Here is a 144,179-nt window from a genome sequence, read left to right as displayed (position 1 = left end):
TTCGAACATTTAATTGTATGAAAAGTAAATAATGTACATTTCTTAAAATGTTATTATCTTGTTTACTTGTCTTTCTTCCTGTGAGAGAAATAGTGAATAATATTAATAAACAGATGTACTCAGTATCTGTATCAAAATACAGAATGAACAGTGATCGGTCTCAAAAGAAAAACGGATCCTTGAAAGTTCCGGTGCCTAGGAAAAGTAAGCATCCCCAATGACAGTTACACCTGCTGACCTGCAGTGAGCCTACGAAACTGAAGCTCTCTGAAATTAATTAATTCTCTGCTCGTCCATCCGTTTTTCTCAGACTAGCCAGCTAAAGATCTATGTATAGTACTCCAAACCAATTAATTTGAAGAATTTGAATTATCATTTTATTTTCTTTTTGAGTTGTTTGCTATAGTAGCCTTTACAGTTACCTAATTTCAGAATCAATAGACCATGAAAGCCAATTAAATTTGCAACATCAACATATTTTTTTTTTCGTTCTGAGCACTTTTGGACGCCACCAATGGAGACAATTAGGGAGAATTTTTTTAAATTGAACTTCCTGTCTTTCAAACTGAAAATCTCAGGTTGATATTTTGACACAAACATTTGTGACATCAGTCTGGGATATTATTGGTTTTACTATTTAGTTAAGTACTACAACATTCAGTGTGTCTGCTTTTTCGCTGATGACAATGGAAAAAGATATGCATGCTTACTTTAGTGTCATCATTCAATGCATTTTTTTGTTATTGTACACTGTACATATTCGATGAAAGCATGCTAGCCGCTTTTCAGTACTTTCAGTACTTTGATTAAACATATATCGTGATATAAATACGGGTTGGTCAATGGATTAAATTCCATAAAGCCCGAAGGGCTTTATAATGAATTTAATCTTGTACCAACCCGTATTTATAGCCCGATAGATGTTTTAAAATGATACCTTATTACTTAAATTTACATTTGTGACTTATTCATACGTTATATTTGTCTGATTATGACTTTGAACGTGTGAAATGCATTATTTTTCAAACCCAACGGCAAGTATTTAATCCACTGATCGCGCGTCGACCCTTTATGACGGCACTGAGAAATTACGTCAAACGATTATCCAAACGCACATCTATGACCTCTTGACCCCATACCTGTATTTATACAGTTATAGATACGCATTCCTTTCAGTAGTGTTATATAAAGGAAAACATTTGAAATGTAAATATAACTGTATAACTGTATAATGTTAAAAACCAATATCATTATCGGATCTTTAAGATTTTATGAAGAGCGGGTACATGGACATTGTAGCAGGTGGATGTCTAATTTTTCTTCTTCGTATTTGTTTATTTCGTAAATCTTTAATGTGAATTTAGCGACCTTTAAAACTGACGTGGTTAATGGACGTAACAGCCGCTTGTGACGTCAGATGACGCAATAACGCAAACAAACATTGCCAGGAAAAAAGGTGACGAATTAATTTTAAACGCACATTTGTAGTATTTTCACGTTAATTTAACAGGGTTATAGTTTTTAACTAAATTGAGTCAAAACATTGTATATTTTGTTGTTCCTTTATTACAGAAAATGGATTTAGTTCCTACTGTGTATTCTAACGCGCGGTGACAAGGTTTCGCGTATGTAATAGAATGTCGTGGGTTTCTAATGAATATCATAAGGAAAAATATACGGAATGTAAATATTTAATCATAAAGCTCTTTGGGCTTTATGGAATTTAATCTCGTGACCAACCCGTATTTATATCCCGATAGATGTTTAAAAATGATACCTTATTTTTTAGTAAATTATTTCCAGAGAATGTTGGTATTTGAGAACGTTTTTTTTTCGTCAGCATGTTTAGACTAGAGCCATTTTGAATTTTCAGCAACGTAAATGTTATGGTGATGTATTCATCTTGCGCATTGTTTTTTATGCATAAAATTTAATATAAAAGTTAAAGAAACTTTATTTTATTTTATTATTAATTCAAAATCATAATGAAATGATAAGAAATGAATGTAATATTTTTTTTTCTTTGATAGATGTATCAAAGAAAAAAGTTGACCGAAAAACTTTTATATCAATGCGCTAGGCGCATTGATGAAGTTTTCCTCCAAATTTTTCTTTGAGACATCGATCAAAGAAAAAAAAAATGATGTATTGTAAACAATTGCTTTTACGTTTTACAAAACTATATTATTTTACCCTGCAAAACAGCAGTACTGCAGTTACCGTGAAATGGTGTAGTATACCGAAACAATCATAGGCGATTCAATTTTTTATGAGATATTTCTACATTAAAAAAAACACTTTGTAGGCATGATTACAGATACATGCGCTTTTAGAGATTGTATGATAGGTAACCCATTGTGTCCTAAAACAAAGCAGTTAAATTATTTTTAAAAAAATATTTTCACTGACATTTCGAAGAATTATCGTTGTCTCAATTTTGCTAGAATTCCAAGTATGATTTTGACATCGCATGTCGAAATGTTTTGACGTCATAATAACATTGCTAAAAATATGACGTCACATACTTGCGATTCCTTGAACGCTCCGCCCACTGAACACTTTGATTGGTTGAATTACTAATAAATATTCACGAGGGAGTAGTCCCAGGGAATAGCTCTGATTTTCCAGGTAGTAGTCTTCAGATGAGCGAAAGAGTCTCTTCTCGGGGAAATAGACAGTTTTATGGTATTTATTTTATGTAGAGTAATTACAGTTGAGGTATAATAGATGTATTTATGCATGTTGAACTTCCAATTGAGAAAAACAAAATTACTGATTATATTATTAAAATGGTAGTTTAATAAGAAAGACCTACTAGTAGTTCGATATAAAAGCTTAAATGAGTTATTCTTGTCATTCAATTGATTGGCATTGTGCATTTAAATCTTGTACTTGTATAATTATTTACAAAGTGAGAATGAAACTGAATTGAAAAAGAAATGATTTGACAGGATATAATCTCAATGTTTCATTTGAGTTTCTTTCTCACCATTTATTTCGATTACCTGTTCCTTTTTTCTCCACAGCTGGAATACAGTGAAACTGCAGACTCTAGAATAGTGCAGAACACTCAGACAATTCTGCTTTATATACTCTTGAGATAGTCTATTTTTCTCTAAGGGGTGTCAGGTTATAACATTTTAAAACTAGTGTTCAGGCCTCAAGTACTGTGTTGTATTAGTATTTTTTATGTTGTTCCACAAGAACTTTTGTAACGAATATTAATCCAATGGTTCTATTAAGCTTGGGAAAGAAAGTAATTGTTTAAAACCTCACAGGAAATAACTGTAAATATATTACATTTAGCATGTACGATATTTAGCAGAAAACGATTTTATTACTATAGTAAGCGTATACATGTATTTGATTTTGCGCATTTTCATGTATCATTGTTTTAGATATTTAGCGATTTTCTTGAATTAGTGGAAGTATCTTTCCACCGAAAAGCTCTAAAAGAATACGCCGCCAATGTAATACGTTTGTAGTATTTCGAAAAAATAAAACTTCCTGACTTTGAAATTTGCAGACAAGGAGTAATGAGTCCTAATTGCTATATCCAGATTCTAATGAGAAATGAATTAAATTAAACAGACTAGAGAGAGAGAGAGAGAGACAGACAGACAGAGAGAAAGACAGTGAGTGAGTGAGAGAGAGAGAGAGAGAGAGAGAGAGAGAGAGAGAGAGAGAGAGAGAGAGAGAGAGAGAGAGAGAGAGAGAGAGACAGACAGACAGAAATACATTGAGACAGAGAGAGAGAGAGAGAGAGAGAGCGAGATTTTTTACGGTTTGGATTTTGCGACAAAGTGAGCAAGGTGCTTAGCTTCTACTCAAAATTATTGTTGATGCATGCATTGTGGCAATGCACTTTGATAACATTACACACTAGTTTTTCATAGTGCGTTGAAAATAGGACAAAATCAACTCGCTTTGAAAAACAATTTCAAGGTGCGCTGTAACAAATCAATGCATTCGACCTAAAAGGGGGGACATGGTGCACCTTCTAAAAGAGAAGCCATTGTCTCCAAGAGTATGCAAATCTAACAACACTTGAAAAATATCAAAGGTGTTACATTAAAGTTTTAGAATTCAGAGAATTTAAAACTAACTATTACAATCTAGATTGTTATAGCTAGTTTTAAATTCTCTGAATTCTAAAACTTTAATGTAACAAAGGCACTAATGTATGAGTGGGCCCTTTTACTGTGAAAAGGATTTTGCTAAAGAAGATAAGATTTTTTTTAAAAGTTCTACTTGTTTCAGATTTTGAAGACATTTTACGGTCAAAGGTCAAGGTAATAAATTCAAGAATTCTGTCTGTTTAACACTTTTTCCGCGCGATATCTCGATAGCCTAAGCTTTGAGCTTTCACAATGAAATTTTATACTACAACTTCCAATGACGTAGGGAAGACTTATTTACACATATTTCCCATTTATTACTATAAGTATGTATAGTGGGATGTGTCCTAATTTATGACCTTGAATTTTGTTCAGAGTTATCTCCCCTTTTTTCAATAATAAAAAAAATCAATTAAAAATTAATTGTAGTCGGTAATTTTTTATTTAAATTGTCATTCTATTTTCAATGCTTCGATGCATCTTTCCACCGCAGGATTTATTGATACCTTATAGCCAGTTATTTTGGCGGGGATATAAATTTGGTAATCCTAGTATTTCAATTTTTATTTTGAAAAAAGTAATAAATTCATACTTCTGTGTGACCGCCCGCCTTTCCTAAAGTGCACCCCCTAGATCTGTGCATGCTTTTCTTTTTCTCCCGAGTGGGATAGATAGAATTAGCTTGTTTTTCATAAAGTAAGCATTTGGGTTATGACATCTTATTGAATCTGATAAATGGGTTTGTAAGAACAATGTATTAGTGTTGTTTATTTTGTTTCAATTCTAGTGGGTTTTTTTACGGAAGCCCGTTGGTGCCAACTATGAAAAATATTTTATCTGGCAGCCGCCACTAGTATATTTGGTGGCCGCCACCACTTATTATTTGGCGGCCGCCACATAATTTTTATGACGGCCGCCATATAATTTATCTGGCGGCCGCCACATATTTTTTTTTGGTGGTCACTATACAATATGTGGCGGCCGCCACTTATTATTTGGCGGCCACCACATAATTTATCTGGTGGCCGCTATACAACATTTGGCGCCCGCCACATATTTAATTGGCGGCCGCCAAATATTATCCGGCGGTCGCCACTTATATATCTGGCGGCCGCTATATAATATTTGGCGGCCGCCACATAATTTATTTGTCGGCATCCAGGTAACACCTGGCTTCCTGATGCGCGCGCATGTTTTTATGTGTGGTTATAGGTGGATACAGTGTAAAAATTATAATAGCAACATAAATCAACCAAACTTTTAAGAGATTTATTATGAACCAACACTCCAATCCACACTACTAGTAGAAATGTTTTTGCATAGAGCAGATTAATATTTGATTTCAATTATGCAAGTATTTGTAGAGTGTTTCGATTATTCAGAAGCCTCATCAGGGGTCACGGACATAAATCATGGTGTTTGCTGTAAGCTATGATTGGTTGAGAATGAATAAAGTTTTGCATTTGGGATTTCCAAGAATTCGTTTTCTGTCATTTACTTTTTTATCAAAAAGCAGCGGTTGTGTCAACATCCATCTTCTTAACCCAATAACATTCACCTTTTGCAAAATAATTTATGTGGCGGCCGCCAAATAATAAGTAGCGGCCGCCAGATAAAATAATTTTCGTACGTGGCACCAACAGACTCCGTATTTTTTTTATATTTCAAGTTAAGATTTGGCTAGCTAGGTCAAAATAAGATAGGTAAAAAACTAAAATAAAAAATGTTTTATGCAAAGATTAGGCTAAAGAAAGATTACATGTTACATGGGACCTATCTGCATAAAATATATTTTTTTTCTGCATGTTCTAAAAAGTACTGCATAGGCTCGGATAGGCAAATTGAAAGTGGGAGGGGGCTAAAAAAGTAAAAAAGTAAACCCCAAATATATAATGTATATCTTTGCCCCCAAAAAGTGTGAGAGTCTAAACCCCCCCCCCCCCCCCCCCCGTTTCCGACGCCTATGTACTAGAAAATGTTACGGATATTTCAATGGTTCTTTATTGCTATTCTAAGTTAAGGGTTCAGTATGGCTGTTATTGTATGGCAGGGACAATGGTGTCTCCGTTGTCTAAATACAGTATCCATGAAGATTCAACAATTAAGCGAAATGACAAACTCTAACAGGGTTAGTAGTGAGCTTGTGGAATCCCGTTTGGTGACCGTGGGATTGTTAAATCTGCTACAATGTCCATGTACCCGCTCTTCATAAAATCTTAAAGATCCGATAATGATATTGGTTTATAACTTCAAGAAATATTGTTCCGTGAATTTGAAATTAAGTTATTGTATATTTTCTGTTCTTTTGATTAAGAGATAAAAATGCATGAATCTGCATGCACGAACGCTTCTATTTCTATGCGGAGTGAACTGAGGATGAAAACGAGGTTTTAATTGGCTAAATCTGCTATAGACAAAAGAAATGCTGAAAGCACTTTCTTCAGTTTTCAGTTCTGTAATGGTTATAAGACGAAAACTGTCCATTATGTCAGATATTAGACGACCCGAGGCGCGTTAGCGCCGAGGAGAGTCTAATATCTGACACAATGGACAGTTTGAGGCTTATAACTTACTTAAAACATTTCACCATTGTCGAACATTTCCATTGTTAACTTATTGGACAGCTACAGGTAAGGTCTCGTTCTGCTTGAATGACTACCTGGCACTGTTCACCAAGTTAGGCCAAAGAAAACCAGTTTTGGTTTTTCTTCTGATTTTATTAATTGTAGGAATCATCGAGAGGTGTTTTATATCGATAAATATGAACATTAACTTTGTTTAGTCTAATTTGTCCGCATTGCGACATTTTTTATCTAAACTACGCATGCGTAAAAGTCAGTTCTACTAAATTCTTGACAATTTATTCATTTTTCAACGCAACGACCACGGATGACGACGTGCATTTTGATTTTGGAAAAAATGCCTTCAGAATCGGGTGTTTTGACGATGCCATTTACCGATTACACCAAGATGCCTCAGTTCAAGTTTTTACTATGAAATCCAGATATATATTATTATGTTTCGGAGTTTCCCGTTAACGGGTAATTTTTGTAAAGCAATAGGATTTGAAGTATTTTAATCCTACAACTGTTTAAGCATTTTCTTTGAAATTGGGAGATTATGTCTGGTGTATTTTTTTTGAAATGCAACACTTTCTCTTTTGTGTGCAGGTTTCAAACTCGGGAGGATTTTACCCCAACCACTCCTTTAAACAACGACAGACACTCGCTCAAACGACGCAGGAATAGGTGGACAAATGGTAATAAATCACTGAACGAAATTACAGATTCTGTTGGAATTTCGTGGGCAAAATTTTGTGCTAAATGCGGAAAAATGGATATTTCAATAAACAAAAAGCCCAACGTTGTGTTTAAGAAAACGCATTATTGTGTTCATTGGATTCTATATTATCAGATTATGTTCCGTGAATCAAGCATTGGAAAATGAATCTATCATATAGCAATGGGCGGTGAATCCAGGAACTTTATGATCGGAGCCACGGATGCGTCTACAATAATGAATCTGAGACATTCAATTCACTGGATTTTTTGTGCCATTTTCAATAGGATTTTTTGTGAAATACTGACATTTAACGCTAGCCTACTATTTTCCTACGTTGTTCATATTAAATTGTTAGATTTGTCATTGCCTTTTAAGTGCTGTTTACTTATTTGCCTCGCTCTTTGTTCTCATTTTAACGTTACCTGTACCTGTCCAATAAGTTGAATCTTATTGGACACCTACAGGTAACTTATTGGACGGGGTTGGACAGGACAATAACAAATTTATTGAACCAGGTTTAACAAAAGATGACGTCACAGAAATGTTTTAACTAAGATTCTTTGAATTATTATCACAGAGAAAAAAAATCCAATAAACTCTAACTTAAAGCTTTTTTCAAACTTGTCAACTTGTATAGATGAATCATATGTGGACGAAAATAGCAAACAAAAGAGTGGAAGCATACTGAAAAATGAAAAATAAAGTTTTGTATCTTAGTACATCATAAATTACGATCGTGATGTCAGGTAAAAACAAACCTTTTCTTCTTTCATTCTCTGGACGCTTTCTTCAGGCATATATTTCCAAATTTCTTCCATGGTGATTTTTGAAAAGGCCGAATTATGGAATAAAGGTTCTTATATAATACCAAAAGTCGTAATGACGACTTTTTATCTCGTAATAACGACTTTTTTTCTCGTTTTTACGACTTTATTAAGTCGTAATGACTACTTTTTAAAGTCGTAATGACGACTTTTTATCTCGTAATAACGACTTTTTAACTCGTAATAACGACTTTTTATCTCGTTATTACGACTTTTTATCTCGTAATAACGACTTTTTATCTCGTAATAACGACTTTATTAAGTCGTAATAACGACTTTTTATCTCGTAATAACGACTTTTTAAGTCGTAATAACGACTTTTTATCTCGTTATTACGACTTTGTTAAGTCGTAATAACGACTTTTATCTCGTAATAACGACTTTTTATCTCGTAATAACGACTTTATTAAGTCGTAATAACGACTTTTTATCTCGTTATTACGACTTTTTATCTCGTAATAACGACTTTATTAAGTCGTAATAACGACTTTTAATCTCGTTATTACGACTTTTTATCTCGTAATAACGACTTTTTATCTCGTAATAACGACTTTATTAAGTCGTAATTACGACTTTTTAAGTCGTAATAACGACTTTTTATCTCGTAATAACGACTTTATTAAGTCGTAATAACGACTTTTTATCTCGTTATTACGACTTTTTAAGTCGTAATAACGACTTTATTAAGTCGTAATAACGACTTTTTATCTCGTTACTACCACCTTTTTTCTCGTAATAACGACTTTTTATCTCGTAATAACGACTTTATTAAGTCGTAATAACGACTTTTTAACTCGTTATTACGACTTTATTAAGTCGTAATAACGACTTTTTAACTCGTAATAACGACTTTTTATCTCGTTATTACGACTTTATTAAGTCGTAATAACGACTTTTTAAGTCGTAATAACGACTTTTTAAGTCGTAATAACGACTTTTTATCTCGTAATAACGACTTTATTAAGTCGTAATAACGACTTTTTATCTCGTTATTACGACTTTTTATCTCGTAATAACGACTTTATTAAGTCGTAATAACGACTTTTTATCTCGTTATTACGACTTTATTAAGTCGTAATAACGACTTTTTAAGTCGTAATAACGACTTTTTAAGTCGTAATAACGACTTTTTATCTCGTAATAACGACTTTTTATTTTTTTTTTTATTTTCCATATTTGACCCTTCTAGGCTTCCGTACTTCAACACCTGTATACGGAGTTAATATATCTCAGCTGATTCAGGAGCAAGCCCATGGCGATTCCTCCATGGTACCTTTTACTGTTCTTTATCTCGATATTTTTCCTCTTCTTGTTTAAAAAAATGAATAAATACAGCTAGCGTCAGAGGATTATTTAGAACGGCTAATGTTTTTTTTTCTTATCACGTACAGGATTTGGAGCAAATTGTGCATCATATGAATACAAAAATATATACTATGCATAAAAATGGGAATTCCGATAGATCATTTGAACAATTCCTAATTATTTATGAAAAACTAGACTTTTTCTTCCTAGGTAAAGTTTTAAATCGAACTCAAGAAATGTCGTATCCTGTGATTGGACGTCAATTATATTATTTTTCTTTAAAAAAATCACTGATTCTACACAAAATATTTACTCTAAAAATAGTAAAAAAAATCGTAGTAGGCGGAACAATGTTTTTCAAAAAACGTTTGGAACTCAAGTGATAAGCACTTTTTTTCTTTTATACTGATTTTTTTTTTCTTTTATACTGAACTTTTTTTGAAAGACCACTATGAGAGATTCTGTTATAAATAAATAAACAGACATTTTGTATGAAAATAATTTTAAAGGACGCCTCTTCCTGTTTCGCCTCTTGTATATCATATTGTATTGTATCGGTAAAAACATTAAAATTTATTCGTTTGTGCATGTGTTAACGAGAGATGATTGGTGTGTAAAGGTAACTGAGCGGTGTCTGTGCGTTTTGGGGTCTTTTTCATACACTTCATCTCTTTCAAAGTATTGTTTCTGAGAAAAATATATATGGCTGGCCAAAAATTTGTCTCAAAGTCTGATACCTTTCGGCAGATTTATTTGGAAAAATATATTAATGGAAATTTAGATGAAAAACATGCAGCTTACATTCTTTTGAAATTCTTTCAGTTTTATTATCTCCAAAAAAATTCCATTGGCATTAGCATGCGTTGTAACAAATTGTTTCACTTCCATTATCTACACAAAACAGCAAGCAGTTTCAGTGAGTCATGTTTTATTTGTTTCCTTGAAAAACAACAAAATGGATCTCTGACGTCAAAGATTTCTAGGTGAGGTATGTGTGTATCGTCTTTCCATCCATTTTTAGTAGTGATTCTTCATACATTACATTTAAATTGGCTTGTTTCTTGGAATTTTCTAAACGTCACTATATATATACCGTGATTCTTCCTCTGTTATGGCACAGTCTTGTTCTGTTGTGAAAATTTCATCTCCAAACTGACAGGATGTTTTCCATTCTCTTAGTGATTTTTATTTCAATTTCACAAGCTCGGACAGATTCCTTGATAACCGGTACTTATGATCCAAATCAATAATAGGCGTGAAATAAAGGAAATCGATATTCTACGACAGATTATAAACCAAGAGACCCTTATCAGGGTGTCTGTGGTCAAGGATGTGAGAGCAGTGGTGGACGATGTTAGATCTTTGAAACAAAGCATGGCGTCTACAAAATCGATGCTCACCACTTTACAGCGGACTCTGGAATTATTAAAAAAACAGGTTGATTCTCTAGGTCAGGACAACACTCTATCGAAGGCAATAGGGACATTGCAAAAACAGGTAGATAATCTTAGTCAGGACAACTCTTTACAGCAGAGGGTAGAAACGTTACAAAGACAGATGGAAAATGTAATTAAGAATAACAGTTTAAAGCAGACGGTAGAAACATTAAAAAGTCAAATTAGTTATCTACGTCAGGATAACTCTTTACACCTAAAAATAGAAACATTACAAGGACAGGTTGATTCCCTGAAGCAGGAAAACAGGAGGATTACAAAATATCTAAATAAGATTCGGGAATTAGATGAGATGTTCAAGATACTTAAAGAAAACATAAGTGACATCTATGATGATGTCAAAGGCGGTAAAGTTCAAATTAATGAGAAAGGTAAGTCTCTCTCTCTCTCTTTCACTCCCTCACACACACACACAACATCTCCCTATCTCTTTCACACACATCTAATACCATTCATTTTATAGCCTTATAAGTCATAAATAATTTTCATAAAAAAAAATTTAAGGAAGTGCAATCATTACAATGATTGTTTTATAAATAATGCCTTTAACATTCAGGTTTAAAACAAAGCAGTGATTGTAAGGATCATTTTGAACTTGGACAGACACTCTCAGGTTTATATACAATATATCCCTTTGGTAACAACAGCCAGGTCCGGGTGTATTGTGATATGGTAACAGATGGCGGGGGTTGGACAGTAAGATCTCTCTCTCTCTCTCTCTCTCTCTCTCTCTCACATACTTTAGTTTCAAGTCAAGACTACTTCAAATTTTATGAAGTTTTTTTTTTTGCTGAATGCAAAGTGCTGTTGATGTATCTTGATATGAATATGCAATTTAACTGAAATTTAAAGTAAGGGTAATGGCATATAGATAATACATATCAAAATATAAACAAAATATAACTAAGAGTAGCACAATGAACAGTATTTATTTTATAATCAGCATTCGATTTAGCAGTAATTTACCCAACTAGGCCCCAGTGTGAAGGATGTCACTTTCCTTTTTCAATTTTAAAATGATTGTGAATATTTTATTAACCCATAACGAAGATTGCTTTAAGAAAAATCTTCATTGACCTAATATAAGATAGATGGAAATAAAGAAACAATTCTGACAGCGAATAAAACTGTCAAAATTACCAAAAATATGTTGCTAAATCCATGTTTACAGTGTTTTCACCTCACTTAGCTATGCCGTCTCAACAGCTCAATTATGACGTCACGAGAATATGATTGTATTACAAAAAGACAGAGGCAAAGGAAAAATCGAAGGTTTTTTTACGAGTTGATGGCATCAACTCAAGTTATGTTACTGATAAGGGATTCCCCATGTATCGAAACTAATCACATTTTCGTTTGAGTATTTTGCATACAGATTCTTGTATAATATTGGCTTATTTACAATATTTATGATCTACAGAATAAGAATATATTTCCTGATATAATTTGAAGTGTTTATAATTAAATACTTACCATTTTATTTTTTTTTTGGAATTTGTGTCAATCCGCGAGAGAAAATAGTGCAAGGAGCATGCAGTCAAAAATTGTGACATGTCGTGCAAACAAAGTTTTGATTTTTTAAGTCAATAAATACTAGTATTTTCAACTATTTCAACTTATTTTAAGTAATTTGAAAATAGATTTTGATAGAAAATTTACACAATTAAATATTGTGCAAACCAGGTTATTTTTACAAGACTGACGTGTTAGTGGTATATAAATAAACTAATCCTTGCGTTGATCCAGTATGCTAATGACCAGTGCAATTTTCCCGCGATAACTAGTGATGAAGTGTTTATATATAGAACACTACTTATTTTGTAAACAAAGCGAGAAGCACCTAGTTAAGATAGTCGAAGTAAATCAAATATTAATCTGAAAGGGAACTAATGAGCTGTACCAGTTGATAAAATATTAAATGCCTTATTTCTTGTGCAAACAGCCAAACAATAAAAGAACCACTGTCTTCCACAATTTAGATCTGCTTCGCAATCGTGAAAGTATCATAAAATCCTGTCTCACGAGTGAAATAAATATCATATTCAACTACTAAACATTGAGAGAGAGAGAGAGAGAGAGAGAGAGAGAGAGAGAGAGAGAGAGAGAGAGAGAGAGAGAGAGAGAGAGAGAGAGAGAGAGAGATATTGTTTGTACGTTGTTTAACATCCCTTTCGAGAATTTTTACTCATATGACTAGGCATCACCACTTGCCAATGTAGAGCTGCAAATTTTGCCCTATGCTCGGCACTTTGCGGCCATTGATCAGTGATGGATCTTTTTTGTGCCAGCACATACTGCGACACAGGACCTCGATTTATACGTTCTCATCTGAAGGACCGATCACCACGTCCCATAGTGGGATTCGAACGCACGATGTAAGGATCAACTACTTACTGTTAAAATGAGTTGAGGTAACTGATACATATTTGCGTTATATGTGTTATGTGCTCTGATGAAAAAAATAAATAAAGCAGCTTTTCACACAAATATTTCAAACTAAGAGGACCAACCTTCAACAAAATTAAAATAGGGAATAATAACTTACAAAGAGCGCAAATGATTGAAATCATTAATATGCACAATAATATGCACATCAAATATTTTCACTATTAAATAATTTGACATTTTCAGTGCACATCAATATGTTTTATTTCTCGTAATTGAGCCACTCTTAAATTTCAAATCCTCTATTTTCATTGATATGCATATTACAAAATTCAAAATTTTGATTTGTTTAATATGGTTATTGAAATTCGGCTCCTCGTCTTATTTTCAATTTGCATGTATATTTTATATTTTCTTGATTTAGCCACGCGTGAAATTCAACTCCTTGTCTTGCATGGTCTTTGATATGCAAAATAAATACTCCAATTCTCCCGATTTAGCTGCTCTTAAAATTCAACGCTTTTTGACTTTTAGTTGAAATGAACATTTTAATTTTATGTTTTTTTCGACCATTGGTTGAGAGTTACTCTCCAAATATATCTACCTGACTTCAATTTATTGATTTGCTCATGTTATATTTCATTTCTTTCAATTTAGATTTTTTGATACTTTCACGAGTGCGAAATCCTGTCCCACTCGTGAAATAAATTCCATATTCAACTACAAAACATTGAATATCCTCTATTTATTTTATAATCAGCATTCGATTTAGCAGTAATTTACCCAACTAGGCCCCAGTGTGAAGTTGTGTACACTTTAAGTTTTTCAATTTTAAAATGATTGTGAATATTTTATTAACCCATCTGGGTCTCTAGGCAATTCAGAAACGAAGTGGTGGATCAGTGACATTCAACAGAATGTGGGCGGAATATAAGAAAGGTTTTGGAAATTTAAGTGACATCTACTGGATCGGTAGATACTAATTTATATCTTAAGGAAATACTATTTATTAAATAAATAGAATTTTAGATTTGTATCTATACTAGTAGTTAAAATAACTTTTTTCAGTATTCGGTGATTTATGCTAAAAAAAACTCCAATTATATATTGTAGGAAATGACGTGATTCACCAGCTGACAAAGGAAAATAACTCGGCCCTCTATTTATCCATAACTCTAAGAAATGGTACAACGTTGTATGAACGTTACCATCAGTTTTCTGTGTCTGATGAATCAGACAACTACAGACTTTATCTCGGGGGACCAGCTACCGGGACACTGGGTGAGTATTAGTTTTCTCCACGAGCTGTGTTGGTCCCGGCACAGTTAAATTTTCTCCGACAAAGTAACGATTCAAATTTTATCGGTAATTCGATCAAGAAAACTTACAAAAAATCAAGGCAGATTTACCTTCAAAACTGGAATTAGTTCAACTTTATCGACCGGAATTTCCTCTGCTTCTCAGAACATATGTTTTTGTTTTTAAAGGTACTTGGACACAGATTTGAAGTTATTATTTTCTCTATAATATTACGACTTATATATTTTAATAGCATTTCACACAAAAATTAATTAAAAATCTTATTTCGTTTAAAAGATATTGAAATTTCAAATTTTTCAGCGGGTTTGATTGACATATCGTTGCACTTCACAAATTTTTTTATTCTTAATCCTTACGAAAAGTGGCAATCTCGTTTTGTATAAATGAATAATATTAATACTATAATCCAGAAAATTCAGAGTAGACACGTTCGAAAGCAAAACAAACACACAATATATTGTCAGTACGTGCAGTTATGGTAAGCAGACTGTGATGATTGAATGCACCCGGTGATTTCTAAATATAAACAATAAAAGAACTCGAGCCCTGTTTACAAAAACTGTGTACATAACACGAGTGTGCTCGATTTTCTAAACTCTGCAATACGCATCTCTTAGTTGGAATAACGATACTTGTGAAAATGTTTTGCTTTAAAATAACATTTCTACTCTGAATAAAATTATTTTTCTTGATAAAAGTTTTAATATTTCTCATTAAAACACATCAAAATTGCCACTTTTCCTAAGGATTATGTTGGTAGAATACAGTTAAAATTTGTGAAAGTGCAAGGATGTATCATTCAAAGGTGCCAAAAAATTTACAAGTTATAATAACCTTTAAACGAAACAAGATTTTTAATTAATGTGTGAAATGTTATTAAAATATATAAACGTGATATTATACAGTTAAAATGTAGAAAATTTTTCAAATCTGTGTCCAAGTACCTTTAAAGATATATACGACCATACAATTTGGGTGACGAATTAGTGATCTCTAAAAAATAATTGTGTGCATTTATTCTTTTATAAATTATTATTATATGATATGACATAATTCAATTGCGAGTTTGATCGCGAAAGTACCGTCAAATTTTAGTGCTTCGCGTAACCTCTGTAACACAGTTAAAATATAATCCGATGGAAACCTTTTGTGCTAAGACATCACAGAGAGAGAGAGAGAGAGAGAGAGAGAGAGAGAGAGAGAGAGAGAGAGAGAGAGAGAGAATTAATATCAGAAATAAATGACATAGCAAACAAACGCAATGCTACATTTGAATAGAAAGCATGTTATTGAGGTCAATTTGAATAAGTCCTGTTCAGAAAATAGTTAAGAAAGAAATGGGAAAATATTATTGATTCTGGTACAATAAAGTTTTAAATGCAAATGCAAAAAATGGGAATAAGGTTCGTAAAATGATATCCGAACATTACAACAGTAACTTGTTTTGAGGCATGTCTTTGTTTTAAATAATTAACATTATTTTCAATGTGTGCTTAAGGAATAACTATCTTATTTTTCTATTTAATGATGTGAACAATCGATTGGCTTGCGTGATTATGCATAAAATTATCATGCAAAACAATCGACTGATGGTTGCAAGGAAAGGAAATGAGATTAAGCTCCGACCATTCTGTAAGTAAGCGGTCCAACATATGATCAACTGGTCCAACATTTCACTTAGCGGGCAAACATCATTTTATTTCATGTGCGATCAGTAACACATTACAAATATTATATTACGAGGGGCGTTCAATTAATAATGTCATCAGGGCTCGGAAAGAGACAAAAATCGCTTTTCTATGATTTTATCTTAATTATTTAAGTAAAATATATTCTCTTTTAATTAAAAGACATGTATATATTCAATACAATTGTTTTTAGAACACAGTTTTAGTATGACCCTTTGTAAACTGGAAAATGGCAATCCTATGATTTGCTGTGCTTGTTTTTATCTTTCTGACACACACACAAATGAAAAAAGTCAAAGATTGAAAGATCTGGCGAATATTAAATCATGTTGATGAAAAACATTTTAAAAATGTTTTTGAAAACTCCTTTACTCTACATGGCCTGTGGGATTGGACGCTACTAAAGAACATTTAATGTAGTGAAAATTTCACACCTCTCATAAACCTTTCAATTTTTTGGCAAATATTTGTGCTACTAAATCCTCCAGAAATTGAACAATCATATATGTATTTGAACAACAATGATAGTTATATTAAAAACATAGCGTATAAAACTGTTTTTGTGTTCCAAGATATATTTTGCAATTTTAGGTCTTTGCAGTTTTGTCAAGTGATCTTATTATAAAACACATGAGGGTTTAATAAATACATGTATACACGAGAATCATGATCTGTTTGAATTTCAGAAAAATGTGTAAAAGAACATTTTTTGATTTTTTAAAAATAATTGCTTAGATTTTCTACACCTCTCGTTTTCACTCATATTTTAAATATAGTGACATATATGAGTATCACGTGGAATACTTTTTTACAACGAAATGTTTCTTTAAAACAGTGTGAACTATCCCCTGTGTCTATCAAATTTGCTATGAAACTTACAAGTCAATAAAACTTAATCCGTGATAACGCGTTATCAGGAGGATTTGTTGAATTATGGGTAATTACATTGGTTGAACTTGTATGTCCTTGTTGAAAAAATACTTTAAAATGGATGACTTGATATAATTTATGTTAATTGAAATCACCTGTTCATGTGTGTATGAAACAGACATTTGCTGTAAAAATTTCACATATTTCAGTAATATATTTAAATTAAAAATAACAAGTTTTACAGCAGCTTTAATGACGCGTTTAATTTTACTCTAATTTACTGATTCTTGACCATTCATTTTTTAAAAGAGTGTCTCGACCCTTGTTTTCGTTAACAATGAAATTAAAAAATGAAAAGTACACATAAACTGTATCATTTTTTAAGATTTAATTTAGAAAACGTATAGAATATCATATGATTTCTTTGTTGTATGTCATGGAGCTAATGACATTATTTATTGAACGCCCCTCGTATTTTGCGCAATTCCTAGATTTGTATAGGAACAAATTTCCACATGTAATAGTAATTATAAGGATGTACAATATTAATTAATATAAGATATGGAATTTCTTTAAAAATATTGTAATAGAAATTGGAATTATCTGATTTGATATATATGATGGTGTAATATTTAATACATATAGATAAAACTCTATAAATAGGAATAATTTCATTTGATATAGATAGTCGTGTAATATTTTATCCTCGATACTAAAATTCTATCATTATTATTTGGATATGAATATAATTTACATTAAGATACCTCATATAAATAAAAACTACTTAAATAAAATCTGATTGGTTGAGAAGGTCACATGGCCGTTGTGTTTTCCCTGCAGCAAAACGTCGTGTTCCACCCCTTGGGATGTCTCTTGTTTCACTTTCATTTCCGGCTAGATAAACAAACCCGAAAAAGTCCGAATAAATCAGACGATAACAAACATGGCATGGTTTCACGAGCCTGGCAGTGAGGATTGCACATTATTATTGAACGAAAAGGACGCTATTAACACAAAAAGCTAAAAATGTGGCAGTAAAATGTCTTCGTGACTTTTTTTGCAGAATTTGCCCTTTTGACAAAATATATTTTCTTTGATAGTTAGACAAACAAAGCGTTAAATCCTTTTATGTCGGTGCAGAAAAACGTTTTTAGAGAGTTTTTTCAAACAAGTAATTATGAACATTTTTTATTAAAACTTTTTTGAAAGAGAAAAAAAAACATTCGACATTGTTATAGATTATTCAAAAAGTTATGAAATATTTAAAGCAAATTTCTAAAAACTTTGGAAAGAAAATGGCTTTGGGAATTGATCGTTACCCTCCCGAAAAATATGAAAAAGATCTTGAGAAATTTATCAGCGTCGAAACCCAGTATTTGATAAATACTCCATATGATAAAAAAAGTTTGAAAAACTTTGTACCTATGCAAAGTTATGTCAAAAAATTTGAGGTCCATGACTAAAGATACATTCAAGATAGCCAGAGATGATGTTGGTAGACAGTATGTGTATCAGTCCGTTGATGAGCAGGATAAGAATCACAGAGCAGATGCAGCAGGGAGTGTAACAGATGGGCGAATGTACGAGTTACCAGGTAATGAATAATAGATATATTAACTGTTGAAACAATTATGTATAAATAGAGGTCTCTGGTATTTTACAGAATACACATGTATTATTGCATTTTTATTCTCATATTTCTAGGAAACAAAAACTGCCCTGTGTTTTCATTTCAAAAGTATTTATCCAAGTTGAATCCCAATTAGAATGACCTGTGGCAGAGACCACGAGATTCATTAGATCATGATGAGGATGTATGGTATGTAAACGCATCTGTAGGGAAAAAATTCCTTGTCTGACATCTCAAATGTGGGAAAACTTTCAAAAATTTATCGGAACCATTCTTTACGTGCGACAAGTATCACAGTTTTAGATGTGGCTGGTATCAGTGGGCGACATATAATGTAAGTTTATGGCCATAAGTCTGAGACCGCACTCGAATCATACTCCTACTTTATAAGTGACGGAAAGAAGAGGGAAATATCAGAAACCCTACGTGCAGCCATTCGACACCAACACACAACACAGGAAAATGTAATCCCTGAAACAGTCAGGGAAAATCTTAGTGATCTAGCCAGTGTTTTTGCAGAGGACTTTGAACTTGATCCTCTCGATAATGTTCAGTCAAATGTCGAGCTTTCAAATGTTCTCTTTGAAATTAATCAAAGGAAGCCTGTGTCCCAAAATCAGCTGGATGTGTCTAGTAGTGGACCTCGATGGTTTAGACCAAATTTCGCCGGAAATTGCCCAGTCCAAGTAAATATAAATTATCACAAGTAATGAACTTTTTCATGAGACTGATTTAATATGTTGAGTTTCATTGCTTTATCTATTGTTACAAGACTGAATATTGTTTATTTTCCAGTCTAAAAACATTGATAATACTTGTTTTGTGTTAAAAATGTTATAATTAAATATTATTTTCATTATATTAAACAAAGAAGTTAGATATCATTTAAATTGTAATATTTTTGGGATTAATTTGCTAAATTTTGTCTGTTATTACAATTGTAATTTTTTCTTATCTGTGATATTAAGCAGTTAATTTTTTTGTGAAATTCTGATATTTTTCAATTAACCAAATTTTTGTCTGTTATTAAAATTGTTAAGTTTTTCTTGTCTGTGATACAAAACATTATGAATTTTTTTTCAGAGAGAAATGAAATGGTACATGTTTCATGATGTTTCTCAGTTCTTACTTGAATACCTGTTAAAATAGTGTGTGTTTAATAAATTTATTAATTATGATCATCATTTTTATTCATATCAATTTGATGCAATGCTTGATTCAGTATAATAAACAACTTATTAATTCAATGTTCGGGAAATATGAAGATTTCTTCATCCATGAAAAATCATATTCCCCTCGGGGATTCATGGGTAAAGAAATCTTCATATTTCCCTCACTATCATGCAATAAATGTATATTGATACTGGTCATTAAATCATAAATATATAATTGATGTTGTCTTGTAATTTTCTTCCTTGATACTGTTTATTATGAAATGTAGATATAGTTGATATAGATAGTCATGTAATATTTATTCATTATATCATATTGATATTAAAATAGTCATTTAACATGTTATCCTTGATACTGTTCATTTTATCATTTAGATACAGTAGATATAGATTGTCGTGTAATATTTTATCTTTGATTACTGTAGGTGACCGTATGCTAGACACGGGGAGATCTACTCAAGATCTGTCCGGGATGTCGTTCTCCACCCCAGACAGAGACCACGACAGAGCTGGTAGTTATAACTGTGCTGTTGATCACGGAGGAGGCGGCGGCTGGTGGTATAACAACTGCCATGATGCCAACCTCAACGGTCCCTGGTCCCCGGCATACTGGTGGGAACCCTGGTTTCCGCTACTTAAGAATGGGGGAGATATAACGGAGACTCTCATGATGATTAAATCTCACTGAATACGTTATATGACGTGTACCTTGTGTTTAACTTGTGGTTAATATTGTTGATTAAAGACTTTTGGTTAAAGTCAAGACATTCATTCAGTTAGGAGGTTTCTTTGATGTTCATGATGTGTTAAATATTTCATTTATACATGTACATACTAATTCAAATCTATATATCATAGATCATGGTGTTATAATTCTAGTCATTGTTCTGTTATTGATGTTATAATACAAAGTTATATTTTTATTGGTCTTATATTATTATGTTATGATTTTCTTAATAAAGTTTCATTATATTCTAAACATTCTATAAAAAAAACTTATTATCCATTAAAGCGATTGCCTTTATTCTTTCTGCATAATAAACTTTTTGATTTAATCTTACTATATCTTATTTTATTATTAATCTTATGATATTATGAAGTAAATAAATGACAATGAAGCATGTGCTTATTCCTTATACACGCCATGAATTTTAAAATGATTGCCCACCTGAATATATAGTCAGGCAATCCTAAAGAATGAATTTCTTTAATAATAAGGCTCTATATGTTGGTTTGATTTATATCTCTTATATCTAGAATTCTACAGAAAAAAGAGCCACTGTATGAAAAAACGCCTGATGACCTTTTTTTCATTTATAAATGATACACAACTAACATTTGTAGACAAGGATAGAAAGGGATATAGATATAAGCATTAAATTATTTTTTTAATGAAAAATGTATTCTCATAACTGCGCCAGATCCTGTGAGCAAAGAAAGTGAGCATAGCGCGTTACAACTTTGCATAATTGAGAATACATCTTTCAAAGAATAATAATTTAACGCTTTAGTCTTAAAAAAATTGAGACTCACAACCCCAGCTCAAACCCATCCACCCATCCCAAAAAAGGAATTTCATTCCTTTAAATGCATAAATATTTCAAAACCTTAATGCCAGGGACTATGTTTTGAGAAAAACATATATACATGTTTTTCATATATTCCATAGAGACAAGACATTTTTTTTTTTATTAATTACATATTGACCTTCTAACCTTTGCACCACTGTTTGAACTAATTAAAAAATCTGTGACGTTGGCCATAACTTTTGAACTTGTGACAAAACATTCGTTAAGATATTAACAACGTTGACCTTTAGACCTAGACCTTGGCCTTATATCAAAGTATTTATGATTCCATTCAAATCAAAAATCCAATCAATGAGTTAAAATGAAAATCAGTACACACAATTTTAGCACGCCTCATCAAGCAAGCATGTCAGTCGCGGCCGAGATACGAACTCACGACTCCCGATCACGGAGCGAGCGCTCTACCGACTGAGCTACCGTGAACGGTGGAAGTATGGAAGACCTAACCACAACTGTTAAAAATATTTTCATGCGAGTTTTGTAAGAGTTGTTAAAACAAGCGTCGCATCGGCCACATCGCTCACCTGAGCATTGTGGCTAGGAAAAAGTAGATATTGGTTTATTATTGAAAAGTTTAAATTCAAAAGTATAGTCCATTGACCAATATATCATAGCTTTGCTATTTTCGAGAAAATGCTTTTTTAATTCCTTTCTTATATATGTCTATGTAAAACTTTGATGGGCAACCTGAGGATGCTTCCACATATTAAATATGATCAATTATGGCTTTGCAATTCTTGAGATGAAGATTTTTAAAGAATTGTCCTTCATATTTCTATGTGTCACAGATAGTCGAGCGGATTTACCTTTTTACAGATTTTAAATATAACTCAAATTCTTGTTTCTTTCTTACAATTTACATATTTAGTAATTTTTAATAAAAATTTACAAAGTCATTGTGATTGCTGCTGTTGTCCTGGTGACAAGTTGACCCTCTTGCTTTCCACCTCACAGGCTGGAGGATGGACTATAGGTTCCAAGGGTGGCGGCCTATATACAACACTCCACGATAAACACAGGCAACCTCACTGTCGTACACCAACTTTGACGTATGACTGGAACCTGCTCCAACATATACACACAATATTTACTTACAAGCTCTAGTGGCTTTACGCAAGTATACTTTACACTCATTATATGATCATAATGAACACGTCTTAGATAAGACTCAATTACACACACTCATTGGAAGTTAAAATTATATGTACAATTCCTACACAGATGCAATATTACGAATTGCTACTTTACGGATAAACTATTATGACAGCAATTGTACACCATACTCATAAATAGTCAAATACCTGTAACTAAATATATACAAATCAAATTAAACGAAATATACATGCTTATAATGCTGATGCTTAAAATACGAATACTGGATGTTTTAGGACAAAGCGAGGTTACTCTACTTCGGAAATTGATCCTATTATCAAGGAAACGGTCAACACAAACAGATCAAAACTCATCATCCAAAAGACTAAAGAACAATCATTAAGTAATTCTACAGTACTGGTAACTAAATTTAACCCTTGCGTTAAAGGACTGAAAAAACGAATTTTGAAATACTTGGACACCATTCTTAGAAATCCAGAATGCAAAACTACCTTCGGGGTCATAATTTAAACAAACTTCAATCTTCACTACCTGAGGATGCTTCTATTTAGATATGATCAATTATGGCTTTGCAGTTCTTGAGAAGAAGATTTAAAAAAAATTTCCTATATACTTCTATGTAAAACTTTGATCGACCATTGTGGCCCTGTCCTACCCCCACGGGTCATGGCTTAAACAAACCTGAATCTACACTACCTGAGGATGTTTCCACATAAGTTTTATCTTTCCTTGCACAGGTTCTTGAGAAGAAGATTTTTAAAACATGCCACCAAACTTTCACTAATTATGTCCCCTTGAATGAGGGCGTGGTCCTCCATTTGAACAAACTTGAATCCCCTTTACCTAAGAATGCTTTTAACTATTTATTTTACATCATAATATGAATATCTATGATGAAATAATAAGAAAAATACAGGTGTTTCCATAAAAATTCGATCAGGAGGAAGATATTGAGCATATAAGATGGAACGTCAATTGTATTCTTCGTTGTAAGAATTCATCTTTAGGAATTTTTCAAACATTCACAGAATATTAAGTTTTAATGCGTTATCAACGAAGCCATATATACAACAGCAAATATTAGAAGACTGCTATTTATTTCTCGCAGACTGTTTACTATTCATTTTCTTTCTCTGGACAACTAAAAAGAAAATGAAATAACTTTTTACCTAAAAAAAAACAACGGTCATTAATTGTTATGCCCTTATAAATAGATTTCTATATATTTATTACTAATAAAAAATCAAACAAAAGAAATATTTATTACATCGGTCTAACAATTTCACTGTTGACTGGCCTGCCAGTCCAACATAAGAATTGTTAGACCGCAACGTCACTGCTACGTCACAAGTAAATAATCATCGTTCAATATCGGCGAGAGGGAAATATCGGAAGTTAAGAGCGGCAAGAGTTGTTGCTACAAGCAAGGAAGAAGGGAAGGGCATGTTTTTGTGATAAATAATTTTTGTGAAATAATTGAAATATTATACACTTATTTAATGACTACGAGGTAAACAGTCGAATTGTTGTCCCACGGTAGTGGGGGAGACCTGAGAAACTGTTGCCCTCGACCTTCGGCCTTGGGAAACTGTTTCCCAGGTCTCCCCCACTACCGAGGGACAACAGTTTGACTGTTTCACCGAGTAGTCATTGAATAAGTGTTTTATTACCTAACCTACCATATAATTAATTAAATTGGAATAAACATGATAAAAACATACAAACATTTAATAAAAAGTTTTCACAACTGTTTATTCACATACTTGTCTTTTAATTAGCTGAGCACATAATATAAAGTTTAAATTAATATTTTTAATTTAAAGTAACTCTTAATGAAATGATTGTATTTGTGTTTTATTTAAATTTGATTAATTTTAGAGCAGGTAAATAGTGATGTCGTGATCATCAAAACGCTTGAACGATATCACGATATACAGTTATTGACTGGGTATAATGATTTGTTGGACCTGACAGGCAACAGTTCATTTTGTGGCTCACTTGAGATTGATCAATTTTATCAATACACGCTATACTACAATTATTTTATATGGAAAAATTATGGTTTCTTCAGTGAACATCAGCTGAGAAAGAACAAAATCAATTATAAATCTATTATATCACAAAAACATAAAGTAAACTCTTAATAGCTCTTTAACTTCGGCTATTTTCGTGATATTGAACAGATTAACAACGAGTGACGTGCCTAATTATAATTTATATAGTAGGTTTCTTTTGTTGGAATTGATAAATATATAGTTATTATATTTTGTTCATTCTAAAGTAAACCGCAGTTGTGCCTAATTATAATTTATGTAGTAGGTAAGGTGATAAACTAAGTTATTAATTTTGTTCTTTCTCGTTACTAATTAAGCATTATTTTTCATATAAAGTAATGGATATTATTATATAGCTAATAACACAAACCGATCAAAACTCATCATCAAAAAGACTAAAGAACAGTCATTACGTAACCTTACTGCCTACAAATAATATATTTTCCGAATTCCAGTCTATAACTGTTTTGTTTCTATCTAAACATTATCCAAAGTCTTCTAATATTGGCTGTAGTATATATGGCTTCGTTGATAACGCATTAAAACTTAATATTCTGTGAATGTTTGAAAAAATTATAAAGATGAATTCTAATAACGAAGAATACATAAAAATATTGACGTTCCATTTTATTACATCGGTACAACAATTTTACTGTTGATTGGCCTGCCAGTCCAACATAAGAATCGTTAGACTGCAACGTCACTGCTACGTCACAAGTAATTAATCATCGTTCAATATCGGCGAGAGGGAAATATCGGAAGTTAAGAGCGGCAAGAGTTGTTGCTACGTGCAAGGAAGAAGGGAAGGGCATGTTTTTGTGATAAATAATTTTTGTGAAATAATTGAAATATAATAAGTTATTAATTTTGTTCTTTCTCCGCTGTTGTTTTGTATTTACTGATTAAGCATTATTTTCCAAGCAAGATCGTGCATTTGAACAGCCAACTCGTGCCAATATTCACTGATATAAGTTCAATAACCCTATAATACAGTGCGTATTTATTAAATCTTAGGTGAGTACTGGACTCTGGAGACTGGAGACTGGAATTCGGGAAATGCATTATTTGTTGGACCTGAATTTGCTCTCATACCCAGTCAATAACTGTATATATATTTTTTTCAAACCATCAATTCAAACTCTTCTATTCTAGTTCAGTAAAGAAGGAATCTGGGCTGAAACAAACCTTCAACATTTCTTTCTTTTTTTTAATTTAATCAATTTTTTTGATTCATTTACATGTATTTTCGTGTGTATTCTAACAGAAAGTACTAGATTTAAGTCTATCACAATGAATGTACTGTAATTTTGTGAATTTAAGGACATAAGCAACGTACCTTACCTGCTGATAAATTTTCAAGATATTCTTAATTTAAAATTGTATGTCATCAAATGTTCATAGACAAATGACCAGCATGCATTACCATGGGTTTTTGAAAGATATTAATTGATGAAAATGTTTGGATAATTCAAAGAAAAAAAAAAATACTAAACATGAATTGAAGATGTTTCTTTCATCAAAAATTGTTTTAGAAGAAGTATACAACACCCTATATAGAAATTAAAATATAACACACACTTCCTTCAAGAATTGGAACTCTTCAACTTCATGGAAAAAGATTAAAAGAAAGTTCAAACTATGTTGCTTGTGACCCTAAAACTTCAATAAAATTCCTTAACCTGGTATTCAGTGGATTAATTCACATTTATACACAGAATTTTCTGATGTAATGTGTTTGTTTTCCTCCTTCATTTTACTATATTGACTAGACTATTCCACAGGCCTTTAAATCGCTTAGTAAAAAATGAAGTATTAAAAATTAAAGGTATGGAACTTTTTTCATAGGGTATCTAGTTTCAACAATAAATTTCTTTTAAATCAAATGCTTCACAATGACTTTCTATCGAAATCTAAGGATATAATAACAATCTTCACTACTACAAAGTTTCATTCCGTAATTCCGTATATTTCTCGAGAAATTCTGAAATGAATTCCAAAATGGACCCTATGTTTTACTTGACATCAGCTTCAGCATTTGAAGTGCTACACTAATTGTTAAGCGGGAACTGTAGGGAAAATATTCCCCGGAATTTATACTCGATGCATATTTGCTCATTCATTCAAACTTTACAAGATCTCTTGTTTGATCATATGAACTTAGTAAGTCACCAACAACATTTAGCAGTCTAATTGTTTTTAAAATCGGAAGGTATATTAAACGTTCCAGGAATAATTCGTTCAACCATAGCTTCTTAAACATTCAAATGAACAATATGGCGGTACAGTTGATGATGTCGATGATTTTAAATTAATTTTTCGCTAAAGGAATTATAACATGTCTAAACTTAATCTTACAATCTAGAGTAAGAAATCAACTTAAAGATGTTTAAATATATTGCAAATACTATGCATCTCTTCCCTGCTCTTTAAACAACGTCTGTTTACATGTGAATGACCAGGGGCCAAACCAAATTTCCAGTAAAAAAGTACGTCTTTTTTTACACTGATATCAGAATACATCCTCGACGAAAAAAAAATTGTAATGGTTAAATTTCTTTTGTAGGTATAATGATTGATCGGTTATTGTTGTTTGAGGTCGAGTTGGAAAAAAGGGCGGTTTCGAAAGAATAAATAAAAATATGAATTATGTCCCCATAAAGCTGTAAGTTGCATTCATGGCAGAATAGGAGGGCAAGAGGCTGTATCCAAAATATTCAGAAAATATATAATATGATTTTCATAAAATATTTTTGTGTGGATGTTGACCTCTACACTTACTTCAAACTGGACGCCCCGTCCCATTTCAAGATTCCCAAATCCACCACTGGCCACGACCCCCCACCCCCTAAAAATTTAAGTGATTCCACCGTAATTAAAGAAGATAGCTAATATTTACCACAGCCCCAGGTCTGTCGTATTTGTGAATACTGATGAATCTTGGCACGTCCCATGTTGTAAATAGCACCGGGATCTTTGGGCGTGGAAGCGCAGTTTCGCATTACTCTCGTTATGCATACGATACGATGTTCCGTTCCACTGCAACAGATATACATGGCATACAAATTAACCGGTTCTTATCACAGGGGAGGGGCAAAGCTATACTGCATATGCAGTAGTCATGAGTTTGCAACCACGTAATTTCTTTTCTCATAAATATTCAGGAGATTCTGTATAAACTCAAAATTCCATTTCTTTAATATGTTATACAAAAATGATAGCAGACTGTTTCGTTTTATTAAGGTCTTCCGTTTCCAACGGAAGACCTTATTGTTTTCGTTCGGTTTCTTTTTCTATTATTATTATTTTTTCTTACCGATTTTGTGCACGCAAGTTCTCGGAAACGGCTCGGTCGATTTTCACTAAACTTTCAGATCTTATCGACATTGGTCTGATACTTATTGTATGTACGTCGTCACTTCCGGTCGTGAGATATGGACGATTTACTGATTTTTAGAGGGTCAGCTTGTCCAGGCAATCACTCAAAAACGAATAAAGATATTGACTTGAGATTTTCAGTGAAGGTAGAGGAAGGATTGTATAATTGCTTTTTTGAGTCTGTATCTTCCCAGCGCAAAAGGATATGAAGTTTGCTTGGGCTAGAAAAATAGACTCACAAATATCTCGCAAAATTTGATACGTTTTCTTTGATATCTTTGTACCTATAAATAATTTGTTAAAAGTTGTTCAAAATTACAACTTCTTTCATTTGATAAGAAGAAAAAGGGTCTGATCCCTCAAATAAGGAGCATAGAGGGACAAGAACGTTTTGATTTATAACTCTTTAACTATTAAGATTTTGTTATACATTTCTGAAGCAAAAATGTCTATTTTAACAATCTGCAACAATGTATTGTAATATTATAATAATATATTACGTAATAAGGGGTCATAAGGGACAAAAATGCTAAACATTTGCCTCTTTATATCTCGGAAAGGAGAAATATTTTGATAAGCAGTATTGAATAAAAGATGCTCAGAATCGTATTCTTAATAATATATAACCATTCAATATTTGCAAAACGACCACATTAAGGACTTGAAGGGCTGGTTCTTATATATTTCTATTCTACATAGCTTGAACACGAAAAGGAGTTTATGAATAGTTTTTGAACAAATTCAAGAGCATTATCATTTGAAATGAAGAAAAAGGGTCTGACCCCTCAAATAAGGGGTCCAAGGGGGCAAAAGTCTTTCATCTATAATTCATTGATAATATTATCTACATCAAAAGAATGTAATCAGAAGAGAGAAAGCATGAAATCATTATGTTTTAATAAAGATCATAGTGAAAATCATATCTCATATTGTCGAAAAATCCGACGGAAGACCTACTCGTCGCTAGCAACGAGATCGCATCCAGTTTTCTTTATTTTCATTCAGGCCTCTCATTCTGTCATTGAGTTGAATTTCGGGTCATTAATAATTGACGTCTCATGATAGAGTTTTACTTAAAAGTACGTATTATGTTCTATTCTCGTCTTTATTTAAATATCCATGGACGTCTTGAACATACAAGCGAGTTATGCGTCATTCTTCAGCGTTAAGTATTGCTTACAAAATCCGAAAATGGTGACGTCGTTAGAGCCATTTAATTGGTTTCTTTCCTAAGTATTGTCGTACAATCATATTTTCAGACCAGTATGGGTTACAGATTATGCTCATTTTGGCAGAAAAAGCGAACTGAAATATCAGCAATGCATTTTCTAATTGCAAATTGATCAACAAATATATTTTAAGATAAAAAAGATAGGTATCCATACATTCAGAGAAATTGCCATGACTTTTATACTTATTTGGTATTTTTTGTCTTCTACTTCTGTCATGTATTCTATAATACACAGTGTAAACGGCTCTTGTTACGATTTCAAGACACCATAAATTACTTCGCATTTCATATCATGCTAATAAGCATTGGTATCTAAGGCTGGATTAAAAAGAATCTTATTTCTCTAAAACTGCATTACTCTTTCTCCTTTTAAAGGATACTAATGTCAACTTTTACAATACCTTTCTAAGACTTCTAAAGACCTTGAATCTTATAAAGATAAATAAAATGAAAATTATTGCATGAATAAATTGATTTTCAAGCTTCATTATGCACTTCAAATTAAATGTTAATATTTGGAGTTATCCTTCCTGTCTGAAAATCGAATATTCTTAAAATCAAAACATTTGTTAAAGGTGTACTGTCGCACAAATGACTGCATGATATTTAACAGCTGCGCAAAGTCAAGTGCACGCAAATTAGACTCGGCCTTGTTAATATGTAAAAAAAAAGTGTTAGTGGTCCCAGGGGGCAAATGTGACTTGTTATCTGGCCTAGGAGGATGTCTCAAGTTTTTCACAATGGACTTCCTTTTCATTGGCTTTGGTCAGCTGACTGTGGTCAGCTGTTGGAGAATCTGCAGATGGCTTTGTCTATGCGATTGTGCCTGTCCATTTATCCAATGCTTGCTCGACAGGGTTTATATCTGGCACTTAACAGACAGTTACTTATATACGGGATTTGTACTTTTTGATTAATTGATAAAATATATATTACTATAACCCTTTAGTTTTTGCAGCTAAAAGTTAATTGCGATTCAATTTTAATAATTCTGACATAGAAAAAGAATAAAAGATGATTTTTAAAAACAAATTACATTTATACAAAAGGAGGGGCCTTTTTAACCCCTCGTAAAAAAGTATTAAAAAAGTTATGAAAAATCTCGTTATTGTGACTGATCATGAGTTCAATGAATTTGAGTATGCCGAGTTACACTGATACAGTTATGAGGCAACATCTTTGAAAAAAATAATAAAATATGCAAGACATCCCCCATGGTGTTTTGATATTTTAAAGTACATGGGTGTATGGACACTTTATGAGTTTTATATCTGTGCTGACTGAGAAAAGATACATAACTCCAACTAAAAGAACAATACATTTTCTGGAAAAAAGCGTAAAGATCGTAAAGAGAAAGGAAAACTAAATTGGAAAGTTCTGAGACCATTGTAGACGTTCTTCATTCTGGAATTGGTTTATCATCATTTTTCATAAAGTAGGATTTTTCTCTGGTTTCTAAATAGATGAACTATTCATTGTGTATTTCATTAAATCTAAAAAAAATATTTGAGTGTTAGAGAATCTAACAATCATTTTTTTTTTCTTTTTTCATCATAATTGTAAAACTTTGAAAATATGAGGTATAATCTGGTCCGATTTGTAGAAAAAAATACTTCTAACGGCAAATAATTATTATTTGGTCCAGCATACTTTCTTAACCTATTTCGAATATGCTGAATCCGAAAAAATATGCTGGCTTTCATGACAATGGCGATAAAGACGTCAAAATAGCGATTCAAAATGGCGGATATCCAATTTTTCTAATTTTCTCTTAATATCGTTCAAAAAGGAAAAATAATGTGTGAATATCTCTCTGAGTGTATTACAGGTATAAAAATGATAATATAATGCTTACATTATAAGTTATATTCAGAAAATTTAGCCGTTTCTGCATTTAATTCGAATTTTCTCGGATTTTTTAGTTTATTGTTCTATATTCTGCTTTGTTCAGGATTTTACATTTGCAAATATCCATACTCTGCAGATTTGTTTTTTTTCCCTCTGCATCCCACTATTCTACAACTGAATGAAGGCGCAGCTGTAAGTTAAAAGTCAAAATGGCGATTCAAAATGGCGGATATTCATCTTTTTTAATAATTATTTTTTAATATCGTTTACATAGGAGAAAGGATTTGTGAATATCTTACTGAGCGTAGTACAACTATCAAATATAACAGAAGAAATTCTTGTCCGATTCATCGAACACTTTGTTCTAGCTTTTTAGCACTTATAAGAACTTAGTATTATCCCCTGACATCTTCTATTCCAGCTTTATTTGCTATATGTTTCAGTCTGTCTTCGGAATTTTGGTATTTTCAACACTCAAGTAAAATGGTTCCCAGTGTCAAGGATGACAACCCCCTTGGCATGTAAAAGATCGTTTCTCTGGAGTTCGAAAAAATTAAGCTCAATGGGGATCGCCAGAGAAACCAAAATCCTTCAAAAACCGATAATTTAAACCAATCTGATAGTCCGCTGAAACATGGCTGAAAAATTGAAAACTCGGCGTTAAACAATATACAATCAATCAATCAACACCAGAGGAACAACACATTTATGTTCAAATGTGAAAAGTCTATTTTGTTGTCCAAAACCATATGTAAAATGAAGTAGACGTAGTGTAAGCAATTAGCTCACTAAATAATACCCCGGTCTCCCATATGGATATAATGAGAGTGTCCATGTTTTGCTAAGGGAAACCTTTGTCGGATCAAAAAGTAAGATAGGAGGTCACAATGACAATATGTAATAAAGATTCTGTGAAAGTTTTATCAAATTTCATTCAGTGGTATGAGAGGAGTTGTGGATAAGAGATGGGTACCTCAAAGCGTAACAGACGGACGGACGGTAATACCGATTACTCTATACCCTCCCGCTTTTCAAGCGGGGGATATAAACATTTCTGATTTTCAAGACATGTAGCTATTTCTTTTGTGACCGCGTGCAGATTTGTTGTCTTTTAGGGTAGAAAGGTCATTCTTTGGCAAGAACATTCTCAAAATTGATCATCTGAAAACACATTCTGTGAATATTTCGGTGAGAAAAGTTGTAAAATTTTGCAATTTAAGGATACACCAAAGGCTTTTTTCAAGATTTTTGTCAATTTTGAGATTTTTAGCTAAGAAAACAATGCTTAATCACTGCTTTATAATGCATGAAAAATTCTTGCTGATTATTAAATGGTTTTCTAATTATTTAACAATAATCAAACATAAACACTAACACATGTGAATGTGTCGTTATTGAGGCTTCTGATTTGGTCAGTAACTGCCTGCTGCTGAAAGGAGCAATAAATCACTGTGACCACTTGGGGAATTCTTCACTAGCCACACAGAGGTTATCTGTAATTAAACTGCAGGGACTCTAGATTTAGGGAAGGAGATCTAACAGGTCACTAATGACCATGTAATAGGAGGTTGGGCTTAGCTCTTGCCATTTTGCCGGGAAAACTTTCTGATTCAGATTTGAACCTAATTTACTTAAATAAAAGCACCTAAAAAAGAATAGGACCTCCCATTCTTGTGAATATGCATAGGAAATATGGATAAGTGACAGGTATCCAAAGCTGAATCTCCAAGGTGTCATATATTTCTAGCTTTGGCAGACTTTGTTGTGTAATGGGTTTTTGCCCTCTACTGTAAAGTAAGATCAGACAGTTGGTGGTATTATTTCAAAGGATTCAGCTCCCTTATTTATTGACCAATTTCTCTTAAAACTGGCCAGAATGTGTCTCAAATGTGTGTTCACAAAACCGTATCTCAGATTTTTTATATCTTGCTCAGTTCTCGAATTATTGGGGAGAATGTAGAATTGGGCTAATAAATTGGTAACTTTGAAAGACAAATGGATGTAACTTTTGAATAAGAAGATTTATCAAAAATCTGAGATACGGTTTTAAAGTTCAATCTTTTATCTACATTGAGGCAAAATTTTGACTTTGAGAGGTGGAATACAAAAAAGTTGATTTATAAAATATAAGTGCACTAATATTTACATGAAAATACGAATAATTTTTTAATAAGATAAAAATGAAAATTTTAATTAAGATCATTGAATAGTAAATTTAACAAGCTTTCAAATGATATATGAGTTGCGTCAAGCGAAAAGGGACCTTCGTGACAAAATTTTCAAAAATCGTTTTTTCACCGATTCTGATAGAGCTAGTTTTTCTGAATATTTTGATACCAAATTTTTTATTGTATACCTTCTCAATTCTAATTAAAACTCAAAATGAAAGCAAGCAATTTTAAAAAGATAACGCTATAAAACATTGAATAACGTCACATAATGTTATTGATATTTGGAACGGTATTGTTACTAAAAAACACTTTTGTATTAGTTATAGATTATTTTTTCTACATGTATTTAAGTTTTTCAATCCTCCCCCCCCCCCAAAAAAAACAAAAAAAAACACAAAAACAAAAACAAAAAAAATAGCAGCTATATGATCGTATTCATTGTAAAATAGCGATAAGGCTGTTGTAAAAAAAAAAACCCCGAAATTTTTTTCTCTATGTATATGTTAGCCAATATTGAAATAATGAAGTAAGTTGTACATTTTCAAAGAATATTTTCAACGACATCATTTCATCTTTTTTCTACAACAGGAATATAAGCATGCTAAATCTCTGAAAAATTGGTATTTGAAAGGATCCTTCATAAGAAGATAGACCGCTGACCATGTTTACAAAACCAAACAAGTTCTTACTCTGAAGTTATCTCGCAAAGCATTCGTAACAACACGGATATTTTCCAAGGGAGAAATAACTTATGTTCACAGAAATGACCGAGTATTTACGATTGCTTACAAGGGAGTAAAATGAAAAATTATGTTCATGTAGTAAAGTCGTAAGGATAAATCCGGGTCAAAGTATTGTTTTTTCCTTTCGCCATAATCAGCAAACTTACCTCCACAAAAACAAACCCATACCTAGTACCTACATGTACAAAGATTTTTTGGAAATGATATAGTTGTACTTCCCGGAATAATTGTTTTTAGGGGAGTGCAGCTTTCAGACATTGTTATTTTTTCACTTATCAATTATATCACACTTCTTTCAAAATCGATGTCCTTTTATTTTATTTCAATTGAAAATTATATTAAAATGTGGAAAATTCCCCAATTCAAATTAGATTAAACGTTTTTTGTTTAACCCCCCCCCCCCCCCCCACACACACCCCTAACGATGTTACTTGCCTATATGACAGTGATTTAAGATGCTAAAATCAAATAAAATATACCGGTACACATTGTATCAATAATTATGACTTAACTATATGGGGAAACGGGGGGGGGGGGGGGGGTAGGCCTTCTTCAAAAATCAAATATGAGCCCGGCACGTTGTACTTGCCATGGAACAAACACACGTCTCTTCGCTTGCAATTGTTTAAATTTTGTTAAAGATAAATATCGTATGTTGTACAATTTTGTAAAGAGAAAATCTTGTATTTTATTCTCATGTTAAAAATATTAAGGAATTGAATTTGTTCAGCACACAAAAATATACCGATAAAAATATATAAGGTTATGTAGATATCTAGGTTTGATGAAAACAATTAGTCGGACAACAATAACTGTCAGACATTAAATTCATACTTTCAGACTGAGAGTATACTAAAATCGTTAATACATGCATATAATTAACACATGTATGAGCTTTTCTTCTGTGCCACCCATTCACGTGTTAACTACGTTGATTCATGCAATATTTTATTGACCAAGTCAATGGTACCGGATGACTTTGATTCTAACTGTCCAATCTAAACATTTGATACACAGTTACATACATGTATGTACTTGTAAATAATCAGTTTAATTCATATTCAGGTGAATCAAAGATAGAACAAGACAATATATGTTTAAATGGTGTAAGACGCATTGGTCTCATCCCCTGAAAATCCAAATCATATATTATACGTATACACGCTGCCATCGGAGGAAATTTCTTTAGATTTATTCTCAACATTATTTTGTAATAGATAGATTATTATGCATTTGTACAATCGGCAATCCTCGGCTGACTCCGCTTCACTGCATTCAAACAGTTGCGAGCCATCCGAGAAGCTCCCAGTGATATCAAAAAAAAGAAAGAAAAGAAAAAGAAAAGAAAGAAAGAAAAAAAATTATAGTCACGAATTAATGATGATTATAGGATATTATTTACAAAATTCACTATTTTTTTTCAAACCCAACTTTTTATTCTTATAGTCAGGTTGTAACAGGATCAAACTTTCTCTCATACTTAATTGAAAAAATATATATATGCAGAGTGTATATATTTTTAAAATTATATGCAGTAAACAGACACATAGAAAGAATCTTCATTTGTTATAAAAATACGTTATTTAATAGTCTGGGATTAAAAAAAGGAGTCATCAGAGTCAAACAATATCATTAAGAGGTCACATCATGCACGAACGTAAATAATCATTGATTTCACAATCGCAGTGTAAATTGAGATAGGTCTACGGCAACATCAACAAAGGGGTTGCACAACTTCCAAATGTGAAATTTTTATAATCTTCTGCAAATATTTCTACAGTGTATGAGATAGAAAACGGAACTATTGAGATACTGTTTGAAAAACAGAATGATTTACCACCACTTGACTGATGATGTGAATTACAAGACAATGAATGATCTCGCACTTAATTAATTGATCAAATATAGGAGCGATCTTTTTAGAGAAGGAGGGGGGGGGTGCATGTGCCATTGTATTTTCAAAGTGCCTATGGTCAAAATAAAAAAGAAATTAATAGTAAATTAATACGTAAAAACGAAAACGATCAAGCAAAATCGAAACAACAAAAAAAATTTAATCAAAAAAAAAAAAAAAAAAAAATAAATAAATAAATAAATAAAGGAAATCAATAAAGAGAATAACGAAAAAAATCGGAATTAATCCCTGAAAAGATTCCCATTCCGTAGTAATATTAAACGAACATAAGCACATCCAAAAAAAAGTGCGCGCACGCGAGGGCGTGTGTGTGTGTGTGTGTGGGGGGGGGGGGGGGGGAGTAATCAAACCATTGAATTATATATTTTGCAAGATTATAAGCTCAACTCAAAATGTCTGAAACTACTGTGTTTGCCTTAAATAAACTAGTAAACTTCAAATCAGAAAATAAAACTTATGTACATTACTCTGATTTTAAATCATCGCCCTTAATTTTCGACTTGAAGTTAACACCAGTTTAACCCAAAGTTAACACGTTTAGCTTTAATTTATTTCAATAAATTTAGGCATTTAATGCAAGCCCTCCAAATAGTTTTGAAAATGACCACTGTTGATTATATTCACATTTTATCACGTCAGTTTTCAAACGTCAGTGTTTCGCCAAAGATGACGGTGTTGATGAGGAGATACAGAAGTCCGTAAAATTTTCGCCGCTTCATCCTTTATGTCATTGCTACAGTTTCCTAGCAGTACATTCATGTTTTTTCCTACTATACACATGTATGTATTGACAAAATGCTATTGAAACTATGCTAGTATCAGTAACTTGATTCGATTACTTAATCTCTGATAACAAACTTTGGGCACTGAGTCGCCATTCTTACGGATAAACAACCAAAAAAAATATATAAAAAAATAATTAAAAAAACCCATTGAAATAAATGCAGGAGACCACTTATCTGTACATAGAGTCTGAAGCTCAGCCGGAAAGGTCAAAGCCGCGAAATCTTGTCTTCACAGATTGCTGAGGTAAAAACGTATATGGATTTGTTCATAGACATTTTTCACTTCCCATGAATAAGGCCATTCATGAACTATCAAAAATTAAATTATTTAAAAAACTATTTTGGAAAAATTACCAGTAAATCTATAAATTGACGACATAAAACAATTTTTTTTTTCGGACAGTTATAGGCGTGTCTTTTTTTTAACATTAGTATTACGCATATAAATTTTTGTTTTTCTTTATCGTATGATTTTTTTTTTATCAACAAACGCACCGGCGCGACGTCACGTCTTTGAAGCGCTATTGTGACGTAATTACGTTTATGTCACGAAGGTCCCTTTTCGCTTGACGCAACTCATATACTTTTAATATGTTATCTTTGTTAATGAAAGAATTACAAGCAAATTAAATTTTGCCCTATGGAAACCTTTGGTGTATCCTTAGGAGCGCCTGCAAATTCTTCGAGATTCCTATCACTTACAAGCTTTCGTACCAATAGGCCTAAGCCTTTCTTGATTTCGATCTAGTCAACACTTCTCTTGACAACACAATTTTCTTGAACACTTCACAAATATTTCCATCTTTCAGATTTAGTGAATTTCAAAATTTTTAAAATTATATACACTGTTCAATACAAAATTATCCATTCACAGCATGAAATATTTTTGACTGAGAATAACAAAATGCAAATGTAGGGACACAGTATCAGAGCTGGACAATCGAGAAAATATATGGTTTACGTATATCATACTGAAAATTCTTGACATATATGTTTATATTTGGATATTATAATATATTCAGATTTATATGATGTAACAATTACTAGCCCTATAATTGGTCGTGGTCAATCATTTTAAAAATCATATTACATGAACATAAACATTTATTTTTTTCTACACTGGACTAAAAAATAAATCAAGATTTTCCAACAATTGACTGTTCACTCGCCTTATTGCTAGGGGGATATTGTTCTTGGGGTAGCTTAATTTTCATATTGTCCTCAAAACAGCAATTATTGTATGATATTAACTTTTTATATAAAAAAAAGCATGGTGAGACAGGTAAAAGGTAAAATGTCTTCGGAATTGTCGTCAAAAAATTGTCTTTACAATAGAAGTAATTAAACAAAAATCTGTGTTATAAAAATCCTAAGTCATTAACAAAAATATCCTCCAACTTTCATTGCATATTTGAACATTCTTTCACGAATAAAAAAACTGTAATTTAATTTCTGCAAAAGAATAAGAATTTATCAGATTGGGTATTTTTTGAAATTTGATTAAGACATCATTTTGAAATGCCATTTTGAGCCAAGTAACACATTTCAAATTTAATAACTAAATTTTCCGATTTAAAGTGATCAAACTGGTGTTCTACTGTCATTTTACATAGCTGTACTACGCTCAGTAAAATATTCACAAATCCTTTCTCATATGTAAACGACATTAAAAATTAAATAATTTGAAAAAAAGATGAATATCCGCCATTTTGAATCGCCATTTTGATTTTTAACTTACAGCTGAGCCATCACTCAGTTGTAGAATACTGAAATGCAGGGGAAAAAATACAAATCTGCAGTGTATGGATATTTGCAAATGTAAGATCCTGAACAAAGCAGAATATAGAACAATATTTACATTCGCTGTGTTTTTCTAGTAAGCTTTTACCTGTGAAATTGATTTGAAAACCATTTTCGTGTATACTCACGCGTAGAAATATACACGGAGAAACGTGCGTTATCGTGACGTCACAATGAGGCTGCAGCGACGTTAGTAAAAATGCAACGATATAGTGCGCGAGAAATTCATATACTTAGCATATTTTAGTTGCTTCCAAACATGTAAAATGTAAATATAAGGAATGTTTTTCAGTTTAGTGTGAATTATTGGTGTGTGAATCACACAGACTTGCACGTCGGCATATTTTTCATGAAGCGCTAGCGCGCTTCATCAAATATGCCTACAGGACAAGTCTGTGTGATTCACACACCAATAACTCACACAAAACTTAAAAACATTCCTTAAATAAACCAAAAAATCAGAGAAAACTTGAATCAAATGTAGAAATGACAAAATTTTCTGAGTTAAATTAATAATGTTAGCATTTTATTATCATTTTTATACTTGTATTACACTCAGTGAGATATTCACATATTGTTTCTCCTTTTTGAACGATATTAAGTAAAAATTAGAAAAAAAAAAATTGATGTCCGCCATTTTGAATCGCCATTTTGACCTCTTTAACGCCATTTTCATGAAGGCCAGCATATTTTTTCGGATTCAGCATACTCGGAATAAGTTAAAAAAGTATGCTGGACCAAATAATAATTATTTGCCGTTAGAAGTTATTTCTAGCCTTGTTTTTAAAAATCAGGACCAAACTAGTAGACTCAGTTTGAAATGTAGCAGGGGCATATTTTTGGCGGAATGGTGGCGTATTAAAATACATGTATCTTTTCTGATTCTCAAAATTATTATATGTTATTATTGAATTGTGTTTTAATTTTTACACAATCAAAGATTTGAAGAATTTTTCAAATGTTAGTCAGATTAATAATGGGAGGCATAAGTTTTAAAATATATGAATATGATTTTCTAAACAAAATACAATCGTGTTAGTTGTTTAAATCTTCTAATCAAGTACAGATATGAGCCAACAGTTTTTCTCTCAACTTTAGCGATCACAACTTCTTGCATTTTCTATCTCCATATGACGTTTTGACAATATGTAAAATCAGAAAAAAATAAGTATAGGACACATAAAAACAAATAACTAATATATCCTAAAATATAAAAAATACAGAGAAGATTAGCTCAATTCTATTTTGATTAAAATATGTTTTTTTTCAAATTGTTGATAGCATCCTCCTACATGATTGTGGACTGTATATTAGCATTATATAGAAAATTAATTGTTATTTGAAAGTGCTTGAAAAGTGCGCGAGTATGGAGAGACGATGTACGAGTATGTGTGATTTTGTGACAGAAATAGGAAAATTTAATGGAAAATGTGTTAAAATGCGAAAATGCAGGGAAGGGGGTGAAATAAAATTCAGAAGTCTATTTTTGCTTTTATTTTTGTTAAATTGATCTACTATATTAATTTTTTGTCCATAATCTTTTCCATTCCAAGTGAAATTAATTTAACTTTCAAAGAGTATTGATTGATTAACAATGAGCAATCATTGTATATTTGTAGAAAGTTTAAGAGATTAAAACGACTTTTATTTTGAGAGTTATATTCCTTTATCTTCTTTACGACTGTTAACCCCAAAAATACATGTACTCTTGTGAGTCTGGGAATTTCATGTTGAAAATCTTAATACAATTCTTGCATGAAGTATGCAAAATTTTACTGGGCTTAAATTTTGTCAATCAATTATAAGGTCAGACCAATTTAAATTTTTGCTTTTCGGATTGCAGGTTTTAATGAGAAACTTTACTTGTCAAATACTACGAGGGTTGTCCCAAAAAGTCGTAGACAGAGAAAACAATTTAGTTTCTCTTTGCTAAATGAAATTCATTTTCTTGTCATAGCAAAAAGTAACATTTTGTGATCTAGCTTTCATTTTATGATGGTATCACAATTATTAAGAAAATTATGAAAAAGAGAGAAAGCACGTGAGTGAACATCGGCACACAAAAGCAAGCGTAATTTACGTATCTTATAACGTCGTGATCTCTTTTTCTGCTTCACAAGCATCTGATAACATGCAATATTTTTTTTAAAAGTGAAAGACCACTCTTGATTAAAGGGCTTATTTAAAACCACTACTGTCTGGTTTTGTTGTTTTTTTTAAAGCAGATTCAAATTTCAGCCGAAATTTAATCGAGAGATCGCCATACATTGTGGGCAGCAGGAATACACATTGTTTGACGTCGTTCGTGGCCCAGATTGTTCCCCGTTGTCTGTGTACCGAAACAGTACCCTGTTTCTAACATGCTGTAACAATTTTTGGTTAAGAAGAAAAACTGTCTCTGAATCTCACGCTATTTACAAATAACTTCCCTATTAAAATGTAGTGTATAATGTCACTTATGTACTCTTTTTTCCCATCTCTGATGTATAAGACCATATTCAAATTAATTTATTACTTCTCCGTGCGCCGTTAACGCGTTTGACGACGTCATTTTCATTTAACTCCATTCCAATAACATTTTGAAAGTCCTGACACCAATCCTCCTTTTCTAATTCTATTTAAATAAAATTTTGACATATTATTAGGATTTTTATTCTGGTTATCCTGATTCAAATTTCAGTTGAATATTTTACAAATTACTAAAGAAATTTTTTATTACTTAAAATATTTGTTAGATTTTGTTCATTTCATTAAATTTCTTTTTTCTCAATTTTTAGCCTTTTATATTTTATTTACTTTCAGATATTGGTAGAAATCCGGCAAACTATTTTTTCCTTTTTCTTTTATTTTTTTTCCAGATATTTAAATAACGTTACAGAGATTTTATTAATTTGTTTTATAATTTTAATGCAATTTTATTAAATAGAGAGATCTGGTAATTTAAAATAGCAAAGGCTGATAATTCATTAATCCTTTTGTCAGATGAAATTCTTTTATCTTAATTATAAATTTTCATCGATTTGAACTTTTCTTTTTGTTTGTTTTGATTTTTTTTTTCTTAAATCATTTCATATAATAATTCATCATATTTCAAATTGAAGTATATTTCACAAATGGATATGAATTGATAATGATTTTTTTTTCGGTTGTCTTTCTTTAAATTAATAATAAATAAAAATCTAATTAATGGCTCTTCAACGCTCATTTATGCTATGGAATCAGTGAGGTTTTAGAGTATAGTTTTATCCTACGCATTACATAAGTTGACAGAATATATTTAGATAAGTGTTTACAGTAAGGGTTATGTCATGCTATTTTTTTTTTTTACATGTATTGTATAATATCTCTTTTCCATCTGCATCCTGTTTGTGTTTCGGAAAAGCATTCATATCATACGGTGTATAATAAGGGGTTATGATTGCACACATCACCATGTATATTATTACCTCAGTTACATGTTTATAAAAGGCATCTGTTAATTGTTTTCATCATTTACACAAAATAAGTGGCATTATTCATTCTTTACCAGATGTTTTTTTCTTAGCCTGTTTTTCTCCAAAATCGAAATACACCTCTTTGGCAAGGTTATATAAACAAAGAAACATAGATATGTACACGTGACACGTGGCCTCTCTTAATTCGGGCTTTTTAATGATACAAACCAGAAAATGTGTTCTTGGTAAAAGAAACAAAAAAAAACTTTCTATATTTAATCAGACAAAGATTACAAACAGCACGGTCTTCAATTTGTTTTTGTGACATGTTTTTTCAAATATTCATCAAAAGACTTTATAAGAAAATCTTTCCTTCACAAACAAATGCACCCGATAGACAAATTTCCAATTTTAGTGTTTTTCTTCGATCCTGTGCACTATTATTATATTTTATTTGTTCGTCTTTTTGCTTGTCCTATCGACTGACAAACATTTCCTGCTATATAATTTCTATTTCCCGTTACAGAGTCCCACTACCAATTAAATGTTCTCTCTAAATCAAATGTGAAAGTCATGTGACTACAGTGAATATCAAAGTATTATTTAAACAAATATTTCAATTTCAATGTTTTCATTGACTTACAATTAAATTTTTTAAGATGTACTATAAGATTAGATTTGATCGATACACGTAAAAAAATTTGGTATCTTTCTAATGGCCTCTTTCGTTAGCCAGCTACTTATACGTGTATAGTACAACCTATGCATGCATAAGACCCGTTTCCCTGCTCACCACGGGGAGATAAAATAGGACTTTTACCAGGATGGGTTCTTTATTCTTATTATTAATTATCAATTTTAGTTCATAAAAAACACCCCCCAAAAATTCAATCTCATACCAAAAATTCGTCGAGGTCTGTTTTGCAGCTGCTTTTGCAACTCTTTCCAACGCATCTCCACAATTTTGAGTTTTTGAAAGTCCTATTTTTTATAAATTATAACCATCGATAAATAAGCAGCCATCCCTCGATTTGGGATGGTCGTTAACAAGGTAAGATACATCACTTAATTTTCGCAACACCTTATTTTCGCGAGATAGTCATTGACTCTTTATAAGCGAGACAAAATTTTCACGAATTATGGTCATTGCTCTATATAATCCAAGGGATAACTATTAAATGCGAGAATGAAATTTTCGCGAGCATATATATATAATAAAGAGAAAATATCATAAATCAGGACTACAAAAATGTAGTTTTAAAAGGAAGATACTTCACAAAATTTCTTCTTAAATCGAGAGCGTTCAGGATTATTATCTAATCAGAAGCTAATTTAAAATTATGTTTGAATCTGGAAGAAAACAGATAATAAGGCTCTGTGATAGTTAAATTTAACTTATCAAAGTGAGTTACTTTTTCGAAAAAAAAACCCTTAATAACTGTAAAAACATAAACTAGGAAATCAGCTTTCAGAACATAAACGAATAAATCAAGCATTATGATTAACAAGGATTTATTTATTTGAATTGCTCTATGATTTATAATCATTGAACAAAGCAACATATGTATCATTTTCTCTTTATTTAGTTATTTATCATTAAAATGAATGGCATTTTTATGGAGTGTTCTTTCTCCGCCTGTTGTTTTTCGAAATCGAGACCAGTCTCCTTGACAAGGTTATAGAAACAAAGAAACCTAGATATGTGCACGTGACATACGGTATATCTTAACTACGGTCCCAAAATAATGCACAGCACAAAATGTTTTTCGTGTATCAGATATTTAACAAATATTACATATCTATTGAATTTTGCAGATTTCAAGAAATAAATTTAAGTCAAATTACAAATACCTATTTATTCGATTTTAAATCGGAAAAAAGAAGTAATTACAGACATAATGATCTTAAATGTTTTTGTGGACTTTCAGGTACATTATTTGTATCAAAGTACATTTTGCGGTTTGATTTTTTCTTAAGGCTTGTTAAAGTCTTTTCCAAGTATTTTTTGGCTTGTCCTCTCTGTTCACAAACGGTACCGATCTATATATTATATGCAATACGCATTCCATTCTTTATAATAACCCATCGCCCATTCGCTTCTTTGAAACAAGAAAGTACTATTTGTGTCTTAAGTACATATCAAAAGGTACTGTAATATAGCTTTGCTTAGCCAAACTGAAGAATTCATTATTTAATGATACCGGTATATTTTGTTTGTTCGAAATTCAATGTTATCATGCGCCTGGATCAAGAGATTGAGAGCGTATAATATTTTTATCAGAACGAAACTTAGAATTCACCTCTTTTCTTCAATGATACATGTATTCAATCGACAAGTTTTGCAAGTTGATCGTTTTACTTTGTTCATTTCAAGCATTATTATTTTTGTTTGTTCATTTTCTGGCTTGTCCTATCGCTTTACGTTGCATTGTTATATTTTAAATGCAATACGTATATCAGATATCTCCAACCAAATGTTCTCTCTAAACCAGTTGTATAAGTCATTTGATTGTAGTGAATGCATGTATCAAAGGCTTATGAAAATAAATGTTTAAATTTCAATGTTTCATTGATTAACAATACGTTTTCAGCTATAGAATTGATATTATTGAAAAACTTTAATCACTTTGGTATCTTTCTGAAGAGATTTATTTAAAACTATAATGTACATGTATATTTATTTATTATTCAATTACAATTACAAATATACAAATAATATACAAATCCAAACCCAGGCTTTAAAATTATACAGAATTGTTTTTCTTTAAAAAGCTATTTTTATGCGGTCTTTTTAAATAATGTATTGAATTTGTTTATTGCTGTAGCAAAAGCAACTGTATTTTTAAAAACAGTCATTGTTTAATGCAAACGTATTTTTGTTTAACTGCTTGAACTTGAGAAAAATAATGTTATTTGTTTAAAATACCTAGAATAAGTGGAGGGACATGTCCGCCTCCTATCTGATCCATGCTTGGATAACTTATTAGATGTTTCGATTATTTCATAATCGTAGAGTTTTCTGCTTAACGTTTAAGTAACGTTTGAAGGGTAATGGTAATAAATCATTCCATTGGTTAAATTTTATACTTTCCTGTTCAGACTTGTATACATAAAAATGAGGCTAAATTCCAGAAACGCTATATTCCAGAAACGCTTTAAATTAGTTAAGACAACAACAAAGTTTAAACATGGCAATGGTGCGGGCAGCGTTCATCATGTGTGGCGTCTTATGTATAAGTGGTCAGTACATTTATCCGAAAGAAAAGAATCGATGTGCCAGGAATGGAGAGGCAATGATGCAGATTCGAGAACTTTTGATCCAACAAGGGAGGGTTCAAGAATCAGTAGATTCCCTCGGAAAGATGGTGAAGGGACTCGAGCAAGATGTAACCAAGACCTATGAAGATTTTAAAATCGTCAAAGAAGGTATATATCTCTCTCTCAGATTTGGTTTGCTTATTGATTGATATGATTAAAACAATACCAACTACGTATTTCGTTTAAATTCAGGCTTAAAACTAAAACATGTGGATTGTCAGGATCTCTTCATGTATATAACGGGATATAAACAGTCTGGGGTATATACTATTTATCCTTTTGATAACGAGACCAGATTCAAAGTGTTCTGTGACATGGAAACAGAGGGCGGAGGGTGGACAGTAAGATCTTTCATATCTCTTTCTCTCTCTCTCTCTTTCTCTCTCTCTCCCCCCTCTCTCTCAAATTCAGGAATTACTTTTAAATCTATAGTACTTTGATTGCTAAATGTCTTTAAATTTCTTTTTGTACCTTTTTGCTAAATAACTGGCGTTGAATTAGCATGAAAATGGTATTTAATGTAATTAAAACTAGCTGAAGTATATTCAAGTTCACACGTTGAAGGAATAGGTTCCTAGAGATAATAATATCCAACACATGCATATGCTTTCCAAAATATATCTAAGAAAAGCATAATGAACAGAAGAATCTGTATATAAAACTAAGCTTACAAAATTCATCAGAAAATAGACTTATTAAATTTCAAGGCCTTTTTATTTCTGTTTATATTAGTTAAAAAAGTACAAAATGGGTATTCGTTTTTAAGCCACAGTCTCCATTGTGGAGTTATACATTCAAGAAAGTTAAATGTTTTGAAATAAGATAAGAGTATAAATTATACAGGATGTAAATATGATTATTAATCTATTATATATTTTAGGCAATTCAGAGACGATTAAGCGGATCTATTGGTTTCAACAGAACGTGGGCAGAATACAAAAAAGGTTTTGGGAATGTATTTGACTCTTACTGGATTGGTATGTTTTTGTTACGATATTATTTTATTTTATTAGTAATTTTCTTTTAAATTTTTAAGTTTTATCATTTCAAAAAAAAAAAAATCCTTTTTCTGCTATAAATAACCATATATATCTTTTATAATTTGATACAAAATCAAGTGGATAGCTGACATGCATGATATCTCTGCAGACATATCTAAGGCTTAGTGTATTTGGTAGAATTAGACCAAGGTGACCTTGAAATGAAAATATATTTACTTCATTATGTTTATTTCTGCTAAATAAACTAGAACAATAATATATTGAAGGAAATGACATGATTCACCAGCTAACAAAGGGAAAAAACTCCTCCCTCTACATCTCCATCACATTACGAAATGGAACAACTTTGTATGAACATTATCAAGAGTTTTCGGTTTCTAATGAATCGGACAATTACAGGTTGTTTCTTGGGGGACCAGCTACCGGGACACTGGGTAGGTAGTGGGTTTAATATGTGACATCAATAAACAAAAAGAGAGAGAGAGAGAGAGGGAGGTTTCTAATTTATTTCAGAAATAAATAATAAAACCAACACACGTAATTACTACACAGGAATGGAAAGCATGTTATTGACGTCAATTTAAATAGGTCTTGTTAAATTAATAGGTAAAGATCATTTAATCATATGGGATCATTAAAACAGTTGTGTTAATACATGTGTTTGATTAAAATTATTAATATAAATCATTTTTAACCTTAACAATAAGATTTATACTTGTAAATACCAGTATAAGGGTGTACAAAATAAATAATAAGAAATATACTATTTGATTTTCTTTAACTTTTACTGTTATAAATTTTTATTATCTTATTTGATATACATGTACACCGTATATGATAGTGTAATATTTGATAAATATCAACAAAATTTTATGAATAGGACTGATTTGATATGATACAGGTGTCCATGTAATACTATCTTTGATTACCGCAGGTGACCGTATGCTTGACACGGGGGATTTTTCGGCGGATCTGTCAGGGATGGCATTCTCTACCCTGGACAGAGACCACGACAGGTTTTATGATAACTGTGCTGTTTGTTGTGGAGGGGGAGGAGGCTGGTGGTATAACGGGTGTTACTACGCCAACCTCAACGGTAAATGGTCCCCGGAACACTGGCACGCACCCTGGGATCCGCCACTTAAGTATGGTAGTGATATAACGGAGACTCTCATGATGATAAAGCCTCACTGATTACGTGAATGATGTGTTAATGATGCGTCACTTGTTGTTAATATTGTTCACTTCAGACGTTTGATCAAAGTTACGACATTCAGTCAGTTATCATTATTTAATGTTCATGAAGTTTTACATATTTCATTTATACATATACATACTAATTCAAATCTATATATGATACATAAATGAGTTATTAATTTAATCCTAGTTGTGTTATTGATGTTAAAATACATATCTCTGTCGTTATTTGTCTTATATAACAACGTTATAAACTTATTGATATCGTCCTATTATGTTTTAAAAATTGCTTTTATATTAATATGTAATAAATTTCTTGATAAAGTCCAAGTATGTTCTGAAAATATTGTTATGAACTTATCCAATACGGCGACTCCGTTAAATTTATCTTTCTGTATAATAAAGTTTTCGTTTTAATCTTACTATATTTATTATTATCATTAATCTTACGATATTATGAAGTAAATAAAAAAACAATGAAACATATGCTTATTTCTGATACACTAAATGGATTTTAAATGAATGCCCTCGTGAAAATATACCAGATAATCCTAGAAAAGGATTTTCTTATAGTAGTAAAGCTCAACTTGTTGTATTTAAGGATTTAATTCATATTTTTGGAGTCTTCGGTCCTTTAACAGACCTGGTTGTGCCAACAAATTGAATACCACGCATTGGGTGGTTTGATAATTTGTCTGCAAAGCACGGTGTGTTATAGGACGGAAGACATCCAAAAGTATGAATTCAGTGCATATATTTTGTTTTCTTATTTTCCTTCTTCATAATTGCTTATTTCGTAAATGTTAAATTTGAATTTAGCGCTCTTCATAATTGCCGTGGTTAAAAGATGTAACAGCCTTTTTCGACGTCAAATGACGTAAAATGGCGTTGCATAGTTGAATAAGGAAAACATATCTTGCGAGGAAAAAAGTGTCAAACTAGTTTTAAACGCACTTGACATTAATTTTTATGTTAATTTCTCAGGGTTATAGTTTTTCATTAAATTGAAATAAAACAGTTTAAACTGTTGTGTTCCTAGGGTATTGAAAATGCATATAGTTCCTACTGTGTATTCAAGCGCACGCTGACAAGGTTTTGCTTGTGTTATAAAAGTTTCTAATGGATTTCATAAGAAAAATTACACTGAATGATAATATATACCGGGTTATTTAGATTTTTTTTTTGAAAATACATTTATTTACACTCCATGCACATGTTTTCCGCATATGAGGTGTGCTGAAACTTTGGCATTCAAACGCAATAACAAGGAGCTAAAGGTCAAAATAATAAAGTATTATATATCACAAACGGAAAAAGCTGAGCAATTTCATTTACAGAGAAAATCAAATTCGCGCTCATATTGAGCAATCTGATCTTAGTAACTGTTTAAGTGGCTTTTCAAGTATAATTTCTACTATGTACCCGACACTCTTATTTTTGCGATATCTAGAATAGTACAGAGAACAGAGCCACCATATGCAAAACGCTTGATGACCCTTTTTCATTTTGTGAACAATACCACTACTTACATTAATTTTGTAGACAGGATATAGGGGATAAAGATATAAGCATTTAATTATTTTTATGACAAATATAATCTCATAACTGCGTCGGACCCTGTGTGCAAAGAAATTCAGTATTGCGCGTTAAAACTTTTGCATTTATGAGACTACATCGTTCAAAAAAGTAAATTTTAATTCTTAAGTCTTAATCCTCTTAAAACTATTTAAGACTCAACCCCCAACTCCCAACCCCCCCCCCAGCCCTAAAAGGGAAATTTCATTTATTAAAGTGCCTAGATATTTTGAAACCTAAATACCAGCTGGGACCATGTTTTGAAGCAAAAAAGAAACAATATGCGTTTGTGAAAGATTGATATTCCCGTACGGTAGCTTTTAAAAAAGATTACAGTTTCTCAAATGTAAGTCAACCTCAAGGGGGGATGAAAGATCTTGTTACCCAAAACAGGGACTTGACCCAGTAAATACTCCTGTAAAATATGAGAGCCCAAGCACCAACTACTTAAAGTTATTAACAAGATTAAACTTTTTAAAAATGGATAAAACTACAATGCCAAGGTCAAAGGCTCAAAATAATGGTACCAAGGAATAGGTCTTGTGATAATAAATATACATGTGAGATATTGAAGCTTTAGAATCAAGTGCTAAATTTTTAGGCCAATGTTATATTTTTTCACAGGTTGATTAACCAATATATAAGGCCAAGATCAAGGTTTAAAAGACAAGGTTGTTGCTATTTTAACGAAGATCTTGTTACAAGTTCAAAAGTTATGGCCAAAGTTTTATTCAAAGTGAGTAAAATAATATAGTGCAAAGGTCAAAAGGTCAAATATATTATTAACCCAAATTAATGTCTTGTATACTGGAATATACATGCGTACAGGTATGGAAACCCTAGCCACAACTGTTAAAAATATAAATAAAAAAAATAGCTCAAACAAATCAAAAGTAAAGCCAAGGTTAAAGTTTTTGCGGACAAACATACAAACGGACAAACAGATGGATGGACAGGGCAAAAACTACTCGTACATACTCCGGAATCGTTGATGACGGGGCATAAAAATGACAATATTTAACTAAAGAAAAAAAATGAATATTTGTCTCTTTTTATACCGCTTGTGTTAATAAAGGTAAATAATATTTCCCTTCAATTCTTTATTCTAAACCTTGATCCTTATGCATGCTCCCCTTTATTAATGCGATGACACCTTGATACACACTGTGTCAGGATGTGAAGACACCTTGATACACACTGTGTCAAGGTGTGAAGACACCTATATACACACTGTGTCAGGATGTGAAAACACCTTGATAAACACTGTGTCAGGATGTGAAGACACCTTGATACGCACTGTGTCAGGATGTGAAGACACCTAAATACACAATGTGAGATGATGTGAAGACTTCTTAATACACACTGTGTCAGGATGTGAAGACACCTAAATACACACTTTGTCAGGATGTGAAGACACCTTGATACACACTGTGTCAGGATGTGAAGACACCTTGATACACACTGTGTCAGGATGTGAAGACACCTTGATACACACTGTGTGATGATGTGAAGACACCTTTATACACACTGTGTGATGATGTGAAGACACCTGAATACACACTGTGTCAGGATGTGAAGACACCTTAATACACACTGTGTCAGGATGTGAAGACACCTAAATACACACTGTGTCAGGATGTGAAGACACCTTAATACACACTGTGTAAGGATGTGAAGACACCTTAATACACACTGTGTCAGGATGTGAAGACACCTAAATACACACTGTGTCAGGATGTGAAGACACCTAAATATACAGTGTGTCAGGATGTGACGACACCTAAATACACACTGTGTCAGGATGTGAAGACACCTTGATACACACTATGTGATGATGTGAAGACACCTTGATACACACTGTGTCAGGATGTGAAGACACCTAAATACAACTGTGTCAGGATGTGAAGACACCTTGATACACACTGTGTGATGATGTGAAGACACCTAAATACACACTGTGTGATGATGTGAAGACACCTTGATACACACTGTGTGATGATGTGAAGACACCTAAATACACACTGTGTCAGGATGTGAAGACACCTTAATACACACTGTGTCAGGATGTGAAGACACCTTGATACACACTGTGTCAGGATGTGAAGACACCTTGATACACACTGTGTCAGGATGTGAAGACACCTTGATACACACTGTGTAAGGATGTGAAGACACCTTGATACACACTGTGTAAGGATGTGAAGACACCTTGATACACACGGTGTCAGGATGTGAAGACACCTTGATACACACGTTGTCAGGATGATATCAAGTCTCATCTTTTTTGTTTATGTGATTCTCTAGAAAGAAGTTATTTCCATTTTTTTCATATTTGTTAGTTTATTGATTATCTCCCCTTTGTGTAATAAATATGATTTCCAGGTAATCGCTACAGGAGTGGGTTTACTCTCAAAACAAGCTTCTAAAGAATCACTGGCTTAGTACTGGCAAACGTAAGCAGCAAGCTGAATGTCCCACAGAGCGGAAATGAAAGTTTCGACATCTCTCTCTCTCTCCTCTTTTCCTTTTCTTCAGAGAGAGAGAGAGGGAGAAAGAGAGAGAGAGAGAATTAAATCGCTCGAGAGAGAGAGAGAGAGAGAGGTTTCTAATTTTTTTTCAGAAATAAATAATAAAGCCAACAAACGCAATACTACAATGAATGGAAAGCATGTTATTGACATCATTTCAAATAGATCTTGTTCAATTAAAAGGTAGAGGTCATTTAATGATATGGGATCATTAAAACAGTTGATTTAATAAACGTGTTTGTTTTAGATAATTAATATAAATCATTTTCAATGTTATCAAGAAGATTAATACTAGTATTAGGGTTAATAATATAAAATAATATATACTATGGGATTTTCTTTAAGAGAGGAAACAATTATTTAAGGAATGAAAAGTGCGTTTGATTTTTAAAATACTCTGCTCCTTTTAACTCTGGAAAACGTAATACAAGCGACAAGGCTATAGAACTATATCTTGCAGCAGGGAGGGGAGGGGCCTGGTGGGGGGGGGGGTTGGTGGTTGGCGTCTTATTTTGTTAAGATACCGGGTATATATAAGATAGACAGAAAATGGACATTTGAAGTTGGGACTTGCTGGGCCGGACTGTTATTGATTTAGAGAAGAGGTTGTACGCAAAAGCTTTGTAGTAATTATTTACAAAAAGACGCCGCTGATGATGATAGAAATATGAAACTTACAATGTATCACTTGACAAAATATCATGCATTGAAAATGACATTCTTAACCGCCTATAATTCTTCAGTTAAAGCGAGTGAGTTTTAGGGGTTGAGATTGTCCAATATCAATATATATCATATATCAATATATGACATTATGCAGTGCAACGCTTAATGATTTTGCTTTCATAAAGCGGGTTTTCATCATTAGCAGCTTTTAAAAAGCATAGTCATTTCTCTAATGAGGAAAGGTACAATCTTTTGTATGAATAAAAAGGATAATAAAATAAAAGACACTGCTTTCCTTATAAATTACGACATTTTTAAAAATGAAATAATATTATTATATCAACTGTTTGAATACCTTTAATCAAAGATATATAAAGATTAACTTGGAATCATTTTTAATATTGACAATAAGATTAATGGTTGTGAATTAAAAGGTATACAATATAAACTGATTTTATGCCACATTATGTTCGTTTACATTAAATGTTGCAATAAGGAATGATGAAATTTAAGACAGATAGTTCGTGATATTTTATCCTTGATTATTTTAGATGACAGGATGTTAAACACAAGGAACTATCTTGGATGAACATGACTACCACAGTCAAACGTAACGACAGATTTAGTCGTAATTAACTGAGCTGCTGATTGGTCCCTGGTGCCCAACAGACTGGATCTATAAATAGTATCCGCCACTTCTGTATGGCAGAAATATATAGGAGATCTTTGTGATGATTAAAACTCATTTAATACGATATATGATGTGTTTATGACGTAAAAAGTATTTACTTTTTAATTTCCTTTATTAAAGTTACGACATTTACGAGGGTTGTCCCAAAATTTCGTAGACTGAGCTCAAATCTTTTCAAGAAATTAATGTATCTTTATAAAATTTTCAGGATGGATAAAGCGTGTTCTTGGCAGATAAATTCCGAAGTTTTATTATGTTTACTTGAAAACTTTTCGAGTTATAGGATTTAAAGTGATATCCTCATCTAGCACCCGGAGCAATCTGCAACGTCAAAAAATAAATATGTCAACGCTTCAAATTTTTTGAGAAAATATTTCAATTACCAGGATCAAATTCTTAAATTAAACGAAACGGTTATAGTTGTAAATGTGAAAAATCTTAATTACTATGATATGATCAAACATTAAAATATGTAAACAAAATATATGCATGTACAGGTATAAAATTATAATTATTTGAAAACACTATATTTCTATTGGCTTTTCTTCTGTTTTCTCTAATGAAGTTGCACAATGGAGTTCTTGCCCATTTCTTAGCCATGTCTTTTATTTTAGTTACTGTTATTCACATATACTTAGAGAAACCGTTTTGGTCATTTTAAATACTTACGACGAGAAAAAGTTTCCTAGTGTACCAAACATTTATGACTGGTACATTTCTGTGAGAGTGAATTCAGGATCAAAACACTTGAACATAGTCTAGTGCGCCGCCTTTGCCAAAGCAGCTGCCATTTTTCAAAAAGTCGGATTTCAACCCCATGTTTATTAAACGTTGTAAAATTCATATTTATCAAAGCATACACACCAAAATTTGAGGAAATATAGTAAATAAAACTATATTGAGAATTTTTACCTACATTCAAAAAATACAGGGTAGTAATAACTTTTCTGTAGGATTTTATATATAATATACCAATTTTTAATTGTGACGTTTGGGTATTACGCCGCCTTCCTACACCAGACAATGAAATGTGTCTTTTAAATTAGATTAATTTGAGTAGTTACTCCATATTTGTCCATAAATTTATTAGATAGTGTTGGTTTAATCTATATACGAAGTTTCATTAATGTATGACATAGGGTTCCTACAATACAATGCTTGTCTACGGAATTTTGGGACAACCCTCGTAGTCTGTTTTGAGATCGTCCATGATTTTCATGACGTGTCACATGTTTCATGATAGATTGTGATTAAATTTATCTAATCACATGGTTTCATCCACAAAGTAAAGATTTTATATTAATATGTCATACATTTCTTTATACCCTCCTAATTACTTGTTATGCAATGGTGTTTCTGATCTTCTTTTAATATTTTATTTTTCATTAATTATTTTATATTAAATTTTCTAAAGATATCCCCATTTAAAACTTTGACCACAATCGAAGGTTAAACCCTGCATGAACAATGGGAGAGGTGTGGTGTTGTGTCTTACTATAAATAGAATCAACCTGCAAATGCATGGGGATGCTTATGTTTCAATGAAAATAGTCTCGCTTTTTTTCTTACAACAAAGGCCCTCTCCATTTCTTATGAGATTGATTGTTTGTTTTTGTACACTGTACCGTGTCATTCAGTGTTATTCTCCAACAATATTGATCCCCATCCTATCTCCATCCAGGGTTCTCTAAAGGTATCTACACTACCTGCTGATACCTACATATTGTTGAATGACGGGTTCTACAGATGTTTTTTTTTTAAAGATATTAACACACCCATTCCCTCCAATTTCTAGCATTCCGATTGTCTTGAAAATATTGCTGCATTTACATCCTCTCAATGCATACAGCATTCTTAAGACGATATCAAGTTGAATGAAGATCCTCTATTTTAACCTCCAACACACCACATATTAAACTCAATGATTTGATCAAAATTTACTTATATACATTGTATATATCTGAGAATTATTTTGATATAGAGCTTTGTATCGTGTGCCTATAATCGGATCTGTGGAAGAGGCTAATAAATATATATTATCTTCATTCTAAGTGATATCGTTTTGCAAATTTTCAAGATCATCGATTAGGCATTGCAGACATGCCCTAGGATCATTATCAGTATAATAAAAAAATCACTTTATCCTATTTCTCTTTTCTCTTTTATAAATTAAAATTTCTAGAGTTTAAAAGCAAGTATTAACTCACAATTAGTTTCGAAGAATCACTGGACAAATAACGACAACTCTAAGAAGCATGCTTATTTTTGTACAAAACAAAGATTCACGATCCTTCAGATCATTTGATGAACTTGCTCTCGGGTAAAAGGTTTTTTTCATCACCGAGACCAAACAAAAATGATATTGAAGTAGATATTTCTTTTAGCTTCACACATTTAGTCTGTTTTGAGATCGTCCATGATTTTCATGATGTCACATGTTTCATGATAGATTGTGATTTAATTTATCTGCTTAACACATTTTGTAAGATAAAACAACGTACAGTATGCAATGAACATTTTTAATGTATATCAAAACAGGTTTTGCTATCAGTATACCAAAGCGTATAAACTGTAAATAGATGTGAAATGGAAATGTTTTAATTATACAGGTAAACAGTGACTTTTTTCTTACGACTTAGAATGTATCGGATGTATTTAATGTATTTTATGACTGAATTCGGCTTCTGCAAACTGCTTGTACCCAATAACACGGATGTTATTAACAACATAATGTTAACATACGTCGTGTCATCAATAAAGATATGCCGTAAATTAACTCAACAAACATTAAAGATAATAAAAATATAGTGATACACAAGTTATGGCTTTTTTTAAAAATCCTTTTTAAACGAAAATATGATGAACTAATTTCGAAAAAAAAAATTGAAAACTGAGACAATCTGTCCAGCTCCATCGATCCATCACTGAACATTCAGGCCACATGTGTACATATATTAATCCCCTGCTTATTATTTATTTATTTATTTGCTTTTGGGGTACGCATACACAGTAGTTTACCAAAAATATTTCACTAGTTACTCTGATTCATTTAAGATAATCATATAAATAATATTTAATTTTGAAAAAATAAATCATACAATTCGAAAATTATATTCAAAAAAAAGAGCATGCGATTGAGTATAATTTAATTTCCGAAAATAGAGCTACAGTTAATTTTGATAATCATTCTCTGCTTGACCATAGTATAATTATTTCATTTATTTATTTTATTATTAATTGATCAATTTATTCATTTATAAATTACTTTATTTATTTATTCTTTTCCTTCTACGCTTTAATATTTCTTTTAATGACGGAAAACAATTGGATAAAGCTTTCTTTTATCTTTTACGGTTGAAGTAATCTTATCTTAGTTAAGAAACCGAAGAAGAAACTCGGAATAGCTCAGTAGTTTCTTTCTATTGTAAAGATAAAAAAGCAAGGGTTTTCGAATATACACGATAAACGCAAAACACGATACACGATTGAAACTGATAAACCATCTACACGATAAACGCAAAAACACGATAAACGGAAAACACGATAGAAAACGCAAAAACTGATATACGGAAAACGCGATACGATAGGATACACGCACGATACGATAGGATACACGCACGATAGGACACGATAGAAATGTAAAGAATAACGATGCAGGTACTGTATGTAGGTGCAATATGTTAACCCGATTTTGTTAATAATGAATTAAAATAAAGCAAGTGTGTACACATGTAATATATTGTATTATTACATTCACCCATTAACTATCGTTCATTGCCTTTGTATAGCTTGTATGACCCCACCCCTACACATTATGAAAATTGTACGCCTTTAACAATTTAATTTCATTAAATGTATTTACATGGTTCTTGCATGTTTTAATATATTATGTTTATTTATAAACTTGTACAAATTTAAACTTAATTTTACTCATTAATAGTTTAATCAATCATTTATATCAGATGTAGTTGTTGGTACACTTGTAGAATTTCTAATAAGAGTTACTGGGCAAAAAACTCAAGGCATACTCTATTATTTATTATTTGTCATAATTTGACAAAATGTATATGAAGTAAATTTAATACTCTAAGCATACTTTTTTTTACTAATTAATTGTTACAAAATGTATAACAAATTAATCTAATGCTCTAAGCATACTTTATCATTTATAAATTGTTATAAATTGACAAAATGTATATAAAGTAACTATAATACTCTAAGCATGCATTATTAATCATAAATCGATATATATTGACAAGATGTATAATCAAGTAAATTTAATACCTTAAGCATACTTTAATTTTTTTAATTTGTTTATATGAACTCTTTAAATATTTGTAACTGTTAAGAATTTAGGGCTAAAAGAATAAAACTCCCATACATCACCTTGAATCAAACAGTATCGTTTATATATATATATATATATATATATATATATATATATATATATATATATATATATATATATATATATATATATATATATATATGAATTAATTTCTATACAGGGTATACAGGTGTATAAATTTCTAACGCACTTAAAATATTTTTCACGTGTGTTCCGTGTGATTTACAATTTTGTATATATTTTTGTTTCATTTTGGTCATGTTGAAAGCCTAGGATGATATTTTTAGCATTCTAATTACAGCTATCAATCCTTCTTGTAAATGTCGAAGAATCAATGTCCCCGTGAAGTTTTATTAAACAGTTTTCTTTATTTAATGAATTACATAAATACAGTTTACAGTATAGAATGATCTGTATTGTCCAATGCAATGCCATTCTACTCTATAACTAGTAATCTCATAACATTTATTTTCTTTCAGTTACTCCCAATCAAATGGACCAATGTAATTAGGAAATTCAACATGTTCATAAACATAAAAACACAAATAAACTAGTTTTAATTCATTTCCTGGTTTCAAGTCCCGAAACGTTTTATCAGGTCCCAAAATAGCGGCGTCCCGAAACATCCGATCTTATATTTAATCTTCAAACACATTAGATTTTTTTCTACCCAATGTTTAAAAAGGTTAATATATCTTGATGTATAACATTTGAATGAATAGGCTATATTTATGTCAATGTTCGTAATGAACAACATCGAACATTGAAATCAATACGTCAGAGGAAATTCAATTTCCTTAAATATTAGTTACGAAGGACCACATTCATTTTTATCTGCCTATGGTTCTCTTCCATCTGATTTTTCTATTTTTGCGTTTTTCTTCCGTTACAATATCTTTAAATTTATCATTTAGACCTTCATATTTTAGTTTTTAGACTTTAAACCTTCAAGATTTAATCAGTTTTCCTTTCTCTGCATATATGTTTTTTTCCGTTTTTTTTTGAATTTCTTCCTTATTCTTAATTTTCATATATTTTCCCATAAAATAAATATATATATTTTCATTTTAAAACATTTCGTAATTAATAAAAACTGTCATATCTAAACATGAACTCCTCTAGTCTCAAATCTCTGCCCACTTTATTTGCTCTAATAACGAAAATATGTTGCATTGCAACTACTTTTTTGTATAGTCTGAGTCATATACCGTAAATCTGGGAAATTTTTGCTGTAGATATATTTTTAGCAAATTTGCGAGTTCATTGCATTCGCAAAAATATTTTTCTTAAAAATAAATTATCAATAAGAAAATGTAATCAAAGCAGTGGTCATTCGCAAAATTTTGAAACGTAAAAATTAATCAACAGCATTTTTACCCGAATTCGCAAAATAAAATCGACGTAAAAATTTCCAGATTTACGGTATATTGATATTCACATTGTGAAAACTATAAATAACTCAAAAATTTGGGACATAATTTTGAAAATAAAGGATGGTAACTCCTTTTAAAACAAGTCGTTCTTAAAATATTTTAATGATTGTATTCTTCTTGGTAACTTAAATGCAGCACATATTCGGTCCATCAGTAATGATATCTAAAATTAAAGTCAAATATTATACTTTCTTTTTCTTCCTTCAAATGCAATTTCTGATCAGGCGTATTCATAAACACAAAATATCTAATACCGAGTCTTCTGAACCAAAATATCTAATACAGAGTCTTCTGAATTCAGAATTACTTATGTTTAGTCTCCCTAATTGAGAATAACGTATCTATACCGAGTCTTAGGACTAAATTAATATAAGAGCAATCCATTGTTTCTGTCTGTAATCTTATTTATTATCAGCGTGTGTTATAGTATTTATACTATATTTTAGCTAGAAAAACTGGAAACGTAAGCTTTTACACAGAAACTTATTATTGTTTCGTGCACATGAGATTTGCCTAACTAGATCTCTACATTTCGTATCCCGATTAAATAAAATGATTAATGAATATTAGAAATTCAAACTGGACAATCTGGATCGCAAAGGGTTCAAAATGAATGTCTAAATAGCGTATATAAGAAATACATAAAGTTAATCTACTATGTGCATGTGCAGGTTGTTATGGAGCTACTCAAAAGGAGGTTGCAACTGCATTTAGTGTACATCAATTGGCTTTGCAGCGTACATCATCACCAGCTAAGAACACGAATGACAGACGAAGAACTGACCGTCAACGGGTTACCACACACAGACAGGATCGTCAGACCCTCAGTCTCCCTTCAGCAATCGATTGAGAACTGCCGCACAAACTGCTGCTACAAATGCTTGTTGCTGGTTGAAGAAATCAGCATAAAAGTGCACAAATTGTTTGCAAGAGACTGAGAGGAGTTGGCGTTAGTCCTCGACGTTTGTACATTGGAAATCCACTAGATCTGAGACGTCGCAAAGTACATATCGTTATGCCCCTAGAAGTAAGGGGGCGATGACAATGACATCAACTTAACTTTTAAATTAGCAACAAAGGACATGTTAGATTTTTATCACAACACAACACACGCTGAAATTACTTTAAGAAATAAAGTTTAAACTGAAAACTTAGATTTTATGTTTAATCTGAATTTACATGTATGAGTTTTTTTCTTGAGTAAATATAAATTATTAACGTATTATGATAAATTATGAATCTTTTTCTTCAAAAAACTATCTTAATAAGAGTTTTTCCTTTTAAAAAAACTCTTGAAACTGTTTATTGTCAAAACAAGAACAAAAGGCATTACAAATTCACTGTGTATTGATCATGTGTGTATATGTTTCACTGTGTGAACCTGTGAATGCTTGTAATTTTTAGGAAAAAACATACCTAGAATTAGTGGAGGGATAGGATCGCCCCTTACCTGATATTATATGCCTATTCCATGCATAATAAACTTGAAGTCACCATTATGTCATATTTGTAGAATTTCCTGCATATTTAAGTCATTTTAAGGGGGAACCGTATTGAATTATTTCATTGGATGAATTTTAAACTTCCCTGGTAAGGGATCTATAAAGCTGTGGGTATATTCCAGAAACGCTCTATCCCAGAAACGCTTTACTAAGACAGCCTAAGAAAGCAAATCATGGTGCCCAATGGTGTGGGTTGCGCTCTTTGTGTCCAGCTTCCTGTGTATAAGTTCCCAGTACATTTATGTGAATGAAAAAGACGACTGTGCCAGTAATAGAGAGACAATGGAAGAAATTCGAGGACTTCTGATCCAACAGGGGAGGATCCAAGAATCTGTTGATTCCCTCAGGCAGAGGATGACGAGACTCGATGAAGATGTTCACATCATCAAGAAAGGCAAATCTCCCTTATTCTTCCACACTCTTATCTCTCTCTCTCAAATTTAGCTCGTGTATTCATTGATATGATTTTTACAATATTATAAATGTATCATTTTTTAAATTCAGATTTCAAGCGAAATTTGGATTGCCAAGAGCTCTATATTAACGGAGAGATACAGTCCGGGGTATATACTATATATCCCTTTGGAACCAAGAGACTTGTCAACGTTTTCTGTAATATGGAGTCACAGGGCGGAGGGTGGACAGTAAGTTCTCTCCCCCCCTCTCTCTCTCTTTAAAGCATTTTTATAGTTTACCCGTTCAATGAATAAAAGAGTAGCAGGGAACCAGGGACAACTCGCCGCAGGACAGCTCGTCCTATTATAGAGAAAAAATACCCACATAACTCTTTTTCTTATAAATCGCAAGAAAAGTTACTATTATTCAATAACATAAATTTAATATGCAAATCTACAATAAATAATTACAATTGTAATATTTTTTTTAGTTTGTATTCTTTTCACGCATTTACATCCTATTTTTTGTACAAAGTTAACATAAATATATGCCTGAAATATTTACTATATTTTCCATTCTTTATAAAATTTTATCCTGATTCTGTCAGGTATATCATATTTTGAATGTTGATAAAATAGTTCTATGCCAAAGTTCATTTCCCTAGGTGTTAAAAGATGTTAATTATTTCATGACGACAATAAATAAGGGGCTTGTTGTCTAGTGGGGGGGGGGGGGGATTGCCTAGCATTCAGTAGAAGGACAAACATATTGGATTTCGATATATGAAAGAATTAAAGAAAGCTAAATATCTATATGACTAGAAAAAATACATCCATTAGGCCTGAAGGCTATTTGTTTCTGTTTATATTCATCCAAAATTACAAAATCGACAATAAAAATTTTGCAAAACGCCCCACATTGTAAAGGTACGCATATTTCTATATTGTTGTTAAATTAATATTATGAGTACAAAGGATACACAATGTTAATATGATGTTTATTCGTTTATTATGATTATTATTCCATTATATCTTTTAGGCAATTCAGAGACGATTGAGCGGATCAGTGGCTTTCAGCAGGACCTGGGCGGAATACAAACAAAGTTTTGGGAACCCAGCTGGCTCTTATTGGATAGGTAAAATATGGTCTTTTATTAAAGAAATAAAATTTTAGACATACATTTAGTTATGTTGATGAAAATAATATATTTCCTATGATATAAATTATCATTATAGAGATGCCTTTACATTAAGGACAGACGAGCCGTTCCTTAATAATAGATAAATTTTTCTAAGAATTTGTCATTGAAATATTGCTACTAAAACATGTTTATACACAAAAAATTGATGTACCTTACCAGGTATTTCTGCAAGATACCAGAGGTAGTTTTTCTTATATAATCCTTTGGGGAAGAAAAAAAAAATTGAATTTCAAATGTTAAAGTGTTTGGATTTTTTAAAAACGTTTAGAAAATGGTTTAGAAATCAAAATGCTATTAAAATTTTGAATATTTTTCATACATTACAAAAATATCCAAAACTAATTTTGAGGAACATCTTGTCTGACCTTAAATAACCAATCGTGTAAAATGCTGACATGACCTCTCTGAAAAATATTTTGAATTTTATTAGGTTGTATCAAACTAAGGTGTCCCCGTAATGAACTGAATTATGCATTTCTGCTAACTGTACTAGAACAATGATATATTGAAGGACATGATGTCATTCACCAGCTGACAAAGGGAAATAACTCAGCCCTCTATGTCTCCATAACTTTAAGAAAATGGTACAACGTTGTATGAACTTTAAGAAATGGTACAACGTTGTATGAACATTATCAAAAGTTCTCTGTGTCTGAGGAAACTAACAACTACAGACTTTTTCTTGGAGGTCCAGCTACGGGAACACTGGGGGTGGGTTAAATATGGGACTATTAATGTGCAGAGAGAGAGAGAGAGAGAGAGAGAGAGAGAGAGAGAGAGAGAGAGAGAGAGAGAGAGAGAGAGAGAGAGAGAGAGAGAGAGAGAGAGAGAGAGAGAGAGAGAGAGAGAGATGTCTATATCAATAAATTATAAAGAATACAAATACCAAAATTGAAAGTAAAGTTCTTTTGATGATATCCAATAATAACAATTCTTTAAACACCTTTGATTCTCATAACTTCTTAATTTAAATCATTTTCTATGCTGACTGTTCGATTAAAACTGGTGAATTAATAGGGTGTAAAATATAAAATTTTATAATATAGTTTATCTTTATTTCATATATAATATAAACAAGCGCAAAAAGTTCATAACGCTACGTATTCACCGGATTTGAGACCGAATTCACCGGAGCGTCCATGTGCGTGCAGTGTCATTGTGACTTCACAGTCAACATTGCAAACAATGATTGCGACGGCCGAAGCCAACTATGTATCTGAGCAGGAAAAATAAATTAGACAAACCTATCATAGGATTATTTTTAAACACACATACGCATAACGAAACTCGTAAAGGAAAACACGGAGGTTACAAACTGTAATCTGGATATGTTTTAAAATTTTCAACGACGGAAGTTCGTAAATTAAAATGGTGCCGTCCTGCAGCCTTCAAAGTCTTATCTATTTAAATTCGGACTATATAATTAAACAATCATTTCTACACCAAAGGAGTCCATAATTGTATGATATATAAAATGATATTTTTTTGCATTAACTTTTATTGTTATATACAGGAATTATCTTATATAGTAGTAAATGTGTAATATTTAAAAAATATAGATAAAACTTTATAGAAAGGAATAATCTGATTTGATATAGTTAGTCATGTAATATTTAATCCTTGATACTGTACATTATATCAAATAAGTTGATATAGATAGTCATGTCATATTTTATCCTTGATACTGTTCTTCATACAATATAGATATATTTGATATAAGAAGTTATGTAATACTTTATCCTTGATACTGTTAATTATATCATGTAGATATAGTTGATATAGATAGCCACGTAATATTGTATTTTTGACTACTGTAGGAGACCGTATGCTAGACACAGGAGAATCTACCACCAATCTGTCTGGGATGAACTTTTCAACCCCAGACAGAGATAACGACAAAGCAAGTATAGGGGGCTGTGCGGTTTATGCCGGAGGGGGAGGAGGCTGGTGGTATAACGTGTGACACTCCGCCAACCTTAACGGTCCCTGGTCCCCGGAACACTGGGGCAATCCGTGGTATCCGCCACTTAGGTCTGGTAGTGATATAACGGAGACTATCATGATAATAAAACTTCACTGACTGTGTTATATTATACAATAAAATATACTTTTCGAGGTCAACTTAGTGAAGTAAGGATCCGAGGTGACCTGACCTGACCGAGGCCCTGATGATCCCTGGTCCTCGGCTAACTGGGGCAATCCGTGGTATCCGCCACTTGAGTATGGTAGTGATATAACGGAGACTCTCATGATGATAAAACCTCACTGACTGTGTTATATTATACAATTAATTACCCCTTTCGAGGTCAACATGGTGAAATAAGGACCCGAGACCTGGCCCACCAGTTGACCTGACCTAAACGAGGCTCTGACGATCCCTGGTCCCCGGAGTTCTGGCTCAGGCCATGGTATCCGCCACTTAAGTCTGGTAGTGATATAAAGGAGACTGTCATGATGATTAAACCTCACTTACTGTGTTATATGATGTGTAAATGATGTTTTACTTTGTGGTTTATATTGTTGATTTAAGACTTTTGATCGACATCACGCCATTCAGTCAATCATTTGGTTTATTTGATGTTCATGACGTGTTAAATATTTCACTTATACATGTTCATACTAAATTAGATGTTGGTGTTATAATTCTACTCCTAATGGTGTTATCTCTGAAATAATGCAAAGTATTGTTGTTATCTATTTTATATAACTATGTTATCTATTTTATATAACTATGTAATGAGTTTCGTTATATCGTCCTAATATGTTGTGTAAAAACTGATCTAATATTACTCTGTAATGAATTTCTTGATACTGTCCGATTATGTTCTAAAAATATTTTTTATAAACTTATTATCCAATAAACTGACTGCGTTAAACGTATCTTTCTGTAAAAAGGTTTTGTTTTAATCTTACTTTATCTAATATCATTATTTATCTGATGATATTATAAATTAAGAAATAACTATGCTTATTTCTGATACACTCTACGAATTTCAATTTCGTGAATTTTCAAACAATCCTAAAGAAGGAGGTTTTTTTTAAAAAGAAGTTAAGTTGTATATATGGTGAATACATTTACATTTGTTTCAAAAACATATATATTTACAGTACATGCACATGTATTCTGTTTATAAAGTGTTTGGATAGCTAAGGCCTTCATAACACCATAACAAGGATCACTAAAGGTCTATATACAGGTATGAATTTTATGTTAACATTACAAACGGTGAACGTCGTTTAAATGTTACTGTATGATAAAATTAGGTTCGCAGTGGTTTTCCATAGGCGAATTTACATCCCTAAGAGTTATCTTTCGTTGTCGGCGTAACGCTCCTTTATCCCATTTTACCCGTATCGTCAGAGTATGAGGCAACATGAAAAAAACATAATGAACATACTTATATAGATTTTATTTCTATAATCCTACTAACCCATACAATTATAGAGGGAAAACAATGTTTTACGCCGGTTGACCCCTGATTAACAACGCAAAGAGGAATAACTTTAGTAAATGTGAATGTCTTCTATTGTAGTTAAATTATATAATCTAATTTTAATTGTTACTTTCATATATAACAGCATGGTCGTGACAAAGGGGGCATGTCCTACTTCAAATTACTTTTTATGGTTCAGAGAATAGATAGAAAACATACACAACATGTATATGCATGTGGTCCCTCAATAAAATGCCTGATAACCTTTTTTTTTAAAAAAAAACATTTGTGGCAGTGCTCCAGAAACTAACAAAAAATATTTTATATAAGGGGTAAATTATGGAAACCTCACAATGAACTATATTTCTATTCTAATTGAGATAAAATTCATAATTTCAATCAATGGACCTCGAACTTCTATGAAAACAGAAAAAAAAAATTAAAAAAAAATATTGCGAAGAACTCAAACCATTGTAGGCAGATTCAATTTATTTTTTTTCAGAAGAAAGATAATACATGTGTATGAATTATAGGGTTTCTTATCTATTTCCACCTGTAAAACTGTGATTATCATGTGACATATTGTCGTCGGAGGTAGAGAGCATGTCTTTAAAGGGAGGGAACACGTTTTTGATAAACAACTACCTTCTAAATCTGAGGATTCTTGGATTGAAGGAGATGAATCATAACCCTAAAAATAAATATAAATATGAATACTTAGGAAATAATAATAAAAATTATTTAGGACTAATAATTAGGTTAAACAAGAACACACCCATTACTTTAATCACATATAGAGACAAGGTCCAAGTCCGGGGTCCACGTCATAACAAAAAAAATACACAACCTAATGTTTTCAGCATATTGAGTAATATTCGTATATATTTATGGTTGGCTATGTGGATTTTTTAACATAATAAATCATGATCTTTTATGTCCCGTCTTACTGCCAGGGACCATGTTTTAAGAAAAAAAAGATTCCATTTTCTGGAAAATATTTGCATATTGGTGACTCGGTTCATTCACCTTGTGTTTTCTATGGTAAATATTTTTGCTTTTTCATTTTTTCCTCGTTTTAAATTCGATTCCCCAAACAAGCTCCCTTTTACCCCAGGTACCAATATTTGAAGAACCCTTTGTATACACTTTGTCAGGATTCTTTCAATTGTCATCTTTTTTCGTGATGTGATTCTTTAGAAAGAAGTCATTACATTTTTTAATATTGTATTGATTTTCCTCCTTGGAACAGATTTCTAGATAATCGAAGCTGGAGTTGGTTTTCACTCCATACAAGCTTCTTAAGAATACCTGGCCAAGTACTGACAAACTTAAGCAGCAAGCTAAATGTCCTACAGAGTAGATACTTAAGTTTCTAGAGAATGAGAGATTCAGAGAGAGACATTGGTAAATATTTTTTTCAGGAATGATATATTTTGAAAAGTGCGTTTCATTTTTAAAATACTCGAGTCCATTATGGAGGCTAGGCGGTAAACAAATATTTTTTTTAGTAATCACCAGATATAACTTAAATTTTGGGATATGATATACTAAGCTCTCAACTATCGTTTGGCAAAGAAAAATTTTATAAGTTTTAGTTTTCAAATTTGATCATTTCATCATACATCCTTGTATCTTTATATGGAGCTCTTCTTCTTAAGGAGATCAAAATAGTCTATCTTTGGCCAAAACCACCCACAACCACACAGCCCCTTTAAACTTTGGAATACTACATACAAGCGCCAAAGCTATAAAATTTTCCAAGTATCTATGTCTACAAATTGGGAGGAGAGAAGGCAAGGTATAGGAAAAGTTTAGTCCCTTATTTTGACAAGATACCTGGTATACATAATATGGACATTGAGATTTTGGATTAGCCTCCATTCTTTTTTTTAGTTTAGCCCTCTTTCGCCAAGTAGCTTTAAATTTGTTTCTGACGCCTAATTTTTTTTCTCTTAGATTTCGTAAAATGTTAAAATACGTATACTATACAAAGCTGTACCCTGGCTTTTTCTCGCAGTTAGGATCTTTATCTTAGATATACTTCTCAGCACCACTTAAAATAAACGTGATGGGTCGATCTTTAATTTATTTACAGAAGTAGATGTACACAAAGGCCTTATAAATCGTAAATGATAGAAAGCCGCTGAATATAAAAAACCTGTAACTTTCTAGGCAACCCTTTTCAATTTAACATGAATCAAAAATTGACATTCTCACTCGCTTATAATTCTTTCATTAAGGTTATCCGATCCTCAGGTTCTGAAAATCAGGCATTGAGTAATTGAAAATGCTCACAAAGATGTCTCTAAATTCTCAAATTAAAATTTATTTACCCACGGTGTTTCTTTAAACTTCATCTTTAAATTTAATCATATTATAAAGGGAAAATTAGTAAATGGGGAATCAAATTTAAACAGAGAAATATATAGGAAAAATCTTCTTCAGAACCACTGGAGCAGAAAAGCTGAAACTTACGTGGAAGCATCCTGGAGTTGTTTAGAATTCAAATTGGTCAAATCGTGTCCCCTGGGGAAAGGGCAGGGCCACAATGGGGAGTTTTTTTTATAGAAATATACAGAAAATTAAAAAAAAATCTTCTCAATAACTACTTAGCCAGAAAAGCTGAAACTTATGTGAAAGCATTATAGGGAAGTGTAGAATCTATATTTTTCAAATCATGACCCCAAGATGAAGGGCGGGGCCACAATGTGGAATCAAAGTTAAACATAGAAATATATAGGAAAAAATCTGAAACTTATGTGGAAGCATTCTGGGTTAGTGTAGATTCTAAATTGTACAAATCATGACCCTGGGGGCCTTATTATTGCTTTGTAAGTTTGAATACTGTTCATTTTTTAAATAAATTTTATTGTGAATAATATATATCAAATGATAAAGAAATGCATGTGTATAAAATATATATTATTAACGTATATGAAATAAAAGCGGGTTTCTTTATTTACTTGTGGACAAAATAGAGCTTAATGATAGGAATATGTTGTTTTTCATAGTTTCAAACAGAGAAAGTTTCAAAAGAAAGACGTGTTTTGTTTAAATAAAACAAAAAAAAAACAAAAAAAAAAAAAGAAAAAGAAAAAGAAAAGAAAAAGAAAAAAAAAGAATTCAAAGAAAGAAAGAAAGACATAATTGGATTTATAGAGATCCTGACAAAACGACAAAACCTCTCCAATAAACTAGACGTACATGTGTTCATACTCTTTTATTCTATTCTCTACATTTTATACCTTTTTAAAATTATCTTTACTAACTTATAGTTTATCATTGTTTTAGAGTAAAGAAACAAATTTAAATGTATATTAATTAAAATAAATCATTCTTAAAATTTGAAAAAAAAATCTTGATTATTTATGATATAATGTGTGTGAAAGTTTACATTATATTGTAACGTTAACTATAAATATAATGTTTAATGAAGAAAGGCACTGTTATCAGATCAGCAAGACAATGTGTTTTCTATGTCGATTTTCCTCTTCCTCTCAACGTGTATTCTTTTGAAAAAACAACTTATATTCCGACTCATTCCTTTAACCATGAGCCGGAGAGGTCACAAACAAATTATCTTAAAGATAACCTTGTGGCGTTTTTCTTTTCTTTTTTTAGGATTCACAAAAATCAAACCCGCCCTCTCCTGATAGCGATATGAAGCTTGTTCTCTTGTAGTCTATCGTGATATAACTAACTTTGTATTCAAAAGGATAAATCGCGCTTTAACTTATCTGCGATTTATTATGTTCTTGTTTGCAGTAAAAAAAGATGAATTGAAAGTTTTTTTTGTTTTGTTTTTGTAAGAAAGGCAGAAAGGTACATCTGTAATTAGTAATCGAATGTCAAGACTGGTGAGGCGTGACTCGGTGTACTTGTTATGGGGTTTGCTAAGGAAGCACAAGAATCAGAATTCGGCGAATTAACACTTTTTTTTATAACATGTAACGCAAATAAATCGGAAAAGTCATGGATAAAACTTTTGCTATCATTTTGCATTCTATAGACTTCAATGGGACTTATACTACAGGAAGCACTTCACGACTACGTCACCACGTACGTGACGTCTATAATAAGAAAAAAAATGCCTTAATGAAAAAGTGAAAAGTTCAACAATACCCCGGGGATAATAAATTTCAATTTGTAGTAATAGTTATGTAAAAACATCTCTGCGCCACGAAAAGTGCTGTTAGAATCCTATTGTCCTATCACAGAAATAATTATTCAACACTTTCGGAGAAAACCTCCCCAAAATTTTTACATTTTGTTCATAACATCGAAAAAATGCATCAATTCCCGTATCAATTCCTGCAAACCATACGATTCTAGTAGTACTTTCCAAAAACAATAAAATAAGAAGAACATTAGATAGAAACAAAAATTAAGTTTCAAAGTATGTGGTGTAGTGTTGAACTTTTGCATCTTTTTGTAACAAACGACAGAGGAAAGGCTGATCGGCAAGTAAACACCCTGTCTACTGTAGAGTTATATTAGCATACCTTATTCATAAGCTTTATTTCCACATGAATCACGCATGATATTCATTCTAAATGCTTTTAAACTCCGATTTCTTGTGTTTGTTTACATGAATTCTCGTTACGTTTCACTTACACTCTGCTACTTCATTATCAACAGTTATGGCGTCACGGGTTTGGTATTTAACCCCTATGATAAATACAGAGACCCAAAAAGAACAAAAGTCCGTTTGTATTATGCCACTGCATGTTTTGATCCAATTAACGACCTCAAATCTATCTTAGATATCGATTTTAAGAAATTGTTATCTCTAAACTTTACGTCATATACCTTACTATGACGTCATATCATACAGGCATATAGAATTTTTGGTTGTAACCTTAACATACCTGTGGAGGTTTTCAGTTTTATTATCAATTTAAGTTTTTTCTCAACATACACATCTTTGAAGTAGTCCTTTCTGAGTACAGGTAAGTTATATATAATTTATGATTGCAAGGTTTTCCATTTTAAAAATTGGTATCGTTGGCTTGTTACGCAAAATGCTACCAGCCAAAATTAACAGGTTGTAGTTATATAAGAGAGAATAAGATAATTTCCAAAGGCGTAACAGGCAAGTGTGTATACGACTCAGTCTGTATAAAGTATTGCTTTTTCCCTTTTTTTGTTTACCGACATTTCCGAGAATATTTTAATAATACTACATGCCGTCGGAGAGTACATATTTTGACCTATATTTTGACATATATTCAGGACTTGAGGTCATTGAGCAGTAAGGGATGTTTTTCGTGCAAGCATAATTGTAGAATTTTTTTAATCTTTCAAGATTATAATAATTAACCCTTTTTTAAATTAATCTCCCTAGGATACGGATTTTTTCAGTGTATTATTACAAATAATTTAACTAATTTACTTTACAGATTTTTTTTACAAACAGATGTTTAAACTGACGCACTTAGAAAGTTCAAAAGAAAATTGTAAAGCGCGTAACTTAATACTACATATCTGAATGTTTTTGAACTCGTATATCTATTGATTATGCGTGGAGCTTAAATAAAACCTTGACGATCATTTAGTGACCTGACTCACAGGCACTTGATTCATATACGAGTTGGGGAAGCCCTGAAAACGAAACCAGTGCCCGTGTCCTGATTGTCTTATAAACTGACGTTTTTAAGATTTCAGTCTACATATTGAAATGCACAAGGTATTTATCAGGTGCACTGCCGGAGTTATACTTCAAGCTCTGATTCCTATACGAGTTGGGGAAGCCCTGACAACGAAACAATTCTCTGTGTACGGACTATTCTATAAAGTGACGTCTTAAAAATCCCAGTTTACATTGTTATTTGTACAAGATAATTATTTTCAGGTGTCTTGTCGGTGTTATTCCTCAAGCTCTGATACCCGTGGTGCTAACTTTGAACTTTATTATTTAATGAGTAGGAAATTAAAAGACCTGCGTTTTGGATTCGGTCAACACCTTGATCATGTCTGTGATAATGGATTTGTGGATTTGTATCGTGAGTTTTCTCAGTCTTTTTTATGAAGGTAATTCTTTTTATGTCACTCTTAATTTTTATGTTTCATTCGAGGGAGTGTAGATAATGCATTAGCAAATTAATTCGCAGAAAATTAAGGAAAGATAAATTGTATTTTTTTTATACAGTCAGTTTTAAATAAATGCATACAGTTGATTACATAAACATTTTAACCGATAGACCGATCGAACAGCAGACAGACTAAAATTATAAATGAATAAGAAATTTCATTTTTTTTTGACTGATCAGCCTATTAAGTTAATTAAAAAATGCATTAGAAAATCTTTAATAGCTATTTCGAATCGGGGGGGGGGGCGCAATATTTCCTGCACCATTATGAAACGAAGCATATACACTGTTTTAAAGCATTTTTTCTTAATAAAAATAAAGAAATTACAGATCAAAAAATTATTTACAATTTTATATAACTGATTTTCAAAACGAATTTTTATCTGATTGACGTCCTAAAAATGTGTTTTTGACGTTATGATAACCTAAAGGTCTGAAAGAAGGGAAAATAAGAATCTTATAAAAGAAAAAAAGTACTCTATATAAACATGAAAATACATTATTTTGGGGGGGATTAATACTCTAATATTTTTAAATACCATGACATACTGACATTAAATGGCACCTGGTAGACTTGTCTTTTATCCTAATTATGTGTGTAGTTTTAAAGCTGTTTTAGACATTTAAGATATCCACACTATCAGTAAATCAGATATTGCTGTCAATCTTCTTCTTTAAATTTCTTATGACCCAGGTATTTTTCGTCTTGTAAATCTGTGACCCTTTCGCGATTTATTTTAATGTTAGGTTAAACTGTCTTCCATTCTAAAACAAATATCTAAGCTACAAAAAATTAACAATTCTATAACATGATAATAATATTTTAATTAAAATATATCTGTCATCCTAAATACATCTATTTATATTATATGCATTGGAATAAAATATCTTTATTAAATTTATAAAAATACAGAGTGGTCAAGTTTAAGTCTAAGTAGTAAAATATTTTCACGAAAAGCGCCATATGCTTTTTATTTAATTCAGTTTAGTCTAGTGCTTTTAATTGAGGTCATACAACGCTGTCAAATTTAGATGATTGATAATGTTATAAGAATGGCCTTGAAGTGCAATGACTGAATACACAGACCAGTTTAAATAAACTACATTTTGTAAATATATGTGTATAGGATAGAAATGAAAAATGACATAACATTTAAATACATGATAACTTGAAAGTAAACCCCATAAAAAGTTGTCAAGCGTCAATAATAATTGCTCTTCTTTTCAATACACAACATACAATGTATTGCTCATAGCTGACTGGTCGGTATATTAAAGCTCCTATACAGTGTATCTATAAATAGAACTAAAAAAACCACAAAAACAGTAAAGATATTTATAACAGGACTTCATAAACCTGGAAAACACATATGCTGAAAATATATATAAAAGAACTAAACGTTTGTTTTTAACATTGTAAGAAAACATGCATCCAGAACTGTGTATTATAGTGTTACATATTTGGATTTATATACCAGGTATGATGCATTATATACTTCATGTATACCTTAGTTAAGAAAATAAATCGTTTTTTAACATTTATTTTATAAAGAAAATACAATGATGTGTCTTAAGCATTTAGTGGTTATCAATAAAATTTTTAAAAAATCGTTCTATATTTGAAAGATCTAGATTCGTGCATAAATGTAATTTCTGCATGATTAAGTTATCAAAAGAATCGCTTTCTCTCTATCTCTTTCTCTTTTGATGATGCCAGCCTAGCATGTTTATCGGATGATCTCTCTATCTCTCTTTGATGAAAAAAATAATTATTTCATGAATCACTATAGGTATAAAAAGAATATTATTTTACTTACATTCTATTTCAAGGTCAGATAATTCGATGTTCATGTTTTGCAAGTGATAATAAGAAAACTGTCGACATTCATAACTATATTGTTTTTGTCTCTCTCAAAATATTCGACATGTGACAAGAAATTTAAAAAAAAAAACATATGGAGATAACAAAATTGGAGTAGAGCAAACACGGACCTCCAAAACACCTAAGACAGGATCAGGTGCCATGGCGTAGTAAGCATCCCTAATATCACGATTCCATTTTTTTTTACTAAACCCAACTGTGTACTCAATACACATCAACATTAATGTTTTCCTCGATAAAATGATTACATGTAACATTTACGTATCCCCTTTCCACATATTATTATTTTAAAGCACAGGTTCCATACATGTAATCATTGTTTTAATTCAAGCACGGGTGATCAAAAAAGAGTGAAATCGTAAGTCAATTCTGAATATTTGGCAGAGTAAATATGCTCATGAGCTTTGAGTGTATGGTTTTATATCTATATGTGTAACCTAAGCTTCAGGATGCTTTTATGTAAAATGATTTTAATGACAGATCTTGTAAACATGATTTTTTAAAACATTTTCAGCAATTTTGTCAAAATCCGAAGAAACAAAAGAATTCTGCCACAATGAAAGAAAGATCATTAATACTGTCATTGATTGTGACGTCAGACACATAACGGTTACCCTAGAGGGACATCCTAATCATGCTGAAGAATGCCATTGGAATCAAAGAAAATTGATGTGTACTGGTGGGAATTATGAAAACAACAGAAAATCTCTGCAGTTCAGTTTCTCTTTTGATTTTACACAACATGCAGGAAAACAGTTGGTGATACATTCCAGGTGTAATAATGGAAGCCATGTCAATAAGTCTATTATAATGATACCATGTCGTAAGTCTCTATCTTTCCATCGATCAAATTCAGTAAAAAAACAACTGACATGTGTGTTATATATTATTAAACTCTAGTTCGTTTTCAACAGGCTCAGAATTCACGGTTTCTGTCACCCACAACAAAGAACACATGAGTCTGACCTGCCAACATAAATTCTTCAATTTGTCATCAGAAGGAATCCATATAAAGAGGAAGGAAAAAGATGGTTTCATCGTCACCTGTACATGGAATACAGGAATATCAAAGACACAGTGTCAAACAAAAGAACAAGGTCAGTGATTATTTAAAATTTGTCTTCAGATCTTAAATACTTAAAATTTGATACAAGCGCAGTGGTAAGAGCGTCTGTTCTAGAGTAGCGATGTAAAGAGATAATCATAACGTCGCGGGTTCGAAACCACTGCAGTTCCTTGGGTGAGAGGTTCGCGTCTCCATATGAGTGAGAAAAACAAACTTATTATACTTAACCTATTTTACATAAATATAAAAATAGAATAGGGATTAAAGTTCACGGAAGTCTTTATCTGGGATTGAAAGACTATAACCTTTCTATATTTAAATAAAAAATATCTGTAGATATAAGATCACACTCAATTTAAAAATGTTTAAACTATGAAACAGCTGTGTTATCTGCCTCTCTTTAGGACACGCCCACAAAAATGGAATAGCCAGTTATAAAGCGAAGTATCCTGGAGAGTACCAGTGTGTGATGGGTGGACAAATCATTGACATACCTTCCAAAGAGGTCCCCACATTTAGAGGTACGTCCTTAAATCTTAAAAGAATTAGCATACCAAACAAACAAGACAGTGATTTCGTATAGGAATACACAAAACATTGTTAACATTCTGTCCTTAGTCTTTGATCGACACTTAAAAAAAATCTTTGCCATGATTTTTAACGAGTTTGCGCTATGGCGTCTATGTCATTAGTTATCCAGGGTCAATCAGTGGTGTTCCATACACCCTACGGCCGAAGGGTGTTTGGCATCTAACTCGGGGTTAATTCCCCTATACCCTTGATTGGACACAAATAACGAATTTATTTCCTATGTAACCGCAAAACATCTTTGTAAACATAAATCTTATCAACTGTGTCTCAACCTATCGATAAGATTCACTACGTTTTACAATGCATCATGACGTCATGCATTAATACAGGTACTTCAGGTTAGTAGCATTGTTTTTGATCTGATCTCCTGACTCTGAAAATGCATTAGAGAAACTTGTACCTTCGCAACAAGCTGTAAAATAGGGACAACAGTGTTTCACAGGCACATAATCATTTACCCAGCTTAAAATCAAGGGTGTACGGTGATTTACCCTTGGTTTTATTCCATGCACCCTGAAGGCGAAGGCCGAAGGGTGTTTGGAATAATCCCGGGATAAATCCCCGTACACCCTTGATTGGAACTGGATAACGAATAACGAATAACGAATTTATTTCCTATTTTCCCAGAAAAATGCTATGTAAACATCAAACATCAGAATGTGTCTCAATCTGCCGATAAGATTACTACATACAATGCATCATGACGTCACGTTTTATCATAGAAAACGTATACATTGTGACGTCACGTTTTATTTACACCTGGCTCAATTCGAGTGCAGGGAAATTTACACCCGACTTTGTAAGCAATCAAAGCTCGTGTTACAAGCGACATAGGAAATAAATATTTCTTATTTTACTTCTTATCTAATGATGCTACCCATTTTCACAATTCTTTATTTGTCCTCTTTGTTTCTGTTTGATAGGGAATACAACAAAGGAACCAAACAGCTGGAGCAACACAGGAAACTTCTCAGGTGGTACAAGCAGCGGATGTACTAGCCTTTCCCTTTCAAAACTAGTCTTTCTGATATCGCTGTTTATTACGTATTGTACCTTCAATGTACACTATTTCACAGAATGTGGATATTTTCTTCTGCCAATTTGAAGTTGAAAGACATACCTTATATCAAAGAAAATAATGAAGGATTCCCCTACCTTCTGATGTTCATGCTTGGAACATATTATTCGTTACAGAAGCCCTTATCAACTATCAGCTTCGTGATGAAAATCGTGTTTTCCATGAAACTTAACACATCTCTATGGATGAAAAATAAACATTACCGGACCCCAATTCTTTTTAAGCGATTGGAAATGTGTTTAACCCAAATTCTCCTATCACGTCTTCTATTATCAAGGTCTCGCTGTATTACGGTTGTGTCATTTTGCTAGGGAATGTTTACAACTCCAGGGTATATGATCTCTATTTCGATGTCTTTGTTCTTCATTTAAACTCACCTGTTGATTTGTTATGTTTTTCATTTAAATATTTTATTTCTTTACTGAGAGTTCAATGCATCATGAAATACATTTTTAATTTTCTTGTCAAATGCATGCAAGACCGTTAATAGTGGATAGCAAAATGAATATGACATAAGTTGTTTGCCATATTTGATTTTGAAAGAAAAAGGAGCAACCATTTGTTTTAGGGCGCGTTAAATTGGTCTACACCTAACACTCGGTGTACACTTTTTCATAATCAAGTGCAAAAGTGTACACTTTAGGTGTACACCTTGTACACCCTGTGCAGGGCATGTGTTGGTAATTACAATGAAAATTCAATATGGCTGACAAATGACAAAAAGGTAAAGCTGCAGAATTTCGTTTTCTGTATTTGAGTTAACTGTCAAGTATTTGATAGGTTTATTGTGATGAATTGTTTTTAAAAATATAGTGTTTTGTGCATTTTATGTAAAATAAAAAAGAAACTTCATAATTTGTAAAATAAAAATAAGCGAATTTTGCAAGTTTGGATGAAAAAAGTCTCTAGATATATTTGACTGTGGCTAGATATTTAGTTATAGAGGAAATTATGGGCAGCTAGGAAAATGTTTAATAAAAAATCTTTGCATTTATAAAATGTTTTGTTTTTAAAGGAATTTTAAGTGTTCACAATTGCAACAAATATTGAATTAAAAATTTGTCTGCAAATAGGCCCCCCCCAGTTTGTTGAAATGTTGACCTCCATGTTGAATTTGTCACACTACACCAAATTTCACTTGATTATGAGGTGTAAATCGTCTACACCGGGTGTTGTAAGGTGTAAACAAATCAATGGTCACAAGGGGGATGTAACGTGACTCTTTCTATCGAACATTGTAAAGATACGCTTAAAATATATTCAAGACTATCTTAAAGTTCTTATGCATGAATTTTGTATTAATCTGTGATAGATTAAAATAATATATATTTTTTGAAATAGTTTCAAAACTAAATTATTGTTGGTCCTTTACCCACTGGCGTCTAGATTTAAGAGTTCAATTAGCGGCTTGTAAGGGGAGAAACCCAGTCATTAATTTTACAAAAAAAAAAATCAACAGAAATGCCAAGGAAGGTATGATCTGTGCCATTAGGTGACATTTCAAGAATTGATTTGAAGGCCATTACTTATACAATATAATATGTTTTATTTAGCAAGGATTTAATTTTGGCATTATAAGCCAGAGTCCTGAGATCGCTAAATTTTATTTGTAATAGCTTCTTTAGTTAGCATTTCAAAGTCGTGTAAATAACCTCTCGCTAAAAATAAATTACCAATTTTTAAAGAGAAATCGCTAAATTTGCGTCTCGCTGAAATTACCACTTATACGGTATATGGTATATTTAAAACCTGTTTTTAGCACACTATCGATGCTCTTACAGTGAATATCGTCCAATACGATACCTGTAAAATCTACAACACTGTAAATCATGAAGTAAATTTATTAAAATTATTTCCCATTCATGTTCATATTTTATCTACAATGTGCAACCGGTCACCCTGTCTATTCCGACATCCTGTCTATTCTGACAACATATTCACCTCCCACTGAATGTCGGATTAATAAGATTTCACTGTACAAAAGTACATAGAAAAGTTTAATATATTAATGTCTAATGTCAAGCCGGAAGGAAAGAATTGATCCTTTATACAAGATTTTCCTGGATGTGATGAATGGAGGACACTCTTGCAGAACAACCAGACGTAGTTTAGAACTTTCCTTTGTAAAAAAGAAAACGCGCTCGGCAATTAAATCGATTAACAAGCCTTCTACACAATATTTCAACCATGTTTTGGCGGAAAGGAGTTCATCTGACCGGTTTATATTAAATTGTTTTTTTTTATTTCTCATGCAGCATTCAGCAGACGAACTCATTTATAAAGACTAGATAAACTATTTTCTGCGTGCCAAGGGTGTTGCAATCCTTAATAAGTGGCACCATTTAACGTACCATCCGACGGAATTAAAATATTTCACCGGTTCAAGTTAATATTTTTATGTTCCTGAATAAAATATATCATATTGTTAAATTTGGAAGTCGGTATGTCGACCAACATAGACAGAAACTGATTCTTCGCCAAGCACTCTGTAAGTTGAATTGGAGATGGTGGGCCCTTCGAATACCATACTCCAATTGTCAGCCAGAAAAAAATTACTCTTTAACTATAAATTAAATAATAAACCATTTTTATTGCACTTAAGGGGGCCGACTATAGTTTTATTGTGTGGAAACTGAAATAGCGAAACTCTTCATTTTTATACTATATACAACTTACATTAACTACAGTGTATATGCAAAGTTTGAAGGAAATCTACCGTACAGGTATTTTTGAGGTACCCTCTCAAAATACAGGTACATTTACAATAGGATTATATTGGAAAATGTCATTTTTTAACATTTTAAAGCAAATTACACAAATATTACAGTAGACATTTTGTTCACTGTATAATATTTGATGAGTAATACTATATTATACAATATATGTAAGAATCACAAAATTCTACTTTCTTGTAACCAGGGGAGAGGGGGAATCTCAAAATGCAAAAAAGTAAATTTTACTGTTTTTATAGAGTATTACATGATAAGACGCACACAATGGATTCACATGAAAACATAATAAAAATATTGGGAGATATTCTCAAATTTCTATATTTTAAATTTCAAGAGCGTATGTTTATTACATTTTATTAAGTAATATTTTTATAACCCCTTTCCTAAAGAGCTACAGTTCATCATAATGTCAAAAACACACTGCAACGACGTCAATTGCTAAATCGGTTTAAAAAATCAGTTACATCAAATTGTAAAGACATACCTTTTTTTTTTAATATTTTTATACCTTTATTTTCTAAATTTTGTTTTTTAATAATTAAGCGAAAAAAGTTTCATTACAACCGTAAATATGCTTCATTTTACTATGTTGCACGAAATATTGCGCAATGAAAACTAAAATCGGTCCCCTTAATAGCAATAATTATTGCTTTTTAATGCGTTTAACGCAATCTTTTGCAATCAAACTCAAAGTGCTTTGCGTTTAAGCGCAATGATATTTTGATTAATCGTAATGTTTTGCCTTTAAAGGCAACAAAAATATTTCTTTCTCTGAACTGTTTCAACGGGCTTCCATACATAAATGATTGCTTTTATTCATTTTTAAAATTAAAGACTTCTATAATGGATAAATATTACAAAAAAGATATTCATGTTTTGTTCTCGTCATGAAGTACTTGCGATTGAAAATGGGGAGAAATTTGATTCTGATTTTTTTTATTTGAATTAATTGCGCTAAAATAATAAAAAAAAATTACACATGTTTACGCACTGTATGACAACCGACTGAATTTTTAGTCTGTAGGGGGATGCGAGTATTCAGGATATATTGCTTTAGTTTTTTTTTAATGATTTCATTGTTTTTAATAATTCCAATACAAGATGTCTATGGAAGTAAAAATAAGTTTTGAAGTTATATTTTAATTGATATTAAGTAATTTACAGAAAACATATCAGTTACATAGACGTAATAAGTATGAATGAAAGATTTAATGATCCCTTTAAGGAAATTGGTCGATATTTTGTTATTTTCCAATCATCTTAAGGAGCACGAACGTGACTGGTCAATGGGGAATTATTATTCTCAATGGTGCCTGATCCCACCTCTGCTATTTCGGAGGTCTGTATTTACTCTGATCTTTATTTGTTTGGATTGGATTGTAAGCTTGAATCCTGTTCCTTGTTTCTATTTATCTTATTGTGAAAAAGATACATTGTATGACACTGGAATATATATGAAATAAATATTATTAATAAATATTGTCATAGCTTTAAAAAATGTTCCTATACAAATCTATACGAAAAAAAGTTAAACATTTTTAATATTTTGCTGGGTGGCATAAAAAATCGATGTGGGACCGCTGAGTCAGATGTTGGATCGCTTGGAGAGATCTTGGACCGCTTACGTCACAGAATGGTCGGAGCTTAATCTCATCTTCATTCGTTAGTTTTAATCAGTGAAAAACCTTATGTTACATCACGGAATACAGTACAAAAACATGTATGTCATAAAGAAATAATAGAATAAATGGAAAGGTATAACGAAAAATTTTATGACATTATGAGTTCTCAAAATGAAAGGAGGTTTCTTTATTTAATTGCTGACAAAATAAAGCTTGATGTTAAGAATATAATGTTTTCAGTTGTTTCAAACAGAGAACATTTCAACAGAAAGACATGTTTTTTTTTTAAAATAAAAAAACAAAAGAAAGAAAGAAAGAGAGAAAGACACGTTTGGATTTATAGAGATTCTGACGCAAACTTTCCTCCAATAAACCAGACGTATGTGTGATAAAACTTTATTTATTCTATACTATACATGTTATATCTTTCTAAATTCTATATCTACTAACTGATGGTTTATCATTGAACTAAAGAAAAGGGAAAAATTTAAATGTAACTTAATTAAAAGAAATATATTTTTTTTAAATTTGACTACATTTTTCTTGATATATGTAATTATGTGTATGATAGTGTACATAAGTTGTAACATTACTTTCAGATAAAATATCGTTCTAGATTGCCGTTAAATAAATGAATTTAAAGTTTGTTTTTCTTTGTAAAAGGCAGAAAGATAAAGAAATAGGTATCAAAGTTCAAGGCTGATTAGACGTGACTCAATGAATGTTTTTGGTTTCATTATCAATTAAAGGTTTATTTCAACACGCATGTCTTTCAAGTAGTCCTTTCTGAAAGCAAGTAAAATACATATTATTTATTACTGCGTAGCCACACGCGTATTAGGCTCAACCTGTATAGATTATTGGGTTTTTTTGTTTACCAACCTTTCCGTGAATTTATTTTAATATGATATTTAGACACCACTACTTGCCGTTGGAGAGTTCCATATTTTGACCTATATTCACCACTTGAGGTCATTGAGCAGAAATTAAGTTTTTTTCGTGCAAGCATAATTCAAGTAAATTTTCTTTAAATTTTAATAGATTCTAATGATTAACACTTTTTAAATTAATCTCCCAGGGATATGGGGTTTTTCAGTGTATTATTACAAATAATTAAACTAATTTACTTTACAGATAGCTTTACAAACAGAAGTTAAAAGAACTTTGGAAGTTAAATAGAAAATGTGTATATTGCGTTAGTTTATACTACAGATCTGAATGTTTTTGAACTCGCATATCTATTGATTAAGATCGGAGCTTAGATAAAACCTAGACGATCATTTAGTGACCTGACTACAGGCACTTGTTTTATACAAGTATATATATATTAGACCGGAGCTTAAAAAAACCCCGACGATCATTTAGTGACCTGACTACACTGGCACTTGTTTAAAATACAAATTGGGGGTGCCCTGAAAACGAAACCAGTGCCCGTGTTCTGATGGATTTGTAATGTGACATTTTAAAGATTTCAGTTTACATATTGAAATGCGCAAGGCATTTTTTCAGGTGTCCTGTCGGTGTTATACTTCAAGCTCTGATTCCCGTAGACTCCTGTTAAATATTTAATGAGTAGGAAATTATATACTTCATTATTTGCGTTTAAGATTCGGTCAACACCTTGAACATGTCTGTGATAATGGATGTATGGATCTATAACGTGATTTTTCTCACTCTATGTTATGAAGGTAATTCTGTTTATAGCACTCTTTATTTTAATTTTTTGTCAAGGGGATTGAAGATAATGGGTTAGCAAAAAATTAAGGTAAGATAAATTGTAAGCAAAATCAGTTTTAAATAAATGTATAGTTGACGGTGATTAAACTTTTAAATGAATAATAAAATTAATTTTTTTTGACTGACTAGCCTTAGAAAAAATAACAAATGGTTTAGAAAATCTTAATGAACCATTTTAAAGGGGCGCAATATTTTGTGCATAATAAAATTTAATTTATTTACTGTTTTAAATCATTTTTTCTTGCTTAAAAAATTAACAAATAAAAAAAAAAGAAAAAGAAATTACAGGTCATTAAATTCAATTACAGCTTAATAAACTGATTTTTAATACGAATTTACAACTGATAATTAGTTTGACGACGTAACAATGTGTTTTTCACGTAATGATAACCTTAAGGTCTGAAAGAAGGGAAAATAAGAATGTTTTAAAAAAGGTATTAATGCATATATACTTTTCAAATTCATAAAATAGATATTTGATAATTTCTCCATCATTTTTATTTACATTTTTTTTGTATAAATCCTTTGTTTCTGCCACGTTCTATAGTACTCTAGATAAAAATGAAAACTCGTTATTTAATACTTATTTTTCACTAGGAAAACTCTAAATGCTCTGTTGGGGTAATTTTTTATTAAAATATTTTTAAATATCATAATTGGGTATGTTCATTTGTGTGTGATCGAGATTGGTAAGTGCAAAATGGAACTGATATTAAATTATCATTGGGGTTGATTTCTTGATGTTTATCAGATTCATTTTCAAGTATCATAGTAATCTTCTTCTTCTTTTTTTATTAATAAAAAGAGTATTTTCATATATTACAGAACGCTTTCTGATCCTCTTAGTTAATAGTAAGTGAGTGTATATTTCTTTCTTAACGTAAAAAAAATAACTTTCAGCTTTTTACGAGTCTGTCGATAATCTTGTAAATGTCATGAAATTTACTAAATCCATTCTACTTCACTCTTTGTCATTAAACAAAGAGAGGACACTTCTCTTTTAACCCAATGCTGATCGGTAACTGATATCAAGACACAGGAAAGGGCTCGTGTTATCTTTCGAAGAGAAGGTGCCATGTGTGCAAAGTTTAGATTAAATATTTTTTATTTCCCTCCTCTGATGTTTCGGAGGTCCGTGTTTGCTCTGCTCTTATTTTGTATATTTGTTTAATGGACGTTGAGATTGAATACTGTTCGTTATTATCCTTCTTTATGTTTGCTCATGTGTATTGGCATCAAATACCGGACAAGTGAGATAAAAAGCGTTTTACTCTTAGGTTAAGCTTTGGGTAAGGCGATTAGTAAAGGATTTTATTGTACATATAGATGTAATAAGTTACACCAAGGGCAGAAATAATTGTTAAGGGTATATATTTAAACATTCTCACTAAAAATTCAAAAAAATTGAAATTTGCTTCACGCAGTTCACCTTCCTAGCATTCTGTTATACCTTTATAAAAATAAGTATAAATTCCCGTGTTTATGTATATCATACATGACTGTTGTATAATATCTACAGTGTATTAAGGCCTATGTTATTTGAATTCGACAAATTTTTCTATTAAGTTTAAAATTTTAAATCGTATTCATGCTTTATATTTTACACATTGAATTGAATTTGTCGCCATGTGGATTTGTAATTAATACCATTAATAATGAATACTTTAACATTGAAATGTCATAACATGCTACCCCTGTATGGTACCCGGTAGATTCGTCTTTTATCCTTTGTTAATTGTGTAGTTTAAAATCTGTCTTAGATAACCACACTATCAGTAAATCAAATACGGCTTTCTTCTTATGACTAGGCGACCGTTCACTAACAGGTTGTAGCTCGTAAACGTATGCGTAAAATTAACGTGGCACGTAAGTGCGTTTCACTAAGAGTTACGATTTGCAAGTTACGAATAAACTTGATCGTAACCCTACAAGCAGTAAGGGACACTCTTAAAATACTTACGTGCAAGTAATTTCATGAAAAAAGAAATACGACAATATAAGCAAGAAACAAAGTAATTTCTCACTTTCGTACATTTTTGTCTGCTTTTCATCAACAACAATAGTATTTTGTGTAGACCGAGTCCGATCTTAAAATCACACTGGCCAAATTAAAAAAAAGATACAATACACAAAAAAAGAAAAAAACAACTTGACAATAAAAAAAGAAATACTTTTAATTTTCAATTTTTTTAAAGCTCAATATATTCTGCTGTAGATCATAGATATCAAGCAATAAAATTAGTTTAAAATTAGATCAAATGAGTTTTGAATAAGATCGCTTACAAGATGGATGCACATTCTACACACCCCCTTTATAGAACTGAATAGAGATACAGAAATAAAATTAAACTAAGAATTTTAACTCTATACCTCGCTGATTCTTATTTTTCTTTTCTAAATAGATTAATTGCTGGAATATGCACACAGTATATGTGAACATGTGAATTTGTGAAAATAACCGAATTTTTTTAAAATGAAAATTTAGTTACTAATGCCTAGGTCACATTTCCCGGCCGGTAGCCGTAGACCGGTGGTAATCGGTAGTAATCTGTGGTGTTAACGATGCCCCAAACATCGGTCCACATCGGCCCAGTAGTCCTTAAAGTATCAGTCACATTATCCAGAGATGTGTATACGATGGGCAACCAACGCGTTTTATGAGAAAAATGGCGTGGTTGCCAGCAGTACTTATAAAGGTTCAGCGATGCATTGCTAGGCATAAAACGATGTTCCAGGATAATCGGCCGATGTATATTACATCGCTCATACATTGGTGAACATTGTTCGTACATCGGTCGACTACGGGCCAATGTTTGGTCGAACATCGACCGATGATCGTTCGTTATCTGTTGAGCACTACTCAACTAACCGATGACCTCAGATTCAACGGATATAGGACGATGCTCGGCAATACATCGGCCTACCGATGACCCCACCGATTCGCAAAAAAGACTCAGTCACCGTCCGATCGCTAGTGTTGCCCGGCCGGCAACCACGCCATTTTAATCAAAAACGCATCGGTTTCTCATCGTATTCCCCATCCCTGGATAGTGTGACTTATACTTTACTGGGTCTGTCAAAATAAAATCAAACTAACCTTTCTAACTTGTGAAAACTAATATACATAATATACATACATGTAAATGTAAACAGAGGCACGTAGAACATGGAGGGTGGCCACTTTTATGGCATACATTTTGTTACATACATGTAGATCTGGCACAGGCAAATTTTAGGATTTTGACATTTTATAATTTCCCTTTATTTTTCAGAATTATTACGCTTGGAAGTTACCCCCTATTTTTTTTTTTGGGGAGGGTAAATTTTGTTTGATTTCAGTTTGCTTTTCAGGTAAAATTTGGGGAAATTTCCCTCCCTCCTCTCTCTTTAAACCACTGCTGTGGACACAGCTTTACTATACAACATATACAAGGAGAGTTTTGTCGGTTGTTGCATCAACGTTTGTTAAAGACAATTTGAATCAATTTAGAGATTTAGATTGAATACATTTGTTTTGATTATAAGATTTACTTGCAAATTGTAAGAGTAAAATATTTTTCCCGTATTAATTTTTTCCCGATATTTAAGATTTGAATGAGATATTGCAATGGATAGTTTGATAACATCTTAATATAATTGCTTACTTATTTATACTGATATAAAAATACTTTTTAAAACATGCATGTGAGTTTAGGCAATATTTAAAAAATAAACATTCCGAATTGTATAACATGCATCAATTAATTCTTATTTCTAAAAGAAAAATAATACAAAACGTCAATACGAATATACAGTCGGAAAAAAACTTTTTAAATGTGTTTTGTTTCACCACGAGCTTGTTATAACTTTTAGCAGGGAGTAAAATAACTTAAAGAGTTAGGCATGTTAAGTAAAATAAAAAATTATACACCAGAATGATTGTGGACTATACTTGATACGTAGAATTTGATCCTAGATATAATAAAAAGGAACTTTAATCAATTTTGTGCATAGAATAGGTATATAAAATTTTAATTTTTCATTTTAGTGATCTTTTTTCCATTATCTCTCTCTCTCTCTCTTTTCTCTCTATTTTTGAAGACTAAGACAAATAATGAAAGATACTTATTTTTTATTTCGTAATGATATGGATTTCTTTCTTTCTTTCTCCTCTTTCTCAAACAAATACAAATACACCTCCTTTGTTAGAAGAGTTCCGAAAAGTTGGTCGTAACTCGCCAGTCGTAAGTGCTACGTTTACGATATGTTTTGTGAAACGCTCGTTTACGTGCACCTCTAGCAAACGTAAACTTTATCGTACGTTTACGATTTGCGATTTCTTAGTGAAACGGTCGCCAGGAGTTTTATTGGACAGAAAATATTTTTCATTTTGTTAATCTGTGACCCATTCACAATTTATTTTAGTGTAATATCAGAATGTTTTTCATTCTACATCAAATATCTAAGATACAAAAATTAAAATAAATTACATAATATTGATATTTTAATTATTAAATAATGAATCTATGATTGTATATATAAGTATATATAAATGACGTGTATTTGGAAAATAAATCATTATTAAATATCACCAAAAAATATAGAGTGGCAAAAGTTTTAATCTAGGTAGGAATATGACCATGTTTTTGTGAAAGGGATTTACGTTTTTCATTAAGTCAGTTGAATACAAGTGTTTTTAATGAGATCACATAACGCTGCTTGATTTATATGACTGAGGTGTGAAGAATGACCTAAAAGTGCAGTGAATGTGAACTAGTCTAAATAAACTTCATGTTGTAAACACAAGATAGAAATGAAGGATGACATAAGATTTAAGTACATGATAACATCAAGACAGAAGGTCAGAAAACAAAATTTCAAGCCTCCATTATAAATGCTCTTCATTTGAATATGCAACATGATATACATATGATCTATTACCCATTAAACTGACTAGGCTTTATATTTAAGCAGCTCTATGAGGCCAGAATGTTTATCAGCAGGATCTAACTATCTCTCTTTGATGCAAAAAAATAAAAACAAAATAATTTATGAATCACTATAGATTAAAAAAAGAATAACATTTTACTTACCGGTACATTCTAGTTCAAGGCAAAATAATTCGATGTTCATGTCGTGCCAGTGATAATTTGAAAACTGTCGAGATCTTCTGCAATTGTTACTATATTTTTTTCCTTTCTCTCAAAATATTCGAGATATGACAATTCAATAAAAAAATGAATCATATGGAGATGACGAATATTATACAAGATCAAAAGTCCATTTACAACCAATACAAAAAGGAGCAGAGACAACATGGACCTCAAAAAACAGCAAAGGAGGGTCAGGTGCCATAAAGGAGGGATCATCCGATACAATTCGATTCTATTCGTTATTTACTTAACCCAACTCTGTACTCGATACACATCAACGATGATGTTTCCAACGATAAAATGATTACTGTTACATCAACGTACCCCCTCCGCTTTATCCCACTTAATTATTTTAAAACATAGGTCCAAAACATGTAATGATTGTATTGATTAAATTTTAAAGGTGTGATAAAAAAATGCAGATCGTCAGTCCATTCTGATTATTTTGTTTATCCCAGTATATATGCCTTTGAGCTTCGGATATGTGATTTTTACATATAACTCTATCTTAAGCATGCTTTTATGTAAAATGATTTAAATGACAGACTTTGTATTTTTTTTTTTCAGTAATTTTGTCAAAAACGGAAGAAACAAAAGAATTCTGCCACAATGAAAGACAGATGATTGAAAGATTCTTTGATTGTGATGTTGGACATATTACGATTTCTGTAGAGGGAGATCCTAATCATGTTGATCAATGTGATTGGAATCAAGGAAAAATGTGGTGTATTAATGGGAATTATTATAATACCAATAAATCTCTGACATTCAGTTTCAATTTCAAACTGGAACACCATGCCGGAAAACAGTTGATAATACGTTCCTGGTGTAAAAATAGAAAACATGTTAACAAATCAATTATATTGATGATACCATGCCGTAAGTCTCTTTCTATCCTTCCATTGATCGAATTAGTAAAACACAATTAACATGTGAGTTATATATTATTAAACTCTAGTTTGTTTTCAATAGGCTCAGAATTCACAGTTTCTGCCACCTACAACAAAGAACACATGAATCTCACCTGCCGACATAAATTCTTCCATTTGTTACCAGTGGGACTCCATATAAAGAGGAAGAATGAAGACGGCTTTATAGTTACCTGTACATGGAACAGAAAAGATTTAGCTACACAGTGTACAACAATAGAAAAAAGTACGTCTGCATATTTCTTCATTTGTTATCGCCCCGTGAGGATCTGGGTTAGAATAGTCATCAGTACTCCCTTGCTTGTCGTAAAAGGCGACTAAATGGGGTGGTCCTTCGGATTAGACTGAATATACTGAGGCCCCGTGTTACAGCAGATGTGGCACGATAAAGATCCCTCCCTGCTCAAAGGTCGTAAGTGCCGAGCATAGGCCTAAATTGTGCAGCCCTTTATCGACAAAGTTGACGTCTTCATATCAGTGAAATATTCTGGAAAGGGGCGTTAAACAGTATAAAATCAATCAATCAATCATCTGTTATCAGATCTTTAATACTTAAACCTGATGCAAACCTGAATATAATAGCTTCGTTCTTTATAACCCAGTTTATACCGCATAAAATGTGTAGCTAACAAACTCATTCCTTAGATAAAACAAACTGCTTATATAAGATCACACTCAGTTTCAAATTATATAAACTATTAAACAGCTGTTTTATCTGGCTTTCCTTAGGACACGCCCACAAAAATGGAATAGCCAGTTATAAAGCGAAGTATCCTGGAGAGTACCAGTGTGTGATGGGTGGACAGATCATTGATATACCGTCCAGAGAGGTCCCCACATTCAAAGGTACGACCATAATTTTCAGAGGTATTGGCATATCAAACAAACAAGACAGTGATTTCGTATAAGAATACAAACAACTTTGTTAACATTTTGTCCTTTATCATTGATCTACACTAAAAATAATTTTTGTCATAATTTTTAAGCAATTGGTGCTATGTCGTTTATATTATACTAGTACATGTACTTCATTTATTTCATGTAATAAGTCCATTTTCTGCGTTTTTAAATGTTACTTTTTATATATAACCCATTTTCAAAATTGTTCATTTGTCTCCTTTGTTACTGTTTGACAGGGAATACAACAAAGAAACCCAACAGCTGGATCAACACAGGAAACTTGTCAGGTGGTACAAGCAGCAGATGTGGAAGCCCTTCCCTTTCACAACTAGTCTTTCTGACATCGCTGTTTATAACATATTGTACCTATAATGTACAATATTTCATAGAATTTTTATATTGTCTTCTTCCAAGTTGAAAAACAACAATAAGCTAGGTGATAGATATGTCATTGTTCTTTGCTGTGGTAAAAATTGTTCACGTTGAAACTGATCACATTTCTACTGATGAAGAGTAAACATAACTTAACCCCAGTTTTCTTTCTTGGCCATTAAAAAAATTCTTTTAACCAAATTCTCCTATCCTTTTTACTATAGTCTAATCCACACTTTACAATAGTTATGTCCCTTTTCGGGGTCAACCAAAAGGTCAAAAGGGAGTAAAACATTTCTCCTCTTTATGCAACCAAACATGTGGGCGGGCTACGATGAATCCACTGTGTTGTTTTAATTGGATGTGTGGGTAGCCCCAACATGGGGCAATCAGTATACACTATACAACAATTTTCCCCAGTCAAATGATAAAGCTACAAACCTGAAAACTACAAATTCTAATCTTTTAGTATTATCTGATTCCGATTATTTACCTCCTTTAAGTCCTCTTCGCTATAGCTCGCAAACTTGCTTTTTGAAATATGTTGATTCAATTGAAAACGAGGGACACACGGTCGTTATTAAAAAATAAGTACTTCGTATTGACCAATCAGATTATCGGATTTCACAAAGTTATATAATATATATTAATATTTATATTCGCTGTGTTTTTCTAGTAAGCTTACTGTGAAATTGATTTGAAAATTGTTTCGTTATTTAAATATTTTATTTTTTTTATAACCGTTTGTGACATCATTTCCAGCGACGATACAAAGTTTATAGGGCATTTTCTTCAAATATTTAGCATATTTTACTCACTTCCAAACAAAATTGAATATAAAAGTTGTTTCAGTTTAGATTGAAAGCTTTCATTGGTGTGTGCTCACACAGATATTACTCTAATTTTTAATGAACCTTTGGAAGACACACTTAAAAAATATTCAAAACAATTCTTAATGTTCTTGTGTGTGTAAATGGTGTATTAAATTGCGATATATTGAAATGTTATATAATTTTTAAATAAATATTTTAAAAGTGAATAATTGTCGGTTTATAGTCACCTCTACTTGTGTCCACAAAAGATTTCAGCTACACAGTGGACATGCAGGGGAAGAAAGTACGTCTGCATATTTCTTCCTTATAAGAAAATTATCGCCCCGTGATGATCCGGGTTAGAATAGTGTCATTAAGTGACATTTAAGGCGATTAATAGTGCGGTCCATTCAGTGAGACATATACTGGGCCCCGTGTTACCCAGATGTGGCACGATAAAATCCCTCCCTGCTAAAGGTACTTTTACAGTGAACATTGTCCTAAATTGTACCTTTATCGACAATATATTTTGAAACTGTTAATTCAGTATAAAATCATTTCAATCATCTGTTATCAGATTTTTAATACTTAAACCTGATGCAAACCTGAATATAACAGTTTCGTGGTTTATAACCCAGTTTATACCGCATAAAATGGGTTGCTAAAAAACTCATTCCTTAGATAAAACAAACTGCTTATATATAAGATCACACTCAATTTCAAATTATATAAACTATTAAACAGGTGTTTTATCTGGATATTTTTAGGACACGCCCACAAAAAAGGAATAGCCAATTATAAAGCATGGTTACCTGGAGAGTAAGTGTGTGATGGGTGGACAGATTTGTTAACAACCAGGCTCCCCTCATTTCAAAGGTTTCGACCCTAATTTTCAGAGGAATTGGCATATCAAACAAACAAGACAGTGATTTCGTATAAGAATACAAACTACTTTGTTAACGTTTTGTCCTTTATCATTGATCTACAGTAAAAATCATTTTTGTCATAGTTTTTAAGCAATTGGTGCTATGTCGTTTATATTATACTAGTACATGTTCTTCATTTATTTCATGTAATAAGTTCATTTTCTGCGTTTTTAAATGTTACTTTTTATATATAACCCATTTTCAAAGTTGTTCATTTGTCTCCTTTGTTACTGTTTGACAGGAAATACAACAAAGAAACAAAACAGCTGGATCAACACAGGAAACTTCAGGTTAATTTCAAAGATGTGGAAGCCCTTCAAAAAGTCTTTCTGACATCGCTGTTTATAACGTATTGTACCTATAATGTACAATATTTCATAGAATGTTTATATTTTCTTCTTCAAAGTTGAAAAACAACAATAAGCTAGGTGAAAGATATGTCATTGTTCTTTGCTGTGGTAAAAATTGTATTCACGTTGAAACTGATCACATTTCTACTGATGAAGAGTAAACATAACTTACCACAGTAAAAAAAATCTTTTACCCATTTCTATAAATAGTTTGTTATTAACATCATATATCAAAAATTGATTTGTGGTATTATCAACAAAAGGTCAAAAAGGAAAAAAACATACAAAGGCTACTGTAAGGATTTTTAACTTTTTTTTTTTATGGCCGCCATGGGACATGCTTTTTGAAAAGTGTGGATTCAATTATGATCAGGGACACACTTTAGGTGTCTCCAATTGACAAAGAATTCCTACTCCAACATGGTACATGTTGATGTTATCGTTGTTCTTGAAAGCCAAGCCGCTGATTTGTTATTTAACTTTGTTTGTCATTTAAATATCTTATTTTTTTTATAACTGTTTGTTGCTTCATTTAATACATGTATCATTTTCTAGTCAAATACATACGATACCGTATCCCTTCGATTACAAAATTGAATATGTCAAAAGTTGTTTCCCCTATTCTGATTGAAAGCTTTCATTCGTTAGTGCTCACAAAGGGGATATTACTTTAAATTTCAACTGAACCTTTTGAAGACACACTTAAAAGATATTCAAAACAATTCTAAATGTTCTTGTGTGTGTGTAAATGGTGTATTAAATTGCGATATATCAAAATGTTATATGATTTTTAAATAAATATTTTAAAAGTGAATAATTGTCGGTTCTTCACTCTCTTGTGTCCATAGTTAAGAATTCATTTTATGGAATGCAGGGAAAAAACTTTGCCATTCTTTTTATAAGAAAATTTTGACAGGAAGGGTTTAGCAGTGTCATTTAGTAACATTTAAGGAATTAATAGTAACCATTCAGTGAAGCATAGGTGGTCCATTTTAATCCTGCTTAAAATACACTATCAATAGAATACTTTTACAGTGAACATTGTCCAATACGATACCTGTGCAATCCAGAACACTGTTAATTCTGAAGTAAAATTATTTCCCATTAGTCTTCATATTTATTCTACAATGTGCAACCGCACACCTGTCTATTCTGACACCTTGTCTATTTCGACACAAATTCGTCTCCCAGTGCATATCGGATTAGAAAGATTTCATTGTACATATGAACATAGAAAAGTTTAATGTCTAAATTCAAGCCGGAGGGAAAGAATAGATCCCTCATACATGGTTACCTGGGATGTAATGGATGAAGGACACTTTGCAGAACAACCAGGCTAAGTTTCAAACTTTCCACTGTAAAAACGCGCTCAGTATAATTTGACCGGTTCATATTGAATACAATGTTTTTCCTTGTTCTTCAATAGAATATATTACATTATTTGATTGGGACGTCGGTATGCCGACAAAAATAGACAGTAATTGATTCTTCGTCAAGCACTTGGTAATTTAAATTGAAAATGGTGGGCCCTTATATTGAGACCTTAAGGTACTCTGATCACCAGCAAGGAAGACCAAATCTTAAATTTATAATTAATTTCAAAACATGGATTCAAAAATGAAGCTTTCAAATTAAATATTAATCCTCTAATGCAAGAATTTTCCCTTATGCCTCAAGCTTCCTTGAATTCAGAAAAGTCATATATATTTTTTTAATTATCCCATAAAAGTGTTTGAAATTTGAAAGAAATTGACTGTAAATTTGAATATAAATACCAATTGTTATGAACATCATATAAAATAAAAAATGTGATTTGTGGTATTATCCAATGATAGGAACGTAAATAAATAGGCTTTTGTTGTAATTTTTTTTTTTTACATCTTTGACACTTTTGATTTACCGGTAAATTATATAAAGTATAAAGTCCTATCCTTACATAAAAATTAAAACAGGCAGAACGTCTTTTAAATTCTTTGTTTACTGAGCTTATACAGTAAAACTTGTTTTAAGAGGCCACCTTTCGGAAGTCTGGAAACTGGCCGTTAAAGACAGGTGGCCTCTTATTCCAGTTTGCCCTCAAAAAGGACAGTCGGTCAATATATAAACAACATTAAGGACTACAGTTAAATGCATTAATCATAATTAACAGGTCATTTTTAATTATATGTATTTATAATAACTCAAGCTCATTGAAAAAGATTATTACGGAATTCGAAATGTTTAAGGTTTGTGCATGTTTCTGTTCGTAAATATTAGTTAAAATTCTTGTATTAAAAAATTATCAGCAGTGAACCCCCCACCCCACTAAATTAATCGGTAATTAACTTACTAGCTGGTGTTCTTAAAGTCTGGTTAATTTTATCATTTATACAGATGTCAGAGTTTCAAGGTAATATATACAGACACACAAATAAAATCAAGCAGTTGACCAGGAAGATGTATTTATGCAGTTGAAAATCATTCCATAATAAAGGTGTCACGTGCAGTAGAGCGTAACTAATCCCTATCGATAGTCTTTCGAAATTCACGAGATAATCATGGCATATGCACAAGAGTAGCAATTAGTGCTTCTACATGGAATCAACATCTAAAAAGGGTGTGAGTTTCTTTAGCAAGAGGAAAGTATCATTATATAATTAAATTCTTTTAATTTTTTAATCGGTGATCTTGAACAATAATTACAAATTGATCTAACAGGACAATTTTTTTTCATAAACACAAACAGAGTTAATCTATCTAAAGGCAATTTATTTGATTGCATTAATAGGTTTAATTGACTATCGAGAAATATAATTACCCAATCCAACGCGTTTAAAAGGTGTGATAGACTCGCATTAATTAAGTGACGAAATGGCTGCCTATTACGGTGTCAATGAGGCTGTTGGGGGAAGATTTGATTGGCAGCTGGCGTTACACAGATAGCCGTTTATTAAAGTTAAAATATGTAAGAAAAATCAAAATCATGTTGGGGGGGGGGGGGGGGGGGGGGGATGAAAGTGGCCGTTGACTGCGAGTGGCCGTTGATTTCGGGTGGCCGCTTAGACAAGTTTGACTGTATATGGATTTAAAATTCCAGAACTATGATACAACTATATTGAAATATTTGGAAAGCTCTTTCGCGTGCCAGGTAAGCCTAAAAGATAAAGAATTGACATACCATACAAAGCAACATGATATTCTTGATTTCATCATTTTGATAATCTCGGTGTACGAAAGTTTAAAACGGTTGTAATATCAATCCATCTAATTAACTTCCGAAATTTTAAAAAAACAAGAGGCCCATGGGCCACATCGCTCACCTGAGAAGCTTTGACAATTCTGTACTTTACTAGATTTACCCCTTGTATTGTGACCCCACCCTACCCCACTGATCATAATTATATAAGTTTCAGCTTTTCTGGCACAGTGGTTATTAAGAAGATATTCAAAGCTTTTTCATATATATTTCTATGTAAAACTTAAATTCCCCAATGTGTCCCCGCCCAATCCCCAGGGGTCATGATTTGAACAATTTCAGCTTTTCAGGCACAGTGGTTCTTGAGAAGAAGATTTTGAAAGATGTTTCCTACATATTTCTATGTAAAAATTTGATTCCCCATTGTGGCCCCGCCCAACCCCCGGGGGTCATGATTTGTATAATTTAAAATCTTACCCCAGGATGCTTCCACATAAGTTTCAGCTTTTCTGGCACAGTGGTTCTGGAGAAGAAGATTTTCAAAGATTTTTCCTATATATTTCTATGTAAAACTTTGATTCCCCAATGTGTCCCCGCCCAATCCCCAGGGGTCATGATTTGAACAAATTAGAATCTACACTACCCCAGAATGCTTCCATATAAGTTTCAGCTTTTCAGGCACAGAGGTTCTTGAGAAGAAGATTTTGAAAGATATTTCCTACATATTTCTATGTAAAACTTTGATTCCCCATTGTGGCCTCGCCCAACCCCCGGGGGTCATGATTTGTATAATTTAAAATCTACCCTACCCCAGGATGCTTCCATATAAGTTTCAGCTTTTCAGGCACAGTGGTTCTTAAGAAGAAGAGTTTGAAAAATGTTTCCTACAAATTTCTATGTAAAACTTTGATTCCCCATTGTGGCCCCGCCCAATCCCCGGGGGTTATGATTAAAACAATTTAGAATCTACACTACCCCAGGATGCTTCCATATAAGTTTCAGCTTTTCAGGCACAGTGGTTCTTGAGAAGAAGATTTCAAAGATTTTTCCTATAAATTTCTATGTAAAACTTTGATTCCCCATTGTTGCCCCGCCCAACCCCCGGGGGTCATGATTTGAACAATTTAGAATCTACACTACCCCAGGATTTTTCCACATAAGTTTCAGCTTTTCAGGCACAGTGGTTCTTGAGAAGAAGATTTTCAAAGATTTTTCCTATAAATTTCTATGTAAAACGTTGATTCCCCATTGTGGCCCCGCCCAATCCCCGGGGGTCATGATTTGAATAATTTAGAATCTACACTACCCCAGGATGCTTCCACATAGGTTTCAGTTTTTCTGGCACAGTGGTTCTTGAGAAGAAGATTTTTTAATGACCCCACCCTATTTTTGTCTTTTCTTGATTATCTCCCCTTTCAAGGGGATATGTCCCTTCATTTCAACAATTTAAATTCCCCTTCACCCAAGGATGCTTCGTACCAAGTTTGGTCAAACTTGGCCCAGTGGTTCTTGAGAAGAAGTCGAAAACGTGAAAAGTTTACGGACAGACGGACAGACGGACGGACAGACGGACGGACGGACGACGGACACAATGTGATCAGAAAAGCTCACTTGAGCCTTCGGCTCAGGTGAGCTAAAAAGTGTTTTTAGTGAAGCTGCAACTAGCACAGTTAACTTGTCACGGAAAATTTCAAAAAGAAATATACTGCTCCCACTGGAACACAAGATCGTCTCTTCACATTAAAATATTGCCCTATAAAAAATTTCAGCAGACCATGATTCATTCTAAGATCTGATTAGATTTTGACTCATGCAATGATTCATTCTATAATTTTAAATTTACTTTGCATCATGCAAATGCGATTTTTTAAACGATCCCGGCCAAGGTCATAATTCATTCAGAAATTATGTTCAGTGAATCAATCGCATGCTTTTTGAACGCAGTTAATCTTAAAAACTTATTTTGAAATAATTGATAGTTTGTCTTGGGAGAGGTCAATATATGTGTTGTCATGGCCTTAAATTCAAAAAGACTATTAAGGTATTATTTACAAGGGTATACATTCCACATATAAAAATAATTTTACTCTTTTATTTTAAAGTAGAAATTCACTGTTTATTTATAAACATTGTATTTCCCAGTTTCTATTTATAAAGCCAGATAGAACAATGGCCAAATACTTGCATTCAGGATGTTGATGGTTTGTACATATATATAGAATGCTCATCCTTTTTCTCAAGTGGTTTTTCAACGTATATGTTTTTTTTTTAAATTAAAGAAAAATATGTTATCTATAAATAACTGTTATATCTTATGTATCTCTTAACATAAAATTCTGTTAATTTCTTTTCTAATTCTTTTAGTTATAACATAGATTTTCGATGCATTTTTGTCATCAGTTATTTAATACTTTTTTTCAATTAAATATTTTTTTTATCTTCTTTAGCTCTCCTGTCAGACGGCTGAGCTTAATTTTGTTAAAAGCTGGTTATGGTGCTGGTTATCTTGCATTGCCTTTGTTTACATTTTATTAGGGCTGAGACTATAGCATTTTTTATATATTGATACGTATCACAATATTTGAGCAATGATACGATATATATCAGGATATGTTTAATTGGTTATAAAATCTTTTTGCCTTGAAATAAACGAATTATTTCTCAAATAAGAAAAAAGTATTCAAAATAGTTGTTTAATTGTATGTTGCAAAACAAAACTATTTCACTCAATGCTGTTTATTATTAATTATTTCATATTCATATTATGTATAGCTTATTTTTTATATATATATTAAACCCCAAATGTTAAATAAACACAGAATACAAAAGTCAGATTTTTTGGGCGATATTTCGATATTTGTTCATATGTATGTATATGCATATCGTCAACACAGATATCTCGATATTTCGTCCCAGTCCTACAATTTATTGCAGTTACGTGTATCTGTGTTTGACACTATTCTGCACTGACCTTTACAACTATTTTGTAAGTTATTTGAATCTTACTTTCCTGCATCAAGCGAAGTATTACGTTATTATTGTGGCTACAGAGTGCTGTATAGCATACGACCGTCTATACCGGTGTCGACTTATACACTAGTATACTCAATACCACAAACTAAAAAAACGATATTCTGCGTGCAAAGGGGGTTCCAATCCTTAATAAGTGGCTCAATTTTACGTACCATCCGACTGTATTAAAAATATTTCACCAGATCATATTAAATACAATAAATTTCTATTTTCCTCAAGAAAATATATTACATTGTTTGATTAGAAAGTCGGTATATCGACAAACACAGGAAGTAATTGATTCTTCGTCAAGCACTCTATAAATTGAAACTGAAAATGGGGGGCCCTTTCGATGAGACCTTTAGGTACTCTGATCCTCAGCCAGGAAGGAAAAATCTCAAATTCATAATTAATTCCAAATCATGAATTAAAAAAGAATCTTCAAAATTAAAAATTAATCATTTCATGTAATAATTTCCCTTTATCCCCCCCCCCTTCAAGCTTCTTTGAAGTCAGAATTGTGTTATAAAAATAAAAAAATATCTCGTAAAATTATTTGAGTTTATATATAAAAAAATAGTGTTAATCTCAATATAAACTCCAATCTTTATCAACATTTTATCTCATATATGCTACAAAGAATTCTCTTCTCGTTCAACCAGTCAATATGGCAAGTCAAAAAATTGTTCAATCAGTTTGGGTAAAATTGCCTGTGTTATAAGAATTTTTTTAACGGTTTTTATTCAATTATAATTTAATTTTACTTGTATCAAGCTATTTCATTGGCTGAATCATTCTGAGGAACACATAATATTTTGGATAACATAACTTGCCTACGTCACAATGAGTTACGTCAAAAACGTTTTACTGCTCTTAACGTTATTTTTAAAATAATGCTGAATTTGAAGCCTTTTATTGGAGGAAATATTGTCGCATTGTCTACACTGAAATTTAATTATAAGAAAAGAAGCTTATTTCAACTTAAGGTATCCGATATAACAAAACTTGGGACAGTTTACGCTTTTTTATAAACCTCCTCGCGGTTTATAAAGCGTAAACTGCCCCAAGTTATGTTATATCGGATAACATAAGTTGAAATAAGCTTCATTCCTTAAATGTTGCATGTATGGAGACCTAAAGCACTCTACATTCTACGAAACCAGTCATAATTTTTTTTTATCATTAATTCTTTTTATCATAAAAGTAATATAAAGGTACAACCTTGTATATTTATATTAAAAAAAACGTTACATGTATGCTACAACTTGTAATTTATTTCATTGACATATATAATTCAATTCCCAAAAGAGACTATCTAGATATAATATATAAGGGTATACATTCAATTCAATTAATCACCATCTTTTACCTCAATCGGGGGAGTTGTACACTGGAGTTAATGTAAATTTTACATTGTATAAAAATGAAGTGTTTTGCTATTTTAGTTTTTACACAATAAAAACCAACTTGGCCCTGTTAAAAATAGAATGAAATTCGCCGTATATTTATAAACACTGTATTTTCCAGCATCTACAGTGTATTCATATTTCCAGCTAAAATTTATCAACTACCTGTACATTTGTATTCAGGATGTTGATGGCGTATACACACATGTAAAATATCAAGAGGTTTTTCTACTTGTATCTCTTCTAAATGACAAAATATGTAATTTATAAATAAGGGTCTCTCTTACTATCTCAGATGCATGTTTTGGTTATCAGTTAACTAATACATTAACTTATTTGTCAACAAAAGTGAATTCAATGCAAAAAGGGTATAAAGAAACTTAAGAGTAAGTCGTACTTAATGAATTAACTCACAGAAATAATAAATATGAAATGTCGAATAAAAGATAAGTTAAAATACTTTCATTTTGAAACAGTTTTTTTTTTACTTTAGACATAATCGTAATAATGTTTTATTTGTTAAGATCAGTGCTTTGCATAATTTTATAGGTTATTCAACTCTCGTTTATATGTCAAACAATATTCAACAAGAGGCCCATGGGCCACATTGCTCACCTGAGCAATGTGGATAGGGAAAAAGCAGAAATCAGTTTATACCCAGTAGTGGTCTAAACCAATCCTTAAAAGGGAGATGGTATGATTTAAAAATATTGCACAAACTAAGGATGCATGCATATTTCTTTGATTACCTGTGGCTTTATTGTCCTTCACAATTAAACTTTCATTGTGCCCCCCCCCCCTATACCCCAAGGGGTCAAGATTTGAACAAAATTGAATCTACACTACTTAAGAATGCTTCCATATGAACAGGACTAATCATAGCTTTGCTATTCTTGAAAAGAATTTAAAAGATTTTTTTCTACATGTTTCTATGTAAAACTTGAATTCCATGTTGTGGCCCCGCCCTACCCTTTGGGGTCATGATTTGAACAAAAATTGAATGTCCACTGCTTGATGATGCTTCTATAAAAATATGATCATTCATGCCTTTGCTATTCTTGAGAAGAAGATTTTTAAAGAATTTTTACTATATATTTCTATGTAACACTTTGATCAGCCATTGTTGCCCCACCCAACCCCCCAGGGTCATGATTTGTACAAAAATTGAATCTACACTACCTGAGGATGCTTCCCTATAAGTTTCATCTTTCCTGGCACAGTGGTTCTTGAGAAGAAGATTTTTAAAGAATTTTCCTATGTATTTCTATGTAAATCTTTGATCGGCCATTTTGGCCCCACCCTACCCCCAGGGGTAATGAGTTGAACAAACTTGAATCTACACTACCTGAGGATAATTCCCTATAAGTTTCATCTTTCCTGGCACAGTGGTTCTTGAGAAGAAGATTTTTAAAGAATTTTCCTATGTATTTCTATGTAAATCTTTGGTCGGCCATTTTGGCCCCACCCTACCCCCAGGGGTCATGAGTTGAACAAACTTGAATCTACACTACCTGAGGATAATTCCCTATAAGTTTCATCTTTCCTGGCACAGTGCTTCTTGAGAAGAAGATTTTTAAAGAATTTTCCTATGTTTTTCTATGTAAATTTTTGGTCGGCCATTTTGGCCCCACCCTTCCCCCAGGGGTCATGACTTGAACAAACTTGAATCTGCACTACCTGAGGATGCTTCCCTACAAGTTTCATCTTTCCTGGCACAGTGATTCTTGAGAAGAAGATTTTTAAAGAATTTTCCTATGTATTTCTATGTAAGTCTTTGATCGGCCATTTTGGCCCCACCCTACCCCTTGGGGTCATGAGTTGAACAAACTTGAATCTACACTAGTTAAGGATGCTTCCCTATAAGTTTCATCTTTCCTGGCACAGTGGTTCTTGAGAAGAAGATTTTTAAAGAATTTTCCTATGTATTTCTATGTAAATCTTTGATCGGCCATTTTGGCCCCGCCCTACCCCCAGGGGTCATGAGTTGAACAAACTTGAATCTACACTACCTGAGGATATTTCCCTATAAGTTTCATCTTTCCTGGCACAATGGTTCTTGAGAAGAAGATTTTTGAAACATACCATCAAATTTTTATAATTTCTTAATTATCTCCCCTTGAATAAGGGCGTGGCCCTTCATTTGAACAAACTTGAATCCCCTTGACCTAAGGATACTTTGTGCCAAGTTTGGTTGAAATTGGCCCAGTGGTTCTTGAGAAGAAGTCAAAAATGTGAAAAGTTTACAACGACGACGACGACGACTACGACGACAACGACGACAACAACGACAGACAACGGACAAATTTTGATCAGAAAAGCTCACTTGAGCCTTTGGCTCAGGTGAGCTAAAAAAATAACAGATCATGAATAAGAAAATCTACATTTAATGATTACATGCTTTTTTATGTTGCCTTTGTATTTTGGGCGGCTTTTTTGAATAATGTTTATTTCATCTCTGCAGCTGGATATAGAAAATTAAAAACTAAACTAAAAGAACATGAAGAATCCATTCCTAAAAATATTCAAGGTAATGATATCATAGTTTTACCATCGTTATTTTACATTGCTTTATCTGAATTGGAATAATTAAATGGCATTTTATTTTGTAGTTTAACTCTTCTTAAAAGCATTAACATTTTTATGTATGTATAGCGCCTTTAATTGCAAATTATAATTGTAAAATTATAAGCTAAATAGATATAGATAATTAATAATAACTAGAAAAGAACCTCGTTGCGAGCAACGAGAGGTCTTCCGTCCAACTTTTGCACCCCCCCCCCCCCCCCCGCAAAATCGAGCTCAAAAGTGATATAACTTTTCATGGAAACAAAGGGGATTGAACCCGAGAAGCAAGCGCAAAAATCCAAAACGCGGACTATTACGCTATTGAGACCACAGCTTTAAATATACTTTCATATACTTCTGCAACAGTACATCTGTCTTAGAATAATGAAAGGCGGGTCACTATTCATAATTTTGCGTCAAACGAATCGAAGAAATCTTCGGGCCTTTTCTTTGGAATGTTCCATTTAATAGGTCTGATAGTTTCAATGGAAATAAAAAAAAGAATGTTCGTATTCTTTCGCTTAAATTTCATTGTTAAGAAAGTATATTTAACGCGTTTACACATTCCATATCGTATATAGATAACTAGCACTAAATCAGTGAAACTGTTATAATTTTCAACTGATTTTTATTTTGCTGTTTATCCCTATAGTGAAATATCCCGATTACTTAAACTTTCATGTACAGATTGAATTGCTTCGCCGAAAAGCGTGTCGCCCTACGACGGTCAAGGAATCAGACACCATTTATGTTTAATAACTTGAATGAGATCATTGAGACAAGAATGTTGATATAAACTCCATCAAATTATCTTTTTAGATATGATTTTCTTATTTCTGTCTTTTCTATTTGTTTATTTAAAGTGTGCATTATGAAAACGGTGGTTACGTTTAATACTTACAATATATGTTTATTCAAAACTATTTCTTATAACTATGGTTTAAAATCAGTTATTCCGAAAAAAAGTAAAAGATACTTAGTATCGTATTTCATTTGCACATTTATTCTTTTCTTTTTCTACTTTGAGAACCAGCCAAAACCAATTATAGAAGACATTTGAGACCACTATGGATTAAAACGGAGTTTGATACACGTTTAAACGTAACAACGACGTGACAATCCTAGTATTTCTTTACACTTCTTTAATCCTTATTTAACTGTCGTTCAAGCAAACCCTCTGCTGCCTCCGTAAACCCCTATTGCGAAATGTCGGAGTTGACAGAGACAGCCGCCATTTTGGACCCACTTCATATTTTTGAATGTTAATTTCTAGAGTTTGGATTTATCAATATTCAAACAAATTATATTGTAAACATAAAAAGAAGGGTTTCTATAAACATTCTAAAAACCAATGAAAAATATTGAAAAACAAAAAAAGTTAGAAAATACGATTTTTTTAAATTTCGCATCCGGTAGCAACCGGAAGTACCGACACACAAAAAGGTGATTCGTCACATCTTAAAGTCATCATCTATCATCTCTTACAAGCTCCAGTCAATATCTTAAAATATTTTCGAAAAAGGGGGGACAGAATTGCATTTTAAAATCAGAAAAGTGTCAATAACTTGGAACCAAAGGTGAGTATTCAAAATATTCCTATCCATGACACAACTTCATATAATGACGCATAATTCCTGAAATTTTCACAAAAAACTACTGAATAGTTTTCGAGAAATCGCACGCACAAAATTTTGGGGAAAAAAATAAGAAGGAAAAGAAACAGTAGAATAACTAGAAGGTCTTCCGTGAAGACGTGTGACCTTAATAATAAAAACAAATGTAATGATAATGGTACACATATACGAGGGTTGATCAAAAAGTTTATGGATTTTCTTCATATTCATTTATTTTAAAGTGGAACTGGTTGAAAATTACAAATTAAAATATAAACACTTGAGGAATATTTTAAATCAAAAAACATTTTGAATATCTTTGATAGTAACTCTATGGCAGTTACCATAGAAACGGTTGTTGGAAATGCCCGAGAGACCTGACGCGTTCATTTTCATTTTCATTCTAAATACATAAAATCAGAATTAAACGGCCTAATATGGTATATAAAAGAAAAAATATGTTTTTACAATTGCCTGATCTTTTATAAACTTATGTGTAAGAGTTTTATTGATTTTACTGGATATTTTGTTATTAAGTTGATGATTTAATGTTCATCTTAAAGATGTAAGACAACACCAACTTTCTGTCACGTCATGAGTTTTGTGAAAATTCCAGGATGACTCTATCTTGAATGCGTATGTTATTGACAAAGGCTTGGGAAAATGCATTTTATTACTTGCTTTCAAGTGGCATAAGAAATTTAAGAAAAATAGAACTTCCATGGACGTTGATTAAAGGTTTCGTCTCTTTTTAGAAGCTCTGTTTTAAGTGCGTATCCCCCTACACAAATTTCAAGCGTTAATTGACGTTGTCGGCCGCTGTACTGTTCTTGACATTGCTTCTGGAATTGGAACATCATATGGTGAAATGGGTAGTATTTTGAAATATTTGTGAAAAATGAAGTAAGTTGGTGCCAGAGTATACCAAGACTTTTCTTGAGAAAAGAAATGGAGAAAAGGCAAGCATATTGTAAAATTACTTGCTAGAATTTGACATTAGGGTGAGATGCTCTATAACGTGACATGACATATCTAACTTGACGTAATGTAGAAGTCCCCCCCCCCCCCCCCCGGGTTTCACAACTATCAATTTCAGAACGCTCGTGTGACCGTATGGGTAATTAATGAAATTTTCTAGTATTGTAACATTATGAATCTTTATTATGCATATGCCTGTTGTTTGCTTTCCTGAAATCAAGATAAAATTTTAGAAAGAAAGTCCACGAACTTTTTGGATCAACCCTCGTACATGTATAGAGTTTTCTATTGCAAGTTGTTGTACAAACTGTCATACAAAGGCAACTTCTTAAAACGATGCTGTATCTTTCATAGACAATTTGCCCATGGAACACGACACTTACCTGAGTAGTGTTGATCACATTGTACTTTACCAGATACCCCCCCCCCCCCTAATCTGTAACGCGGGTATATTAATGAAGCATATAAGTCATTTCTCGGTAAATTTAGCCTTTTTAAAGAAATTTAAGTTTGATAAATTACTTAATCCGCTGATAAACGTAAACTGTGATTAACTATTGCATATAAATAAATGAGCGTCTAACCTTGAGACGTGCGCCACTACTACGGCATCACATGACTTCTATTAATAGCGAACTTTTTCTTAAGAAAAAAAAAAACAATCAGAACAACAATATCCCGGAGTTAAACATTTTTTTAATGTTAATAATATAGTTGAAAAATATTTATTTTTCTTGAAAAGTGCTGCTAGAATCCCACTGTCCTGTCAGTAAAATAATTATTCCTCATATTCGTACTAGTCCTTACCGTATGTTTTGAATTACAATTCTTATGTTTAAAAATATCCAGCTTATAGTTGTTCTGTTGCATTATTTTTGTCACGAATAACAGAGGAAAGGCAGACCGGGATAAATATATTGCTGACTGCCTTCGAAAGAGAATAAAAATCGACGAAAATAAATTAGCATACATGTCTTTAATTGACTGAACCTCAGATGAGTTTCACAAAATATTCACGATGTTTCCTTAAAAACTCCATTTTACCTATTTTGCATATGTCGTCTTAACCAAATTCTCTTTACACGACATAATCAATTCCCAAGTTACTTGATGTACTAGGTGGTAGATTTTAATCAAGATGATAGACACAGCATAACAGAAAAAAAAATATTTTATTTTTGTTAATGTTTACATGTTTCTATTTTTTTTCTAGAGTTAAATTACATATCAAAATACAAATATTACGAAAACTTGTGTTCTAAAATTGACGTCATCTCGCCTTTTATAACGTCATGATGTAGCACTGATTTAGCCAATGTAGAATATTTTATATGCTTCCTTAATACCTCTACGAATATCTTTTTGTGACCCCATCTTAACATACAGGTAATTATTGTTACCCAGCCCTACCTCCAGAGGTCATGATTTGAAAAATTTAGAATTTACATTTCCCAATGTTTCCCGACTTCTTTTTTTCTTAACAAATTCATTATTTTCAAAATTTAGTTCAAACTACATTAATTTGTGTAAAACATGTATGCAGTGCCAGGAAATATTAATCAACTACAGTACGTGTACTAGTTGACCTTCAGATATCTGGACAAATTGTCTTTAGAACAGGTATTTTAAAACTTACTTTGTATTGTTTTACTGGTAATTCAGGTATCCGCACTCTTCACATATCCGAAAAAAAGATTTGACTAGGCACCGAAGCGTCCTGATAAATGAGACTCCACTGTATAACAATCACTACCTATAAAAAAATACTTCCTTTTATATTAACTTAACTTAAACTCCATTCTTCTGCGTGATAACAAAGCTACAAGGAGTGGTGTATATTAAAAATACATTAGTGAGCGGAACTATCATGTCATTGGGAACCTTTTTTCACACATGAATGAACAAAGCAGTCCAAAAAGGAAGCTCCAGGGACAGCTGGGTCCAAGAGCGGTCCAAAGTCATTCCTGGGGACTTCTTTCTGGGACTCCTTGGATGTCTGGTTGGGTCTGTTCGGTACTATATTTATAAGAATATCTAGGTCAAGTTCCGATTTGTGTAAGATCAATCCATTTTTGACTAAGCTGCATACATGCATTTGGCTTATTTTGGGGAAATGGATGGGGGAGTGATTCAAAGACCTATCTTGTTATTGTATGATCAATAAAACCCTGCCAAAGGACTCCTGACCCAAGGCTATGACATTTTGCTTATCATAAAATTAATTACTTAGTTTATGCAATACACAGGAGCCGATAAAAATTTTTTAAAGATTGTATTTTTACGACAATTTAACAGATCTAAATGTAAAATGTTACTTATGTTTGTAACGCATGATGATCGAGGGCAATCACAAACGGATAGCAATAGGTCACCTGAGTGACGAAATGACTCAGATGATTAAATAATCAAAGCAGGCTCGCTAAGTGTTTTTTTTTGTTGCACAGGAACAAAATGGTCAAACGTCCTCGGAATGAATTGTCTAGGTGTGATATTTACAGCTGTCTTACGACAAGAATCGAAATAAAAAGCTGTACCCCTATACTAATGATCTCTTTTTCTCTTTATATTTACGGTAGGTGTGGTTTATTTGGAGCATTTTATATTTCAAATAGGGCTGCAATAAACACCCTTGATAAAATGCTGAAGCTGATTTATCAAAATCAGTTCTAGAAAGGAAAAGTTCACCTTGCTCAAATCTGTATTGATCAGTCGGTTTGACATTATGATATCAATTATATACATTATCCACTATATGTGTACCCCCTTCAATCTATAGCTTCCTTTACTCACACTGCTTCATAAACTGAAGAATTCTAAATTAATGTTTTAAAGTAGAAAACATTATAAATATGCAGTGCTTTTCTTCTATTCTGTACTTGTCTTCGAACTATGATCGTTTAAGCAATATTTCTTGTATTCACTTGTGACACTGTTTCGGCTAAATTAAGACGGACTTTGTATGTATATGTGAGAAGATGACATGTATGCTCTACCATTGTTTGAATTAATTAATATAATTCAATGACTTTTGTTTATTTTTAGAAATGCATGATACTACACTTAAACAATTGAGACGAGAAGACATCCGTTACAACGAGTCATCATTCTTAGATTTCTTAAAGGAAAATGTGGAAAAGAAATCCTGTATCTTGGTAATATGTTGACTTGGCAGTGGAAAAACGTCTAATATCTGTCATATTGCTTTGCAATTCAAAAGTTGTGAATATGAAGTGTTCCAGGTAACTTCTAATGACGAGCAGGACGCTCGTCAAGATGGAGACTGAGAGGTGCAGGTTACATAGTGCAATCAAGGAAAATATCTTCAGCTTGGATGATAAGCAAAACAACCTGACAAGGAACGATAGAATGGGAATTTTATAATGTCATATGAAAGAAACTTCCTATTTCTCAAAACTCGAAGAATACGTAAAGTGGTATGACAATAGATTAATGTTTCCTTTGCTTTGTAAATTAATTTCATCAAATCCTGATTATGAAAGAGAGGGTAGTCAATTCTTCAAAGAACCATGTCAGCTTATTTTGAAACATTTACAAGAACTAATGAATTCAAAGAAAAAACGAATTCAGTGTGCTTCCTTAAGAATATGCATGCTCAACAAGGGCAGAATTTCAAAAGAGGACATTGAAAATGAGTCATGGGATAAATTGGTTTCGCACAAGTGTTAGAGAGTACCGAAATCCACAGAAATTTGGGAATTTACAGATGCTTTATCGGATGTGAGAGGAACGTATACAACTAAATCTTCCGATGGATTCGTTTTTCTACACGACATTTTATTTGAAGGGAAAGTATGTTGTTTTGGGACACAATATCCTGAGGAAATTATCAAACGACTGCCAGGTGAACTGCTTTCAAACAAGTTGGTCCTACAGGAAAAAGAGAAAACCAATGACTTGCAAATTTATATGAAACAAAACATGTTTCCGTGTCTTGCACAAGGACTAATAAAAGGAGTTAAAAGACCTTCAGCTATATGTTGTATTTTATTCCAAACTTTTATGTAACAAAGAATTACAAACATGTTTTGTTCAACAACTGAACCAAGATTTTTCTTCAATGGCCTTATAAGATTTTTTTTGACACCAACAGACAGGTTCTCGAGTAGCCTTCTACTTCAGCATCAGAAATTTATGAGTTATATAGATGAACGGATCAATATTGATTTTCTAGCCCGTGCGCTTATCGAAAATGCCAAAACGCTGAAAACTGATGATTCCTCTGAAGATGAGGATGATGATGATGAATATAAATCGGAGGTGCTGATCAGGCCAGTGGTAACACAAGTAATACCATTGAGCTGGGTTGTAGCTTACGGACATAGCTTCCTTCTTCAATATTTAGTGGAAATTGCGAGTACTCATAATGATACTATGCATATATAAGGATTCGACCTGGAAGAGCAATCTCGGTATTTGATCTTAGCCTGTTACTCAGGGTGTATTGATACAGTTAACTTTGTTCTTAGAAATGTAAATCATGACTGTATCAATTTACCACCAATAAAAAGTGAAGTTGAAAGACAGGATATTCCAATTCATTGTAACTTCACACCAATGTAGATGGCTATACTACGTGGAAATTCTGAAATTTTTGACGTTTTGGTCAACGCAAATGTGGACATCAACGCCTTAGATTTTGCAGGATTGACACCTCTTTGGATGGCAATATATGCATCTCAGGACACCATTTGTAATAAACTCATTAGCAAGAAAGCTGACGTTAATACCTTTAGAAAAGAACTTTTATCACCTCTCATACTTGCAGCATGCTTAAATAAAAGTAAGATGATAGACTCTTTACTGAAGAAGGGAGCAGACTGCAATTATCGAAGCGATTCTCGTGAAACAGCTTTATACTGGGCTTCTCGTGTTGACAATTTCAACTCTGTAAAACAATTGATAGAATATAAAGCTGACCTATCTATGTATGAAGATAAAGACAAATCACCATTTTGTGTTGCAGCGGAGAATGGGAATCGAGCAATAGTCGAGCTTCTGTTTTCAAATGGAGCAAATTGCAATTTCCTTGATAAGGATGGCCGCTCGCCTATATACTTAGCTTCCAATGCAGGACATGCAGAAATAGTGAAGTTTTTATTGGAAAAGCGTGTAGATATTAATTCTACCATGTACAAACCATTGCTTGCAGCTATAAGGAATGGGAATGCTGAAATTGCGAAAATGCTAATACAAGCTGGGGCAAGTCTTAAAACACATTTTACATATTGGGGTTTTACTACCCCCCTACATGAGGCTGTTCACGCAAATATGCCAGACGTCATTCAAGCTTTGCATAGATATGATCTCGACTGCAGAGCTAAAAACGATGAAGGCATAACACCTCTGGAAGCTGCAATTTGGATGGGGAGAAAAGAAATAGTACATCATCTCATAACAGGAGAGAATTCCATTACAAATGGAAGTGGAAATGAACATTTGTTTAAAGCAACAAGCATTCTGAAAGTATTGCATTAGCAATACAAGTCCCCTACCGGGTTCCCCTTTTTCTTCCGGATGTCATTTTTTAATGTGCAAAAGTCATGTCCACGGTTAAACTGAAACATTTTCAAGTTGTAAATGCCTTAACTAATAAAACTAATAAAACAATCAACATTAAGACAACAATTCAACTCATTTATCCATCGTCTTTTCCTTGCTTCATATTTTTGTCGGAAGCGCAGTTCGAATCCAATCTTAATTAAGCGATTATGAAAAATATTCAAAATGCCATAATTCTGACAGAAATCAATGAAGCGAAACGAAATTCAAATTTGATCAGTAACTCATTAAGATACACTCACTTACCAAAATTCAGCTTAATATCTGCAAGCGTTTAGAAAAAAAGTGCGGAAAACCAAGTGGGAATGAAAAATATTCAAAATGCCATAATTCTGTCAAAAATCAATGAAGCGAAACGGAATTCAAACTTGATCTGTAACTCCTTAAGATACACTCACGTACCATAATTCAGCTCAATATCTGCAAGCGTTTAGAAAAAAAGTGCGGAAAACCAAGTGAGACAGACGGACGGGGACAGACAGACGGACGGACGGACGGACGCAGAGGAAACCTATAGTCCCCTCCGGTTTCACCGGTAGGAGACTAATAACAAAACTACGGTCATCTAATCTCAGACTCAATCTGAAAGATGAAATAGAGGCAGAAGATAAAGACGAAATCTTAATTGTCTCAACGTCTTCGGTCTTTAATGATGTTCTTTCCTCTGATTTGTATGAATCTCTTGAAAGTTAATTGTCTCTTGGTTTACGTGGGGACCGTTTTCTTAAAAAAGCTAAACAAAGAGAGACCTTTTGGTACATTAACTTACTAGGACATCGAAGCTTTATAAATATGGCAATTATCTTTCACATTATATAATTGAAAATGGATTTTCCAGTTGCATCGAAACCATAGTTGATCATAATTTCAAAGCAGGACCGAAGGCAGAATACCAGAGGGAACCCTTTGTAAAATCCCAAAGAACATTTGATAGTGAGTCTGAATTTATAGATTTTCTTGAGCAGTTTGACGAGATAACTGACACTAGTCATACTGACTGCTACAGGAACCACGTGATGGACAATACTCAATCAATTTTACACTTCATTCTTAGAAGTATCCATAGTATGAAAACATTAATTTCGACTTCTTTGATCGAGAATGAAGAGGACGAATCTGCTTAAAGAATGAACATTGAAGACCTTGAAAATTCATTGAGGTTGTATATTAAACCAAGAATGAGAAGACATTCATTTCCCTAGCATCCTTGCAAATTGATTGGTTGAACATTCGAGAGTATGCTAGAACAAGTTACTTTGCCACTTCTTATAGGAAATGTATTAATATGTAATTATTATTTAAATAAGTTTGTCGCTTATGAACTTCTTTTTTTCTTTCTTGATGTCAAATGACATTTGAAGTCACGATATACGTGCGTACAAGTAAATACAAAAAAGTCGGCTGCAAGTACGAGCGATACATTTGTGAAAGTAGAGAGCATTTGAGAAAAAGATTTTTTTCTTTCACATTAGTATTAATCATAAGAAGAGTGATGAGTAAAATATGTATAAGTACATGAATATAAATTGCGATAAATTAAATACTTATTGTTGTTATAATGTGTGTGATTTTCATTAGCTTTACTGGTTAAAGAGCTTTTGCAATAAGGTGTCCGACGTCCGTCTATATGTGAAAAAATATTAATTTGCTTCTTCCCCTACAGTTTTTTTTGTCTGATTTCAATGTAATTGGACCAAAAAAGTAGGTTAAATGCATACCTTTAGGATAAGTATACATCATATTGTTCAGGATGGCAAGGTCTACTTTCTGGACACAGTCTGGTATCGAATGAAATTACGCTGCCCATCCGGGTCTTTGATTTTTAATGCTTAATGATTATAAGAGTGGTCTCCTAGTGTTCCAATAATACGCAGAATGAGAAAAAAATATATAGATACAGGCAAAGGTTTATTGAAAATTTTTCTGATAGATGTTCCAGTGAAACGGCATTATTAATTTTACGAAATGTCTATAGATGGTACTTTACAATAAGGCACAGAAGGTTTCTTATCTAACATTTTTCATCTTCAAAGAAAAGTCCAAAAAGCTTCTTTGACATGTGCATTTTGACTCACACAACCGTAAGCCTTTTACAATGAACCACTCTTTAAAACTTAAATAATTGCATAATTATTGTTTAATTGATACAATTTTCAGCCAGGAGCATTAAATCATTGATGTTGTCAGCTTAAGATGTAAGAAATACATATTACTGTTCCCACTTCTTTGGGAATCATTCGTCATTGAATGTTTTTGTAATAACTGAATATTAAATTTAAACAAGGAATGTGTAAACTTTGAAATATGAAATTACCTTCACATATCAGCCGTATAGAAGTTTAGACCTAGTTGATAAAAAGTCGAGGTGTTTTTCTAAAGCTTTATTAACGTATACATGTACATTTGTGAAATTTTATTTAAACTTAAATAAATTCAAAGGAAATAAATTAGACCTGGCGTTCAGCAACGACCTCAAACAAATAAAAACATTTTTTTAAATATTACTCTGGTACCTAGGCATAGCAGATATTGAACTAGGTAACGTTAATGTGCTTAACAAAATATCTCAAAACGTAATTATTATGTTTTTTTAATCACAAAACTTAATTTTAAAAAATTCAAAATCAATCTTAGCACAATTTTTTTTAATAAAATTCCTCCAGAAGCACAAAAGGCAAACGCCTTTCCGAAAGATACTTAATTAGACTTTGCTTTAAGCTACAACATTAAACAAAGAAAAGCATTTTTTATGTTCAAAAACTTCATAGGCATATACAGTCGTGGTGTTTTTCTTAGGCTTTATAAAAGTAAATACTGTGGAATCACAAATTTTCGTGGGGGTTTAATTTTCGTTGTTTTCGTGGTATGACAAGACCCACGAATTCATGTTCACAACGAAATGTAAAATTTCACACACAAAAATACTCATTAATTCTTGATCCACGAAATCAAATCCCCAAAACCAAGAAATTTTCCTCAAACCACGAAAATTTGACCCCACGAAAATATGCGATTTTACAGTAGGTACATTTATAAGATTTTATTAAAACCTAAAATAAATTCAAAGGAATTTAATTAGACCCTGCGTTAAGCTACAACATCAAACAAACAAAAACATGTCTCATGTTCAAAAACTTCATAGGCAAAGCAGCTATAGAGATAAACAAAATTAATGTGCAAAACTCAAAACGTAAAGAAATTGAAATTGATTCATTTTTTTAAATTACGAAAACAATTTAAAAAATTCCAATTAAGCTTTTTAACATAATGTTTTATCTCATAACATTCCTCCTGACGCACAAAAAGCAAACGCCTTCCCGACAGCGGTGAGAATGGATCCAGAAATCCCCCCTGCCGCCACGGACTGCAAGTAAGACACCATACCACCACCGACAACACCACCGCCACTAGCCAGCGCCGAGGCCGACATCATTTTGGCGGCAATGGATCCTGCGGCTATCCCGGAGGATGTGAATCCAAGGAGCGGAAGTGCTGCAACGGCAACGCTTCCTGCACCAAGAACTCCCGTCATGCAGATAAAAAGGTGACTTATTCCTGTAACAAATCATCGTAGTTTGAATTTCAAAGGGAGGAAATATGATAAAGAAGTTTTCTACAATTAAGAAAGCTCAGCTCTCTTTTTAAAGTTATGAAATGATAGGAAGTTCAATCTATTTTTAGGAGTAAATCTCATAAATTCAATATACATGTACCTCCCGCTAGGGGGCAGTTGGACAACAAAAGAATCAAAACACAAAGGGCTTGAAATTCTTTGCCTTTCATATTCCTCTGAAAAAAGAAAATTGAACATCAAATGAATGTGTTCAGAGCTTAACCATGTTGTTTTTAATCGTCGGGCACCTTAAAAAAATTGGTGTGCGCTCCTCTAGTACTGATGGGGAACTAAAAGAGTTACGCTGTAAAGTATGTGAAAACTTTGACAATCTGGTTCAAACTGTTTACATAAGTGTGAGCAAACTAGGTATCAAATGTTATAGATACGTTATTATGACTGGAGAAGTCACGGCATTGTCGACTTTTGATTTTGACGATACAATGCTGGTTAAGCGTGTTCTGTGGTTACAAAACATATTGCCTTAAAAATTGGCTAACATGAGTAATATATTTTGTTTCCATTATAAAACTATTGTTGGAGACAAAAACTATGAAAAATTATTCAAGGAAACTAGATGTTAAGACTTTTTTCTTGTTTGCTTAATCCAAAGAATTGTGTGTTTACAGAACAAATGTGTCTATAAAACAGGCACTGTCTTAATTAAATCTACACATGTGCAATTTTTTTGGGACATTGGGAAAAATCTATATTTTAAAAAGGAGTTAATACACTACACATTTCTGTATAATTTGTGTTTTAGTGCCCATAAAGAATTGAATTATTAACAGAAATGTGACTTTTTAAATATGATACATAGATTTATAATTTCATTTTCGCAAAAATGGATTTTTTTCATTTTTTCTCAGCAAATGCGTTTAACATTTAAGGGCATTGCATTTTTAATGAACATTGTTAGATCTGAGCTTCAGTTTTTATCCTGTTATCAATTCTTTGTGTTAGAAAAGAGTTTAATGATGTGCATTTTCTTATTTAGTGGAACATATTAGTTATTTATTAGTTATTTTGTTTTTTTTAAATATCGATTACACGGAATTCAAAAAAGAACACAAGTAAGTCATTTTACCAAGGTTAAAAAAAAAAGAAATGAATTTATTTTAAAATGTCTTTAAATTTTTTCTTCAAGACAATGCTACCTGTAAGGAACAGCTGCCCTTGAACATTTTATCAATTTTTCATGATCTTTCCCTCATTTTTGATTAACACGTAAACATGATAGATCTACCAAATCTTATCCTTCTAATTAATCAACGTTTATTCTATATGCATGTGTTAAAATTTTGTGTGCACCCAATTTTTTTAAACAAAATGACGAAAGAAAAGTTTTTATAATCGGTCATACAGTCATGCAGAACACACAATAGTTTTTTTCACAACTGCAATACTAATTATCTTACCTTAGACTGGAGGGTAGTTTTTAAAATCGAACTGTTTACAATTAAAGGATGCGCTTGAATATTCACCGAAAACAAAATGAAAATGAAAGAAGAAAACATTCACACAGAGTGTGTGTATCACATAAATCATGACGCTGAACATACGTTTTCACATGTACATTATTTTAGTATAAATATAATGGAAATTTCAGTACAATTTCTCACCCAAATAGTGTTGCCACTTGAAAATATTACCTTCGCAGATTTATTTATGTTCTAGAACACGTCAATGTTAATTGGAATGCATATGGATGCACGATCTTGAGTAGTGCACATTTCTATCATAACAGTAGTGTGTTACGTATGAAATTTATTTTTAGATTATTGTGTTATTATAAAATACACCCTTTAACAAAAATTTATATAAGTGTTAGAAGAAAATGCTAACTCTGCTGTCACAACTGCAATATTTTTAAATCTGAAAGTACTTTTATCTATTCTGATTTTTGCCCTAAAATAACAACTTGTTTCTCTCATTCGGTCAATTCATGCTTGGTCGATATGTTTTTGTGTAAAGTCGATATATCTATGATTCGACCAAATGAAAGTTTGATATTTGTATAATATGAACATATTTGACATAAACATAATGGGTATACTTTTCCACCGTCGCATAGAAAGAATAAGGGACATCTCTTTGTATCTGATAATACATACGATTTGCCACAAAAAAAAACAACTACCCAAAAGACAATAGTAGTTTAGCAGGAAAATAAAGACACTAGAGGCGACTGTTGTCAACCATGTGAAAAACGATTTTTTAAAAGATTATTACATCTTTAGTTTACTCCATGGCCAATGCCAGTGACTGTACTCCTCACATGACAATATAACACACGATAAATCATATACAGCAGAAAATATATTGACAGGAAGATTTGGGATGAGTCGAGGAAAAGGAAACTGATTGATTGCATGCGAATTTTGTAAAGTCCGTAAAACGGTTAATGTCAACAAATGACAACCTTGACATCTTAAAACTATTGTAGACGATTATTACTGTGAAGTACTTTTAGCAGCTCTACAGTTTTCTATGAGGGTTTTACATTAATATAATATTCATCCTCGATTGTCACGTAACAGTTTACGAGTACCTCCTACTGTTTATTACTCTGTCGATGGATGTTATCTATTCGAAGCTTGAAGAATCTTCTCGTGTAATTCTAAATTGAAACGGAAGAATGTAAATATTCAATTAATTTATTACTTGATTCAATTCAGTTTTGAAAATAAGATTACATACTTCTTTTAACAAACTATCTTTTGAAAATATTTTATATAAAAAGTACACAGTTATCCTCATTTTTATACTTTAAATAAGCTCTTGCAACAAAAGAATGGATTAAATTAATATATTCTAATCTTAGGACATTTCTAAATTACTTTAATGAAAGATTAATCTAGAAAATAACTCACTCCGAATATTATTTGGAATATGTGCGGTTTCCTGAATTTTATCCATTGTTGTTTTCACTTTTCTTAGCTCATCTAAATAACAAAAGAACTAAAATATATGAATGTTTTTAGGAACACGTTAAAGACTCAGTTTGTTACTTACAATTCGAGCGCTGTGATTTCGTTAAATGATCTACTCCAGTTTTTTGGAATGTTTACAGTTTTCTTTGGCAGAAAGAGCAAAAATAAGAAAGGTACGCTGTGGTTCAAGTGTAAAACAGAAGTTTTATTTAGGAACATAATACAAAGGAAAACCGCTAACGAGTTTGTTTATGACATATTTAGAGTCAGATTACTTTTTGTTTAAATAAGTCAAAAAGATAAAACCGGAAACTGCATAAAACAAAACAGAAATAAACAAATTGGTTGCGACATTGTAGAACATGATGCATAGTGGGTATTTAATAGTGTTTATTATCTGTTTCATTAAGAACTGCTCCAAAAAAGAAAAGACAGTTCACAGCTTACATTCTTTATCCATACAAAAAGATTCTAATGAGTGTTATAAAAGTATAAGTATATATGTTCTTTACGAACAATTCAAAAGGTTTGTCAGATTCATTTCTTATGCTAGTCAATCTCAAAATATCAGGAAATGTTACTGATGAAATTATGTGTTTTGAGGTAATTTGTAGAATTTTCACAAGTTATTATATTTACTGTTGTCATTCTGAGGCAAAGTTTCAAGTTTTAAAATAAAAAAAAAATAAACATGCTGCTATAAAACATTCATCTTACCTTTAACTTTTGTTATTTCCTCTTTGCATACCATGTCTTCTTCATATTTCCGTTTAAGCTCAATTTTCCAAAACTCTGTTTCTGTTACATCCATTGTCATGTGCTCTAAATAGACCATAGCGTTTTCGTATTTTCACCCATTTGCTAAAATCAAATCAAGGTTCTGAACAACTTGTTTTGTGTTGGCCCAGACATTTTGGAAATCGGCATCTGATAGTGCTAAAGATTGACTATGAAGGAATCTATTCCTAAGTATTCTTATTCTTTCTATGTTTGCTGCTTCTGAAAAGTCACTGGCATCTGGATCTTTTCCCCATCCATTGATATGTGAAGGTACACCGGAAAGATTACGCAACAAAGTATAGATAAGAGTGATATCAAAGTCTGTATAGTTTGATCTGTAGGATCCTGAGGATGGAAACAGAAGGAGATTTTGTTGTGACGATAATTTATTTATAAAGTTTAACGAATTTTTCTTTGCTAGAGCTCTTTCTTGCTGAAGCCTCCCATATAGAGCTCCGGGAGTAAAGTGGTGAGCCAGTAAATCACGGAATTGGTTGGTAAAAGGTCCAAACAGTAAATGCAACACACGACATGCATTTGTTGTTTCCTTTGTAGATTGGTACTGAAAAGATGAACACGCCATATTCCATAAAAAATTAAAAATAAAAACGATCCAACTTCCTTTGTGATATTGATAATAACTTCTTTTGCTTTTATTTATAATTTTCTATCGATATAACAATTTCATTGTTTTACTTTTGAGCACATTCCTGTTCTGATTTTGATGGTTCCTCTTTCTAATATTCTAAAGTTTTGACTTTGCGACAAGAAAATCACTGTTTATATGATTGTCAAACACATTTAAAGAATGAGGTACATGTATTTACACAAACTAGTTGCGCCTATGAATTTTGTACAATAAAGAAATACACACAAAGCTGTTGGGTTAAAAGACATTTCTATTAGAATGTTGTTTACTAGCTCCAAGGTGACAAGAATACACAGTTTGACAGGGTTTAAACCAGATATCCACCAAACTGTTTTAAAACTTTATTCCCTTTGAATGTCTGCATTTTTATTCAAAGAATATTTTCCAATGTGTAAACGAAATCGATATTGAATAAAAAATGTGTAATGCGTGAAACGGACATACTAGATATTCCTAAATAATATATATATATTTATTTTTTCAATGAATTCTTACTACTTTAAAATGTTTAGTCGCCAAAAATTAAAGGACATTGCAAGATATTAGAGCATTTATGCAGCAGAAGATGATGTTTTCCATCTAAACCTTTTGGGATTTTTTTTTTTAATTTGGCAATATCACATTTTTGGTGTTTTGAATGATTAAAGACCATTAGAAACCTGTTAAGAAATCAAAGGGTAATGTAATGTCTTGCCTCGGAAGAAAACTGAAAGGCTCTCTTTGAATTGTTGAATATACAAATAAATATACCTGCTACGATTTTAACTACTAGTGCACAGAGAAATAGCTTTTAAGGACAATTAGAAACAGCTAGTTTAAAAAAGTAATATAACAAATACACATAGAACAATAACTTGTAAAATTAATTTATCTTAGCACTATTTATACTTCAGTTACGTCGATACTAAAATGGTAGACATCTTAATAAGGACAAAAACTAGTGATCTTTCTTCCGGATCAGAAGGAAAAGATAACCAATCATACATAATTATCATTCTGTAGTGACATCTCACTCTCGTATACGGTATGTTAGTTATCAATACACTCTGAAGCATCATGGGAAAATACACAAGTGAGCAAAGTTTGGCGGCAGCATAGGTTTCAGTTATACACATGTATATGTTTAAAGATGCTGAAAACATTGATCAATTACGCTTATCTCATGTCAATCTTACATTGCAACGCACATTTATAAAAATATATGTTCAAGTAAACAAGCAACAAACGTATATCAAATTAACAAGCGATTGATTTTAAAATTAAAATTTATTTTTTAAAGGTGAAGTGCTAATCAACTTTATTTTCTGAAAATATTTCAGGATAAAAAGAAACTGCATAAACATAAAAGTCAAAGCACATTTAATCGGTTGATTGTTAATAATGATATCATTGACAATAGACACAAATGGTTTTTGACGTAATTTTACCCCCCCCCCCAAACCTTCCCCCTCCCCAGTAAAAAATATCTCGGACAATGTTCCTTTTGTCAATGAGGGAAAAACATTTTCAAGACTGTGTTTGATTTGTTCAGAAAAACTCTTTACTTTACAAAATATCTACAATTGTGCTTTTTGAAGTTCATAGAAACACTAGCTGGTCATAATAGAGACATTTCAAACAACATAACAATACTTTGGTTTGTCCACGTGTAACGTCGGTTTGGCGAGATAATTAAATATAAGACTCATGTATGTACGAAAAAAAATTACAGACGGCAAATGTGACTGCATATAACTTTCGGTTGTCCTTGATTCATGAATGCAAGAACAGTACGTAATCGCTTGCGTGAGTAGAGGTCCTGCGATATCCATTTCTGCTGCAACCTCATCGAACTGCTCGATAAGTATGATATCGGAGATCTAGCCGTCTTGTGTAACAATTTCAAGACTGAACCAGTGGTGTGCTAACAACTGAATGAAAATTCCCTTTGAACAACTCTGACTATCGCCCGAGTGTTTATCGCCGGGGTTAGAATTGAACTAAAAGGCTAACACGCAGACGGACGGACAGGCATGAAAGCTACAGCATAATACAAACCGTCTTAAGACGAAACACGCACTCATACCCAAAGCATTAAAACGATATCATTGACGTTATCTGATGTCAAAAGCTTACTATGTCATTTTCTCAGCAAAGTTATCGTTTAGCTCAATAAAGATTCTTTCGTAAGTCGCTGTAACCAGTCATCAAAATGTGCACAAACTGTTCCAGTTTGAAACGTAGATAAATATTAAACATTTTTCGTTATCGGATCCTGCAAAACATCAACACTCTGTCCTCCTATAAATGAATTTATGTATAGATACGACAACATCACGTTATGAAATTCATTTTTGTCGATAAGTAATTGATGGCTTACATGCCTGATGACAAATGAGGACCAAATATAGTGTAGTACTTTTTGAATCGCCCTCCAAACACTAGTATTAATTTCTAATCTCCTACAAGTGAGGCTTTAAGAACAAAACACAAATTAATTCTTGATATTTGTAATCATTACATGTATTTTGTGTTTATTTTCTACTTTTTAAAATTTTTTTTCTAGTAGTGCATATATTTATCAGGGAACATGACTTCATGTATACTTCTTAATGAAATACGTGCCAATCTTAAGCTTGAATCCTTTTAACCTTTCCCTTTAATTACAGAGTTGTTAAGGTCAAGATCTAATTAAAAGAAAGGTGCCTACAGATTTATCAAATTTGAGAAATAAATTCCTTTATTGATGCTTTCCAACTTTAGCTTGGTCAAATAAGGTATTTCGGGGCATCATTAGTAGGTAAACAAGATGAAAAACTGTATTTTAAATCGTCATTTTCTATGAAAAATTAAGAAAAACAGTCATGAGTATGGGAGTTGTTTTCATATTCAACAAAGGAAATATATCCAAATTGCCAACAGTTTCTCAGAAAACGGTAATTAGTATGTTCATGGTCTCTTCTTTAAACCAATATCAAATTTAATATAGGTATCCAGTTTACTTTTCATATGATTTCAAATTGAATGTCATGAAAATACCCTAATAACTGTATAATTCTGCTGAAGCCGTAAAGTACGGGAAATAGGAAATTGATTATAACGTCATAATGTATCTAGCACCAAAACATAAGTCTAAAACTATTTACTAGATCTTGACCTTAAAAGACGTCAATGAAATTCCCTAATCATATGAGAAATGAAGCTCAGTTTCGCAAACAAAAGTGTAAAATTGTGCTTGAAGAATTATTTAGAAATAAAGAACAGTATTCAATATCAAAGGCCATAAGACATTACAAAATAAGAGCCGAGCAAACACGGACCTCCGAAACATCAGACGTGGGACCAGGTGCAATGCAAAAGTGAGCATCCCCTGCCGACCAGTCCCTCCTGCAATGTGCTCCTTATCATCATCAGGAAATAACGGAAAAACAAGTCGTCAATTCATTATAGAAATAATGGACCAACAATTTAAAGGAAAAACGGCAGTCAGCATTTGACTCATTGATAAATTGTATTTGCTGACAAGGTCATTGTATCGACCATAGAACTTACAAAATCATGACTTTAAACGACACAGCTGATGTTTTTGTTTCATCAACATGCTTGACAATAATTTTCCTCGTTTTAGAAATTGTCCATCCGTAGAGCATGCTCTTGCATATCTAATCAACTGAAATATATATATTTTGCATGCAAGTGATGAAGGAATATTGCTGTATAAGTAAGGGAAGTTGATGATAGAAACGTTAGAGTTATCACGTTTATCATATAGTTTGGTTCCACTTGTACAACTTGTTCAGTATATTTTGAAAAAGTGTAAGTCATATATGAATTGTAATGTTTAACAATTAATTCCAGTCAAGTTCTGAATCTCATAGCTTGAATTAGCTGCAGGAAATAAATACATTATGATGTTTTTCTGATCGAATGTCAATTTTTCCATGATGAGACATGTTTCCAGGCAGGCGATTATATTGCATACCAATGGGATATTGTCCGAAAAGAATAAAATAAGGTTTAAAGAAATAAATATTTATTTCGGATTAGAGTTGGTTGCAAAAATCACATTATTAATACAGAAATACATTGCAGTTTCACCTACTTAAAAAACAAACCTTGACCATTATAAAGTTTATCTCTTTTGGATAAACTAAGTTATTTTGAGCACATAATTATTTACTATAGTAAGAAAGATAACTCATACTTGTCACATTTATATATACGTCTGGGCATGTGCAAGGTAAACTTCCTTTTCCGGTTAAACAACAAAGCTGCGGCTGCAAACATTTTGAAGTGAAGAAGATATTACTTGAATCCAAGACATCAGGAAAAGAAAACTTAAACATGTTGAGAGCCAGTAAAACAAGGGCATCAAAGGCCAAAAGCCCTTACGCCCATCCATTATCGTCCAGGACTTCTGGGGCCCATCGCATAGTAGCCACCACGGTGACCACCCAAGCCTCCACTTCAGTCACCAGTAATTATTCACAGGCAGTTACGTCAGTGCCAACAAGAACTTACACGGTCAGCCAAGAAATGCTAGCCCAATCAATACCCTTACAACCAGTCTACAAGACCACAGACATCTTAGCTCCTGCGGTGCAGGCCTTACCCACCCAACAGACAGTGGACCCACAGTTGAATGCGCCAACAACTAGCACTACAGCAGGTATAAATTGTATGGTCGAAATAGATAGGCCTACCCCTTTCCAGAGTGTGGCATCAATGCTTGGAGCTCTTGTCTCTCAGGCATTGAAAGAAAAAATTTGGAATAACGAGTATGTCGCTCTGAGCAAACTGCTTATCAAAGAGCCCGTTTCAGATATTCAGCATCACATTGTTTATCTTGACGGTTTAATTCAGGTTAAACCAAAGTACAAAGATGAAAAAATTATGTCTATTTCGCTATGGACTGATGCTTTTTTAATTTTTGCCTCAATTTATTGTGCCAAGCACTCTGCACAAGCTATAAATTTATTTCGTTAAATGGCAACAATTAGAAAAGGTGCAGAGCGTTCCCCTATGTCTTATGGTTGGAGGGATTATGACATCAAGTTTAGGCTGAAAAAATCATTTGATTCGAATCTTAACTGGGGTTCGGTCGATGCTGAACTAGGGTTGTTTTATATGCAGCCCACTGTACAAAAATATAGTCAGAATCCCCCCAAACAATTTAAATGTTACTCTTACAATTTTCAGGGTGCTTGTGAAAAACACAATCGTAAGTTTTTACATATTTGTGTGAAATGTAATGGATCACATCCTTCTTTACATTGTAGGTCTTCCCAGAATAACAATGTCAAACAATTACCCCCGTCTAGGCCCACTCAACAGCAGTTCCGCCCAAGATTCCCACAGCGAGCAATTCGTCCTTCACAATAAATTATGGGATTTAGGCCATTCTCCAATTAAAACCAACAATCTTCACAAATTATTAAATAAATATCCTGACAGGGAAGTTGCCAATTAATTAAGGCAGGGTTTTCAGAAAGGGTTTTTGTTAAATTATCAGGGCCCTAGAGTAAGGGTTGAATATAAAAACATGAAGTCTGCAATTCAACACTCTAGCGATCTAGAAGAGAAGATTAAGAAGGAAATTGAATTAGGTAGGGTTTTAGGTCCTTTTTCAGCCCCCCCCCCCCAATATCAAATTTAAGATGTAGCCCAGTAGGTTTATTGCCTAAAAAACAAGGCGGATGGCGTATGATTACCAACCTTTCACATCCTTATGGTAATAGTGTTAACGATTACATAGGTCAGCAAGATTGTACTGTCAGCTATGCTTCGTTTGATGATGCAATTAACATAATTCAAACCAAAGGAAAAGGGGCCCTTATGGCAAAGATGGACATTTCTAGCGCATTTAGGCTTTTACCAATCAATCCTCAGGAATTTTGTCTGCTAGGTTTTAAGGTAAAGATCCATACCACGTAAAATAACGTTATGTGACGTTATTCTCGTTTGTGACGTTATTACGTCAAACGCGCCCGACGCTTATTCTATCAAAAAAGCCTGACGTCGATTTCACTTACCGTAAAAAAAAAAGGTACATTAATTTCCAAATAAAAGGCATAAATATACGATGTTCAGTTATTTTCCGGGATGCATGATCGAAGGAGAGTTTAAATTTAGATGATTCGTCAAACCGAAAGTATAACAAAGATGGCATGGAAGATTACAAAGATAACTAAAAGACTTCGACAATCGGGTCGTTTTTTGTCTCTGTAAGTTGAAGAAATACAGAGTAACAAATAAATGGTTCTCTTGTCGAAAGTCATTATCGTTTGCTTACATGTTTGTACATAGGCTTAGTACATAACCATTTTCGAACCACGTACGGCTCAGAAAGTATTCAGGTACCTAACTACTTTGCTACAATATTCCGATTTTTATATGTCGTTTTTCTCTTCTCGATTGTTTGAATTAAAATATCGTCCCCTGGGGATTGACTCAGGATTTTGAAAAAAAATTATGGAAAACTTTTTTTTACAATGTATATATCATACATAAAACAGTTACTGCACAAATATTAATGCTCTGTTATTTGGTATATCCTTGCACTGAAACATAAAATAATTATTGATAAAAAAAAAAAAACAGAAAATTTCATTTAAGTAGGAAAGGACATTGATACATTGACAAAAAAATTCCTTAATACACATAATATGTGACATATATGCTGAAAATTTGGAAAAATTTGTTTTAAAGCTAGTGTACAATAATCTCTAGCTATCATTTGTAGTGCTTTGGGTATACAATGTAGTGTATTGCTGCACATGTCATTAGACTGACAGGTGTCCTGGGTTCGATTCTCTGGAAGTTGAAAAAATACAGAGTAACAAATAAATGGTTCTCTTTTGTCGAAAGTCATTATCGTTTGCTTATATACTTGTACATAGTACATAACCATTTTCGAACCTTTTGGGCCTCTTGTTATATGTTTGCTAGAGCCAATTTCCAAATTGATGATAAAATTACATATTTCTCATCTACGGTATATACAATATGTATAATAAATGAGAAAAACATACGTCGAACAGACCAAGGGGTCTATATCAGATGGGGAAGGGAATATTTCTGTCTTCAAGCACCCGTGAATAGTATAGCAATAGATATCAGTCGCTAATAAGATAATGTGCAATTTTATGCATTACCATGATTACTGTAATGATAGTTAGACTTAAACCCACAAATAACAATATGACAGTAACAAAGAAGGGAATACATGTATAAGATGATAAATAGGAATGCCTATGAGATCATAGAGGGTGATATAAAAAGGAATAAGGAAAAGGATAAAATTTCAATCCAACATTTCACAAAATCAACTCTGTTAGTTAAGCCGAGTGCTTACAATGTTATAATTATACAATTAGGTTGTTCGTGCTTGGTTTAATCATGCATTAATCATTAAAAACAGAGATAACCAGTTTCAGTTTAGATTTTATGGATTCATGTCAAGATTGTAGCTTTTTATTTGAATGAAAAATTATTAATACTGTCTCATAAAAGTTATGACAGTGTTTTTTTTTCCAAAACAAATCAATTTTCCAACATACAGAATTTATTGCATAATTACCTTGACCCTTTGATCACAAAATCAATAAGGGTCTCCCTCGAGCCACAGAGAGTTGCTGTGTAAAATTTCAATGCAAAGGCTTCTTGAAAGTGTTACAGACAGACAGAAAGACACACGGACAGATGCACAGACCTAAATTTAGTATCCCCACTTTCAGTGAAAGGGGAGACAATTATATAAGTTTTTTTTTGTTGATGTTAAACTTGGTTTATCAAGATACTTGTTTTAAAAAAATTGCATAACTTTCCCAGTGATTATTCAGTTCTTTTTTTTCCTACATAAATAGTTTTTGATATCATATTGAGCTTAATAATATTATACACCTACATATTTATCTATTTTAACATCAATATCACCATGTATATCCCAACATGCGGGGTGTATGCTATGTTGTGCGCGGGGTGTATGCTTCCGAAGCGAGAGAAAGGGGGTCAATGTACGTTCTTTGTCCATTTTCTCAATTTACGGATATTTTTCGCCAGAAAGCATATGCCTACGGAAGAAAGCATTATCTAAGGAGTATATGGATACCTATGAATCCACTGGACACCTTCTAGTTTCATCAAACACCTCAACACAATTCCGAGGATCGGAGCAAGATTGACGCAACACTTTGTTTATGATCGAATATCAGAACAAAGCTTTGCTTTATCGTCACTTTTATATTATTGTTAAATACATGTTTACAATATAAACGTTTGTAAAAATTGTCTGTAAATAAAACAGTTCGTATATAAAGATATTGACGAAAAATCAATGTTGTGTCCGGGGTGTATGCAACATGTTGTACGCGGGGTGTATACACCCCATATTTTTCTTAGGATTGTTGTGCGAAGTATCAATGGAAGTTTTATTTACACAGGTTTAAAAGCGACAAAAAGTGTTGATAAAAGATCTTAATACTAATGTCGAACCAAAAAGTAATTTCCATAAACGTACTGAAGTAAAAAACAAATTAACTAAATAAAAAAAAAATTAAAAGCAAACTATCATATTCAAGCATAAAAGACGCTAAATGTACAAGGAGCGATTGTTATCTACAGTGTAGATGGCGCAATGGTCTAAAATATCTCTCCAAAGCCCCCCCCCCCCCCTTCCCCAATCCCTGCATTGAAGACACTTAATTTGCCCTTTCTTCGGCTCGTTTTAATCTAAATATCTGGCTTGTTAAAAATAATAATAACACTACATGAATGGTGTATTATGAATACATCTTTTTATTTTTGTTTCTGCAACATTTATGTTATCAATACATGTATTTTTAAGCATTTATGACAGTGAAGTAGAATCTTTTTTGAAGTGCGGATACCCGAAAAAAAACCTTGAGATAAGTGGACTAGCTGTAAAAAAAAAGGGGGGGGGGGCTTATCGAACTCAAAACTCCTAGATCAGATGGGGTTGTAGGTCCCGTCTTTTTTTCAGTACCAATTCTCTCTTTGTTTTTTTCTTAAATATAAAGCATAACCATCGCATGGTAATGCTGCAACAAAAAATAGGGTACAACCTGACTTTCGATGAACATTTTCTGTAGTGAAAAGTTGTGCCTGAAACAAAAAGGGGGTGATATTACGTGTGTGTATGATATATTTATTTTCCTTTCAATTTTTGCAATATTTGGACTCATTTTTCCTTATCTGATAAGATTTCGTATTTTACAAATTACAATAAACATGTAAAGCCGGCTATAAAAATGCATATTTGTAATAAGGGACGACAATTTTCTGAGGGCATGCATAATTGGAAAAAAAAACAAACAAACTGTTTTTGGTACAATTACAATTTCACGTTGACGTGTAATTAATATCAATGAATGTCCACTCCTCCTTTATTTTATTATTGTATATACACGTAGTAAAGATATCCCCCCCACCCCCACCCCCCAAAAAAAAAAATTACCTAAGACATAAACACGCCCTCCTCGGGCCCATTCCTAGAAAATATGTACTCAGTACAATACAATGCCTCAATATTAAACAAATAGTTTACTGCCAAACATTGGCTTATGGGGCCAAAGTACACAACGTAAACTATTACGTATTACTATTACGTATACTACATGAAGGAGAACATTTTTTTTTTGGTGTTGATGACATTACAAAAATCTCAATATTTTAAAACTCATTTAAAAAATATTGAAAAAAAAGTTAAACAGAAATTATGAGGAAATGTTAAATGTTCAAAATGATGCATGTGTGAAGCATTTATTAAGGAAGGATCTGAATAAAGTGCCTTTAAATCGAAAGAAGGGATGAATTGCTGGTTATCACATTAAACAGTTAAACAAAGTACCCTGTACATTTACTTCCATGACCATGTGCATGTAAAGCCAAAAGTACAGGGTGTCCCATTATATATGATACCATTTTAAATTATTGTCAGAAACGCAGGTCTAGGCCAATTTCTTTGAATTTTTTCTCATTAAATATTTGAATAAATACAATTTTTAGCAACAAATAATTTTTTGTTAAAAATGATCACATAGTTGGAATAATATAGCCACAAAATTACGTCAAAATATTGCTAACTAGAAATATGTCCATAGGACATGAATGCCCCGCCGCGGATATATTAGTAAAGCAACATGAAAATTTGTATGTATATAAAACTTGATCAGAATATCCAGAATAGTGATGCAGCTGAATTGCTTGTTTGGAAAATATAGGTCAGATCCATCATCCGAAGCAAGTCTAGTAGTGTCCATCGCTAAATGCATCATCCATGTAAGTTTGGTTCAGGTAGGGCTTATAGTTACTTGGGAATGAAAATATAGGTCAGATCCAGCATCCGAAGCAAGTCTGGTAGTGTCCATCCCTAGATGCATCATCCATGAAAGTTTGGTTCAGGTAGGGCTTATAGTTACTTGGGAATGAAAGTATAGGTCAGAACCAGCATCCGAAGCATGTCTGGTAGTGTTTATCCCTAGATGCATTATCCATGTAAGTTTGGTTCAGGTAGGGCTTATAGTTACTTGGGAATGAAAATATAGGTCAGATCCAGCATCCGAATCAAGTCTGGTAGTGTCCATCCCTAGATGCATCATCCATGCAAGTTTGGTTCAGGTAGGACTTATAGTTACTAAGGAATGAAAAAATAGGTCAGATCCAGCATCCGAAGCAAGTCTGGTAGTGTCCATCCCTAGATGCATCATCTATCCAAGTTTGGTTCAGGTAGGGCTTATAGTTACTTGGGAATGAAAATATAGGTCAGAACCAGCATCCGAAGCATGTCTGGTAGTGTTTATCCCTAGATGCATTATCCATGTAAGTTTGGTTCAGGTAGGGCTTATAGTTACTTGGGAATGAAAATATAGGTCAGATCCAGCATCCGAATCAAGTCTGGTAGTGTCCATCCCTAGATGCATCATCCATGCAAGTTTGGTTCAGGTAGGACTTATAGTTACTAAGGAATGAAAAAATAGGTCAAATTCAGCATCCGAAGCAAGTTTGGTGGTGTCCATCCCTAGATGCATCATCCATGCAAGTTTGGTTCAGGTAGGGCTTATAGTTACTTGGGAATGAAAATATAGGTCAGATACAGCATCCGAAGCATGTCTCGTAGTGTTTATCCCTAGATGCATTATCCATGCAAGTTTGGTTCAGGTAGGGATTATAGTTTCTTGGGAATGAAAATATAGGTCAGATACAGCATCCGAAGCATGTCTCGTAGTGTTTATCCCTAGATGCATTATCCATGTAAGTTTGGTTCAGGTAGGGCTTATAGTTACTTGGGAATGAAAATATAGGTCAGATCCAGCATCCGAATCAAGTCTGGTAGTGTCCATCCCTAGATGCATCATCCATGCAAGTTTGGTTCAGGTAGGACTTATAGTTACTAAGGAATGAAAATATAGGTCAAATTCAGCATCCGAAGCAAGTTTGGTGGTGTCCATCCCTAGATGCATCATCCATGCAAGGTTGGTCCAGGTAGGGCTTAAAGTTACTTGGGAATAAAAATATAGGTCAGATCCAGCATCCGAAGCAAGTCTGGTAGTGTCCATCCCTAGATGTATCATCCATGCAAGTTTCGTCCAGGTAGGGCTTATAGCTACTTGGGAATGAAAATATAGGTCAGATCCAGCATCCGAATCAAGTGTGGTAGTGTCCATCCCTAGATGCATTATCCATGCAAGTTGGGTTCAGGTAGGACTTATTGTTACTAAGGAATGAAATATAGGTCAGATCCAGCATCCGAAGCAAGTCTGGTAGTGTCCATCCCTAGATGCATCATCCATGTAAGTTTGGTTCAGGTAGGGCTTATAGTTACTAAGGAATGAAAATATAGGTCAGATCCAGCATCCGGAGCAAGTCTGGTAGTGTCCATCCCTAGATGCATCATTCATGTAAGTTTGGTTCAGGTAGGACTTATTGTTACTAAGGAATGAAAATATAGGTCAGATCCAGGATCCAAAGCAAGTCTGGTAGTGTCCATCCCTAGATGCATCATCCATGTAAGTTTGGTTCAGGTAGGACTTATAGTTACTTGGGAATGAAAATATAGGTCAGATCTAGCATCCGAATCAAGTCTGGTATTGTCCATCCCTAGATGCATCATCCATGTAAGTTTGGTTCAGGTAGGACTTATAGTTACTTGGGAATGAAAATATAGGTCAGATCCAGCATCCGAAGCAAGTCTGGTAGTGTCCATCCCTAGATGCATCATCCATGTAAGTTTGGTTCAGGTAGGACTTATAGTTACTTGGGAATGAAAATATAGGTCAGATCCAGCATCCGAAGCAAGTCTGGTAGTGTCCATCCTTAGATGTATCATCCATGCAAGTTTCGTCCAGGTAGGGCTTATAGTTACTTGGGAAAGAAAATATAGGTCAGATCCAGCATCCGAATCAAGTCTGGTAGTGTCCATCCCTAGATGCATCATCCATGCAAGTTTGGTCCAGGTAGGGCATATAGCTACTTGGGAATGAAAATATAGGTCAGATCCAGCATCTGAAGCAAGTCTGGTAGTGTCCATCCCTAAATGCATCATCCATGCAAGTTTAGCCCAAGTAGGGCTTATAGTTCCTTACGATTGGACCTGCTCTAAAAACTTTAACCTGGTCACTCATCTGGAAAATGTAGGTCACATCCAGCATCTAAAGCAAGTCTGGTAGTGTCCATCCCTAAATGCATCATCCATGCAAGTTTGGTCCAAGTAGGGCTTATAGTTACTTAGGAATGGACCTGCTCTAAAAACTTTAACCTGGTCACTCGTCTGGAAAATGTAGGTCACATCCAGCATCCGAAGCAAGTCTGGTAGTGTCCATCCCTAGTTGCATCATCCATGTAAGTTTGGTCCAAGTAGGACATATAGTTCCTTAGGAATGGACCTGCTCCTAAAGCTTTAACCTGGTCACTTGTCTTGAAAATGTAGGTCACATCAAGCATCCGAAGCAAGTCTGGTAGTGTTCATTCCTAGATGAACCATAGCTCTCATCAATATCTATCAGCATATGAAGTTTGATGAAAATATCTTGGATAGTTTCTTTGAAACTTAGCTTTGAACAGAGCTAAACACAAAGTGTGACGGAAGACGGAAGGACGGAAGGACGGAAGACGGACATGACAAACACTATATGCCCCGGCCATATTCATGGCGGGGCATAAAAATGCATTTCAAGCAAAATGGATTAACCAAACAAGCTGGGTATACCCTCATTTCAGGACTAATTATCAAACCCAGTCTTAAAATATTATAACTAAACCTTAATCTAAATATTTAATTTATCTAAAAAGGTATATATTCAACGAAAATCTTGTTTATAACTAAGGAAAAACGCACTGTTGTCTTAAGTTATGGAATTTTGCGCAATGTCTAGACATGACCATTACCCAGATTTGACGTCATGTATGGGGACATAATTAAAAAACGATAGCTTTTTTAAAGGTGAACCCATTTTGTATTGTTCCTTTCAATGTCCATAAAATTGTGTGAATAAAATTGGACAATATATGCCATGTTTATAGTGCATTTGTTGTTATTCAATATTCATTACAATATATTTTATATAATCATGAAATGGTATCATATATTATGGGACACCCTGTACGATGAACGTATTATTTCCAGTAAATCGAATTCATGAACCTGAAGTTGTGCTATTACAAAACTGGTGAATGATTAAGAAAAGAAAATAGAAATTTTATCACAAAAGTCAGTTGTTAAGAATTTTTTAATGACATTTCCGACAATGATACTATAGAGTAAAAAGAAGGGTATACACCCCGCGCACAACATGTTGCATACACCCCGGACACAACATTGATTTTTCGTCAATATCTTTATATACGAACTTTTTTATTTACAGACAATTTTTACAAACGTTTATATTGTAAACATGTATTTAACAATAATATAAAAATGACGATAAAGCAAAGCTTTGTTCTGATATTCGATCATAAACACAGTATAGCGTCAATCTTGCTCCGATCCTTGAAAATGTGTTGAGGTGTTTGATAAAACTAGGAGGTGTCCAGTGGATTCATAGGTATCCATATACTCCTTAGATAATGCTTTCTTCCGTAGGCATATGCTTTCTGGCGAAAAATATCCGTAAAATGAGAAAATGGACTAAGAACGTACATTGACCCCCTTTCTCTCGCTTCGGAAGCATACACCCCGCGCACAACATAGCATACACCCCGCATGTTGGGATATACATGGTGAATATGTACTAAGCAACACAGTTCCAAAAAGCCAGATAGTGTATTGGACCAGCATGCAAAACTTGTATCAAACCATTTTCCCCCAAATGAATGAAGAGTCCTTCCCAAACTTATGAGTTAGGACTTTGTGCTGTGTCATGTAGCATGATAAAAAGCTGGAGAAGAAAAAAATCTTTTTTTTTTTAAATTTCATTATTAGAATACAATTTTAAAGAAGTATAATTGAACTGCCTAAACTCCAATACAAGTCAAATTGAACCATCTTGGATGTCTTGATTAAATGTTTTTATTTTAGGCACAGAGCAACAGAAAAGAGTTTTTTTTAAACTAGACCAAGTTCATAATGCATGTATTATTCCTCAGGTACTTTTAATATACAAGTATACATACAAATTAAATATTCAGTACCTATAATGATGTTCATCAACTCAGACAATTTCAGGTTCGAGAATCTGTGTCAAAACTCATGGAACAAATGCTCACTGGATCCATATCAAAATATCACTTTAACATAGAACATTCTATTTACTCAGGGAGTTGTTGACTTTTAAAGCATCATACCAATGACTTTTCATACCAATTTTGCATAGATCAATTTTTCCAAGGAGGGGTCCTGCCATCCAAGGTCACTTTTAGTAAAATTCACTGTTACTTTTAGTAAGGCAGGATATTCTTGATGTTATGTATTTAGCCTCTAAAATTTACACAGCTTTCATTCATCATTGAAATATATGTGGCCGGGATAGAAATTCAGGACATATAAGAAAGTAAGATTACCGGTAAGTTGTCTAATGATTGTCAACAATGATTAAAAGTACCTGATTTTATTAATTTTTTAACCAATGAAAATTTATTTGCCATTTGAAAGACACTAGTGCCGAGAATACTACGTCTTACTAAAAGTCCAAGGATGGCAGAGAATAATTGTACTGCTAGGTTAAGTATGTACATTTAATAATTCTGCAATGTCCATGGGAACACACACACTCACCACTAGATCCGCCATGAAAATTTCAATCAAAAAGCATCCTATAGAAATTATACTATGGAAACGAGAAAAAAAATATAAGTGCTGACAAAAATTATTGTGTAAGGGTGATTTTGACAGCTTGGTCAGAGTACATAAAACAACTATTTTTTTATTGTTTGACTTACTTAACTCTTTAATTATGAACTCTTTCATATATTTATAAAACCTTATTGATTTTAAAAATACATAAATTACTTCACATTTTACCAATTAAATGACATAACTTTAGTAATGATGCTCTCAATGCAATTCTAGTCATCAACTATGGAGCTTGAATTTATTAAACGAATTTGAGTTATTACGGAAAACCTCGATAATTCAGTGCTAGAGTGTCCCTTACTCCCTAGCTTAAGAAGGGGATCTCTGCCTTCCAAGGATATGATCGCCTGTAAGCACGGTGTTTTAAACAAACAAACATTACAAAGTGGAAACACTGAACATATTCATCTCCGCGTACATTAATTTGATCTATTTTATATGGTATATGAATAAAAACATGATAAACAACGTTGAACCTTACTTGGACAGGTCCGAGCATTTCCTGAGATCAGAAACCAGACGTTAAAAAGATGTGGCAAACAATCCACTTATTTGTATCTATGAATAGCGAGAAATGTATTACACAGACACAAAAAGTAGTAAAACGTGCCACTTCTCTAAATATTTAATCAACTAAATCGCATCCAAACTACCCATGTTGAAACTGAAAGTATTTTCTTCTTTCACTTCCGTCACAACGTCACACATGCGCATTAACGGTTTATAGAATATTCCGAAGATTGAACCCGATTACTATTATGCTTGTGAATCGTGAAAACGAATTTTTGGCCGTCTTTGCATTAAATATTCAACTTATGATTTAAACCATACTTATTACTGTTCTATTATCGATAGTTTCAAATATTTAAAGCGATTTTTACACCCAAATCCTAAAAGTATAGATGTTAAAAAGATTTTTCAAATTATCATTTTTCAGCAAATTTGGTTTAAAAATGTGAAATTTTCTTGTTTGATGCCCGCTGCCCCACTTAATTTTTATGCCATATAAGGGAGAGAACATTGGAAAATAACGTGTTAATTTTAAAAAGAAATCTGTAGTTAGAATATCAAGCAGCAATTTATTTTTACGTGAAATGAACTTTATAATTTTGAGCTAAATATGTTTAATTCGCCCTAGAAAGTAATATTAGGTGGATTAGCAGATTAAAAAAAATAATTAAACATTTAAACAAGCATATTTTCTCTATGATTCATATGTTAAAAAAATTCTTTTGCTTTTAATTTTAGAAAGCTAGAATAAATATCTTAATTTCCGCATTTCCGTCATTTCACGAGACAATGTCTATTTTTAGTAACAATCCTTTCAAAAGGAGGCCCGGTTGACCCCAAAATTTACACTGATCTGGAAAGGACAAATACTCAGATAAGATTCTGAAAAGTTTCAACAAAATCTGCAGTTCCGTTATTTCTATAGGATGGTATGGATCTTTACCTTAAGTTTAATAATTCATATTATACTGACAAGTGTTTGCCAATGGGGTGTTCAGTATCTTGTTTACTTTTTGAAAAATTTTCATCATTTTTACATTGGGAATTAGAACAGAGGTCACAAAATGATAGTATTGTTCATTACTTGGATGATTTCTTTTTGTTGGATCAGCTAATTCTGGTGAATGCAGAGAATTTAATGTATCATTTTCAAGAACTGAGTCAAAATTTAGGAGTTCCAATTGCACCGGAAAAAACACAAGGTCCTTGTACAAAATTAACATTTTTAGGGTTAGGAATAGATTCTGTGCAAGAGACAATTTTTGTTCCAAAAGAAAAAGTGGATGAATTGCTGGAAAAGATAAAGTATGTTCAGTGTAGTAAAAAAGTAACAAAGAAAGAATTAGAATCGCTGGTTGGTTCACTTGCCTTCGTTGTAAAAGGCTGGTAGGGCATTTTGTAGGAGAATTTACGGGGCACTACAAGGTGTTAATAGGTCTTTTTATTTGATTAGAATATCTAATGATATTACGAGGGGCATTTCAGAAGTTCTGGCAACTGTTTAATGAAAGATTAACCGTTTAACGGATATTATTGAGTTTGATATCATTGGAAAGATCAGAAAAATATACACATATTGGGACATCACTTTATAATTTTTATGACGTAATAACTTCGAAAATGACGTCAGAATATAGAAAGATTAGTATACTGACAATAAAAATGACGTAACAAAAGACACAATTTGATCAAATTAAAATTTCAAGACAACTTTTGCTCATTACTCGGACGCAAGTTACCAGACGCAAATGCCAGTTGATGGAATGATTACATAGACTACAGTCTATCATATGGTATTTTATTTTGGAGATCTTCTTGTTCTGAAATGGTTTTAACGAGTGTCAAAATTAGCATGGTTTTATCGAATCTCGCTCAAACTTTTGCGTAAAAGAGACCTAAATGTGAGAAAAAGACAAACTTGACAATCAAAGAAAAATAGGCGATCATGTTAAAAAGTTAGATAGCATAAATTCGTAAGGTGTTTTTACCAGATTTGTGGGATCGATGAAGGCTCAAGAGAAGATAAGTTTAGTGTGCCCACTATTTTTTCGTAAAATCCAAAATGGCGGCGGCGCAGTTGTAACCCCTCTGTGCCTCCACATATTCGAAAATTATAATGCATGGAAAATAAATAAGACTTTACATGTCTGAGTAACTTATATTCGTTTTTTGGATTCATAAGTCAAAAGCAGTAGTGAGTTTTGGGGCGCCGAAGTTGAATTTATATGAAAAAATACGCACAGAATCCAGTCGGGGACAAGATTTAGCACAGTTTATTCGTAAACGGTTAGAGTCCTGTTACTCAAAATATATTTGATGAACACTGCATTAATATACTTTAGTTTAATACAGAACATGTTTTATTTCAAACAATGGAGAGCTATATAAAAGACCGAAAAGTCGGCCGTATCATGTCAATAAAAATCTTAAATGAATGTCTATGATAGCAAAACCGGACATAAACCGTGCTCGTAAACAAACCATACAATGAATAATGGAATTGCTGATAAACAATATCATAGTACTACTCTACCTCTTTTAAAATTAAAATTTTCTTTGAAATATTTTTTCAAATAAGCCTTTGACAGAACTTTTACGATCGTCTCATGTGGATAAAAACGCGACTTTTCAGTATGCTTAACATTCTATATTCTGACGTCATTTTCGGAATTATTACGTCATAGAAATAATAAAGTGACGTCACAATATGTGTATATTTTTCTGATCTTTCTAATGATATCAAACTCAATAATTTCCGTAAAACGGTTTATCTTTTATTAAACAGTTGCCAGAACTTTTGAAATGCCCCTCGTAAGTTGGACCTTCAGATGTGGGTTGTATTTCTGCAATATTTTAATGAACTAACTCGGTTTCCATCAGTAGATTGGTCAGATAGTGATATGTTGCAATTTTATACAGACAGTTCAGGGTCGTATGGGTGTGGTGTTGTTTTCGGCGATGAATGGAGTGTGTTAGCTTGGCCAGAAAGTTGGTCTCAGGAGATAAAGAAGGATATTACTTTGTTGGAGCTCATTCCAATATTGTTGGGTATTGTTATTTGGGCAGAAATGCTGGCTTCTAGACAATTTAGCACTTGTTCACATAATCAACAACAAAACTTCAAAAAATGAGAGAGTTATGGTTTTATTGAGAGCCTTGGTCCTCAACACCTTGCAGAATAACATTCAGATCAAATGTCAACATATTCAAGGTATTAAGAATGATAAGGCAGATGTTCTTTCTCGTTTTCAGTTTTCGAGGTTCCATCAGCTGGCTCCTGGGGCTCGGCCTTATCCCTGTCCAGTTCCTATGCAATTTTGGCCAATTATTCATCAACTGTAGAAAGCCTGGTAGATGCTAGCATTTCGGACAATACAAACAAAGTTTATAGGCAGGGCATTCAAACCTTTAATAAATTTCGGGTAGATAACTCTTTTCCACAGTTGTGGCCTCCTCCTGTTGACCATGTCATAAACTTTGTTGCATACATGTCAGAGAAAAAATGTGCCTTTTCAACCGTCAAATGTTATCTGTCTGGTCTGAGCTTTTTCATAAACATTCATGGATGGCCAAATTCTGTAGAGTCATTTTCAATTAAAAAACTGCTTACTGGTTACAAAAAATTGACAGTATCTAGTGATATTAGACGGCCTATTACCTTGCACTTGTCGTATCATAAATACTTTGCCTTATGTTGCACATGCTTTATACGAAGCAACATTATTTCAATGTGCCTATTTAGTAGCATTTTTTGCATTGCTTAGAGTTAGCAAAGTAGTAGACCTTCATTCTGATAGTGTTCAGTTATTACAAGACCATGTAAGTTTAATGATTAAAAGTTCCAAAACTGATCAAATGCACAAGGGTTCAGCAGTTAAAGTCCCAAAGCATGCCCAGTCCTTAATTTTGTTTACAATACTGCAGAAATTTATCGTTATGCGTCAGACAATTTCAGCAACTAAATTCTTTGTGCATTTCAACTCCAAGCCTTTGACACAGTATCAGTTTTCAACAATGCTAAATAAATGTTTAACATTTTTAAATATAAACACATCGGTTTTTAAATCTCATTCTTTTAGAATCGGTGGGGCCACACATCTGTATTTAAACGGTATGAGCGAAGCTGAAATCAAAACAATTGGCAGATGGAGTTCTGCTGCCTATAAGTCATACATAAGGTCGATTCTTTAATAAGTTAGATGCAAATTAATTCTGTCCAAAATTGTTTCAGATTGCATATGGATCATTGGATCTTCATTGTTATAATGGGCTCAGAAATATGCTCAACAGAGAATGATTAACAACCTGGGATTTTAAACACATAGTATAATTTAGCATGGGATAAGGGGTATGGTTTGGTTGCAGCTGTATCCAACTATCCAAAAGAAATCAAAAAATAATGACCCACCAGCAGTCCTAGTAATGCATTGTGGGGGCAACGATATCGGTAATCCTCATAATACATTGAAGGGTTTACAAATGTACATGAAATCTACCATTGTAAATATTTCACAATTAATGCCAAAGACAGTTATTGTTTGGTCGCATATTTTACCACGAAGTAATTGGACCTTGTGTCTCTCTAACAATGATGGTGAAAATTGGAGAAAAAGAATTGATTCTGCACTTGCTACATTTGTTGTTAAGAAAATGTGTTGGGCCTCCATTAAATATCCTGATATTTTAAAAAGACATGTAACCCTTTTTCGCAAAGATGGTGTACACTTGTCAGATTTGGGTAATGACTTGTTTGTGAATTCTTTAAGAAATACTCTGGGAATGCTTTTGTCAACCACTGACAGATTTTATCCTACTACTACTACATAAACTTGTTAAGTCTTGTCATGGCCAAACCTTGAAGTTGTGAAGTTGCATATTTGAAAATTGAATTGTATACACTACTAGTTGAGTGTAAAGTTGATAAATATGAATTGTATTGATGATTGCAAAATTGACCGCCTAGATTTGTTGGCGGATGGCCCACAAAAATTGTTTTGTGGTTCATTTGGCAGAATTTTGCAGAGGATGCCACCTCCATGGGGCACTGTTTTTTCCAGGTCCCTTGGGTCAAGGTGGTGTTTCTACTGCTTTGAGTTGTTTGTGTATATGCTGCCATATCGATTGAAGATCGGCGCATATTTTGTTGTTCTGATGAAAAAATTGTGAATAAATGGCCATCACAAGTACGCCAAACATTAACTATTTGTAATGTTTTAATTAGGTTAGGTCAAAAAGGTTTAAAAAAATCAAAGGGGCAAAGGTTGAAAAAAATTTACATTTTTGGATAATTTTGTCCACATGTGGACGCAATTATCCAAAACGAAGACAACCCCAGATATGAAAGATTTTGTGGGTGTTTTGCACGAATCTTAGAGATATATCAAATCAATGACGACATGCTTCTAGAATGGTTCTCCTTTATGCCATATCTTTAAATCATTTATTCAATCTATCTATTCAGTTCCTATTACAAGCAATTTCTGAACTTTTTAAGAAAATTAATGTATAGTGCTAAAAAACAAACCATACCTTATTATTTCTATTTTTATCAACTATTGCTACATCGTTCATAGAGATCTGAATGAATTATGCAATAAATAGTGTATCTTAAGGTGGTCTAAATTTGGCCCAGGTAACATTGAAATCAGGTGAAAAGTGAAGCATCTAAATAGAACTTCATAGACATTTTCGTTTAGGTAACCATGACAACACTGTCATTGAAATCTAAAGTCAATAAAATCAATTGGAAGTTTTAATGTAGGTTAATGTTTGCAATGTCATATTGAAATCAGTACAAAAGTGTAGGAGGAGTGACACTTTGAACAAATTTTAACAGAAACTTCCAATTTTAGTAACTATGGCAATGCTGTTCATCGAAATCTAAATCTGATGCAATAGATAAGGTATCTTAGTTATGTTAACCTGTTTGCCAAGTTATATTGAATCAGAGCAGAACTATAAGAGGTGTAGCATTTTAAAAAAATGTTAACAGAAAGACGGATACCTTTCTATTGCATAATATGCGCGTTTCTAGTCTCCAAACAGTACAGGTAAAACAATGACTTAAGTTGTGAAAAGGATTATATTTTGTCGTAAATCTTGACTTAATTTCGATTCAGAGGAGGTAAAAATGTGTCCTTAAAATCAAAAAGACATGAAAAGCATTAATTCACACTGAAAATGTCAAAAAATAAAACTTACGTTTAAGTTAATGGAGTTCATGAATGTCAAAATTTGTCTTAAGAATTTAATGGTCTTTTTCAATTTAATTTGGAAGGAAGTATATTTAATTAAAATGTACGTAAAGTTTAAACCCTAGGAGATACCGGTTATTGAACATGGAGAATTGTCATTGGAGATAAAAAACCAAAGAAGAAAAAATAAAATTCAACAGACCCCTTAAAACATAATTTTTAATTCATATAAATTAGCTAGTCAAAGTAATACAAAGGATACTTTTAACATTTATTGATTTAAAGTTTCTTTGTCTCATAAAATGTATATAAGACTGGTTTGTACAATGATATTTAAATTATAAACAGACAACTTAAATAGAATGGCGTCTCATTCTCATTTTAAGATGCGACAAAACGTCTGAAACACGTATATATTCAAAATCGTTGCAAAGCTCCGATTCTGGTTCATCATCAACGTACAGTTTCCATTTTAGTTTAGTAATAAACCTTAATAAAAGATGTAAAATGGAGTCAGAATTATCCATTATATACCCTATTTCATATGATTTTAAATCTTTGATTTGCTTTTGACTTATCATTGAAAACATTGGATCCCAACTTGTCGGCTCATTCCATTTTCCAAGAAATGGTTTCATATTATATTCAGACGATGATTTCTTCCAAAACACATGGTCTATCATTAATTTAGAGAGTTTCACATTGGACATGACACTGTGGACGTCAATGCCACATATAATAATGTAATGTGTCAATGAAATTGAGTTGTGATAAGGGTATTCACCAAACCATAGGTGGGGAGCCAATATAAGTTTTCTTTGACCAACTTTGATTACTCTCTGATCTTCTTGAAGCCCCAGTGAAAGTAAATCTTTCATTGATCCATATCTGTCCTCTGAGAGTACCTCATTGATTAACGATGAACTACTTAAAAATAAAGGTGCTTTTTCACTCTTCATTTTTACTTCATCTTTATCGTTTAGGAATAATATAGACGCACGAATATTCACAATCAAATTAAAGAAATGGCTATTTCCATTCCCCTGTTTATAACAATTTTCTCCCTTGATTAAAAGTTGTGTTATGTCTTTATGTCCCGTCCAAAGAGATACTTTCAAGGGAGTCATGCCATCGGAATCCTTTACTGTATAAGCTGTGGTCTTCCTCTGTATTAATAATTCTACTATTTGGGGATTGTTTACCTTTACAGCTTTATGAAGGCATGTTGTTAGTTCTGGATCCAAATAACCAGAGGTTTTAATCAACATATCTATATCGGTTCCCCTTTCTATCAATATTTTTGATATGTCTAGGTGCCTTTTTTCAATTGCCATGAACAAAGGGATGGCATGAATAACGTCTGCTCCTTTTTCCAACAAGTACAAAACGATATTTGAAAACCCATTCGCTGAAGCAAGTCTTAAGGGTGTCCAACCAAATTTATCGACGTAGTTGGAGTTTGCACCATGTTCAAGGAGAATCTCTAGTACAGAAAGATGTCCCTCCCTTGCAGCAATACAAAAAGGAGATTTGTCTCTCTCCTTATATATAGAATAATCTGCACCAAACTGAAAAAAGTGTCTTTAACATTTTTATATTTCCATATTTCGAGGCAAAATAAAGAGCTGTGTAATCTTCTCTCATACGAAAATTGCACTGAGCTCCATTTTTTACTAGAAACTCAACAATTTCAGTATTATTCAGCATCGATCCAACAATAAGAGGAAATTCATCACATGAACATTGATTAACATTAGCACCAGCTGCTACCAATTTTTGAACAGTATTCAAATCAGACCTGTATATTGCAATAAGCAGTGGACTTAAACAAGTAACGCCAAAAGCATTAACATTGACTTCCTCATCTAAAATGATATCCAATATATCAGAACTTTCTAATAAGATAGAGAGTGTCAATGGGGTTATTAGTTTATACATTGGTATACAAACAGATTCTTCTTCTTGATGTGTATTCATATTCCTACATGTTGGATCTGTATGCTTCAAAACAAGTTTGACAATATCCGGATTTTTTGAATAACAAGCTAAGACAAGACATCTTGTTTGACTCATGAGATCTTTCCCAAACACAATCTCTAATTCTTCATTTCGGGAAATCATTTGGTCAACAATGTATTTGAGAATCTTATTATGCCCAAAGGCAATGATCCAACTTATAAGTCGAATCTGACAATTGTTAGAATAAGCACCAAATTCCTCGTCTTCATAAAACCAAAAAACTTTTCCTGCATCTTCTATAAGCATTTTCATATTAAAATGCAACTCTTCTGTTGAATCAAGCGTTTTCTTATTGGGCATTCGCATGGTTGTATAATCTTTGAAGTCTGTATTCAAAGACAGAAAGAAGTCTTTTATATCAATATTTGTATCTCTGCTAAGAAGTGACAAGAAATGGTCACCGATTTTCTCATTGTGAAGAAACTCTGAATCAAAAACGCTGTAGAGTTTAAGATTTTTTAGATCTCCGTACAGTCTCTCGGCTAGTTTGTTGTACTCCCTCTCTGAAATTTTAATTGTCAGAAAGCCTTCCTCTTGTTTGTCCTCAAGAGTTAAACGTTGTGAAATAAATTCGCTGGTCATAAGGTCAATAATTTCTTTTGGACATTTTTTTCCAAAGTGACAAGCAACAATTTCAAAAAGTAAGTCATGAACGAAGTAGAATTCTCCGTCACACTCAGTGAGATATGTCCCTACCATCTGTGAGACAGCTTCCATTATTTCCCAATTATCTGTCGAACTTTGTATTTTACAGCATCGGTATATTGTCTTTTTTGGCACCAATTCAGTGTCCAAGACATTTTCAGAAATAAGCCCTTCATTCAGCATGCATAAAACCAGAGCTGCGTAAAATAATCTCCTTTCTTTTTCCATTTCATCCAAGTGCTTCATAATAATTGGATATGGTTCTTTAAAAAATGAACATCCTTTTCTTTTGTATTCCAAATTCGTAGAAAATAATTTACACAACAGTGGAAACATATGAAACACGTCGCTTTCCCCCACGACCTTCTGTAATTCTTGTTCTAAGGGATTGATATCAATTTCATATGCAGATAAAATAGACAACTTGTCCTGTTTTGTTAACTCATTTTCGTCATCTCCAAGATCAAATACTTTGTAAGTAAAACTGTTTAGAAATGTAAACCGTTTGGCCTCCATGAAAACTGTTTTTCGGCTTGTAAGAATCAGTTTAGATTTTGAGTCAAGCATGTTGCAAATATCCTCAAAATATCTTTCAAATTCAGTGTGAAGTTGCTCTTTCAAACAAATATTTCCAAATGCATCATCAAGGACAAAAACCTGTTTTAATTCAGGGTCCCCAAAAGTAATTTCTTTCGGATATTTGATTGAAACTATCGTGAAATGAGATTGAAGCAATTTGATTGCAATATGGCGAGAGGTTGCCGTTTTACCACATCCCGGTCCCCCAGTGAGTATAATGATTTTAGATTCACCGATACTTTGCATCAGATTCTGGTAAAAATGAGGCTCGACGTATCGTTTATCGTCCTTCCTCCATTGTTTTAGTAGCTTCTCATGTGATTCTACACAGAAAGAGGAAAAACTGAATGAATTTTTGCCATAACATGCAGGACTTTTGGATTTCATATCAGGGATAAAGAACAATACAATTTCAAATGGTTTGCGTTGCATTGTCTATTAACATTCTTGTAATTGAACAGACTAATAATAGATTGGCGTTTATATTGATTTGTATATTCCTGACCTTAAGTTTTATTCATATATTAAGTTAAACTTAAAATTAGGACGAAAAAGTGTTTTCACTGACACTTTGATAAAAGGATGTTCTACTTCTTTTCCCGTACTTCAAGAGATCGGTTAAGAGATCTTGTTTATAAAAAGATCCTGAAATTGGTTGGTTTTTAAATACATTTACACACTACTCACTTTGAGACTTTGTGCGAATTTCTTCTACTTTTGTCTTCATTTTTCCTAAATCACCTGAAGTGTAATTGACAATCTCTGTTACTGTAGTAAGACTTGTGATTCAAATCACAATTGCCAAATGTGCTCTATTTTCATATGAGGTATTTTTGTTACCGAGTAAAAAGAGAAGATAAAGAAAAGGTCGAATCTGGCTTGATAAAAAATCATAACACTGGTAGAAATGTGATAGTTTGTAGTTAAAAAGTTTAATTGATGCTTACTTTAAAACAAACACTTATAAAAATTCAAAGATTATATGGAAGCAACAGGGGGTGCAGGTACTTCTTCACTAATGAACTTTT

At 32.5% G+C, this 144,179-nt stretch overlaps 8 protein-coding genes and 1 long non-coding RNA gene across 11 annotated transcripts in view; 6 read left to right on the top strand and 3 right to left on the bottom strand.

Moving 5' to 3' along the window:
- LOC134265207 (uncharacterized) overlaps window positions 1–9,940 on the bottom strand; it is a 26,876-nt gene extending 16,936 nt beyond the window's left edge. The window contains exon 1 of the long non-coding RNA XR_009991698.1: window positions 9,424–9,940. This is a non-coding gene — a long non-coding RNA (uncharacterized LOC134265207). The remainder of the gene's footprint in view (window positions 1–9,423) is intronic.
- A 164-nt stretch (window positions 9,941–10,104) lies between these two features.
- On the top strand, window positions 10,105–21,166 carry LOC134265204 (fibrinogen-like protein 1). 2 transcript variants are annotated; one of them, XM_062747458.1, is made up of 5 exons: window positions 10,131–11,354; window positions 11,540–11,679; window positions 14,244–14,340; window positions 14,482–14,649; window positions 20,474–21,166. In XM_062747458.1, the coding sequence occupies exons 1-5, from the start codon at window positions 10,763–10,765 to the stop codon at window positions 20,734–20,736; spliced, it is 1,260 nt and encodes a 419-aa protein (XP_062603442.1). In that variant the 5' UTR covers window positions 10,131–10,762; the 3' UTR covers window positions 20,737–21,166. The 2 variants fall into 2 exon arrangements, with proteins under 2 accessions (XP_062603443.1, XP_062603442.1); XM_062747459.1 differs by lacking the exons at window positions 11,540–11,679; window positions 14,244–14,340 and having other exon boundaries at window positions 10,105–11,354.
- Window positions 21,167–44,990: 23,824 nt separating this feature from the next.
- Window positions 44,991–47,868, top strand: LOC134265205 (microfibril-associated glycoprotein 4-like). The gene is made up of 5 exons (XM_062747460.1): window positions 44,991–45,532; window positions 45,617–45,765; window positions 46,305–46,401; window positions 46,692–46,859; window positions 47,360–47,868. Exons 1-5 carry the CDS (start codon window positions 45,295–45,297, stop codon window positions 47,617–47,619), a joined length of 912 nt encoding a protein of 303 aa, XP_062603444.1. The 5' UTR covers window positions 44,991–45,294; the 3' UTR covers window positions 47,620–47,868.
- Window positions 47,869–59,135: 11,267 nt separating this feature from the next.
- LOC134265206 (microfibril-associated glycoprotein 4-like) lies at window positions 59,136–64,172 on the top strand. The gene is made up of 3 exons (XM_062747461.1): window positions 59,136–61,009; window positions 61,800–61,896; window positions 63,780–64,172. Exons 1-3 carry the CDS (start codon window positions 60,848–60,850, stop codon window positions 63,923–63,925), a joined length of 405 nt encoding a protein of 134 aa, XP_062603445.1. The 5' UTR covers window positions 59,136–60,847; the 3' UTR covers window positions 63,926–64,172.
- Window positions 64,173–71,099: 6,927 nt separating this feature from the next.
- On the top strand, window positions 71,100–76,130 carry LOC134265203 (uncharacterized). 2 transcript variants are annotated; one of them, XM_062747455.1, is made up of 5 exons: window positions 71,100–71,426; window positions 73,882–74,190; window positions 74,282–74,464; window positions 74,838–74,954; window positions 75,948–76,130. In XM_062747455.1, exons 1-5 carry the CDS (start codon window positions 71,366–71,368, stop codon window positions 76,127–76,129), a joined length of 852 nt encoding a protein of 283 aa, XP_062603439.1. In that variant the 5' UTR covers window positions 71,100–71,365; the 3' UTR covers window position 76,130. The 2 variants fall into 2 exon arrangements, with proteins under 2 accessions (XP_062603439.1, XP_062603441.1); XM_062747457.1 differs by lacking the exon at window positions 71,100–71,426 and adding an exon at window positions 72,843–72,963.
- Window positions 76,131–81,810: 5,680 nt separating this feature from the next.
- LOC134265199 (uncharacterized) lies at window positions 81,811–91,597 on the top strand. Its single transcript, XM_062747452.1, has 5 exons — window positions 81,811–82,144; window positions 87,893–88,204; window positions 88,298–88,480; window positions 88,984–89,100; window positions 91,506–91,597. The coding sequence occupies exons 1-5, from the start codon at window positions 82,084–82,086 to the stop codon at window positions 91,595–91,597; spliced, it is 765 nt and encodes a 254-aa protein (XP_062603436.1). The 5' UTR covers window positions 81,811–82,083.
- A 14,659-nt stretch (window positions 91,598–106,256) lies between these two features.
- LOC134265198 (serine/threonine-protein phosphatase 6 regulatory ankyrin repeat subunit A-like) lies at window positions 106,257–109,859 on the top strand. The gene is made up of 4 exons (XM_062747451.1): window positions 106,257–106,362; window positions 107,406–107,507; window positions 108,556–108,668; window positions 108,945–109,859. Exons 1-4 carry the CDS (start codon window positions 106,257–106,259, stop codon window positions 109,857–109,859), a joined length of 1,236 nt encoding a protein of 411 aa, XP_062603435.1.
- Window positions 109,860–112,968: 3,109 nt separating this feature from the next.
- Window positions 112,969–115,119, bottom strand: LOC134265196 (interferon alpha-inducible protein 27-like protein 2B). The gene is made up of 3 exons (XM_062747449.1): window positions 114,975–115,119; window positions 113,657–113,732; window positions 112,969–113,498 (listed from the first exon to the last, which is right to left on the bottom strand). The coding sequence occupies exons 1-3, from the start codon at window positions 115,071–115,073 to the stop codon at window positions 113,221–113,223; spliced, it is 453 nt and encodes a 150-aa protein (XP_062603433.1). The 5' UTR covers window positions 115,074–115,119; the 3' UTR covers window positions 112,969–113,220.
- Window positions 115,120–136,928: 21,809 nt separating this feature from the next.
- LOC134265197 (uncharacterized) lies at window positions 136,929–143,139 on the bottom strand. The gene is made up of 2 exons (XM_062747450.1): window positions 141,583–143,139; window positions 136,929–137,021 (listed from the first exon to the last, which is right to left on the bottom strand). Exons 1-2 carry the CDS (start codon window positions 143,137–143,139, stop codon window positions 136,929–136,931), a joined length of 1,650 nt encoding a protein of 549 aa, XP_062603434.1.
- Between the last annotated feature and the right edge of the window lie 1,040 nt (window positions 143,140–144,179).

This window comes from Saccostrea cucullata, unplaced genomic scaffold, assembly GCF_032062105.1.
Source record: "Saccostrea cucullata isolate Sc308-1 unplaced genomic scaffold, CSIRO_AGI_Scuc_v1 ctg3143, whole genome shotgun sequence".
Classification (NCBI taxonomy): Eukaryota; Metazoa; Mollusca; class Bivalvia; order Ostreida; family Ostreidae; genus Saccostrea; species Saccostrea cuccullata.
The sequence above is the reverse complement of the archived record's forward strand: the minus strand, read 5'-3'. Positions and strand labels throughout refer to the sequence as shown.

Excerpts from the sequence above, each read along its gene's own strand:
- LOC134265203 (XM_062747455.1), top strand. The coding sequence starts at position 71,366 with ATGTCTGTGATAATGGATTTGTGGATTTGTATCGTGAGTTTTCTCAGT. Across the intron at positions 74,191-74,281 it reads TATTATAATGATACCATGTC|GCTCAGAATTCACGGTTTCT; the intron begins GTAAGTCTCTAT and ends CGTTTTCAACAG. Across the intron at positions 74,955-75,947 it reads AGAGGTCCCCACATTTAGAG|GGAATACAACAAAGGAACCA; the intron begins GTACGTCCTTAA and ends TCTGTTTGATAG.
- LOC134265197 (XM_062747450.1), bottom strand. The coding sequence starts at position 143,139 with ATGCTTGACTCAAAATCTAAACTGATTCTTACAAGCCGAAAAACAGTT. Across the intron at positions 137,022-141,582 it reads CTGAAATTGTTGAGTTTCTA|GAACTGGACAGGGATAAGGC; the intron begins GTAAAAAATGGA and ends AAAATTGCATAG.
- LOC134265198 (XM_062747451.1), top strand. The coding sequence starts at position 106,257 with ATGAATGAACAAAGCAGTCCAAAAAGGAAGCTCCAGGGACAGCTGGGT. Across the intron at positions 107,508-108,555 it reads AAATGTGGAAAAGAAATCCT|CCCGTGCGCTTATCGAAAAT; the intron begins GTATCTTGGTAA and ends TTGATTTTCTAG. Across the intron at positions 108,669-108,944 it reads TCAGGCCAGTGGTAACACAA|ATGGCTATACTACGTGGAAA; the intron begins GTAATACCATTG and ends ACACCAATGTAG.
- LOC134265204 (XM_062747458.1), top strand. The coding sequence starts at position 10,763 with ATGATCCAAATCAATAATAGGCGTGAAATAAAGGAAATCGATATTCTA. Across the intron at positions 11,355-11,539 it reads AGTTCAAATTAATGAGAAAG|GTTTAAAACAAAGCAGTGAT; the intron begins GTAAGTCTCTCT and ends TTTAACATTCAG. Across the intron at positions 14,650-20,473 it reads ACCAGCTACCGGGACACTGG|GTGACCGTATGCTAGACACG; the intron begins GTGAGTATTAGT and ends TGATTACTGTAG.
- LOC134265199 (XM_062747452.1), top strand. The coding sequence starts at position 82,084 with ATGTCTGTGATAATGGATGTATGGATCTATAACGTGATTTTTCTCACT. Across the intron at positions 82,145-87,892 it reads TCTCACTCTATGTTATGAAG|TAATTTTGTCAAAAACGGAA; the intron begins GTAATTCTGTTT and ends TTTTTTTTTCAG. Across the intron at positions 88,205-88,297 it reads TATATTGATGATACCATGCC|GCTCAGAATTCACAGTTTCT; the intron begins GTAAGTCTCTTT and ends TGTTTTCAATAG.
- LOC134265206 (XM_062747461.1), top strand. The coding sequence starts at position 60,848 with ATGTATCATTTTTTAAATTCAGATTTCAAGCGAAATTTGGATTGCCAA. Across the intron at positions 61,010-61,799 it reads CACAGGGCGGAGGGTGGACA|GCAATTCAGAGACGATTGAG; the intron begins GTAAGTTCTCTC and ends TATATCTTTTAG. Across the intron at positions 61,897-63,779 it reads AGCTGGCTCTTATTGGATAG|GAGACCGTATGCTAGACACA; the intron begins GTAAAATATGGT and ends TGACTACTGTAG.
- LOC134265196 (XM_062747449.1), bottom strand. The coding sequence starts at position 115,073 with ATGTTTTCTTCTTTCATTTTCATTTTGTTTTCGGTGAATATTCAAGCG. Across the intron at positions 113,733-114,974 it reads AAACTACCCTCCAGTCTAAG|AGGAATATGAAAGGCAAAGA; the intron begins GTAAGATAATTA and ends TTCTTTTTTCAG. Across the intron at positions 113,499-113,656 it reads CAACTGCCCCCTAGCGGGAG|GAATAAGTCACCTTTTTATC; the intron begins GTACATGTATAT and ends GATTTGTTACAG.
- LOC134265205 (XM_062747460.1), top strand. The coding sequence starts at position 45,295 with ATGGCAATGGTGCGGGCAGCGTTCATCATGTGTGGCGTCTTATGTATA. Across the intron at positions 45,766-46,304 it reads CAGAGGGCGGAGGGTGGACA|GCAATTCAGAGACGATTAAG; the intron begins GTAAGATCTTTC and ends TATATATTTTAG. Across the intron at positions 46,402-46,691 it reads ATTTGACTCTTACTGGATTG|GAAATGACATGATTCACCAG; the intron begins GTATGTTTTTGT and ends AATATATTGAAG.